We start from the raw sequence: 144,179 nt of genomic DNA on the forward strand, positions 1-144,179 counted from the left end.
ATAGTGATGGCTGCACCTTGTTAATAGTGTTTATTGCTTTTTTGTCCAAGGACTCGAGCTCATTGATTCTCCCCCAACTTACACACAACACCCGAAGATGCACTATACTGTATATGGTCCTACACACTTACACACAAACACGTACACACCAACCAGGTTACCATTCAAGATGTGAAAGTCCCACAGGATGGTAAGCCTCTCTCGCTCAGCCCAGGTTGACCCTAGCTGCAGTCTGCTCAGCAACCATGGCAAGGAGTGACTGAGGCGTTTAACCCCTATATCCAAACGTAATAGCTACAGCTCTCCCACCTTCTTTTGCATCCCCTGAAAGCAATGACAAATCCAAATGCACCTTGACTAAATCACTTACACTCCACACCAGCAGGGGGAGGCCTGAAGCCAAACAGAAATGACCCCCACTTATGTTTTAAAGCATTCAAAACACATAGGGTACAAACCTGATGTGCTATTTTCCTTTGTTTTTGCATCAAAACCAACAAAAAGGTCATGTTTTCTGTTTTTTCCTTAGCCCTGCCCAACACATCCCACCTCAAACCCTTTAAACTCCAAAAATCATTGCATGCTTTCTATTATACATTATTACACTGACACTTCTTATACTTTTTTCTTAGACTTAAAAATTCCCTCCTGAGTCACAAACAACAAGCTGCTATATGCCCTTTACAGCTTATTGCCTCTTTATTAAAATAAAGTTAGCGCTGAAAACAACAATCATATATAAGAAAATATTGCAACATAGATGTCCCAGCCCTTAGAATGAAATAGTTAGAGCTATGTGAAATGTTTCTCTCTCTTTTTTTCTTTTTCTATCACAGTAAAATCTTCCGCACTGCAATCCAAGCAGTATCTGACGACGGTCTTAATTCTGTTCTTGTAGCGTCCCCGTTTAATTAAACATTTGTGTAATTACTTTGTGAAGAATAGTCAAACATTTAATGGACTTAGTGATCCATGGGGGATGACTGGTCAAACATGGCAACCTGAAGGTCTACTTAGCCATTTGATTAAGGTTTTAAGTGCTTCCGTGGGGTGTGAAAGTAGTGTTTTAATAATTACTGGCATGGAACAAATGTAGCAATAATGGCAATGTTTAATGGGTTAATTGAATTCAAAGTAAAATGCCTTTATAATTTGCCCTTTCTTGCGTGGTCACTGAGCAAATATTGCTTACATTACATGTATCCATGATTTGGGGAATAAAGTAAAGTGATCTATATAGCGTAGCGTTTCATATATAAGTAATTAGACATTTGTTTTTCATCTCAATCTTTTGTGTGTCAGTCATGCAATTTTGCTTCAAACATGTCATCAACATACAAGCACAAATATAACAAGTATACCATTTTATCATCTGCTAATTGTAATCCTCCTCAACAGTCAAACGCTTCATATCACTACACCGCCCTGTGTGTATTTGTGAGGGAAATAATTTATACTGTATCAAGTGTATTTGTATGAATGCACAATGTACTGAGGACGCTTTCCACGCTTGTCATTTAGGAGTTGACGGATGCCGATCATTCCATTAACACTGAGTAGAAAATTGTCACAAACTCATCAAATCAGACTAGTGGTAAATGGAACGCACAGGCACACACACACACGCACACGCACATACACACAAATAGGGCTACGGTCAAACTTTCAGACATGCATGGATGAAGCAGATGGCTGTAGAACCAGTCAAACCAAAACAACATTCTACCGTTGCACCCGTTGTGAGAAACAGCAGGAAGATTCGGCTGCTGGACTGACTGGGAAATATAGTTGGTGATTATGACAAGAAAGCATCTGATTCCAGGGTTTCCCCTAGATTGCCAAGATATCTGTGGCGGTGGGGGCGTTGTTAGGGGCATGGCTAGGGACGTGGTCAATATGACGCCATTACATTATTTGCGATGATGCATATATTTTCTTTAAAAAGGCAACACAATGTATACATACATTGAAAATGTTTTAATAATTATATGAAAATGTTTTTCTTAAATATCGTTTTGCACTATTTTTCAATTGTACAATGTAATTTGTTGAGAATTTTTTTTTTCCAGAGATTTCTCCAATCCTTTTAGTCCTTTTTTTAATTAAAATCAAACACAAAGCTAGCATTTATTCCTGGTGTTTTTGTAAACTGTACTCATGTTTAGAGATTCTTTTGTCGCTCTTTGTCTGCGACAAAAAGCGAACTGCAGTGAGTCTCAGTTTGTTATTCTTATAGCCGGACCTGTGTGTTTATTTCCGTACCTGACCCTCTCGGCTACAACTGTTGCCTTCATCACGTGACAACCTCTAATTAAGGCAACAGTTGTAGCCGAAGCTGTCAGGTACGGAAATAAACACAAAGGTCTAGCTACAAGAATAACAAATCCAATAACTATTTTTGGATTGCAGCAAACCTGATGTCACACTTGCTTTGCGCAGCGTGGAGCCTTCCACTCCTTAAAAGCCGCCACTGTCATCTTAAATTTTGTAGATCACTGTATATCTTGGATATATTAAAGTATGTCAACATTACGGACATGCTTCCTCCGATCCAGACGATCCTGTGCGTATCGCTTATGACATCACATTTGGTTTTGACTGAGCTGTTCCGGTGATCAAAGTATGTAGTTTTTTGGCAGCCCTATTTTCGGTGCATCACTAATCAATAGTGCGCAACTAATAGACTATATATATCCATTCAAACTGTAAATACCTGCTGGTGTTAATGTGTATGTTAGTGTGTTATGATGTTAATTTTTCCCATGGTCTGTGAACATACAGTGTTGGCGGAGAATGTCAAAGTGTTGTTGTGTGTACAGAGACAGATGTGTGTGCACGGAGGAAATGCTTGTTGGAATTGGGCCCGTTGTTAGCATAAAATTGGCAATAAAAGCTAAAAAGAGCATCAAACTTAGTGTGTCTTCTTATGGACGCTACAACACATTGTATTATTTTATTTTGTTTTCCTGTAAAACTCCAAATTTTTAAAGTGTTGTGGCTATGTTGCCGTGGCGCACCGACACAATCAAATACATTAAGGGGAAACCCTGGATTCACCTCTCCCAGATTATGATGCCTCTCCTTGAAGTTATTGCTTCACAATTTTTTTTCACACCGAGGTTCGGACATGAAAGTGGACAGCAATTATTGTTTTGAGGCCTTGTACCCGCTATAGTAGCCAAAGAGTCTCAAAGGGATCCTTAATCTGGCAACTCTGTTCAGGTGTCCTTTGGGGGGCTTCTTCCCTCCACTGTTTGTCTGTAAGCGCTAGGAAGATGAAGTTTTCGTTTTGGTTTCAGTGTCTTTCTTGCCATTCTGGAGCACAGGCGAGTCACTGGATGTCTTGGGCGTCTTCCTGGGTGGACTCTGCTCAACGACGTCGTGCAGGGACGGTTCCCTATACATGGCCACTAGAGGGTGAAGTGGTTATACAATTGCAATTACAATTCAATTGTCGCAACAAAAATAAGAAAACTGATTGTTTTTGCGCCAACCTTCAATGAGTTTAGGTAGAAAATGTGCAGCTCCCTTTGTCTTCTTGACACGGTTCCCCTTCATGACCTGCCCGTCTCGGTTGATGCCAATGTACCAGGCCCGACCTGACTGCGTCTGTCTGTACAGGATGGACGAGTAGGTGACGTAGTAGTTCTCAAACACACTCTCTTTGAACTTGCACTCTGGTGTAAAGTGTTCCTGGGAAAGAAAGACACACACACACACACACACACACACACACACACACACACACACACACACACACACACACACACACACACACACACACACACACACACACACACACACACACACACACACACACAAGTAAAAGGTCAAGAGTGAAGAATTTACACATTTGGAATAGGGAAATGTGGGGAAATGGAGCCAACATTTCATTATGACAGGGCTACTGGAGTGGGATTCTGAGGCCAGGATGCCATTTTTCATCCGCATGTCTTTACCTGAAACAAACTATCAGCTGGATCTCTTCCCCTCTATGGTCCAGCGACCCCGCTTTCGGCCTTCAGTACACAAACACATACATTTACACGCTTGTATTCGACAATACGTCAACACCGGGACATCCCACGCAAATACCTCCCTCCTTCCTCTATTTACTGCTCGCATGTTTCCTCTCTCTATGCCACATTCTGCCTCTCCTTGTTCACTTCATACCCTCTACTCGCATCCCTCCGTCATTTTGTAACCTTGTCGGGGAACAAACCAATTTGCAGGATTGATTTGGAGCCTTGATGTGACGGGTGAGCAGAAAAGACCTGAATAAGGACTTCACTCTCTCACTTTGCCTTCTGCTCTCTCCATCCTCCGTTTCCTCTCCCTCCTTCGCTGCTTGCCAGCCACAGTAGACCTGTTATCCATTGTAACACACATAAACATGCCCATTACACTGACTGCATCGCCCATTCCTTAATTACACTTAATTCACTCAGGAGGCCATTCATTTTTTTTGCCACCCATTTGCTTAACTTTAATAGCAGCCAGAGAAACTCTCCTCAGAGGGTGTAATCTGATGTATATCGTTAACCGCTTAAGCACTGTGTGTGTAAAATGTATTTGTCTTGAAAATGACCACAGAAGTTTTGGCAAGGTCCAGGAAGTTCTCAATATGATGCAGCTTAACTTCAACCACAATGTAGGGCTGCGAGAGATAAATCGATGAAACAATTTAACAAGCGAGCGATTCGGCTTCGACTACAATCAAATCAGCTGTGTATTTTTAAGTTCATCGAGTGTAAAACCTTGGACGGAGCATCGCGCGAGACTAGCAATCGGTTGACAGTTTGTCTTTAAAACAACGCGAGAGCCAGGAATGTCCGCAAAATAACTCATGCACAGTTTTATGTGTAAATACCAGCATCGTCCACTGAAGCGTCTCTGCTATCAAGCTGGCAGCTAATGTCCCTAAACAGAGCAAAACTACTTCTAAGTCAGCAATTCTCGCCTCCATGGCAGTAAATAAGCTACGTTTATTACAAGTACCACTGAAGGACAAGAACAGATACTACACATTGTAGGAAGATACAATACGCCATGCGCACCGGCGTTAACAGCTAAAACAGGGTTCACAGCGGTGGGCTGATCGACACAAATGTTGACAGTAACAATACCAAGTATCATATAGTAAATTATACAGTGATTAGATCAATGTATTGGACGTGGATAGATCGGGTCGTTATAGACTGAAAGATGCATGTACGGTGGACCTCCTCGCTAGCATGGGAATACTTCGCGGGCTACATCGAGCGGCCTTTGTAGCAGCGGAGTCAAGTACTAGCGGAGACCGTCAATGGAGGAGACGTAAGCGGTGTGAGCGGAAGCAGAAGCGGGGATGCCGAGCGGTGCTAACAACAAAGGCTAATCATCAAAGAAGCGTGGAGTGTCCGGGTAAGAAGTCATTTAAACTAGAACTAGTCGGCGCCAGGCTGGATAATCCCTGCACACATAGCAATTATCTTAGAATAAAACACAACTCACATAATGTTTTTTCTTTTGTGACTGTGTCAGAGGCAGACATACAATCTACTGAGGTGGCTAACTATGATGCGTTCAGTTTATCGCAGCATCAAGCAAACAATCTGAAAATTCCCGTCGTATCAATTCCTAGATATGGTCGAAACTATTTAAAGTGCACTACGCATAATAAACGCAACATTATTAATATTGCTACCTCGGATAATTTCAACAGACAATCCTCAAAGCAGCCCACTACCTATAATATGGGCTTTTTAAACATAAGATCATTATCTTCCAAAACGTTATTAGTTAATGAGGTCATTAGAGACAACAAACTTGACATCGTTGGTCTCGCCGAGACCTGGCTCAAACCAGACGATTTTTTTGCGCTAAATGAGGCATCTCCTCCTAACTATACGAATGCACATGTTGCCCGTCCTCTTAAAAGGGGAGGGGGTGTCACACTAATATACAATGAAAACTATAATTTTACACCTAACCTAAATAATAAATATAACTCGTTTGAGGTGCTCACTATGAGGTTTGTCACACCGCTACCTCTCGACCTGGCTGTTATCTACCGCCCCCCTGGGCCCTATTCGGACTTCATCAGTGAATTCTCAGAGTTTGTTGCTGATCTAGTGACGCACGCCGACAATATAATCATAATGGGGGACTTTAATATCCATATGAATACCCCATCGGACCCTCCATGCGTGGCGCTCCAGACTATAATTGATAGCTGTGGTCTTACACAAATAATAAATGAACCCACGCATCGCAACTGTAATACGATAGATCTAGTGCTTGTCAGGGGTGTCACCACCTCTAAAGTTACGATACTCCCGTTCACTAAAGTAATGTCCGATCATTACCTTATAAAATTCAAAGTTCTGACTCATTGTCTACAAACTAATAATAATAATAATAACTATTATAGCAGCCGCAACATTAATGCTGCCACAACGACGACTCTTACTGACCTACTGCCTTCGGTAATTGCACCATTCCCAAATTATGTCGGCTCTATTGATAACCTCACTAACAACTTTAACGACGCCCTGCGCGACACCATTGATAGTGTAGCACCGCTAAAGCTAAAAAGGGCCCCTAAAAGGCGTACCCCATGGTTTACAGAAGAAACTAAAGCCCAGAAATTATCATGTAGAAAGCTGGAATGCAAATGGCGTGCGACTAAACTTCAGGTTTTCCATCAAGCATGGAGTGATAGTTTAATAACTTATAAATGCATGCTTACCTCAGCTAAAGCTAAATATTACTCAAATCTCATCCCCCTCAACAAAAATGATCCTATATTTTTGTTTAGTACAGTAGCATCGCTAACCCAACAAGGGACTCCTCCCAATACCTCCACCCACTCAGCAGATGACTTTATGAATTTCTTTAATAAGAAAATGGAAGTCATTAGAAAAGAGATTAAAGACAATGCATCTCAGCTACAACTGGGTTCTATTAACACAGATACGACTGTATATACGACGGACACTGCACTCAAATAGTTTCTCTCTCTTTGATGAAATAACATTGGAGGAATTGTTAAAATGTGTAAATGGAACAAAACAAACAACATGTTCACTTGACCCAATTCCTGGGAAACTTATCAAGGAGCTTTTTGTATTATTAGGTCCATCAGTGTTAAATATTATAAACTTATCACTTTCCTCTGGCACCGTTCCCCTAGCATTCAAAAAAGCGGTTATTCATCCTCTACTCAAAAGACCTAACCTCGATCCTGATCTCTTGGTAAACTACCGGCCGGTGTCCCACCTTCCGTTTATCTCGAAAATCCTCGAAAAAATTGTCGCACAGCAGCTAAATGAACACTTAGCGTCTAACAATCTCTGTGAACCTTTTCAATCCGGTTTCAGGGCAAATCACTCTACGGAGACAGCCCTCGCAAAAATGACTAATGATCTATTGCTAACGATGGATTCTGTGCGTCATCTATGTTGCTGCTTCTTGATCTCAGCGCCGCTTTCGATACTGTTGATCATAATATTTTATTAGAGCGTATCAAAACGCGTATTGGGATGTCAGACTTAGCCTTGTCTTGGTTTAACTCTTATCTTACTGACAGGATGCAGTGTGTCTCCCATAACAATGTGACCTCGGACTATGTTAAGGTAACGTGCAGAGTTCCCCAGGGTTCGGTTCTTGGCCCTGCACTCTTTAGTATTTACATGCTGCCGCTAGGTGACATCATACGCAAATACGGTGTTAGCTTTCACTGTTATGCTGATGACATTTAACTCTACATGCCCCTAAAGCTGACCAACACGCCGGATTGTAGTCAGCTGGAGACGTGTCTTAATGAAATTAAACAATGGATGTCCGCTAACTTTTTGCAACTCAACGCTAAGAAAACGGAAATGCTGATTATCGGTCCTGCTAAACACCGACATCTATTTAATAATACCCCCTTAACATTTGACAACCAAACAATTAAACAAGGCGACTCGGTAAATAATCTGGGTATTATCTTCGACCCAACTCTCTCGTTTGAGTCACACATTAAGAGTGTTACTAAAACGGCCTTCTTTCATCTCCGTAATATCGCTAAAATGCGTTCCATTTAGTCCACAAGCGATGCTGAGATCATTATCCATGCGTTCGTTACATCTCGTCTCGATTACTGTAATGTTTTATTTTCGGGCCTCCCTATGTCTAGCATTAAAAGATTACAGTTGGTACAAAATGCGGCTGCTAGACTTTTGACAAAAACAAGAAAGTTTGATCATATTACGCCTATACTGGCTCACTTGCACTGGCTTCCTGTGCACCTAAGATGCGACTTTAAGGTTTTACTACTTACGTATAAAATACTACACGGTCAAGCTCCTGCCTATCTTGCAGATTATATTGTACCATATGTCCCGGCAAGAAATCTGCGTTCAAAGAACTCCGGCTTATTAGTGATTCCCAGAGCCCAAAAAAAGTCTGCGGGCTATAGAGCGTTTTCTATTCGGGCTCCAATACTATTGAATGCCCTCCCAGGAAAAGTTAGAGATGCTACCTCAGTAGAAGCATTTAAGTCTCATCTTAAAACTCATTTGTATACTCTAGCCTTTAAATAGACTCCCTTTTTAGACCAGTTGATCTGCCGTTTCTTTTCTTTTCTTCTCTACTCTGCTCCCAACCCGGGGTGGACCACTAGCCTGTGCATCGGATGGGGACATCTCTACGCTGCTGACCCGTCTCCGCTCGGGATGGTTCCTGCTGGCCGCACTATGGACTGGACTTTCGCTGATGTGTTGGACTTTCACAATATTATGTCAGACCCACTCGACATCCATTGCTTTCAGTCTCCCCTAGAGGAGGGGGTTACCCACATATGCGGTCCTCTCCAAGGTTTCTCATAGTCATTCACATTGACGTCCCACTGGGGTGAGTTTTCCTTGCCCGTATGTGGGCTCTGTACCGAGGATGTCGTTGTGGCTTGTACAGCTCTTTGAGACACTTGTGATTTAGGGCTATATAAATAAACATTGATTGATTGATTGAATGTCAAAATCTTTATCGTTTTTGTTCCCAAACTAAAAATAAGTCCCTGGAAACAGGCGGACTTTAAGAGCAAAAACCAAATGGTTTCAATCTAAACCAACTGTAGGAAACAATTTAAATATTTTTTAATTGATATTATTAAACTACCATGTTTTTTTTTCTGATTGTATTTGCGATCAAACATTTTTTAATATAAAGTATCAGTGTCGGTATGAACAATACTGACCTAATGTATTCATCACCAAAGTTGTAGTATCACCAAAAACTAATGTAAAGTATTGAAACAACAGAAGAAATTATGTATTACATTTTCACAGAAGTGTAGACAGAACCATGTCACAACTGAAAATAACGAGCTTTTTACAGCAAATTAACAAGTAGATTATTATGTTATATTTTTTGATAAAATAATACAACAGGAAATGACACAATATTACTGCATATGCCAGCCGCCAAATTAGGTGACTTTGTAACCTATTTTAAAAATTGTATTATTTATTATATAACAAATAAAATATTGTTTAGCATATAGATTTTAGGCCATATCAGCCTTCCCTACCTTGGGGGTTCTTCAGGAAGTTGCAGTATGGAGGTTTGTCTTGGAAGGTGTTTGACCTGCTGATCGGAGTAGTTTTCATCAGCTCATGCTCACAGATTTAGATTGAACAGATCTGGTTTGAGTGCTCAGTGGCGAGGTCCAAACTATTTATGCTAAGGGAGCGTATGCAAAAGAAAGAATAGATTTGTTCTTTTGTGTAAAAAAATATATAAATTAAAAGTTTTTAACTGTAGAATTTAATCGGTATGTACACTCTATTGAATCTTATCGAATCGTTCGCACACTGTATCGAATCTTATCGGATTGTTCTGTTTTTAAAATATATTGTTTTTTTAATTGTATTGTAACCCATAAATCTGTGTATCAAATCATCCATCAGAGGTATACAACCCTGCCACAATGATAAATATATGTATTTCTTTATTACTACACTGCCTTTGTAGCTGTTGTTCGAAGGGTGTTTGTAGTTTTGAATGCAATAAGTCAAATTGTACCCCCATCTTCACCCTGTTAGGCCTTATATGAAGGCACATTGCGTTAGAATTTAATAAAGCCCTCATCACTTTGCTCACACACTCCTTGCAGGGTGCCGTTAGCTGTGCTACTTTGTGTGACAACACATTCATTTAAGAGGGCAAATTATTCACAGGACACCCTCATGGGGGACAGACGCACATCTGTCTGCCGAGCTTTTACTTTGATGTGCCGTCATGCCGATTTCATCATTTCCTTCTCAACAAACGATCAAGGGTCTCTATGACAGCCCTCGTCACCTTGAGCGTCTAACAGGATTGCAGAAGAGAGCCTGCACTCAATAATAATAATAATATAAAATGCAAGCTGTGAGGACCATTAAACCTGCTGCATTTCCTCTTGACTTCAGTAGGGGGTGCTCCAAACACACTGGCAGCTACAACGCATTAACTTTGCATGGGCTCATTTCTATGCAACTTGTTTATGCACTAAACCAGTGGTTCTCAAAGCTGACTGGGGAAGATACGTTTTTTTTTAACAAATAGTTTATTTATTTATTTATTTTTTATACACATTCATATGTAATTTCATTTAAAATCCAGGACAAGCATCAAATAAACATACTATAAAAAAAAGGAATAAATAATATCTCTTACGGCGGAACACCATCTCTTTGCCGACGTAATAAACACATCGCATTGTCCCGCTCACCCACCGCGAGTCACGCCACCGCAAGTCAGAAAGCAGAAGACACAAACCGCGCTGAATATCAGAAAGTAGCTAGCTACCCTAATTTCTAATCTCAACTCAACGTTGAGCATGACTTAAGAGTGGCAGTATCAAGCCTGCAACCCCGCTTTGAAAAAAATGTGCAGTGCAAAACAGGCTCATTGCAGCCACTAACGCTGTGATAAAACTATTTTTTTTTAGCAAGGTAACTGTTCATCTTTTTACCAAATGGCTGCATTTTCTTTCATTTTTTGCACAGATTGTAAAGTGAGTTATATACTTTAAGATGTTTTATCTTTTTGGAAAATACATTTATGTTAGTCAATTAATTTAACCTGATTAATTATGTGACTATTGTGGCTTTTGTTGGCGTGTGAAGGGGGGGAGGGCCTGACAGAAAACGTTTGAGAACCACTGCACTAAACCAAGCAGATATTAGCTGAAACTTCCCCTAAACTTTCACATATTTGAGAACACGCTATCGTTACACAACTCAGCTTTTGGAGTTGTGTGCGTCCACTCATGCGCACCTGCATGGCAGAGGCCACCCAGCCGGCTCCATGTGACCTGTGCACGCACACAAACAGTGACAGATGGATCAGTTGCCGGCCTCATCACTCACTCGCAAAGACACGAGAGGACTTGGGAGAGGAAAAGAAGAGACTAAATAATGATGAGGGATGAAACTGGGGAAGAAGGCAAGGATTATGACACACACACACACCTAAAGACATTAGTCAGCCATGTTCACACAACCGATATTAACAATAGGCTTCCTGTGTGCTCTGCTGGGAGATTGATTCAATGTAAGACCTCTGCACAAAGTCAATAGGCATTAGGCTGCAAAAACTGGTTTGCTCTTTGATTGGACACAACAACGTGTGAGCAACTTTACTTGGAACAAGTTAATTCAGGATTTTTAAGTTGCCTACTTATCGACCGCATTCGAGGGGACAAATGTTTTTCACAGCATCAACAGGGCACACTCATGTTTGTGTCACAGATGACCGAGAGGAGATTGCCAGCCTTCAGTAAACCTGCGGCTGATTGAAGCATGCAATATTTAGTGCTAGATTCAGGAAAATAGTCCAGTTAATGGACATATTTGTAAAATCCGGGCTGTACGGAGCGACATATTTACTCGCAAATGTGCCTAAAAACAGACCATGCCACTTGAAAAAAATAAGGATTTCAACCCCTTCATCGAATTTTGCTAAATTAAATCCATCTAGAAGTGCTAATAATGGATATTATATAAGCCGACATCATTATTTACATGCAGAGCAGCCATTTTTTAAACGAACCCGGGGGTGGTGAGAATGCTTAAACTTTTCGATTCGGAAATCCGACCTCAGGGGCGTTCCAGTTGAAATTCCGACTTCCAAGTACAAATAGAACTGAGCACTCGGTGGTGTCGCACGTCACGAGGCATCAGGCACCGCCTTTTAAAGGCACACACACAGACGCACACACTGCTTATCACAACTTCATAATGCAAGATATTTGAAGTTTTTTGAAGTAACCCATGAATTACTTTCCCTAGTAATTAATTACATTTATTAAAGAGTAATTATGTTAGTAATTACATTTTTTTTTTGGTAAATTAAATTACTATAACAAATTACTTTTTAAAAGTACTTTTTGCAACACAGCCTGTCACACAGCATCATGAAGCAGTTGGTAGGTTGGCGTTCCTGGCTAAAATTTTTGTGTGTATATCCTATAATAATGTTTACCTATAAAAGAACACCATTGTTAATGGTCAATTATTTTTAATGTTGCTGCTGATGTTTAAACATGTCCTTTTAAACCAGGGCATATTATATCACATTTTGTTATTTTGTTTTTGTTAGCTGAAGAATTGAGCATAGCTAAACATTTTTTTTTTAAAGATGATTGGAGGTTATATTTGACTTTTCTTGTATTATTTTCAAGGCTTTTTATTTTTTCTTATTTTAAAACAACTCTTAAGTTATTATGCAAAACCTACTTTTCTTAATTCTTTGTACCTGTTTTTGTATATTTTTGGATCCCTATCAGTTCCGAAAATTTTAAATCAAGGCATGGTGCAGATATTTATTTAAGTCAACGGATATTTCCATTTATTGGGTTAATTTATGGGCCAAACTACTTAATATCAGGATATGAGTTTTGATCCATATCGCCCAGCCTTACACTCGTGTTAGCGACAGTGCTAGCACAGTTTAGGGATATTCATCCATCCATCTATCTTCTACCGCTTGTCCCTCTCTGTTTAATTGAGTGTTGCAGTAAGCCTTATGGTGGCATTGTGTTTATATGTATGAGTGCACATGTGCAAATTGTTTGGTAATGACGAAATTGTGATATTTAAGACATTTCATATTGCTACAAATTTTTTTCTGTGCTACATACATTTTTCTGTGCGACAATTTTTTTTTCATTTAGTAGCGCCGTTGCTACTAGTAAAAAAGTTAAGCATACAGCCCTAAAAGTTTCCTTCTAACTTCTGAGTGTTGTTTCCTCAAAACTTCATATTGTTTTCCAAAATGGAGGTGCAGTTTTTCCAGTAGTCAAAATTCATGTTGCATGTGTAGTAACTGCAATAACATTACACCCTGTTTCTGCATATGTTGAAAATGTTCTTTCCTTTCTCAGCGAGCAGACCACTAGTTGGGGTAATTGGGGTATATCGCTGCATGCAGGTAATAAGGTATGGCCATTAATTTTGACATCACATGTGGACTATATTAGTTCACAAAATAAAGGCTTGTAAATTGGCCCTTGGTATCCAAAGGGACAGCCCCATCTGTGGGAAGGACTACATATGACGTCAGAGGACTGACAAATTCCAAACAGACTGTTTGGAGCTAGTAGAGAGGAAGGCAACATTGTTTTATAAATATCGCTGCAATGGCTCCACGGTTTGATTTCAAATTTTCGGTACTTATGCAGATCCCAAATACACATAAGCAGGTACCATCAGGTTAGAAATGTTGGTTTTGCATAATATGGCACCTTTAAGTCAACGCCAACAGTTAGTTATGGCCTAAACAAATGTGTAGGGACACGTACATTTATGAACATCCCCTTACATGGTCAGGACGTATTAAAGGCCTACTGAAACCCACTACTACCAACCACGCAGTTTGATAGTTTATATATCAATGATGAAATCTTAACATTGAAACACATGCCAATACGGCCGGGTTAACTTATAAAGTGCAATTTTAAAATTCCCGCCACACTTCCGGTTGAAAAACTCCTTTGGATATGATTTATGCGCGTGACGTCACAAAAGCAACGGAAGTGGTTTGACCCCATCGGACCCGATAGAAAAGCCTCTTGTTTTGTTCGACAAAATTCCACAGTATTCTGGACATCTGTGTTGGTGAATCTTTTATAATTTGTTTAATGAACAATGGAGGCTGCAAAGAAGAACGTTGTAGGTGGGATCGATCGGTGTCTTAGCGGCTAAGTACAATACTTACAACAACACAACAAGGACTACTTACTACGCCTAGCCGATGCTTGCCGCCAAACCCACGGATGAAGTCCTTCGTCGCGCCGTTGATCGTTGGAATGCAGGTGAGCACGGCTGTTGATGGGAAGATGAGGGCTGGCTGGCGTAGGTGGAGCGCTAATGTTTTATCATAGTTCTGTGAGGTCCGGTTGCTAAGTTGCTAAATTAGCCTTAGCGTCGTTAGCAACAGCATTTTTAAGCCTTACCAGGCTGAGAATTTTTAACCGTGTAGTTACATGTACATGGTTTAATAGTATTGTTGGTCTTCTGTCTATCCTTCCAGTCAGGGGTTTATTTATTTTGTTTCTATCTTCATTTGAGAACGATGCTATCACGTTAGCTCAGTAGCTAAGTGTGTCACCGATGTATTGTCTTGGAGATAAAAGTCACTTTAAATGTCCATTTCGCGTGCTCGATTCATTTTCAAGAGGATATAGTATCCGAGGTGGTTTAAAATACAAATCCGTTTGCTGTCTCCAGTTTTCCTTGAATCTTGTTGCCTGTTCCCTGCTTTCCTGGTATCCTGTTTCCTGTCTCCTGATTTTCAGATTCATCGTCTTAGAACATCCAAAGACCGTCTCAGCTACCAAACCAAGCAGTTAGTCCGCTCCACAGGGTCTTCCTCCGAAGGGTCTCTCCAGGAGCGGTTCCCTCTGAGCGTCTCTCCAAGAATGGCTTTTTAGATTTTCATGGTTCAACATGACGTGACGTGACGTCTGAAGTCAACTTCTCCATTGCCGCGAGCAGAAATCGGCGTTTTTATCCAATTTTAGGTCGCAAATATACCATATTTTATTTTTGATACCTATTCTGGATACTTTTATGGACACTTTATGGACAATTTTAAAGTGATCAAGGTGTCCTTGTTTGTTTAAAAACTTCACCGACCGCTAGCTAGCCTGGTTTGTTTTTAGCCAGGTGGCTAGCTAGCCAGTCGCTAACCTCCAGCTCGCCTTGAGCTTGACATTTTAACGATCGCACGTTTGAATACCGGGTTTTTGGACAGTCACAGTTGAGATGACCAACAAAAAGAGTGACAAGAAGGAGGTGTCTGGTGGGGCTGCGTGTAAAGTCAAACAACCAACCAGGAGACACCGATCCCAGCGTGGCTCGACCGATAGCGGAGGTGAGCCGGGTGGTAGCATGGAGGTGGACGCATCCGTATTGGAATCGATCAACGCGAGATTGAGCAAGCTGGATATTCTGAATGCACTACAGCAGGACATCCGTGACTTGAGAAGTAGCCGGGAATTCAGTCAGAAGGAGATTGAGGATCTAAGAAAGGATAATGTCCTTCTGAGAGGTGCGATGACTGACATGCAGAGATCTACCGACTTTCTTACAGCGGACTATAGGCGCATTAAAGACACGCTGTTGGATATACAGTGCAGGGACATGAGAGACAATCTCATTTTCTCGGGGATCCGAGAGGGCAACGCCGATCCGGAAAAAACTGTAAGAGAGTTCATGTCGGATAAACTCAAGCTCTCCCCGGAGGTGGTAAGAGACATAACTTTTTCCAGAGTGCACAGAATGGGCAGACCTGTGGACAATAAAGTCCGTCCCATAATAGCTCGTTTTGAGCATTTTAAGCACAAAGAGTTGGTGAAAAGCAGAGGAAAGGAGCTGAAAGGGACCTCTCTCTGGTTAAATGACCACTTCCTGGCTGAGATCAACGATAGGAGAAAGAAACTGTCACCGATCATGAGAGAGATCCGAGCCCAGAACAAGAGAGTGGCACTAACAGTGGATAGGCTGTACATAAATGGACAGCTGTATCGGGACCCAAAGGTTACCCCCTGGCTTTTTTAGAATGGGCATTCGTGGGTGTTTTTAGTATCTTGGTTTGGCCTGTGTCATGACTACTTCCAGTACTGTTATGTCCTGCACTAAGCTGGGCCTTCATAGGGGCCTGGTGTTAGCTCACGTGAATGTATGCAGCCTGCGTAATAAGTATCAGGAAGTAGAGTAGAGTGTATTATCAAAGATAATTTTATTAATATCTTATAGATAATTTTATTAATATCTTTGCCATTTCTGAGACCCACCTTGATGATTCCTTTTCTGATTCAATTGTAGCCATTGAGGGGTTCTCAATTTTTAGGAAAGATAGGAACAGGTTTGGGGGTGGGGTGGCTATTTATGTTCAGAATCATTTATCTATCAAAGTGCGCAATGATTTGATGAGGGAGAGTATTGAAGCTATTTGTGTGCAGGTCTATCTGCCTTATTTGAAACCAATTTTAGTAGGCTGTTTCTATAGGCCTCCTAGTGCTGATGCTCTGTATCTGAAGGAGTTATGTGAGATGTTTGACAGGATATCAGATGCGAATAGAGAAATCTATTTACTGGGTGATATGAATGTTGACTGGCTGGGACAGGGGTGTACAAACAAAAATAAGTTACTATCCATTTTAAATGCTTGCAATCTGTCCAAAAGTTGTTCCCCCTCCCACGAGAATAGGTAGTAATAGTGATGGTATTATTATAGCTACATGCATTGATCATATTTATACAAATGTTCCGGACCAATGCTCCAAAGCAGTCTCGGTTCCTGTAGGTTTTACTGACCACAATATAATATCTGTCACTAGAAAGACAAGGGTTCCTAAACCTAAAGGGAAAATTATTTTTACAATGTCTTATAAGAGATTTGATGAAGAATGTTTTATTGATGAAATATCCTGTTTAAATTGGAACGAGGTGTGCAGTGAGGAAGACCCTGAGGCTGCACTGGACTTATTTATGTTAATGTACATGAGTGTTGTGGACAAGCATGCCCCTTTGAAGAAGTTTTCTGTCAAAACTAAGTCTGCCCCATGGATTGATAATGGACTTAGAAGTTTAATGACAGAAAGAGACATGGCTAAAAAAGCCTCCGTCAACTCTGGTTTAATTGATGACAGGCATAAGTACTGTTCCTTAAGAAACCAGGTCACAAAGTTAAACAAACTGAAAAAAAGGGAATATTACAAACAGAGGTTATATGATGTGAGATATGATAGCAAAAAGTTATGGAATGTTTTGAATGAAATCATGGGTAGAAAGAACAATGTCTGTACACCTTTTGTGGAATCAAATGGGTTGGTACTCACTAAGCCATGTGACATTGCCAATCATTTTAATAACTATTATGTTGACAAGGTATCTCAATTAAGGCATGGTATGCATATATCCAATAACAACAAATCAGCTGACCTCATTAGGAATATTATAATGGATAATAAGGACTGTGAATTCAATTTTCATCAGGTTGAAGTCAGTGAGGTTGAGAGGTTACTACACTCTCTTCCTGACAACAAAGTAGCTGGTGTAGACAACCTGGATAGTAAATTACTGAAAATGACTGCTGGTATCATATCAGTGCCTGTTTGTCATATTTTTAATAAATGTTTACAAGTGGGCCTGTGTCCAAAGATATGGAAGGTGGCTAAGGTTACTCCTCTACATAAGGATACCAAATTGGCTTTAAATGAGGGCAATTCTAGACCAATAAGCATCCTACCTGGGTTATGTAAAATACTGGAGAAATGTGTGTATGCACAAATTCAAGCTTACTTTCAATCAAATGGGCTAGCAACTGATTCTCAACATGCATATAGAACGGGCCACTCTACGTCCACGGCTCTTATACAAATGACGGACGATTGGCTTAATGCTATAGATAATTCTATGTTGGTTGGAGCTGTGCTGTTAGATTTTAGTGCTGCATTTGACATGATTGACCACTCTCTTTTAATTGAGAAACTTAAATGTTATGGTTTTAATACTTCAAGTTTAATGTGGATACAGAATTATTTGTCCTCAAGATCACAACAGGTGTATCTTAATGGCAGCTTGTCTAATAGCAGAAGTTTGGATTGTGGTGTTCCACAGGGAAGTTGCCTAGGACCTTTACTTTTTTCTATATTCACCAATGATTTACCTTGGGCTACCGGGCGTGCAAGATTGGTTCTTTATGCTGATGATGCAACCTTATATCATGCTGCACCATCATGCAGTGTACTTAATGTAGTATTGAGTGAGGAACTAAAAGCTGTGCATGACTGGACAGTATGTAACAGACTTGTCCTTAACACCTCAAAAACAAAAAGTATTATATTGGGGACTAGGCAAGGGTTATCTTGTGACCCAAAGTTGGATTTGAGGCTAGGTATTTCAACAGTTCAACAGGTCAGAAGTGCCAAGCTCCTTGGAGTGATGCTGGACTGCACTCTATCCTGGTCAAATCATATCAGTGATATAGTTACAAAGATGGGAAGGGCTGTTGGTATTTCCAGGAAATGTGCTGGTTTTGCTGATCCACCTCTTTGTCAAATTGTTAAGAGTTTAGTCTTGTGTCATATTGACTATTGTTCTACAGTCTGGGCGTCTGCTGCAAGTGGTGAGATCAGTAAGCTCCAGATTGTCCAGAATAGGGCAGCAAGGCTGGTTCTTGGTTGTTCACTAAGAACCAATGTGAACCAAATGCATGCTTCTCTTTCCTGGCTAACAGTGCAGAACAGGTTGTTGGCTAATACTCTTATATTGTTCAAATCAGTAACCGGTAGTAAAACTCCTGCTTTTCTCATGGCCCAAATAGTTCACAGTAGCACTATACATAATCACAATACCAGGGCATCCAGTGAGGGGCATTTTGTACTCCCTCGTCCCAGGAAGAATGCTTTGCGGAAATCTTTTATTTATAGATCTTTATCGCTCTGGAATAACCTGCCTCGAATTCTCACCAGCATTGAAAGTAAACAGGTTTTTAAAAAGAGAGTAATATTTTATCTGAGTTTTTAAATTAGTTTGCTCATTGATGATTTGTTTGGTTTTATATTGTGTAGTTATATTTATATGGTAATTATTATTCTGTGACTGTAAATTGTTTGCTTGTTTTTTTATTGATGCTTTTATTTTTTTCTGTATTGTGTAGTTCTAATTATATGCTTTTACTTGTAATTGTATTGAATTGTGGACCCCAGGAAGACTAGTGGGTTGTTGAGGCAACCAGCTAATGGGGATCCTTAATAAAAATCAAAAAAATCCACAATAGAAAAAGGAGAGAGTACATAGTTCTGTGAGGTCCGGTTGCTAAGTTGCTAAATTAGCCTTAGCGTAGTTAGCAACAGCATAGTTAAGCCTTACCAGGCTGATAGTTTTTAACCGTGTAGTTACATGTACATGGTTTGATAGTATTTTTGATCTTCTGTCTATCCATCCAGTCAGGGTTTTTTTTAATTTAGTTTCTATCTGCATTTGAGACTGCTATGCTATCACGTTGGCTACGTAGCTAGGTTAGCTTCTATTTTTTTAGCTTCGAAAAGCTGAATATTATTAATCGTGTATTTACATGTTCATGGTTTAATAGTATTTTTGATCTTCTGTCTATCCATCCAGCCAGGGTTTTTTTAAATTTAGTTTCTATCTGCATTTGAGACTGATGCTATCACGTTGGCTACGTTACTAGGTTAGCTTCTATTTTTTTAGCTTCGCAAAGCTGAATATTGTTAATCGTGTATTTACATGTTCAGTCACTGTGAATGTCCATTTCACGTTCTCGACTCTCATTTTCAAGAGGATATAGTATCTGAGGTGGTTTAAAATACAAATCTGTGATCTACAATAGAAAAAGGAGAGAGTGTGGAATCCAATGAGCCAGCTTGTACCTAAGTTACGTTCAGAGCGAAAAAAGATACATCCATCACTGCCTCTCAAGTCCTTCGCTGTAACGTTCCTCATCTACGAATCTTTCATCCTCGCTCAAATTAATGGGGTAATCGTCACTTTCTCGGTCCGAATCTCTCTCGCTCCATTGTAAACAATGGGGAATTGTGAGGAATACTAGCTCCTGTGACGTCACGCTACTTCCGGTACAGGCAAGGCTTTTTTTATCAGCGAGCAAAAGTTGCGAACTTTATCGTCGATTTTCTCTACTAAATCCTTTCAGCAAAAATATGGCAATATCGCGAAATGATCAAGTATGACACATAGAATGGATCTGCTATTCCCGTTTAAATAAAAACATTTAATTTCAGTAGGCCTTTAAACTTGCTTAGCACAAACTCAAAGATATGAGACAACATCATGAGGATATATACAACTGATTGCTTGGCTGCTCCAAGGAGGGAGAAAGGCATCTTTTGGCTAAGCCTCCTCCAGGTACTGCAGACCTTGTCAGTAAAGCTAACTTTTGTTCAAGGATGCGTCATCAGCATCTCCTTTGATCCAGTCACACCACCATGTTATCCTCAAGTTCGGACAAGGGTCAATATACTGTACATCACATGCAATAATGATATGGTAATAGCTATTGGCTGATACACAGCACATAAATAGTCTAGATTTCACACAGTACATGCAAGTCGTGGACACACACACACACACGCACGCGCACACACACACACATACACAGTAATGAGAACAGCTGGAGGATGTGTATGAGGGCTAAAATGTAGACTGGGGATGTCCTCTGCTCCTCACCTTGACTAGCAGACCCTCACCGTGCATTTGGGGATTCTCCAAAGAGAATGAGACATCCCTCAGTGCCTCCCCTCCTTATATGGTTCTTCCTCTCCCCTCCTTTTGCTTCATCTGCTATTTCTTCCTTTTACCATCCAACCCCCCAACACTTCCTCCATCCGTCAGATTTCCTGTCATTTCCTTCCTGTAGGCCATATCTGTCCGCCACACAAGAGGAGGACAGTCACATAACAGAAGATGTATTAGGACAGTGGGGGTCGATCGGAGGAAATTTTTTAGAGTGGGGGGCGGCCTTTGAAGGGAGGAAAAGTGAAGGGAAAGAGGGTAGAGGCAAAGAAAAACAAGAGTGCTGACTCAAAGGAAAAATAAAGGAGCGTGTTGTGATTCGATGGGCAGGATGATGAGGAAGGTCACTGAAGAGGAGGTGTGTGTCCTCTCTGGCCATACTGTAAAAAGACTGTTGAAGGGTTTATCGCAGTAGACAACTAATTGCCAATTTCCCATCTGCCATGTATACTGTATGTGCATGTATACACCTTATCCTACTATCTGGCTGTCTCTTTAACTTAAAATATATTCGAATGATGTTAATTTATAATGCAGGGCTCTACAAACTACGGCTTGCGGGCTGGATCCGGCCCGCCAGCGTCCATATTTTGGCCCGCAGTACATCCCAAGGTACATTTTTTTCTTTTTTAATGTATTTATTTATTTTTTAATCTGTTCTGTCCAGCCTCTCAGGCATATCATATTGTTGATGTAGATGCCCATATCTGCTCTACAGATTTACTTCACAAAAGAGAAGTGTGGGATACTTTTCTTGTTGCCTTATTTGTATTTGACTTCATTCAATGTTTGGATATATTTAGTGTTTGGTGCAGCCAGATTGGAGCAGCAGAGAAGAAAAAAAGAGTACAGCGGGGGAAATTTGGTGTGTGTGTATACAGTATATGTGTGTATATATTAGGGCTGTCAAACGATTGAAATATGTAACCGCGATAATTGCATTGTTCATAGTTAACTCAAAATTAATCGTGATTAATCACAGGGATTACATTTTTCATCACTAATAAGTGTACCCTAGTCAGATAATTTTTAAGTGTTAACACCATGAATGGACAATTAGTTTGCTTTAATTAAACATGTTTTAAAATGTATGCTTTTTAAACAGCTCAACACAGAAAGGACAAACATGATGTTGGTGTCTTGCCAGATTTTGTATTTTGTAGAAATACAGAATTTGTATTCCTGCTTTAAGACTACTTGCATTCAGAGGAGGAGCTACTCTTCCATGTTTAGATACCAGTTTCTTGCATAAATAATACAACATGTGGAGTGTTATGATCATGCTTTGATTGTCAAAGATGTTTGGTAATATTTATCCATCTATTTTCTACAGCTTGTTTCTTTTGGGGTCACGTGGGGTCTGGAACCTATCCCAGCTGTAATCTGTAATATTTCTACCTGAATAAATGCTTCTGATATTCTGTACATCACATGTTGTACAAGTTTATGGTCTTCATATTCCTTGCATGACAATGTTTTAACCTTCTCTATTAAGTAATGAAATCTAATATTCAGCCTGCTAATCATTCTGTAATTGAAGACTCGACCAGAACATGTTATAAAAGGATTTACACAATATTTCGCCCAGCCAGAAAAATACCCCCATCCCCCATATTCCTCAACTGATGTACTGGCATTTTTTTCGTTGCAAATATCACAGAATAACATTACAAAATATCTCTGACAAATAGGGATGGGTAACGTTCACATTTGAATTGATACGGTACTCCCGTTACCTAGGAATCGATACCGGCTTTTAATTTCAAGCCGCACATGTTTTGATTTTGGATTGACTGTTTGCAATAAAAACGTTTTCTTTCGACTTCTTGCCGACTGTCTTTCATTTCTCTTGAGCTTTCATCGTACTTACTAAATCACTCACAGTAACACAATCTAAATGTTATGTTATCACTGCACTTTAACTGTCATCTGAACACTGGTGAAGCAACACCCACCTCTGAGCGACGCGCGCAGCAGGTGTTTGCTGCAGGGATGTCGTCTCTTCTCACGACGAAAAATAGTCCTTTCTTGTAGGGAGAACAACTTGCCATGGCTTTGAACCTGATACTTCCATAAGGTAGCCTTTCCTTTTTTCCATTTCTTTACCGCTTGTGACTCATCAGTAGCAAGTGAACTTCAGCCAAGTTCCACCTCTACGGCCCGGCCCGAAGGTCAAAAATATATATACATATATATATATGTATGTGTATGTATGTATGTATGTATATGTGTATATATATATATATATATATATATATATATATATATATATATATATATATATATATATATATATATATATATATATATACATACATATATATATATATACATACATATATATATATATATATATATATATATATATATATATATATATATATATATATATATATATATATATATGTATGTATGTATGTATGTATGTATGTATGTATGTATGTATGTCAATCAACTGCTCCCTGGCCACAGGTATAGTCCCATCATGCCTTAAGGAAGCAGTGGTCCAACCCCTTCTTAAGACAGCCAACCTAGATCCCACTCACCCCAGCAACTACAGACCCATCTCAAAATTACCATTTCTGTCTAATCTGTTAGAAAAGGCCGTCCTCAGCCAGCTGCAGCCCTATCTCCAACACAACAACATACTGGAGAAATTTCAGTCCGGATTTAGGGCCGGCCACAGCACTGAGTCCGCCCTCTTGAAGGTGTTAAACGACCTTCTCCTCATCACTGACTCTGGGAAATGTGCTGCACTGGTTCTCCTGGACCTCAGTGCAGCGTTCGATACTATAGACCAGTGGTTCTCAAATGGGGGTACGCGTACCCCTGGGGGTACTTGAAGGTATGCCAAGGGGTACGTGAGATTTTTTTAAAATGTCTGTCAAAAAGAACTGTGAAAAGAAATGCAACAATGCAATATTCAGTGTTGACAGCTAGATTTTTTTGTGGACATGTTCCATAAATATTGATGTTAAAGATGTTTTTTTTGTGTGAAGAAATGTTTAGAATTAAGTTCATGAATCCAGATGGATCTCTATTACAATCCCCAAAGAGGGCACTTTAAGTTGAAGATTACTTCTATGTGTAGAAATCTTTATTTATAATTGAATCACTTGTTTATTTTTCAACAAGTTTTTAGTTATTTTTATATCTTTTTTTCCAAATAGTTCAAGAAAGACCACAACAAATGAGCAATATTTTGCACTGTTATACAATTTAATAAATCATAAACTGATGACATAGTGCTGTATTTTACTTCTTTATCTCTTTTTTTCAACCAAAAATGCTTTACTCTGATTAGGGGGTACTTGAATTAAAAAAATGTTCACAGGGTCCTCACAGGATCACTGAAAAAAGGTTGAGAACCACTGCTATAGACCATACTGATCTCCTGGACCGCCTCCAACATGGGGTCGGCATCACTAACACAGCCCTGTCCTGGTTTACGTCCTACCTCAACAACAGAACCTTCTCTGTGAACATAGCCAACCATTCCTCCCGCTGTGCCAACCTCACCTGTGGGGTCCCTCTGGGCTCAATACTGGGTCCCATCCTGTTCTCCATCTACATGCTCCCCCTCAGCCAAGTCATTCATCGCCATAAAATTTCCTTTCACTGCTACGCTGACGATACTCAAATCTATCTTCCACTCAAGACAGACGATCCCTCTGGGCTGGACCTTTTGAAAGACTGCTTGCGGGACATAAAGGAGTGGATGTCACAAAGCTTTCTGCAGTTCAATGACACCAAGAGTGAAATTCTTCTGTTTGGCAACTCCACCTCGGTCAGTCAGATCAGAAAGAATTTGGGAAGTTTGGCCACTCTTGAAAAACCCCATGTCAAAAACCTTGGGGTCATATTCAACCCAGACCTCAAGTTTGACAAGCAAGTGAAATCTGTGGTGAAATCCTGTTTTTTCCAACTACGCACAATAGCCAAGATGAAGTCTTTCCTCTCCCCCAGTGACCTACGGAGGGTCGTGTTGATGCTCATCTTCTCTAGACTGGATTATTGCAATGCCCTTAATGCTGGGGTCACCGACAAGACCATCCATAGCATGCAGCTAGTACAAAATGCAGCTGCCAGGCTGGTGACAGGCGCAAAAATGAGGGAACACATTTCTCCCATCCTCTCCTCCCTTCACTGGCTGCTAGTGAAGCGCAGAGTGAAATTTAAGATTGTCACGTCTTCAAAGCGCTCAATGGTCTCACCCCAGCTTACATTAAAGATCTCCTGGACCAACCCACCAACTCCAGGCTTGGTCGTTGCCTTAGATCGGACAACCAGATGACCCTGAAGGTCCCACGGTCAAACCTAGGGACAAAGGGAGACCGTGCTTTCTCAGTGATGGCACCTAGGCTATGAAATAAGCTCCCTCCGAATATTAAGTCCGCCACCACTCTGGACTCTTTTAGAGCACAGCTTAAAACTCACCTCTTTACCGCAGATGACTTTTGATTTATGTGTTCATTGTGAGTCTTAAATGTTTAGTTTAGATTCCTTTGTGTGTCTCAGTCTCTGTTTGTTTTTTTTTGTTTCTCCACTCGGGCTGCGCCCCGGGCTGATGTAACATTTGGTTGGGGGGCGCATAATAAGTGAAAATAACATAACATAACATATATATGTGTGTGTGTGTATATATATATATATATATATATATATATATATATATATATATATATATATATATATATATATATATATATACATATATATATATATATATATATATATATATATATATATATATATATATATATATATATATATATATATATATATATATATATATTAGGGGTGTAGGAAAAAATCGATTCGAATTCGAATCGCGATTCTCACGTTGTGCGATTTAGAATCGATTCTCATTTTTTAAAAATCGATTTTTTATTTATTTATTTTTATTTTTTAATTTTTTTTTTTATTAATCCAACAAAACAATACACAGCAATACCATAACAATGCAATCCAATTCCAAAACCAAACCCGACCCAGCAACACTCAGAACGGCAGTAAACAGAGCCATTGAGAGGAGACACAAACACGACACAGAACAAACCAAAAGTAGTGAAACAAAAATTAATATTATCAACAGTATCAATATTAGTTACAATTTCAACATAGCAGTGATTAAATATCCCTCATTGACATTATCATTAGACATTTAAAAAAATTAAATAAAATGAACAATAGTGTTTCTGTGGCTTACATTTGCATCGCATCTCATAAGTTTGTCAACACACTGTGTCCAATATTTTCACAAAGATAAAATAAGTCATATTTTTGGTTGAGTTAATGGTTAAAACAAATTTACATTATTGCAATCCGTAGATAAAACATTGTCCTTTACAATTATAAAAGCTTTTTACAAAAATCTACTACTCTGCTTGCTCTGTCAGCAGACTGGGGTAGATCCTGCTGAAATCCTATGTATTGAATGAATAGAGAATCGTTTTGAATCGGGAAAATATCGTTTTTGAATCGATTTTGAATCTAATCGTGACCCCAAGAATCGATATTGAATCGAATCGTGGGACACCCAAACATTCGCAGCCCTAATATACATGTGTATGTATATATATATATATATATATATATATATATATATATATATATATATATATATATATATATATATATATATATATATATATATATATGTATGTATGTATGTATGTATGTATGTATGTATGTATATTTATATATATGTGTGTGTATATCTATACTGTATATATATATATATATATATATATATATATATATATATATATATATATATATATATATATATATATATATATATATATATATATATATATATATATATATATTGAACCGTTTGATACAATGGTTTCAGTTCGGTAGGCACTATTGAACGAACAATACGCAATTCTATTTATATATTTTATCAACTTCTGACGATGCGCTCTGTGCTGAAAGCTAAGTGGATCCGTGCTAGACTATCCGCCTAAGTTGCTCCTTCCACATTTATTAAGACCAAAACAAGCTGCTGAGACAGAAGCTACATGTGAAGCTAGCTCATTGCAACATGGCTAATGCCTCAACTATAACTGTAATCGAAAATCCTCCTCCATTATTCATATCTGGCGTGTGGAACTACTTTGGTTTTCGTGTTAACTATATTCATAAACGCAAGCGTGTCGTGGTATGTTGCAAGTGTCACACAACGATAAACTACAACAGTGGAAATACAACAAACATGACAACACATTTACGCTGACATCACCCCGCTTCAAAAATAGGTGGAACCAAACAAAAAGTGACAACACACAGGCTACAAACTTTACACGGGGCATTTAGAGAGCCGGTACCACATGATTCAAAGAGGGCAAAAGAAATCGACCGGGCGATTGCCACTTTCATTGCTGTCGACATGCGACCCTTTTCTGTTGTGGAAAACGGCGGGTTTCGTGACATGCTGCAGACACTTGAGCCCCGTTACAAGACTTCTTCATGAACTTGTTTCACTGATACCATAGTTCCTGCTTTGACATACATTTTAGAAGATGGGTGTAAGGAGTATCTCCATCAGAGAACGATTCATTTTAGGGACCTGTTTGTGTAATATGCTGCTGAAAATATATCCCAGGAGATGGCTTTCATTTTGTAAGGAGCTATTTATTTGTAATACATACTCTGCTGCTAAGAATGCTCCACAGAAGATGGGTGATTTGATATCTCCAGCAGATACATTATTCTATTATTATTTTTTGTTTTACAATGTGCTTTTTTGTTTTATATGGTGCTGAGTATGCACAGCAGAAAATGTGTCAGGTATAGCTGCACCAAGTATTATTAATTTAATAACCGTACTTTTGAGTTGATATAAACATGTTGATAATTGTAATAAAATACAAGTCAAAAAAGGCATGGAAATGTATCTTTTTGTGTCAAAAAAAATTATCGAACCGTGACAGTAAAACATTTAACCAAACCATAATTTTGTGTATCATAGCAACCCTAATATGTATACACGTACACATATCTTGGCACCCGGACGCAATATGACCCCCGACCAAAAGTTTGGGGACGGCTTGTGACTACATTTACTGCATGTTGTTGAAGTCAGATCAAGAGCAGACCATGCATGGTTTATTACATTAGAAAGCCAATAAAAAGTATGTATTTAGGAATAAACTATCAATACCAAGTATAAACATGTCAAGATTAAGTCAGGCATGAAAGAGCATGTTCCAGGATCCCTGCTGTAAAAAACATCTCATTGTGCTTTTGTTTTGGATGATGGATGTGTTTGCTGCATATCACATAGGACCATCCATCCCTGTTAACTTTGCTGGAAACATGACATGGCGGGAGATATTTTTATTAAGTCCAACAATGTGCAATAAATTACACACGTGAGGCATTCGTTCTTTTATAGCCTACCTTGCAAGTACAGCTTTCTCAAGTCTACTATTTGTATACGACCTTGTGTCGTGTGTGTCTGCGTGTGTGTGTTTATGGATTGTTAGCACTGATCGGAATGCAGAACGGCGCTTGGCCCTCTCAGCTCTTTTGGGACAGCTGTAAGTCTTGTCCTAATCAGCGGGGAGGCAGCTTTTTGATGCTTTTGCAGCATTATAGGGTGGATGTAAAACTCTCCCCTCATTCGTCCTGCCTGAGAATACAGCTTAATATCCGTGTGTTTGTGTGTGTGTGTACGCGTGTGTTTGTGTATGTGTGTGGTTTCCACCTCCCTCTCCTTGGCTTACGTGGGAGGAGATTTTCCTTGTTTTCGTGTGGGTGCACCCTCATCTGGTATAGGGCCACAAAAAGTCGCTTAAATTACTGCCTTCCCCTGGGAAAAATGTATAGGAGATAATAGAAGTGGAAGACCATCAGGGGAGGAATAATGGTGGAGATAACAAAGGCAGAAGAGTGTCTGAAGCCCGAAAATTAAAGCTATGCATCTTTTGGAGCTTGTTTGGGGATAAAAATAAGTGACTGTGTGACTTTATCTTTTTTAAACATTGTGCATAGGATTTGTGAAATTACAATTTCATTCAGTAAAAAAGAAAAAAAGCATTATTCGTCAACAGTTGTCTAAAAATGTACTATGTGTCATGATCCTCCATGACAGTTTGGACTTACGTTTACTATTTCCTGTGCTTGGTGTTGTTTTAATTCCAGCACTCCTGTTTTCTTGTTTCCGCTCTGGCCTGAGCACTACCTCTCCCACCTATCCCTGATCAGGACAGCGGTCCCTGGTTGCTAATCAGGTTGCTTCTTATGCCAGATCTGTTCCTCTAGACCAGGGGTCGGCAACCTTTACCACTCAAAGAGCCATTTTGACCCGTTTCACAAATTAAAGAAAACAATGGGAGACACAAAACTCTTTTGAAATTTAAAATGAAATAACACTGCATATAAAGTTTTTTTTTGCTTTGTGCTATGTATAAACAAACTATTATGGGTTACATTTAAGAAATAAATGAACGACTGCAGAGAAAATGAAATAAAATTGCTGCATGCAACAAAACGTTTTTAACTCCGAAAAAGACGTTGGGTTGACGGTTAAGTAAAATAACTAATGTCTATTTAAGTCCTCCTTGTAGTAATGAAAAAACAAAACGCCAAACTTAAATTATCCACTGGCAGAGAACCTAAAATGCCGTCCTCTCTCTCTGTGCCATCATCCTTTTACTGGCGCCGTGCAGTCAGCTGCCAACCTGAATAACAAAATGTCAATTTCACTGAACAATTACAAATGTGAATATATGCAAAATTATAGGAAATTTAAATATTTATCATACTTGGTCAATGTGATTTCTGCTCCTGAACCGCAGCGCACAGCGTCTCCACGTCAGGACTGTATGACGTCACCTTTATCTTCACACAGGATTGTAAGTTCTCATCTGTGAGGTTTGTGCGATGTTCATACTTGCCAACCCTCCCGAATTTTCCGGGAGACTCCCAAATTTCAGTGTATCTCCCGAAAATCTCCCGGGACAACCATTCTCCCGAATTTCTCCCGATTTCCAGCCGGACTTAAGGCACGCCCCCTCCAGGTCCGTGCGGACCTGAGTGAGGACAGCCTGTCGTCACGTCCACTTGGCCAACCAAAAAGTAACCACAGAACACTTGTTCTGTGGTTGGCCAACGCTTTCTTTAAAAGCATATTTATACATACAGTGAAATTAAATGAATACCATTTTAAACTGTTGTTAGTTGGCAAACTTTGCAATATTCCACTTTCCTTTTTTTCTTTCTCAAGGAGATCCCAGTATCTCTCTTGCCCAATTACATCTGCCCGGATTTCTGCCTGTATGCCTGTGTGTGCCGTTTTCCTACAAGTTAACAGCATGAATTATGAATTATTGCACCTCACACTAATGGGGAAGCCACAGGGCCAAACAATATCTAGGTTGTTTATTTCTTTCATTAATTCCATTTACTAATGGCTGGCAGAAATATTTGATCTTTCCTACCTCATAGCGTGAGGTCCAATTTGAACACTCATTTCAGGTGCAGATTTGGGTTTCCCGCTTGCTAAAGAAGCTGCCCTAAAACAATGCAACATGAATGTAACACAGCAACCTCTGAGACAAACTGTCATCAATATAGTGTCCTCACTTCTTGCAGTAGTTAAGATATCGAGCCTGGACTGCGGTGGCCAACAGGACAGTATATTTTCGCAGTGTAACCTTTACCTTAATGAGGTTGCACTGCTCGGATGGTCACCCTTTGCTGCTCGGACCGATCACTCCTTTACCCGCAATGCAGAGCCGGAGCACAAACGCCAAAGCTCTTTTGGATTTATGACGCATGCAAGCTTTGTTTTGGTGCGGTATTTGGCCTAATATGTTCTTGCTAAAATAGAACCCAACTCACCCCACCACCACAACCCCCTTATGCCACTTCCACATAGCATAACACAAGGCCTCTCTATGGACTCTAATGGAGAACCCCCCTCCAAACCCTTCATTTTTTCCTGTAGCCGTGCCCTCTATCTTTCACTCACACTTGCAAAAAATAAGAACTGAGCAGGTCATTTAAGGTGAGGGTGTGAGGGCTTTTGTTTCCCGCCCCCTCTCTCCTGCCCGCTCTCATCGCAGAGGGATTTTTCAAAACTTTTTCAGCAAGGGTCCTTTCCCTGATGTGCTAAAAAATAGGTCACCTTTCTTTTTGTTAGGAGAAAGCCTATACAGTCAGTATAACCTCTATAGGAGGGGTTTAACTATCTCAAGGGAGTGGGGGCTCGGCAGAATACTGTATGTATGTTTAAGGACACATTTTATTGAGCTCATTGAGTTTCTTTTGTTTACTTTGTAAGTAGCTTCATAATATTATGCCTTTTGAACATTTAACCTAAGCCAGTGGATTTGAAACTTTTTTCACCAAGTACCACCTCAGAAAATCCTTGGCTCTCCAAGTACCATCATAATGACCAACTTTAAAATACAGTGGCGTAGTAGGCCTAAGTATTTGTTAAAAACAATGCAGAGGTTTTATTTAACAAAGATATTTAATACTTTTGGCCACTGTAACATTACACACAGTTTGAACAGCAACACAGTGTTTGAATACAGGGAAATAAAAAACTGTACTTTTATCAAGTGATTCTTTGGCGTACCATTAGTGGTACACGTACCAAAGTTGACCAAAGCTAAAACACACATTTCCATAAAGGGGACCTATGATGATTTTAATCTCCATTTAAAACACTTCTTTGTGGTCTAGATAATATGTATTTGATATGCTTTGGTGTAAATTTTGCGTGAATTATGCTATGAGGTCAAATCTATAATCAGTTTTTTAAGTCCCTGGAATTTGTACGTTTGTGGAGGTGTTTCTAGATTGCGACTTAATCCCTCCCTACCCCCGTCCTCTTCATAAGTATCAAAATGTGTCTTTTGAAAATGTACACTGTTTAATATATATTTTGAAGACATCCATCACCGCTATTTCTTTTTTTCATTCACGGTCGAAAATAAACTTCATAAACAACATATAGATACACCAGACACAACATTAGTTACACTTGCCCACCAGTGTTAATTTTGACAGCTGTTTTTAATTTAGTTTTAGTTACTCTTTTGACGAAAATGTATCTTAGTCTTAGTTTCAGTCATTTAAATTAATGTATTTTATTCGACTAAAATATAAAGTATAGCAGACAACACATCTTTGACATCATTTTGAAAGCACTTTTGTTAATTATTATTGCAGAGAATCTCAAAAACTCCATGAATATTTAAAGGAGCCATATGTAATAATTTCATGTCAAGTCATCATTAAATGGCCCTAATATGTCAAAAGGCATTAATAAATCATGTTCTTTTCGAATACCTCTATAACTGATAATAGCAGTAGAGCCGGGATATGCTCATTTAAAAATGTTATTTACAGCTACAAAATATTGTTATTGTTTTCATTTCGATTTACCGGCCTCTACCGTTTGACCAATCAAAAAGTCTGTGAGTGTGTCACATCCAGGTTACAAGTTACGCACCGCCATCTTCGTCTAGCTACTGCCACTGGTAAAGTTACGAAACATCTTAGTAAATCTAAAAGGCGTTGTTACGATTCTCAACTTATTCATGACAAAACCAGGAACAAAACAAGGATTTGTATTAAGGATGCCTTTAAAAGATGGAGACGATTGAAGGCAGAGAAGATTTTTTCATCTGATGCCAAACTTGCTAATTAGGTAAGTTAGGCATTTACGTTTTCTTATTACTCGTAATAAATGGAAATGGACATTTCGTATGTAAACTATATTGTCCAATACAGTCTATGATCTTGTCTAACAAAGCTAGTATGTCCGTGCAACGAATGCAGAGCGTGATGGCGCTTCGCTCCGAGTGTAATGCTTAACATGCTAGCCCGGTCAATGACAAATCGATATACAGGCTAACGGGGGAAATATATGCCCATTTGCCTGTATGTCATTGAGTAATTGAACTGATAGGTTTTATTGGTCAAAAATATGTTTTGCCCTATGTGGATATGGGGGCTGTCATCATAGCAAAGTGAAATGACCATTTCTGGCCACACTATTACATATGGCACCTTTAAATAAGTACATTTCACACTAACCTTATTGTGTGTTATTGTTTTAGCTGAAATTTAGCTTTTTTTTTTAATGTTGACTAATACATGACTAAATTGGTAACATGAAAAAACAAAATAGTTTTATTCGAGATTGGCGAGCAAGCTCACTTATGGGTACAACAAAAGTAGAGGTAGAGTAAGCAGTATTGCTCCTTCTCTACTGTATTTAATAGTACCATATTTTTCGGACTATAAGTCACAGATTTTTTCATAGTTTGGCCGGGGGTGCGACTTATACTCAGGAGCGACTTATGTGTGAAATTATTAACACATTACCGTACAATATCAAATAATATTATTTAGCTCATTCACGTAAGAGACTAGACGTATAAGATTTCATGGGATTTAGCGATTAGGAGGGACAGATTGTTTGGTAAACATATAGCATGTTCTATATGTTATAGTTATTTGAATGACTCTTACCATAATATGTTACGTTAACATACCAGGCACCTTCTCAGTTGGTTATTTATGCCTCATATAATGTACACTTATTCAGCCTGTTGTTCACTATTCTTTATTTATTTTAAATTGCCTTTCAAATGTCTATTCTTTGTGTTGGGTTTTATCAAATACATTTCCCCAAAAAATGCGACTTATATATGTTTTTTCCCTTCTTTATTATGCATTTTCGGCCGGTGCGACTTATACTCCGGAGCGATTTATAGTCCGAAAAATACGGTAACAGCAATCCAGCACAGAATAAGTACTTTTGAAATATTAGGTAAGGCCTACTTACTGTCGTGAAGATGTCCGGATGATTAGCCTGCAGAAGACGCTTCAAGTTGGTTGTATTTTTACCAGAGAAAATGAAGCCACAGGGTTTACATGTCTTGTTGTCTACCTTGCAAAGGTAAACATTGTCCATATGTCTTCTCTTTCTTCCAGGTGTAGAAAACATACTGTAATGATGGGTGTAACAATAATGAATAGGGATGTAACGATTTTAGAATTTTATATCACGGTTATTGTGACCAAAAATTATCACGGTTATCATTATTGTTGCGGAATATTTTCCAAAAATGTTTTAAACATAACTAAAATAAATAGACTTACTGTTAGAAAAGACACTATTTTGCATTTCTTGTTTGTTTCACTGAAGTGTTTTAGTCTTAGTGTGTTATCTGTTTTAATAGCTAATCTTTTATTGTTGTACTGTAAATATTTGTTTGTACAGTAGCATTTTAAGATTAGTTTAAATGAAAAGTGTGTAACAAATAAAATCTATTCTAATTATGTGTCACTTCTGGCGGGCGTTGTGTCTGTCCTAGTCTGTTCAGCGGTACTTGAACGCACCAAAAAATCACCTTGTCTCTTTTCCTCTGAGGAAAGATCGATTATAATTCCGTGCTAAGAGAGCACAGCTTGTAAGTTCAATGTGCACAACTGACTAGCTCAGTTGCTCAGACAGTAATGGGTTTATAGAAGTTTTGATTGGGGTATGTTGTTTTTAACGGGGAAAGACGTATGTCTCGTGTCTTCATGTTGGCATTTAAGCTAGCGAGCTGGCACCAGTAAGTCCGCCGTGAGTTTATCAAAGTGAAGTTATCAATCTCGCTTTGTAGATCATTTTAATTTAAAAGGGTAATAGTAACCGTCAGGAGTGTTGTCGCCGTCATCATTATTACCGTTTATCATCTCTACGCTATATCTAAAAATCTAAACACTGTGTCTTTATAGTTGTAGTTCGGTCCCGCCCCGCCCCTCTTCTGCATGCTGCTTTGATTGGATAGATTCCTAGTTTGTCCCATCCACCTAGAGAAAATTAAATAAGTCTATCAATTATTTTCGTCTCGTTTTTATGCGTCGCCTAAATTGTCAATTTGGTCATTGTTTTTGGTCAATGTGCATTTGTTATGTTATCGTCATCGTCCTATTTTAGTCAGGGGAAAATAGGTCGAAATAGGTCAGACGAAAATGTTTTGTCAACAAAGTTAATACATTTATCTTACCTTCTCTTGTGTTTCCCCAAACTAAGTGGTTGGAGTTGAGCGGCTAATCCAATTTCATTATCACAGAAGTATTTATTTTATAGACATTCAGCAGGCGGGAATGCATTAAACGAGAAATAATATAGGGAAGTTTCAGAAGCAGCACCTCACTGTGATGTCACAATACAGCAAATCTTTAAAAAATATATATAAATAGTTGATTTATATAGACTAGCCTATATAAATCAACTATTTATAAATACACATTAGTAGGCTAAATGAACCTCTTTAACATATTTAAAAAATATACTCCAAAACGCCACAGGCAGATGCATCCAAAACTGCGTGTACAATCATGCCCAAATGCATGACATTTTTGAATTGACGCTTTGGCATTGTTTAACATGAGTATCCAACATTGTAACAATATTTATTAGTTAGAAAAAACAAAATTCATCAAAGGTCCCTTTTAATCAGTTCAAGATGAAGCCTGATTCTTTAATTCAAATTTGATTGTATTCATATTTGCATAAAAGGTCCATACCGAAGTGTAGAGGTAGCCCTCGCTGTTCATGGCCACGTAGAGCCCCGCCTTAGTACTCTGGATGGCCACTATCCTGAGGCCCACAGGAATCAAGTTGAACTGCACTGTTGAATACACACAAAGAAAAGAAAAGCATCCGTAAATATCTCATTGTTTGTGCCACATTGGGATTAAATAAGAAGAGGAGGAAGTAGGATTAGGAAGAGTTAAAAGTCTGGTAGTTTGGGAAGGTAGATGTTGGGCCGACCAGGCGGTGACAGAATTCCCCATTTGGACACTCAGTCAAAAGAGACCAAATCACAGCAGAGAGCATTGGAGGGCACTTCATTAGAAAGTGACCTCTTGAGCCCGCTTGGAGCATATTCCCACCAGTTGCATGTGGTGATGTATCTCACTAAATCCTCATTTTGACGCCGCGTCGTAGTTTTGTTTCGTATTCATTTTTACCAGGCACGTTCACAGACCGCCTTGGAATCACATGCATGGGATTGAATATCAATAGCAGCACCGGTGCTATACGTTTTATCAATGACTAATTACACGTGTACATGCTTAAGTGATGGATGGATGAATTAAATTATTTTTGTGCAGATGAAAAATGTAATATAGGCTGGTTTCAAATCAATTTTAAATCAGGAGTTCTGCCAACATAATGGATGAAAACGGAGAGTCAAAGTTAGCCACACTGAGAAGAAAAAACTTTTGAGTAAGTGCAACTTTGTGGCCACTTCCTGTTGGTGAGTCATGTATGGAAATGTTCACATTGAACTAAAATAAGCCATCTCATTGTAAAAGTCCAAAGTCATGTTGGTTCTGTTTTAAGGCCCCTCTGCTGGACCCACCCTATTTTTTTCTCATGCAGTAGCTCTGCTTCTGTTTGCCTTATCGATCTGTGAATCTCATAGAGGCGTGCTCACAAATGAGCAAGGTGTCACCAGAGAGGGCAAATAGAGAGGCAAACACACACCACCTTATTGGTGTTTTTTGTGACACCACATAATCTTTGGGTGGATGATGACCAAGAGATAATTTTCTTAAATTGTAGTCACAGCATGTCTGTCCTTCACCGACTGCCATTCAGGTTTTGTCATTTGTTGTGCCCTCATCCCTTTTTTACATAGTTTTATCCCTCAAAAAGTTATTTTTCATCCCTCAATCAAAAATGGCTTTGCTATCACACCCGTCATCATAAATATTCTTGAGTAACACAGGCGCTTATCATTATGTTGTTTTTCCACAAGCCCTTCTCGCTCTACTTTATTCAATTTGATTCTCCCTCCAAAAGAAATGTATCAAAACTTTTATTTTCCCGTCACTCCCTGGGGAGAGGAAATTAGATAAAGGTGAGGGGGGTGGTGCCAAATCAATCCCGCAAGTCAATTTAAGAGAAGATCATGGAGACAATAAATAAACAAGAAGAAAGTGGAGAGAGATTGGATGCTAGGAAGAGGAGTAGAAAGAGGAACAGCAGTAGCATCAGGACATGCAGTTAAGTTGTGTAGAATTGAGCGACGGTCTCGCCTGGGATGAGGATAGAATTATGCCTGTCATCATCCTTGGGACAGGTTTGACTGATTAATTGAAAGGACTAAAACGTTTGTTAAAAACATGTCTTGAAATATTCTTGCCATTGCCACAGTCCTGTAACTCTTAAGCAGTTTTGGTTGGGTTTGATGCCTTGTTAAGGTGTACTTTACCAATACTTCAGAGGTAGACTTCAATCTCCCTACCAAGCAGTTCATGCCAAGCAATTCTATATTATTTGGTCTGCAACCCTGAGTCTGTTGATGGTAAAAAAACAAACGCCTTCCCTCCAATATATTGTCATCTTCACTACACTTCTTCAATAAGGCTCCACACATAAATCTTGGAGCAAGACATACGCACTGCTCTGGGATCAGTCAGCTGACACTTTGGGTGACAGAGCTGTCTTTGACTTCCATCGACAAACAAATCAAACCATCTCCTAATCGCCTCAAGATGAGCTGACGAGGTCTGATTTCCCCAGTGGTCAATGACCAACGAAGAAGAAGACAAGTACTGCTCTGCCGTTGTTTAACTTACACTCTCCCTCTCCTTTAATGATTTTTCAATGACGTTATCTATCTTCCCACTCTTGTCATTCTGAACTACCCTCTAATGGATGAACTGCAGTTTTGTTATCTCACTATGTCTTGGACATCTCCCCATCTGTCCCCTTTTACTATTACACAGCCATGTTGTACTCCTTCAACTTGCTTCTGGTATAGTTTTTTTAATCCTACGCATCAACCTCATTTGCTTGCCCTGTACAGTCAAATATGTTGCAATGACAATTAAGGTATTCTGTTCTATTCCAGGGCAGCACGGTGGTAGAGGGGTTAGTGCGTCTGCCTCACAATACGAAGGTCATGGGTTCAATCCTGCCCTCGGGATCTTTCTGTGTGGAGTTTGCATGTTCTCCCCGTGACTGTGTGGGTTCCCTCCAAGTACTCCGGCTTCCTCCCACCTCCAAAGACATGCACCTGGGGATAGGTTGATTGGCAACAATAAATTTACCCTAGTGTGTGAATGCTGTCTGTCTATCTGTGTTGGCCCTGTGATGAGGTGGCGACTTGTCCAAGGTGTACCCCGCCTTCCGCCCGAATGCAGCTGAGATAGGCTCCAGCACCCCCCGCGACCCCGAACGGGACAAGCGGTAGATAATGGATAGATGGATGGATGTTCTATTCCATTATACACATCAGCTACCCCGTCTCACTTTGCCCTCACTTCTCCTCATTTTGGTTTCCTCAAGCTTTCACCCGCACAAGGCCGCTCATGTTCTCTTGTTCCTTCCTCTCCTCTCCCAGGTTGCCATGTTGGCGCGCACACTCACACTCTTTAAGTCATTTCTCTCTCTTTCCTCCGTCTCGTGCCGTCTGAAGAAGTGTTATCAAGCACTGGGGAGAAGTCAGATAAAGCGAGCCAGATAGAAAGAGAAAAAGAGAGAGAGTTGTTCCCGTGCACAGAGACAGATAAATAACATTTTCTTTCAACAGCGGGAGATGCTAATTAAAGCGGATAAAAGTCAGAGGATGACGCCGCTCCTCGTGGCTTTCTGATCTACACGCTAAGAGTCAATATGCCTTTCATCAGCCTAATCTCGCTTTCCTCTCTTCTTTCTTCTTTTCCCCTTGCTTTGTGTTCCCACGTTGTATTAACACATCTTTCCTCCAGCGTTTGCGACATTTTTTTCTCCTTTTTGCCCTGTTTTTGACCCCAGCCACCTGAAGAATCTTGAGTTAGAATTAATAGAATTCTACTTGCCTTAGATTTTTAAATGACTTTCTTTTAAAGGCCTATGCTGTCCTTTGGGGCCTGTTTGTCATTGCCTTGCTTCAACTGGTCAAGTCCAGGAAAACCAGCAGGACAGGTGACATTAAAACATTGCGACACGCGTCCGGTCCCCTCCCTGTTGCTCCATGTTTCTGCCTTCTGGAGATGGGATTGCTTGTGTCAGTGTGGCATGGCCAGACAGCGTCATGACACAAAGCAACAAAATAAAAGCCTATTCTTGCAGTGTGTGGAGTGATGCCTACTGTCAGACCCATAATGATTCCCATTACCCAATGTTTACGTTCTATGTAGATTTCCTGTTAGACCTTTGGGAGGCCTTCCTTGAAAAGTTAAAGCTTTCCTGCCCAACTGCAGGGTCTGAATCATTATACATTGACTCCAACAGTTCAGCAGAACTATAACCCCTGATTAATTCTGAAGAAACTTACTTCCGAAAAGACCAATGTGAGGTATTCTAACGAAGTGATCCAATACAAAGTTGTTAAAGCCTCCCAATTAGCCTGTTTGTCCACTTGACTAAATGTAAATGATGCAGCAAATGGCAGCCTGCCAATGTTTGCATCATGTAAAGAGGACAGACTGTTGCACCACTGCCAAAAAAGTCAGACATCTTAATGAATTGCCTGAGTGTAAATTCCATGCAAGTAGCTGTTACCCCTCCTGCCGAGCCGTAAATCCCAGAATTGTGCTAACTACATGTTTTCTGTCTAAATCGGTGTTCCGACATAAAAATGCTGTGTCGCCACATCAGAAATATCCCATAATACAATGTTAAACTCACTGACAGACTTGGAGAGAGCCCAGCGAGTCGAGAATATGATGTTTTTGGCCAGGCACAAGTATGTTGCACATTTCTAGTAGAAAACATGGGCACTACACTGCTGACTTCCTCATATGTATGATGTATTACATCATAAGAACAGGAGCCATTTAGCTGCTGTTGGCCCACAGCCCCTCGCCAAGTGTGAATACATTTTCAGCCTGATTGATCACAGAGTGATTTAAACCAAGGAAGCATGGCGGCGTTATGGGGTGCCTACCTGCTCCGATATACGAGCCTGTTGGCAGGAAGTGCCTCGTACTGTCGCTTGGAAGCAGCTGATATTGGTTTACCGACGCACAAAATATTCATCACACGGGCCGACGTGTTGACTTACAGAAGGAGCTGCTTTCGTCCTTTGTGCCTTCCATGGTTCCGTCTGGCAGCATTTGGAGGTAGAAGCCGTGTCGGCAGTAGAGCCGCGTGACGATGCCCTTCAGCTGCGGCTCTGCGGAACAAACGCACAATGGGTTAAACATGCACGGGCCTGCGTTCACATCTCCATGCGCCTGTGAGTGTGCAAAAGTCTTGATATTTGCACTGTAAAACAGTCAAATAGCAAAGATGTGTGCATATGTGCGACTGTGACCTTCTGCTGGATTGATGTGACTGCGTATGATTGTTTACCGGGAACAATCCTGCATTCTTGTTTCTGGGCGGTATAGCTCGGTTGGTAGAGCGGCCGTGCCAGCAACTTAAGGGTTGCAGGTTCGATCCCCGCTTCCGCCATCCTAGTCACTGCCGTTGTGTCCTTGGGCAAGACACTTTACCCACCCGCTCCCAGTGCCACCCACACTGGTTTGAATGTAACTTAGATATTGGGTTTCACTATGTAAAGCGCTTTGAGTCACTTGAGAAAAAGCGCTATATAAATGTAATTCACTTCACTTCACTTCACTAAGCCAATCGATAGTTAGCTTGTTAAAGCAATGCAGGAACACATGGAAGTACTTTCATGAAACCATCCATCCATCCATTTTCTACCGCTTGTCACTTTCAGTGACTTGTCGCGGGGGGTGCTAGAGCCTATTTCAGCTGCATTCGGGCGGTAGGCGGGGTACGCCCTGGACAAGTCGCCACCTCATCGCAGGGCCAACACAGATAGACAGACAACATTCACACACACGTTTACATACTAGGGCCACATCACTTCGGTAAAAATACTTAATTATTAAGTGCTACATTACATAAAAACTCTTCAAGTGCTAAAACTACATCAATATTGGAATGGTATTTTCAAGTAAAATTACAAGACTGAACAGTCAAATGGAAGTGAGTAGCAAGTACACGTTTTGTAGCAATTAGTGAAACAAGAGTGCACATTTTCAGCAACCACTTATTGTAGATATATTAGAAAATACCATTATGCCATACCATGGTGTTATGAAGCATTTTCGTGACATTTAAAGGCAACTGATGATTTTTTTGCAATGTAACAGAGTCACAAAACTGTCATGATGACTTTCAGTGAAGCTTCAATCTTTATTAGTGTAACTGTGGTGTCAACAATATCTCAACGCCTATGAATCGTTTGACACGTGGGCGTTGTTTGGCTTTTTCCAGCCACGAATGCACGTCTGAGGGCGCGGAATAAGACGCAAAAGAAATGTCAGTGTGCACGAGTTTTTCCGTGATCAACTTTTAATGAGGAGGATCAAATATGGATGAGGAGAGAGAAATACGGGGGCAGCTGGCAGTTTGCCCTCAGTCAACAGCAGGAGTGTGTGTGTCTGTGAGATTCCTTCACCCACATGTTAATTCAAAGATGGTCTTATTCATCACATTTCTGTGAATCGTTTATGGCAACCATATGTAGTCATTTAACCTTAAAAACAGCTTTACATAACTTTTATTGAGAAAAATAACATTCTGTGATACTGGTGAATTGGCTAGGATTATTTGTGTTTTACAGACGTCTGTTTGTCGCTGTGTCTGCAAAATCCACCCACAGGAAGAACACAGGGTAAAATCTCTAGCAAAAAAGCTTACATGTTAAGAAGGCTTTAAGTTAAAGTTGGTTGTTAATGAGTCAAAAAAATGTTTATGTGGAAACCTTCACGGTGATAAACACACTGCTGCCACTGATTTGATGTGGCGGCCTCAGCGGCTAGATTGACTCGTTGTAACTCATCGCTGATAAAAGCTCATTTGGCTGGTTGACTGGACACAGAAGGTCAAACGTGGAGTGTGGTAATCTGTAATATCCTGAGCGTTAATCCCAAATTAAACCTCAAACCACACAGTAGGCCATGTGCCGCTCAGCACATCGGTGGTGGTGTGGCAGGTGGCGGTGGATGTTGCCCTATAGAGTACCACCGCCTCTTGTCCATGTGTAGTCATCATTTTGCGGAAATTATGCTCAGATGTCATTTTTGATAGTCAACCTGTTGAACTCTGCTACTTTGGCAAATAATAATAGCAAAAGGAATAGGTAAAAAAATATGCATATTCAATATTTTAATGAATTTACATTGGGAACTACCAATAGGTATTATGGAAAAATGGTGCCTGCTTGCTTGACACACAAGAAAAACCCTTTAAAAAGGGCTAATTGATCTGCTCATGCACACAAACTCATAACAGTAATTGTTTTTGAACAAAATGTGCATGCAGTCACAGCTGCAGAACTGACGTCTCCCTGCATCCCCCGGCGGTTCTGCAGAGGACGCCCCTTCCCATTTGTGCGTTCAGTATGCATATTGCAACACAACCTCCTCAGTCAGCTGCTTGACACGTTGTTTGCGCTGGCTGACAGCTGGAAACAAAGCGTGGTTGACTTTTGTCAAGCAATAACTCTCTGAGGCAGCTTTAATTTACACTCAGTGTAACGGTGTAGGTTGAAGAAAGCTACATGTATTTGTTTGTTTCATATTGCTCAAAGTCAAGCTCAACTGTGCGCTGTCTTTTGTCCCCGTCACAACAAAGGTCAACGTCGTTTGGCATTAAAGCACTTTGGGAAAAGTCCTGCTTGGCTGCAGCCACATGCCACTTCCAACAACCACTTCCTGCCTCTTTTTTTCAAAGTTAATAAGCTTGTTACTTCCCACTGACTCCAATATTGTCTCTCTAGTCACGTGCACGAACCCTCCCGGCTATTAATCTGTGGATATACAGTATGGATTTTACAACTGCGAGTATTTCACCTCTCAGCATTTATGGCATCCATTGGTAAACACTTGGTGGTAAGGAAGGTAATAACATCTCCTGTATTGGATGTTGAGCACAAATGCAAGCCTATCCATCCTCAGTTTCCACATTAAAGGTGCCGCTAAATTGCGTTAAAATTGAATGTGGTAGTGTGATTGGGGCGACGCTTTGAGTGACATAGAATAATGGGGATGAATGCAAGGGAGGGCCTTTATGATAATGGCCACATTCGTAAAGATTCATCGATCATTGCCAAAAAGCAACAGTGCTCTGGTAGCTTGCAGGGCCACCCAAGACGTAGAGAATGTGTGAGACCTTCAAAACGAACTGTCTCCCCCTCCTCCTTTTCCACTTCATCAGCCCTCCCCTCCCTCTTTTACTTACACTTTGAGGATCAATAGGGATGAAAGTGATGAAGTGCAGTCCCGCCAAAAGTTTAACAGCCTCGTAGCTTGTTTTGCACGCAACAAATCATTAGGAGGGCTAATATGAATTACGTCAACGATACACACAGGGCCAGCAAAGACACACACACAATTGATTGACCAAAGTGGAGAAAAATAACAACTGCTTAGTATGAGAGGTTGACATTTGGAAATATCTGAAAGAAATAAACGCCAGGGATTTAGTTTTGTATAGGATTACAAATATCACATTTAACTTGCAGCATTACACTTTTCAATTTCCATTTAATCTCAATCCGTAGAGGTGTTTGCAGGGACATTCAGCTAACTCAACGTGATGATTTTGATTGGTGCGATACTAAAGGGCGAACCTGACGTGGTCTATACCAATCGGAGCGCCTTGCAGCACAACAGGCGGACACAATACAGGTTCTAACAAACCGTCTTCTTGTCACAAATGACACCAGCAAGATCCCTTCAAAGAATGCACGCTCAGGGAGACACACATGCAAGAGTTACATGAACTCCAGAAGGGTGAGTGTCTTGCCATTTGCCATTAGAGCAAGATGCAGCAAAATTATCATCTAACCACAGTGCAAAGCTGCTTCAAAAATACTAATCACATGGCAGAAAATAAACTAAGAGAAAAAACTAAAACACACACACGCACACTGAACAGGATGACTCTGGAAGCTAGCCGCTAAAGCTTCAATGTAAAGTATGGGTGATTGATCCAGATGTCGATACTATCGTCGCTACGTAGTATATTATCAGTATGTAAACAACACTGAAGTGATCAGATATATTTTTCTTGTTCTTATTATTAAAAAAAACGTCTTTCGGCTTTTTTTGTTAATAATTATCTGGAATTAAGAAGGCTTTAGGGGCAAACCCCAAATGTTTTAAATGGGAGCCAATAGTAGTTTTTGCTTTTGTTTGATCTAGTCACTTTGTTTTGTAAAAAAAAAATCTATGTTCAATACCACAAATACATCATATTATTTACTACAATAATAGCAAATTGTAAACTTAATAAGATAAGCTTAACAAAAAGATGTTTTGAGTTTACTTCAGTTACTTACGATCAAACATCTTCAGTTCTATAACCTATTGTCAAAATATTGGATTGGTACTCGAAATCGGATCGGATCTGAAGCCAAAAAAAATCTGAATTATGTTCACGTAAAATGTTTCTAAACTTCACTCGTGCGAATAGAGATTATTTTAACACTGGAGAGGGGCTTTTGAAAATACTCAGGTAGGTGTGGACAAGAGAAAGCAACCAGTAAAAAATGACTGGACAAAGAGAGAAGAAAAATTAGAGTATATTGGAGTTTCTTTTGATATATGGTAGTGGAGATTGTCGCGTTTGATAGATGCCAACTAGTTAGCCGTGGACATGCCATCAATGATTGTCTGACCTTGAAAGAAGTCAAACAAAATGACTGGGCCCCACTTTGGGCAACCCTAATCTAAAGAATGTAACTCACAGTCCATTTTACAGATGAATAAATCAATATTATCAAGTTCTCAATATTAAATAAATTCCGGGGGGGTTGCAGCATTTCCGTCCCCCATCCGGGTCATGACCATACTTGCCAACCTTGAGACCTAGGAATTCGGGAGATTGGGAGGTGGGCGGTGCCGTGGGCGGGGTTAAAGGGGAGGCGTATATTTATGGCTAGAATTCACTGAAATTCAAGTATTATATATATAAATAAAATAAATACTTGACTTTCAGTGAATTCTAGCTATATATATATATTTTTTTTTAATTATATACATATATATATATAATTAAAATAAATACTTGAATTTCAGTGTTCATTTATTTACACATATACACACACATAAAAGTCTGATCTACAAAATGTGCAGGCAGCATAACCCTTTCCCTTCGAGCTGTCCAGGATGAACTGAAATGATCTTACTCGTCGTCCCCATGTCTCTTCTTCGTTCTTCTGCTTCGTCTCTGTTATGTTTTTGGACATTACTACTTGCTGTAGTTTTGAAGCAATGCATGATGGGAATCCGGATGTTGTGTGTCAGTGTATTAACGTGCCGGCTGGAATAAACACACGCTGAGAAATAGCTCCGTGCCTGCCTACTTTATGGGTTATAGATGAACCTATGGATAACGGAGACATATATAATAGTCTCCTTTTTAGGTGAGAGAGGACGCTAAAGGCAGTGCCTTTAAGGCACGTCCCCAATATTGTTGTCCGGGTGGAAATTGGGAGAAATTCGGGAGAATGGTTGCCCCGGGAGATTTTTGGGAGGGGCACTGAAATTCGGGAGTCTCCCGGGAAAATCAGGAGGGTTGGCAAGTATGGTCATGACAGTAAATAATTTAAAAACACGTGCTGCTTTACATGGATGCCGAGAGGGTGCTAACTTTCTAATGTGTTTTAAGCATTATATTCCACACTCATACGGCTTTAACACTTAAATAATACACGCGTACGTAACACACAGTCACACATAATGTGTTGTCTATTAATGTTAGCTATAGCAATATGGATAGCTAATGTTAGCTATCATTGGATGTAACAACAAGACTACAAATTGTTAGTTGCTTCTCATTGACTGCTTTTGTGTGTGTGCACGCGCTCCCTGCATGTATGTGTGGAACCGCCAAGTGACAAGCCAAAACGCCAAAAAAATTCTTTAGACCGACAATCAATTTTTATTCAAAATAATTAATACTTGTGAAAAACTTGGAAAATATAGATCTTCTGTTCCATCCATTTTCTAACGCTTGTCCCTCTCGGGGTCGCAAGGGGGCTGGAGCCTATACCAGCTTCACTCGGGCGGAAGGCAGGGTACACACTGGACAAGTCGATCTATATTTTCTTAAACTACTAATAGTAACATAAGCTAGTTGGTGCTCTTCTTATTTTTTGGGGGTTTGAAAAATGTAGCATTGAACAAGTTTGAAACAGCCACTTTCATATCCATGTTTTTTTTTTACATACAACCAATTTAACTTCCTCACAGTAACATTTTTCAAAGCAAAAAATATAATAAGAACACCACCTTAATTTTAGTGGTTTAACAGAACACAATTGTTTAACAATTGTCTATATTTTTCACAACTACAAAATGTATGTAATAAAAAATTTTATCGGCCCGAATAAAATGATTGGTGTTTACGGCGGTCACTCACCCGGTCCCGTTAACATGTACGCGCAGGGAGTGCGTGCACAATTACAAAAGCAGTTCCAGAGAAGCAACAAACAATTTACAGTCATGTTGTTGTTATGATAGAATATACATTCAATGACAAGTAATGCTGGCTATCCAAATTGCTAATATTAGCTAACAACACCTAAAGCTAATGTGTGTGCATGTTTTACATACGTACTTAAAGGCCTACTGAAATGAAATTTTCTTATTTAAACGGGGATAGCAGGTCCATTCTATGTGTCATACTTGATCATTTTGCGATATTGCCATATTTTTGCTGAAAGTATTTAGTAGAGAACATCGACGATAAAGTTCGCAACTTTTGGTCGCTGATAAAAAAGCCTTGCCTGTACCGGAAGTAGCGTGACGTCACAGGTTGTGGAGCGCCTCACATCTGCACATTGTTTACAATCATGGCCGGCAGCAGCGAGAGCGATTCGGACCGAGAAAGCGACGATTACCCCATTAATTTGAGCGAGGATGTAAGATTCGTGGATGATGAAAGTGAGAGTGAAGGATTAGAGGGCAGTGGAAGCGATTCAGATAGGAAAGATGCTGTGAGAGGCGGGTGGGACCTGATATTCAGCTGGGAATGACTAAAACAGTAAATAAACACAAGACATATATATACTCTATTAGCCACAACACAACCAGGCTTATATTTAATATGCCACAAATGAATCCGCATAACAAACACCTCCCCCCTCCCGTCCATATGACCCACCAATACAAATCAAACACCCACACAACACACTCAATCCCACAGTCCAAAGTACAGTTCACCTCCGTAAAGTTCATACAGCACATATATTTCCCCAAAGTTAAGTATGTGACATGCACATAGCGGCACGCACGTACGGGCAAGCGATCAAATGTTTAGAAGCCAAAGCTGTACTCACGGTAGCGCGTCTGCTATCCAAGTCAAAGTCCTCCTGGTTGTGTTGCTGTAGCCAGCCGCTAATACACCGATCCCACCTACAGCTTTCTTCTTTGCTGTCTTCATTGTTCATTAAACAAATTGCAAAAGATTCACCAACACAGATGTCCAGAATACTGTGGAATTTTGCGATGAAAACAGACAACTTAATAGCTGGCCACAATGGTGTCCCAATATGTCCGCACAATCCGTGACGCCACGCGCAAACGTCATCATATCGAGACGTTTTCAGCAGAATATTTTGCGGGAAATTTAAAATTGCACTTTACTAATCTAATCCGTATTGACATGTGTTGCAATGTTAAGATTTCATCATTGATATATAAACTATCAGACTGCGTGGTCGGTAGTAGTGGGTTTCAGTAGGCCTTTAAATACGTCGTCATAGAGGAGAAGCCGTGAGAGGGCTGGATATACGTTGTAAAATACATTGGAAAGATGGCGCCCCCTACTGTAGGCATCTGTGTAAATGTTGCAAACAGGCTATAATTTTGAAGTGGGGAGTTGCACAAGAAAAATTACAGCACAACTTGACAGCGATTGTGTTAAGGAGTTAAACTTTACAGGCGAAAACACAAATCTGTCAAACAAAACGACAGGTGTCTTTCACCAGAAGGTTCAAATTAAAACAGAAAACACTGTTTAGATGTTAATTTGAGCGTCTCTTTGTTTGCTTTTCCAAATTAATTTCTCTAATCCTAATCTGAGGGATTGTTTACCTCAGATATTGTCTGATCAATCACTGAAATTATTTGCAACCAACAATGGACTCAGCTGCTAATATTAATATTTGGTTCATGCTAAGGTCAATATGAAAAGGATCTTGCTCGAATGAAGGTCCTTAGAAATTAAATTCTTAAAGTTCCAGAACACCATGACCAGTGAAAAGTTTTTGACATAAAACCTCAGATGTCTCATACATTGTGTTTCAGAATTCATTCCAAATTGGGGTTTTTGCCTCAATCAAGGTCAAATACCCTGAAAGTTGAAGAATGCTGCGGTCTCGTTGTGCTGTAAGAGTTAATGATTTAAAGCTTTAAAAGAAAAAAAGGCCTTAATGATCGAGTCCAAGGGACAAAAGAGGCCGTCAGAGAGAACAAATGTGAGGGAGCGTGTGTGCCGAGGAAGATAAGCAAAAGGATGAAAGCCAAGATGGAAAATAGGATGAGAGGGAAAAGGCAAAAGGCATACATCAAGAAAGGAGCAAAGGCGCCATCAGGGATTGGGGGAAGCAAAGAAGAGACTTAGGGAGTTGTTTGTAAACAGTCAGAGACGAGATCTGAGCGTGTTCAAAAATAAGTGAGACATCACAGTGATCCATCTAAAAAACACAACCTTTTCAACTGATTACCTTGTGGGTAAATTATCTAAGACATGATCTACTGCAAATATTGTCTTCATAATGGGGTGGTACATTTTTACTTTACTTTATGATCTTCCCATTGTTAACCTAACAAATGATGCAATTGGGCATATTTGTTTTGTTTGTCACTGTCAAACGGGATGAAGGACATCAAAACTGCTAATATGCATTGTGCCACTTTTTAGTAGCACCGGTGCTACTAAATGAACAAAATTGGTAGCACATAAAATGTTTTGCAGCACAGAAACATTTTAGTAGCAATATAAAATGTCTCAAGTATCACAATTTCTTTATTTATTTGTATTATCCCTAAATTGTGTTAGCACGAGTTTAGGGCTGGGCGAAATGGATCAAAACTCATATCCTGATAAAGTTTGGCCTATAAACTAACCCATAAATGGAAATATCCATTGGCGTAACTAAATATCTCCACCATGCTTTGATTTAAAAGTTTCGGGACTGAAGGGGATCACAAAAACAAGTGCCAACAAGTAAGAAAAGTAGGTTTTGCATAATAGGATCTCAATTTAAGAGGTGTTTTGAGATAGGGAAAAAAAATGCATTGGAAATAATATAAGAAAAGTCAAATATAATCTCCAATGTTCTTTAAAAAAAAACATATAGCTATACTAATTTTTTCAGTAAACAAAAACACAAAAGAGCAAAATGTGAAATGAAGTGCGCACATGTTTAAACGTCAGCAGCAACATGACAATAATTGACTTTTAACAATGGTGTTTTTATAGGCAAACATTATTATAGGACATACACACACTTATTTTAGCCTGCTTCGTGATGCTGTGTGACAGGTTTTTAAAAAGTAATTAATCAATTGTTACTTTACCAAAAAAATAAATTAATTACTAGTGGAATTACTCTTTAAAATGTTTTATTAATTACTAGGGAAAGTAAGTATTGCTGTACTTTAAAAACAAATATATATATATATATATATATATATATATATATATATATATATATATATATATATATATATATATATCTATCTGGCATAATGCAGTTGAGATAAGTTGTGTGCCTTTTAAAAGGAGGAGCCTTTTGCTTAGTGACATATGACGTCAGCGAGTCCACGCTCAGTAGCTTGAGCTGTTTTTGTTACCATAGCTGGCTAGCAGCAGCAGTTGTTGGCTCTGATGACAGCTCTTTTGAATCTTTCCCTGGTTTGTGTTACCTCTGCTTAAGAAATAGATTGAATGTACTTCCATGACTGAATGTTCTTGTCAACCATTGTTTGGATGGCCAGTTTGTCACTTTAATCATTGATTTGTTGTTCAATATTCCCTCCGTTGTAATTGTATTGCATGTTTGAAATAAACTGAAAATAACTAACTAACCCTTGTAGTTACTATCGCGCAGTGCAGTTTGTGTGAAGTTTTGGGGTGGTGAAAAAAACGTTGTCTTTTACTGAACAGTTCGTCCAACTAAGACTTTGTTTATTCCTTGTGTAAGCGACTGGAGTTATTCTCCCCTCCGTGCATGGAGAAGGAGTAGGGGGACCAACAGCTCTGCAGCATACACAGAATGATTCACGCGTCAATCAATCAATCAATCAATCAATCAATGTTTATTTATTTAGCCCTAAATCACAAGTGTCAATCAGTTTCCCAATCACAGACACACATTTGTTTATGGTTTAAGTTTAGTTCAAACATGCTATCCAGATAGGCAAAAAAAAAAAATACTCTAGTTTGTTTAATTTTGGATGGATTTATTTTGGGAGCAAAATGCAACGAAAGGGTTAAAATATGTATTCACACGTGTGCTACTTTTTTCCCCCCCGAAAGTCGCACAACCTATTTTGAGTCGCAAATGCGACTAAATTGCTTTGATTGATTGATTGATTGAGACTTTTATTAGTAGATTGCACAGTACAGTACATATTCCGTACAATTGACCACTAAATGGTAACACCCGAATAAGTTTTTCAACTTGTTTAAGTCGGGGTCCATGTAAATTAATTCATGGTAGATAGTGCTGTACTAGCAGTGCTGTACTAGTTGCAGTAGAGACGAAAACGGGTGGCCTTCGACACACAGCGGCTGGTTGGTCAATGAGAAGAAGACAAAAGATCTCACACTTGTATTGTTTACATATAACATAAGGCAGCTATTGCTACTATTTGTACCTGTTAAACTGGACTAGGCCACGGGTTTCCAGTATCCCTGCATGGAGCATTCAGGCGGTATCTTTGGAGGGAGGAGATATGTTTAAATGGGGAAAAATGGACTTTGAAGGTTGAACATGATTAGATAGGCCCAGAATGGAGGGCGGAGAGATGGAGATGATATCTGAAGACAAAAGCAGGGGGACACTAAGCCAAGGACGGGGTTGTGAAGGACGTGGAGGTTCTTGAGGGAGTAATTGATAAAGGTGAGTGAGTTGTGGTGGTGATGGGATTGGTCACCTCACTGTTGTAACACTCAAAGGAGTCAATGGACAGGAACCACAATTCCCTCCCACCCTACTTTCTTTGGTAGCCTTAATCTTTCAGCTGTTTGATGCAGTGTATGTCTTCTCTTCACACCAAGTGCAGACCCCTACCAAGATAGATGGCAATATTTCCCCAAGCTAAGCCATTAGGGGAAAATACAAACCAATTTTCTGTCTATGGATGCTCTCCAGATGACACTGGAAGCATACGCCGCTATCAATCACAGTCACAAGTGGAGGAGATGACGATATAATAAGCATGCAGATGTAAATTGAGAATTTATAGTTATAGTTATTCCCTGAAGATTTATATAGAGGTGCTTGCAAGTCCTATTGCAATTTTAAGAAATGTATCTATCAATCGGGGTGAAGTGCCATGTTTGTATGTGGTGGACCGTTTTAAGTATCTGGGTGTGATCTTCAATTCAAACCTGACTTTTAAGCATTATGTTAAAAAAATATATATATCAAATTTGAATCATAATTGACCATTTCTGACTTTGCAATTAGTAACAGAGTATACGAACGCCATGATTTTAAAGGCCTACTGAAACCCACTACTACCAAACACGCAGTCTGATAGTTTATATATCAATGATGAAATCTTAACATTGCAACACATGCCAATACGGCCGGGTTAACTTATAAAGTGCAATTTGAAATTTCCCGGGAAACTTCCGGCTGAAAACGTCTAGGTATGATGACGTTTGCGCGTGACGTAAAGGGTTGAAGCGGAAATATTGGGACACATTGTATCCCAATACAAGCAGCTCTGTTTTCATCGCAAAATTCCACAGTATTCTGGACATCTGTGTTGGTGAATCTTTTGCAATTTGTTCAATTAACAATGGAGACTGCAAAGAAGAAAGCTGTAGGTGGGATCGGCTGGCTGCAGCAACACAACCAGGAGGACTTTGAGTTGGATAGCAGATGCGCTACCGTGAGTATGCTGCTTTCTTCCAAACATTTGATCGCTTGCCCGTCCGTGCGTGGCACTATGTGCATGTCACGTACGTAACTTTGGGGAAATATATGCTTCTTGCCGACTCTGATGGCGGCCAGGGTGTCGTCGAAAGCTACAACGCCCGCTGCCACGCCGCTGTCGCGCCGCTGTCGCGCCGCTGTCGCGCCGCTGTCCTTAACTTGACTTCCTCCGTCTCCGGGCCGCCGACCGCATCGATGATCAGCTGAAGTCCTTCGTCGCGCCGTCGATCGCTGGAACGCAGGTGAGCACGGGTCGTGATGAGCAGATGAGAGCTGGCGTAGGTGGAGAGCTAATGTTTTTAGCATAGCTCTGTTGAGGTCCCGTAGCTAAGTTAGCTTCAATGGCGTCGTTAGCAACAGCATTGCTAGGCTTCGCCAGGCGGTACAGCATTAACCGTGTGGTTACAAGTCCAGGGTTTAATAGTAATAGTAGTATTGTTGATCTTCTGTCTATCCTTCCAGTCAGGGGCTTATTTAGTCTGTTTCTATATGCATTTAAGCACAATGCTATCACGTTAGCTCCGTAGCTAAAGTGCTTCGCCGTTGTATTGTCGTGGAGATAAAAGTCACTGTGAATGTCCATTTCGGATATAGTATCCGAGGTGGTTTGAAATACAAATCCGTGATCCACAATAGAAAAAGGAGAGAGTGTGGAATCCAATGAGCCCTTGTACCTAAGTTACGGTCTAAGCGAAAAAAGATATGTCCTGCACTGCACTCTAATCCTTCACTCTCACGTTGCTCATCCACAAATCTTTCATCCTGGCTCAAATTAATGGGGTAATTGTTATAAATTCCCTTTGTCAGAAGAGTAAGAGAAAGTTCCCTATTTAATATGATAATTGTTGAATATAACTGACTATATTATTGTTGACGTAAACAAGCTATTATTGTAGTCATGCACCTTTAAGTTACGTCTGTTTTGAGTCAGGCAGTTTACCGGGCAGCTATGTTTACTTTTCCGGGGTCCTTCGGGCAATGTGTTGAACAGTGTGTGTACGTGAGAGTGTGCTTAGCTGCTGCTGCTACAAAGCAATATATAAAGAAGAAGTTAAAAAGTAAAACGGTGTCCTTATTCCCTAACCGGAGTACGCTCACGGGTGAAGAGTCCCAGCACAACAACAACAACATCAGTTTAAACGTATAGTTCTTTAATATTGGTCCTTCGAGCCGGATTATCTTCACTCGCGACGGAGAAATGGACGCAGCGCTAACAACAGCGGCAGACGGCGGCGCACTCGGAGCAAGACAGCGACAGCTTCCAACTCGTCTAGAAGGCTACCAGGTTAGCCTCCCACAGTCCCTCATTCCTCACGGTGCCCGCGCGGAGGACCGAGGAGAGAGCGTCGGCGCCCAGCGGCTGCAGTCACTCAGCCTACAGACCGAGTCTGTGTGCATGGAGGACCAGCCGCACGGAGCGCACGCTATCCCCGATCGTCCATTTTCGGCGGGAGCGGCCGACAAGGTGAGCGAGTGGAACATGGCGATACATGCTAGAGACTTGCCCAGCCAGCTAACACGCCATATGAGCCAACCATCGGCGGCGCCCGCGAGGCGGAGCTATCAAAGCAGGCAGGGTTCTCCTGTCCTACGGCCACCAGCTAATCTCAATATGAGCGTCCCAACATATCAATCACCCTGGCTAAACTGTCCAGTAGTTCACAGCACCCCTCTGTCACAGCCATCCAGCCTCCATCTTGGATCATCTAGGCTGCTTCAGCATGAGCCACACCTGTCTACACTGCCACATACCATCTCTACAACACTAGAGCTTCAAGCAGCAAAGACTCCTACACCAGGTGGTAGACAGGAGAACTACACACTGACGCAGTCTCTGCCTTCAACTGTGACATCTGCATGGGCACCGCCTCCCCTCACTACGCTGAATGTTTCTATGCTGCAGCCTACACCTCAAGCTTCACAAGTAGCGAGTTATACCAGCCCACAGACATCAGTTACATCAGGCTACCTGTCTAACCAGCCTACCACAGTGATGATTAACAATGTACAGGACAGAGTGCCACCAGCTGCACAACTGCAATACCTGCCCATGCAGACAACACCAGTAAATCCAGCGCCAGTGTGGCAATACACCCCACTCCCGTCTGCACAGCCCGTGCAGCAACACGCTCCACTGTTTGCACAACCAGCTTATCAACCCCCACAGATAGCAACAGCGCCATATTCTGCACCACAGCTACCTGTTGCGGCTGGCACTCAGCCAGTTATCAATCCATCGCCCTACAGCGCTGCCACTCCCCTGGGGACTGTCTATCAGCCTCCATCAACCATCGCTACACAGCAATTACACCAGTCACCACTGCCAACGCAGAACCAACAGCTGCAACTCTACCAGCCTGTGTATCCGCCATCAACTCAGCCAGCATATCAACTGGTGTCTCCCCCTGCTGGTTTCACTCTGCAACAGCCCCCATCAACTCAACAGGTTCAGTACAGTCCCCAGTCTCAGTATACGCCACTACAGGTACCTTACACTACCAAGTCCCCCAGACAGCCTGTTCCAATACCTGAACTGCCTAAGTTGGTGCATGACAGTGAGAGAGAGTTTGCTGATTTAAAAATGGCGTTAGATCACCTGCTCAATCCACACACTGAACTTTCTGAACATTACAAATACCGTGTGCTTATGGAACACTTGATCCTGGATGAAGCTAAGCTAATAGCTCAGTCACACAGACATTATGTACAGCCCTACACCGCCGCCATGCAGGCTTTGCAGAGACAGTACGGGCAGCCACATCAGTTGGCACAAAGTGAGATTGCAGCCATCCTGAACTCTCCTGATGTCAAATCAGGAGACCCCAAAGCCTTCCAGAGCTTCGCCCTCAACGTTGACTTGCTAGTAGGAATGCTAACCTCATTGGAAGGGCCTAATGGGATGGAAGTGATGTCTACTGGCCATGTTGACCGGCTACTTAGCAAACTCCCTAAACACATGAGAGACAATTTTGTGGAGCATCTGCAGGTTCAGGGGCGCCTCAGCACCAGCAGCCTAAATCCATACAACCTCAGAGACCTCGCAGAGTGGCTCAAGGTGAAGGCAGAAGCTCAGAGACTGTCCGCAAAAATGGCACAGCGCCATCGAGCTGAAGGAGCACCGCCTGCCAATCGAGACAGACCTGTTCCTTCTCCTCGGACTCGGCCTGTTTCTGTGTATCACGGCGCAGACCAGCCCAAATCAGCCGAAACGACTCGGCCAGCAGCTAGGCAACAAAAGTTTAAAAGGATGTGTCTCTTCTGCAAGAGTACAGAGCACTACTTGTCGCAGTGTCCAGACATTATTCAATGCTCAACACAGGAAATTGAGAAGTGGATAGCAGGCGGAAAGCGCTGTCGTAACTGTGGCCGTACTAACCACGATGAAGAGAGCTGCACATTAAAGAAACCTTGCAGTGAGTGTCAGGAGATCCACCTGAGAGTGCTGCATGACATCACCAGGCCGGGCCCCCAAATCTTCCTCATCACACCCAAAGACTGCACCTCAGCGGCTAACTCGATGCAGGGAGGGAAAGTATACCTCAAGGTGGTGCCAATCATTATCAGTCATGGGACCAGATCACTGCAGACCTATGCAATCCTCGATGATGGAGCTGAACGCACCATAATACTCCCAGCTGCAGTTCGAGACCTGAAGCTCAGGGGCAGAGCAGAGTCCCTCACCCTGCGGACTGTTCGTCAGGATGTGGTTCACCTCACTGGAGCATCAGTTGACTTTCATGTAGCTTCTCCAGCATCACCATCACAGCAGCATTTGGTTGAGAGGGCCTACACAGCAGGTCGACTCACCCTGACAGAGCAATCCTATCCAATAGCAGCGCTCCAGAGACGCTACCATCACCTGAGAGGATTACAACTGCAGAGCTTCAATAAGGTGCAACCACTGCTGCTCCTTGGTGCAGATTACACTCACCTGATCACTGCTACAGAACCTGTGAGGTTTGGCCCAAAGGGAGGACCCGTAGCTATCCATACAGCACTCGGCTGGACGCTTCAAGGCCCAGATGGTTCCCAGTCCCCCGCTGCATCATGCTACTACACCGCCTTCAAGCCTACACCAGATGACATCTACCAACAAGTCGAACGCCTCTGGCAGCTTGATGTGCTCCCATTCCGTAGCGAGCGGCTAGCAGTGCGGTCTCGCCTGGACCAGGAAGCGGTGAGCGTCTTGGAAGCACGCACTAAGAGAGTGAAGCTTCTCCCAGGTCCAACCCTCGGCCCATCTCTCATCGGGGTCCTCCTGCGGTTCCGCCAGCACGCTGTCGCCATCAGTGGAGATATCCGAGCCATGTTCCACCAAGTTCGGCTGCTACCGGAGGACCAGCCGTTGCTGAGGTTTGTTTGGAGAAACCTGCAAAGGGAGAAACAGCCTGACGTATACCAATGGCAGGTCTTGCCATTTGGTACCACAAGCAGCCCGTGTTGTGCAACATTTGCCCTGCAAAAACATGTCAAAGAATGTGCTGCAGGAAATGAAGACATCCTGCAGTCCATCGAACAGTCTTTCTACGTGGACAACTGTCTGCAGAGCCTGTCAACGACTGAGTCAGCCAAGCTCCTGGTGGACAAGATGCGACAATGTCTGGCCTCAGGAGGATTTGAGATTCGACAGTGGGCAAGTAACTTCTCATGTGTTGTCTCCCACTTGCCTTCCAGTGCCCGATCTGAAAGCACAGAGCTCTGGCTGGCCGAGAAATGCAACGATCCACAGGAGCCAGCCCTTGGTCTGCGGTGGTATTGTCCAACTGATCGGCTTGGTTTCAAGCCAAAGCCCCCAGAGAGTGAGACCCCTACTATGCGGTACATCTATAAGGTACTCGCCCGCCAGTATGATCCGATCGGGATCATTATCCCGTACACTACACGAGCCAAGATTCTCGTCCAGAGACTGTGGGCAAAGAAGAGGAGCTGGGACGACCCGAATCTCCCTCCTGACATCCTCCAGGCCTGGTCCAGCTGGGAGAGAGAACTCCCCGAGCTGGCCAACATCTCCATCCCTCGGACCTATGCACCATTGGAGCTGGCTACCGACACCACAGAGTATACTCTCCACGTCTTCTGTGACTCCTCTGAGCAAGCCTACGGGTCAGTGGCATATCTCACCACAAGAACTAATGACACTGTCTATGTCTCATTTGTGATGGCAAGGTCTAGAGTGGCCCCAAAACGCCAGCAGTCAATGCCACGGTTGGAGCTCTGTGCAGCGCTGACAGGAGCCCAGCTGTCCTCCCTCCTTCACAAAGAGCTCACCTTGTGTATTGCCCAGACCTTCTTATGGACTGACTCCACAACAGTTCTCACCTGGCTGACATCTCAGTCGTGCAGGTTCAAGGTTTTCGTGGGAACAAGGGTTTCTGAGATCCAGGAGCTGACTGCCTCACACACCTGGAGGTATGTGGATACAGCTAACAATCCGGCCGACGATCTCACCCGTGGCAAGATGTTAGCTGAGCTGGTTGCGCCAAATCGTTGGATCCTGGGACCAGCATTCCTTTGCCGCCCACCGGATGAATGGCCATCCTGTCCTAGCATCACAGAGCCAGAGGACCGTGGTGAGTTAAAACACAGTGTTTTTTGTGCTCTCACACAGACCAGCTCACCACCCAAGATACCAGATCTCACCCGGTTCAGCAGCTGGAGAGAGTTGGTCAAGGCCACGCAACAGTCTCTTCATGGGGCGGCAGCCGACCCTGCTTCACCCCTGTGTGACCTAAGAGATGCTGAAGTCCACCTGCTCAAAACCAGCCAAACAGACTGCTTCTCTGAAGAAATCAGATGCCTCAGAGCCGGCAAGCCTGTGCCACCCAGCAGCAGGCTGAGTACGCTCGCCCCAGAATTAGACCCGACATTGGGTCTTATACGGGTTGGAGGACGCCTGCGCCGTTTAGAGAGCTCTATCCCCACTGACACTCACCCAATACTGTTGGATCCCCGTCATGCAGTCACCACACTCCTCATTAAAGAGATGGATGCTCAGCTACACCACCCTGGACCTGATAGGGTGTTTGCAGAGATGAGGCGCTACTACTGGGTTCTGCGAGGGAGGCAGGCTATCAAAAAGTATCAGAGAGCTTGCACTGGTTGCATGAAGTGGAGAGGGAAGCCAGTGGTGCCGAGGATGGCAGACCTGCCCTCAGCCCGTCTGCGGCTGCTCAAGCCTCCATTCTTCTCAACAGGCGTGGACTGCTTTGGCCCGTACATGGTCAAGGCTGGGAGGCGAAGTGAAAAGCGCTGGGGGATCATTTTCAAATGTCTCACGACGAGATGTATACATCTGGATCTACTCACCAGCCTCGACACAGATGCTTTCCTCCTCGCACTGAGACGGTTCATCGCACGGAGAGGCACTCCCTTTGAGGTCCTCTCTGATCAGGGGACTAACTTCAGAGGAGCAGATAAGGAGCTGAAGGAGGCCTTTGCAGCAATGGAATCACAGTTGCAGGAGCGGCTTGCAAAAAAACAGATTAAGTTCCGTCTTAACCCACCAGCATCTCCCCACTTTGGTGGTGTCTGGGAGCGTGAGATTCAATCAGTCAAGAAATCCCTGCAAGTGGTCATAGGTGCACAAGTGCTCCAAGAAGAGGTTCTGCTCACACTCCTAATCGAAGTGGAAGGCATCCTCAATGCCAAGCCTTTAGGATATGTATCCTCGGATGTGGCCGATCCAGACCCAGTGACGCCCAGCATGTTGTTGATGGGGCGGCAGGATGCCTCTCTTCCACAAGTTGCCTATGCTCCTGACACCCTCACCAGGAGGCGCTGGCGTCATTGCCAGATGATGGCCGACCACTTCTGGACACAGTTCATCAGAAACTACTTGCCCTCTCTTCAAACCAGCCAGAGATGGCGCCAACACACAGATCACCTCCCCCTGGACACAGTTGTGATGATTGTTGATCCTCAGCTTCCACGGGCTCACTGGCCAATGGGCAGGGTGGTGAAGTTAAATGCAAGTGATGATGGATGTATACGGACTGCTGAAGTCAAAGTTGGAGAGAAGACTTACGTGAGACCAGTTGCTCGGCTGGTCCAGCTGTCAGCTCTTCCTGAGGATAATCCTGTTTAAAGGACTGTTGTGGGAATTTATGTTTGTTTCAAAATTGCCATGCTATTTAGGGGGCGGCTGTTATAAATTCCCTTTGTCAGAAGAGTAAGAGAAAGTTCCCTATTTAATATGATAATTGTTGAATATAACTGACTATATTATTGTTGACGTAAACAAGCTATTATTGTAGTCATGCACCTTTAAGTTACGTCTGTTTTGAGTCAGGCAGTTTACCGGGCAGCTATGTTTACTTTTCCGGGGTCCTTCGGGCAATGTGTTGAACAGTGTGTGTACGTGAGAGTGTGCTTAGCTGCTGCTGCTACAAAGCAATATATAAAGAAGAAGTTAAAAAGTAAAACGGTGTCCTTATTCCCTAACCGGAGTACGCTCACGGGTGAAGAGTCCCAGCACAACAACAACAACATCAGTTTAAACGTATAGTTCTTTAATAGTAATCATCGCTTTCTCGGTCCGAATCGCTCTCGCTGCTGGTGTAAACAATGTGGAAATGTGAGGAGCCCTTCAACCTGTGACGTCACTCTACTTCCGGTACAGGCAAGGCTTTTTTATCAGCGACCAAAACTTTATCGTCGATGTTCTCTACTAAATCCTTTCAGCAAAAATATGGCAATATCGCGAAATGATCAAGTATGACACATAGAATGGATCTGCTATCCCCGTTTAAATAAGAACATTTCTTTTCAGTAGGCCTTTAAAGGCCTACTGAAACCCACTACTACCGACCACGCAGTCTGATAGTTTATATATCAATGATGAAATCTTAACATTATAACACATGCCAATACGGCCGGGTTAACTTATAAAGTGACATTTTAAATTTGCCGCTAAACTTCCGGTTCGAAACGCCTCTGAGGATGACGTATGCGCGTGACGTAGCCCGGGGAACACGGGTATGCCTTCCACATTGAAGCCAATACGAAAAAGCTCTGTTTTCATTTCATAATCCACAGTATTCTGGACATCTGTGTTCGTGAATCTGTTGCAATCATGTTCATTGCATTATGGAGAAAGAAGCCGAGCAAGCAAAGAAGAAAGTTGTCGGTGCGAAATGGACGTATTTTTCGAACGTAGTCAGCAACAACAGTACACAGCCGGCGCTTCTTTGTTTACATTCCCGAAAGATGCAGTCAAGATGGAAGAACTCGGATAACAGAGACTCTAACCAGGATGACTTTTGACTTCGATACACAGACGCCTGTAGAGAACTGGGACAACACAGACTCTTACCAGGATTACTTTGATTTGGATGACAAAGACGCAGACGTGCTACTGTGAGTATGCAGCTTTGGCTTCTAAACATTTGATCGCTTGACCGTATGTGCGCAACTTTTTTTTGCGTATGTACGTAACTTTTTTAAAATATATAAGCTTTATGAACCTTGGGTTAGGTGAACGGTCTTTTGGGCTGAGTGATTGTGTGTGTTGATCAGGTGTTTGAATTGTATTGGCGTGTTCTATGGAGCTAGGAGCTAGCATAGGAGCTAGGAGTTAGCATAACAAAGACGTAGGTGTTTTTATGCAGGATTAATTTGTGTCATATTAAATATAAGCCTGGTTGTGTTGTGGCTAATAGAGTAAATATATGTCTTGTGTTTATTTACTGTTTTAGTCATTCCCAGCTGAATACCAGGTACCGTGAGTATGCAGCCTTGGCTGTTAAACATTTTATAGCTTGACCGTACGTGCGCGTCACGTACGTAACTTTTTAAAAATATATGAGCTTTATGAACCTTGGGTTAGGTGAACGGTCTTTTGGGCTGAGTGATTGTGTGTGTTGATCAGGTGTTTGAATTGTATTGGCGTGTTCTATGGAGCTAGGAGCTAGCATAGGAGCTAGCATAACAAACACGTAGGTGTTTTTATGCAGGATTAATTTGTGGCATATTAAATATAAGCCTGGTTGTGTTGTGGCTAATAGAGTATATATATGTCTTGTGTTTATTTACTGTTGTAGTCATTCCCAGCTGAATATCAGGTACCGTGAGTATGCAGCCTTGGCTGCTAAACATTTGATAGCTTGACCGTATGTGCGCGTCACGTACGTAACTTTTTAAAAATATATAAGCTTTATGAACCTTGGGTTAGGTGAACGGTCTTTTGGGCTGAGTGATTGTGTGTGTTGATCAGGTGTTTGAATTGTATTGGCGTGTTCTATGAAGCTAGGAGCTAGCAGAGGAGCTAGGAGCTAGCATAACAAACACGTAGGTGTTTTTATGCAGGATTAATTTGTGGCATATTAAATATAAGCCTGGTTGTGTTGTGGCTAATAGAGTATATATATGTCTTGTGTTTATTTACTGTTGTAGTCATTCCCAGCTGAATATCAGGTCACCCCCGGCTCTCACAGCATCTTCCCTGTCTGAATAGCTTCAACTCCCCACTAGTCCTTCACTTGCACTTTACTCATCCACAAATCTTTCATCCTCACTCAAATTAATGGGGAAATTGTCGCTTTCTCGGTCCGAATCTCTCTCACTTCATGCGGCCATCATTGTAAACAATAGGGAACTTTGCGTATATGTTCAACTGACTACGTCACGCTACTTCCGGTAGGGGCAAGCCTTTTTTTTTATCAGATACCAAAAGTTGCAATCTTTATCGTCGTTGTTCTATACTAAATCCTTTCAGCAAAAATATGGCAATATCGCGAAATGATCAAGTATGACACATAGAATAGATCTGCTATCCCCGTTTAAATAAAAAAAATTCATTTCAGTAGGCCTTTAAACTACTGTTATACAACTTTGTGTCATACAACACAGAACACCTTAAAACCCATCAAGTGTCTCTATTACAAAACCCAAAACCACTGAAGTTGGCACGTTGTGTAAATCGTAAATAAAACACAATACAATGATTTGCAAATCCTTTTCATTGTATATTCAATTGAATACACTGAAAAGACAAGATATCTAATGTTCGAACTGAGAAACTTAATTTTTTTGGTAAATAATCATTAACTGAAAATTTAATGGCAGCAACACATTGCAAAAAAGTTGGCACGGGGGCATTTTTACCACTGTGTTACATGGCCTTTCCTTTTAACAACACTCAGTAAACGTTTGGGAACTGAGGAGACCAATTTTTGAAGCTTTTCAGTGAAATTATTTCCCATTCTTGCTTGATGTACAGCTTAAGTTGTTCAACAGTCCTGGATCTCCGTTGTCGTATTTTACGCTTCATAATGCGCCACACAGTTTCAGTGGGAGACTGGTCTGGACTACAGGCAGGCCAGTCTAGTACCCGCACTCTTTTACTACGAAGCCACGCTGTTGTAACACGCGCAGAATGGGGCTTGGCATTGTCTTGCTGAAATAAGCAGGGGCACCCATGAGAAGGACGTTGCTTGGATGGCAACATATGTTGCTCCAAAACCTGTATGTACCTTTCAGCATTAATGGTGCCTTCACAGATGTGTGGGCACCATTACACCCCCATACCATCACAGATGCTGGGTTTTGAACTTGGTGCCTATAGCAATCCGGAGGGTTCTTTTCCTCTTTGGTCCGGAGGATACAACGTCCACAGTTTTCAAAAACAATTTAAAATGTGGATTCGTCAGACCACAGAACACTTTTTCCACTTTGCATCAGTCTATTTTAGATGAGCTCGGGCCCAGCGAAATCTCTAAATTCCTTGCAATAGCTCATTGAGAAATGTTGTTCTTAAAGTGTTCGACAATTTTCTCACGCATTTGTTCACAAAGTGGTGACATTCGCCCCATTCTTGTTTGTGAATGTCTGAGCAGTTCATGGAAGCTGCTTTTATACCCAATCATGGCACCCACCCGTTCCCAATTGGTCTGTTCACCTGTGGGATGTTCCAAATAAGTGTTTGATGAGCATTCTTCAACTTGCTCAGTCTTTTTTGCCACTTGTGCCAGCTTTTTTGAAACCTGTTGCAGGCATCAAATTCCAAATGAGCTAATATTTGCAAAAAATAACAAAGTTTACCAGTGTGAACGTTAAGTATCTTGTCTTTGCAGTGTATCCAATTGAATATAGGTTGAAAAGGATTTGCAAATCATTGTATTCTGTTTTTATTTACGATTTACACAACATGCCAACTTCACTGGTTTTGTGTTTTGTAGAAGACATCAAAGATTTTAGACCGAAAGCCTCTTCACTATCTTAGTAAGTATAATGTTTCAGACTTGGATAGCGATCAAATGTTTTTGGATGTGTGTTTTGTTTTAAAGGTTTTCAATGAGTTTGACCCTTGGTCACTACAGGTTTGTATACAGAAGAAAACCAACTGTCACACACATCGCTGCAGTAGTTCTGACCTCAAGATCCGGATTGCCAATTGTGCAACAGGGAAGTGCACCAAAACATAGGCAAGCTCGACACTTACAGCAAAGCAAGGAAATACAAAGCAGCATAACAAATACTTCTATAAAACTGTTACAAACGTATGTCACACTTGCAAATATCTAACGATCCAGCCCTGACTGAAATGTGAGGCAGGCATCCTGTGTATAGCTGTCTGATTAGCGATCAGAAGCAGGTGAGTGTCCTGATTGCTAATCAGAGACAGGTGAGGGAGACAGCGCTAAGGCCAGAGTGTTGAAGCCAAACAAAAAGTGTTACTAAATTAGGGCGCTGAAAAATAACTGAACACATAAATAAGGAAATACACACATAAGTCAGATCTGATGTAACAGGTCGTGACACCAACAATCGAGTCAATACAAGAGCACCAAACAGGGGCGATTGTATCGTCCAGCAACGTACGACTACGTTTAGTCAAATGTCTCTATCAGAGGCTCACAGGCATGGAACATGCTACTAACTCATATTGGAAACTGTCAAATACCCAACCTTCAAAAAAACACTTCAACAGTGGTTAAAGACAAACTAGTTCTGTACCCATGTGTAATGTGCACGCTTAGTTGATAACCTTATGTTGACTTCTTTTTATTGCTAGTATTTATTTTAAGTTGTCTTGTAATTTATGTATGATGTCTGTAAAGGTATGTTTTTTAATGGTGCCTGCCTTAAAATAGCAGATTAAATGCAGCTATTTTAGCTAATCCTAGCATATTTGTTGTGATACTTTTGCTCATGTGTTGCTCAATATGTGTTGTCCTAATCAGATAGTTATTCAATTAGACTCAATGACTGACTGACTGATAGGGATGGGTATTTTTCAAATGTAAACCGATATTGTGCCAATCTCCCAGTACCTGGAAATTGCTACCAGTACTCCACCATACCAATTAAAATCATTTTAATTTTATTTAACAGTGAACAATGAACTGATAATACCTGTGCTGTACAGTTCTTCTTCTTCTGAGTCTCATTTGCAAGTACTATTGTGGAGGGGGGCGTGGTCTGCGGGCCTGCCGCGGAGCGGGGTGTGTAAGGACCGGCCTCGAAGATAGCGGTAGGTGAGTAGATTGCGCAGCTGGGGCTTGTTATCTAATCACCTGTCGCCCTTATTAGCAGGAGCTGGGACAAGACACGTTGTGGGAGTGGGAGCTAGAGAGAGAGAAAGACAAACGCTGGAGAGCACAACGGAGAGCAAGAGAGACGAAGACGAAAAGTCGAGTGCGGTTGCCGCAGAGTGGACTCAATAAAAACATTATTGTAACCAGAACACCGGGCTCTCGTGCCAGTGTGTGGTGGTCAGGGGAACCCACGGCAGAGCACTGCCACAATTATATGGCAGACTTTGCATACAGTTGCATTTTCAAGATGTAGATGGCAGTAATGTGTAGACTACAGTGTGTTGCTGAGCGAGGAAGTATTTTTGCTATAAAGCGGACTGTGCCAGTTCAGTCTTATGTTGAACCCTACAATGTTGTTATACTGTTAGTATTGTATTTATTACACAGTAGTTGTTTGATGGTAATGTGCATCTTAGTTGTAGTTTTCATTATTAGAGGTGCTGAAATTGCAATGTAAAATTGCTAATACTAATCAGTAATGTATGTGTATAGAAAGTGGAGCCTTTTTTGAAGCTTTGGTGCTCGTTTGGTGCTTGTAGTTTGCAACTGGAAGTGACATCATGTGCGAAAGAAATTAGGTCTGTACCTACAAAAAATCACATGTATGTGATTTTAATGTAGGCCCGAATAAAAGATAATAAATGTCCGGTTCCTCAAAGCGTGTGTGTGTGCGTGTGTGTGTGTGTGTGTGTGTGTGTGTGTGTGAGACACTCTGACAAAGATGGATGAGGTGCAGCTAACCCTGCACGGGAGCATTGCACCTTTGCATCTGTGACCTTTGACCCCCTATGCGATGCCGACCGTAGTGGGGGCACTTGTCCCACTGTGCATTAATTAATGACCAATTTCTGCAGACACACAAGCACACACACACACACACACACACACACACACAAGTGTAGATTTTAATTTGCCAAAGCAAGTGCGCTTGACAGAGCATGCAACCATCTGTACAGTACAGTATACCCCTTACAGTTCTGGCACACATGAGTTTCATCTGTTTTTATGTCATTATTAGTCCTGGCAATTGATCATTTAAAAACAAATCAGATTAATCATACTTGTGAATTTGGATTAATCATTAATAATCACAGGTTATCACTATTTTGCATTATTTAAATTAACTTAAAGAGCCAAATTTTTGGAGACAAATGCAATTGTATTGTTAGAACCAACATATAAATATTAATAATACAAAATTGTTACTTGACTGCTTGTCATTTATTTTTGTCAAAACTTGATAACATATTTATCTAAAGTCCAATCAGTAGGGGTTGCATCGAGAATCCATTCTGAATTGAATCGTCACCGCAAGAATCGGAATCGGACTGAATGGTTAGGTGCCCAAAAAAAGTCTCATTAATCATCTACTAGGCGTGCATTGACCTGATCATTGACCTTATTTCAACCCGTGCTGCCTTTTAGGTAACCAATCGCGGTTAAGGTAACAGAACATGTACATTCGAAAAAATTGTGTACATGAATAATGCAATATTGAGTTAACAAATTTTGACAGATGTTTTTTGACAAATATTTGTATTTATAGTATTTTGGAAAGTGCCTGATTGAAATCGAATAATATACACATTTGGTACATACATGCACCAATCTAATACAAACTTATACAAATAACTCACACACACTGACATTGTCAATCAATCTAAACTCATTGATATCAATTTGCAGATGCACATAATGTTTTGGTACGGGAGTTTAGAGTACCACTCCTCTCCTTCCTCCCTATGTGGCACAGTGCTGAGCCAGCACTTATTCCTCCTTCCTGCCGCTCTCTCTCTCTCTCTCTCTCTCTCTCTCTCTCTCTCTCTCTCTCTCTCTCTCTCTCTCTCTCTCTCTCTCTCTGTCTTTCTGTCTCTGTCTCTGTCTCTGTCTCTGTCTCTGTCTCTGTCTCTCTCTCTCTCTCTCTCTCTGTCTCTTTTGAATGCTTGCTCTGTCACAGCCTCTCTCAGAAGCCACAGCAGTGGAACATGGGGCACAATGCTAATCAGGCTCCACACACACACACACAGACACATTCACTCACTCACACACGCAAGACTGAAAACGATTCCTTAACGAGTGTCAGGAGTCATGAAAAAAAGAAACAAAGTTTTCCATACTTTTCCCTCCTCCAACTCTTCCTCTCTCCCAAATGAGGCAATTAAGAGGCGCCTAACGAGAAGCTGTTGTTCTTTTCCCCCTTGTTGTTGTTTGCCGCAGGTCATATCACTTTCATCACTTTCATTTGCAAAGTGAACAAAGGCGACTACATGACTGCGACTGAGTGATGTGCTGCAGTACATCAGTCAAATACGTAGAAATTTCAGTCATGTTGTGCATGGAAGCGTCTCGTGCCGGCTCCCCCTAGTTAATTGCACGTATCCACAAATGATCTTTTGCTCGTCATGTGTCTTAATTTGTCATTTAAGCTTTCCGTTCATTAAATGTTCATGTTTTAATGCACATCTCGTCATATTCGTGATTGTCCGATTGTGGCGTCTTTCATTTGCCTAAAAAGTGTAATGCAAAACCAATCACATCAATGTTAAAAAGGACTGTAAATTGCCCATGCGAGGGATGATTTATTTTATGACATAAAAAGTGAGAGAGTCTTCTCTGAAAGGAAGTGACCACATAGGACGCACAGTAGGTGTGTGTTGTTTGGGCCGTATCTTGGGTGACAGTAATAATTAGGCTCTTAGCACAGTCTGCGTCGGGGTGGGACCACATCAGGAAACTCCAAGGGAACAACCTGAGCTGACTCACCACCAGCCGTCCCCCCCTGTCCCCTTTCAGAAAACATTCTACCATGCTTCTTTTTGTCTCCCCAATCTGTGTGCACGCCTGTGTAATAATATCCTTTACACCATAGGCTCCCTATGCAATCTCATGCATCGCTAGTTTTTAATTAAACTGATTTGCAAGGACTTTTTTTTTTCTTCATTCTGTCCTTGCATGCAGTAATGCACTGGGTCTCCACAACCATGTTCTTGTTGACATTTTCACAATCTCTTCAAAATGCAATGCAGCTCACAAAGACTAATTGTTTAGGTTTGTCATTGAGAAAGAAACAACTCTCCATATATAATGTAGTGCAGTTAGCACTTTGTTAAATAACAAGTAAGCGTTGTTAGACCAGGTTCTTATCAGATGGTAAACGTCTACCTAATGTTGTGGCCAGAGTTACAGTAAGTGGCATATCCTTGTAATTCCATAGCACAGTATGTATGTAAATATAATCCCCTCCTGGTATGTACAAGAGGGCCTCCTGGTTCCGTGTTATGTTTTGAAGTTAAAACTAGGGATGTCCGATAATGGCTTTTTTGCCGATATTCCGATATTGTCTAACTCTTAATTACCGATACTGATATCAACCGATACCGATATATACAGTTGTTGAATTAACAAATTATTATGCCTAATTTGGACAACCAGGTATGGTGAAGATAAGGTCCTTTTTTTTAAAATGTATAAAATAAAATAAGATAAATAAATTAAAAACATTTTCTTGAATAAAAAAGAAAGTAAAACAATATAAAAACAGTTACATAGAAACTAGTAATTAATGAAAATGAGTACAAGGTTAAAGGTTAGTACTATTAGTGGACCAGCGGCACACACAATCATGTGTGCTTACGGACTGTATCCCTTGCAGACTGTATTGCTCTGTATTGACATATAATGTAGGAACCAGAAATATTAATAACAGAAAGAAACAACCCTTTTGTGTGAATGAGTGTAAATGGGGGAGGGAGGTTTTTTGGGTTGGTGCACTAATTGTAAGTGTATCTTGTGTTTTTTATGTTGATTTAATAAAAAATAAAAAAAAACGATACCGATAATAAAAAAAAAACTATCCCGATAATTTACGATATTACATATTTTAGCATCCCTAGTTAAAACGCATTCCCATAAATTATGAATATTGTACAAAAAGTGGTAGAATATGTACAGTAGGCAAAATAATAGTTAACTTTTTTCCTTTCATAATGTAGTTTTTTAGGGCTTATTTTTTGATTCTATGACCTCTACAAGAAGAAGTTGGAACTTTCACTTGAAGTTTTTAAAACTGTCCGCCATGTTTCTTTGACTACAAAAAAGGTGGCAGGAAACTTAAAAAACTACAAGTTGCAATACCTATCTTGGCCTGCAGGAGTAGTCGTGACGTAATGACTACAACTAAAATGGCAGATGTCTTTAGAGAACTACAAAACGAGCTGGGCTAACAACAAAGAGAAAAGCTAACCAAAGAAACGTGGAGTCTCCGGGTAAGAAGCCATTTAAACTAGAACTAGCCGGCGTCAGGCTGGATAATCCCTGCACACATAGCAATTCTCTTAGAATAAAACACAACTCACATAATGTTTTTTCTTTTGTGACCGTGTCAGAGGCAGACATACATTGTACCGAGGTAGCTAACTATGATGCGTTCAGTTTATCGCAACATCAAGCAAACAATCTGAATATCCCCGTCGTATCAATTCCTAGATATGGTCGAAACTATTTAAAGTGCAATACGCATAATAAACGCAACATTATTGATATTGCTACTTCAGATAATTTCAACAAACAATCCTCAAAACAGCCCACTACCTATAATATGGGCTTTTTAAACATAAGATCATTATCTTCCAAAACGCTATTAGTTAATGAAGTCATTAGAGACAACAAACTTGACGTCGTTGGTCTCGCCGAGACCTGGCTCAAACCAGACGATTTTTTTGCGCTAAATGAAGCATCTCCTCCTGGCTATACCAATACACATGTTGCCAGACCTCTTAAAAGGGGAGGGGGTGTCGCACTAATATACAATGAAAACTATAATTTTACACCTAACCTAAATAATAAATATAACTCGTTTGAGGTGCTCACTTTGAGGTTTGTCACACCGCTGCCTCTCCACCTGGCTGTTATCTACCGCCCCCCTGGGCCCTATTCGGACTTCATCAGTGAATTCTCAGAGTTTGTTGCCGATCTAGTGACGCACGCCGACAATATAATCATAATGAGGGACTTTAATATCCATATGAATACCCCATCGGACCCTCCATGCGTGGCGCTCCAGACTATAATTGATAGCTGTGGTCTTACACAAATAGTAAATGAACCCACGCATCGCAACGGTAATACGATAGATCTAGTGCTTGTCAGGGGTGTCACCACCTCTAAAGTTACGATACTCCCGTACACTAAAGTAATATCCGACCATTACCTTATAAAATTCGAAGTTCTGACTCATTGTCAACAAACTAATAATAATAATAATAACTACTATAGCACCCGCAACATTAATGCTGCCACAACGACGACTCTTACTGACCTACTGCCTTCGGTAATGGCACCATTCCCAAATTATGTGGGCTCTATTGATAACCTCACTAACAACTTTAATGACGCCCTGTGCGACACCATTGATATTGTAGCACCGCTAAAGCTAAAAAGGGCCCCTAAAAGGCGTACCCCATGGTTTACAGAAGAAACTAAAGCCCAGAAATTATCATGTAGAAAGCTGGAACGCAAATGGTGTGCGACTAAACTTGAGGTCTTTCATCAAGCATGGTGTGATAGTTTAATAACTTATAAACGCATGCTTACCTCAGCTAAAGCTAAATATTACTCAAATCTCATCCACCTCAACAAAAATGATCCTAAATTTCTGTTTAGTACAGTAGCATCGCTAACCCAACAAGGGACTTCTCCCAGTAGCTCCACCCACTCAGCAGATGACTTTATGAATTTCTTTAATAAGAAAATTGAAGTCATTAGAAAAGAGATTAAAGACAATGCATCTCAGCTACAACTGGGTTCTATTAACACAGATACGACTGTATATACGACGGACACTGCCCTCCAAAATAGTTTCTCTCTCTTTGATGAAATAACATTGGAGGAATTGTCAAAATGTGTAAATGGGACAAAACAAACAACATGTTTACTTGACCCAATTCCTGGGAAACTTATCAAGGAGCTTTTTGTATTATTAGGTCCATCAGTATTAAATATTATAAACTTATCACTTTCCTCTGGCACTGTTCCCCTAGCATTCAAAAAAGCGGTTATTCATCCTCTACTCAAAAGACCTAACCTCGATCCTGATCTCCTGGTAAACTACCGGCCGGTGTCCCACCTTCCGTTTATCTCGAAAATCCTCGAAAAAATTGTAGCACAGCAGCTAAATGAACACTTAGCGTCTAACAATCTCTGTGAACCTTTTCAATCCGGTTTCAGGGTAAATCACTCTACGGAGACAGCCCTCGCAAAAATGACTAATGATCTATTGCTAACGATGGATTCTGATGCTTCATCTATGTTGCTGCTTCTTGATCTTAGTGCCGCTTTCGATACTGTTGATCATAATATTTTATTAGAGCGTATCAAAACGCGTATTGGGATGACAGACTTAGCCTTGTCTTGGTTTAACTCTTATCTTACTGACAGGATGCAGTGGGTCTCCCATAACAATGTGACCTCGGACTATGTTAAGGTAACGTGCGGAGTTCCCCAGGGTTCGGTTCTTGGCCCTGCACTCTTTAGTATTTACATGCTGCCGCTAGGTGACATCATACGCAAATACGGTGTTAGCTTTCACTGTTATGCTGATGACACCCAACTCTACATGCCCCTAAAGCTGACCAACACGCCGGATTGTAGTCAGCTGGAGGCGTGTCTTAATGAAATTAAACAATGGATGTCCGCTAACTTTTTGCAACTCAACGCTAAGAAAACGGAAATGCTGATTATCGGTCCTGCTCAACACCGACATCTATTTAATAATACCACCTTAACATTTGACAACCAAACAATTAAACAAGGCGACTCGGTAAAGAATCTAGGTATTATCTTCGACCCAACTCTCTCGTTTGAGTCACACATTAAGAGTGTTACTAAAACGGCCTTCTTTCATCTCCGTAATATCGCTAAAATCCGTCCCATTTTTTCCACAAGCGATGCTGAGATCATTATCCATGCGTTCGTTACATCTCGTCTCGATTACTGTAACGTTTTGTTTTCGGGTCTCCCTATGTCTAGCATTAAAAGATTACAGATGGTACAAAATGCGGCTGCTAGACTTTTGACAAAAACAAGAAAGTTTGATCATATTACGCCTATACTGGCTCACTTGCACTGGCTTCCTGTGCACCTAAGATGCGACTTTAAGGTTTTACTACTTACGTATAAAATACTACACGGTCAAGCTCCTGCCTATCTTGCCGATTGTATTGTACCATATGTCCCGGCAAGAAATCTGCGTTCAAAGAACTCCGGCTTATTAGTGATTCCCAGAGCCCAAAAAAAGTCTGCGGGCTATAGAGCGTTTTCTATTCGGGCTCCAATACTATGGAATGCCCTTCCGGTAAAAGTTAGAGATGCTACCTCAGTAGAAGCATTTAAGTCTCATCTTAAAACTCATTTGTATACTCTAGCCTTTAAATAGACTCCCTGTTTAGACCAGTTGATCTGCCGTTTCTTTTCTTTTCTTTTCTACTCTGCTCCAAACCCGGGGTGGACCGCTAGCCTGTTCATCAGATGGGGACATCTCATCGCTGCTGACCCGTCTCCACTCGGGATGGTTCCTGCTGGCCCCACTATGGACTGGACTCTCGCTGATGTGTTGGACTTTCACAATATTATGTCAGACCCACTCGACATCCATTGCTTTCGGTCTCCCCTAGAGGGGGGGGGGGGTTACCCACATATGCGGTCCTCTCCAAGGTTTCTCATAGTCATTCACATTGACGTCCCACTGGGGTGAGTTTTCCTTGCCCGTATGTGGGCTCTGTACCGAGGATGTCGTTGTGGCTTGTACAGCCCTTTGAGACACTTGTGATTTAGGGCTATATAAATAAACATTGATTGATTGATTGATTGATTTAGGACACACCCCCTTTACATCGCCAAAGCCAGGGTGCCATTTAATACTGTTGGAAAAAGTACAGTTTCTAAAAACCCTGCAAACATTTGACAGACATTTGTCATGTCATATTGGTGTTTCCTCACTCAGGATCTGCCAAATTTAAGTTTTTCTTTGCATATGACGTGTTAATACATTTGCTTATAATGTAGTGTTTATATTATTACTCTGCACTTTTGTTTATAAAGGTCCTAACTAGGGCTGCTAACAGGCGGGGTATATTTTTATTGTTATTATTTGTTTGTTTTGGACACTCGCGTGAAGAGCGGGGCTAAGCTTTCTACTGATCAACACCTGGAGGTGAGTTGGCTCCGATGGTGGGGGAGGTTGCCGGTCAGACTTGGGAGATCCAAACACATTGGGAGGGTACCGTGTAGTTTCTTGTAAGTCGGACCCGTTTCCAGTGAGGGTTGGATTCCGCCAAGGCTGCCCTTTACACCGATCCTGTTCATTTATGGACAGAAATTCTCGGCGCAGTCAGGGCGTTGAAGGGATCCGGTTTGGTGGCTGCAGGATTGTGTCTTTGCTTTCTGCAGATGATGTTGTCCTGCTGGCTTCATATGGCCAGGATCTTCTCAATAGATCGCTTCACAGGCAAGTGTGAAGCAAATCAGATGAGAATCAGCACCTCCAAATCCAAGTGAATGTTTTTTGCCCAGAAAAGGGTGAAGTGCCATCTCCAGGTTGGGGAGGAGATCTTGCCCCAAGTGGAGAAGTTCAAGTGCCTCGGAGTCTTGTTCACGAGTGAGGGAAGAGTGGCTTGTGAGATCGACAAGCATATCAGTGCAGCGTCTGGAGTGATGCGGACACTTTATCGGTCCGTCGTGGTGAAGAAGGCCTTTGCCTTCCAGCTCAGCTCTTAATTTACCGGTAGATCTATATTTATATCCTCACCTATGGTAATGAGCTTTGGGTTGTGAGCAAAAGGAAATGATCACGAGTACAAAATGAGTTTCCTCCTTTGGTTGGCGGGGTTATGACTTAGAGATAGGGTGAGAAGCTGTCATTCGGGAGGAGCTTAGAGTAAAGCCGCTGCTCCTCCACATCGAGAGGAGCCAGATGAGGTGGTTCAGGCACCTAGTCTTTCCCTATGTTGGGGGTACTATGTCTCCCAGCTTGCCTTGGAATGCCTCAGGATCCCCCAGGAGAAGCTGAACGAAGAAGCTGGCAAGAAGGAAGTCTGGACTTCTCTGCTAAGGCTGCTGCCCCCGCAACCCGACCTCGGATAAGCGGAAGAAGATGGTTGGATGGATATTTGTTTGTTTTATTTAACTAGGAGATTTAAAAGTTTACATGCCAATTACAATGGCAAAATATATATATATATCAACGATATATCAATATATCGTTGAGCAAAATTTGCTATCGGCCCATGCCTAATGTAAAACAGTGGTGTTCAAATAATGAAAACGAGGTAAAGATTTGTCTTATATGTATAATGTTTTTTTTTAGCCTGTTTATACATAATATAACAACATGATTACGTCAGCAATACCCAGCCCTCTGTTGTCTTTTGTAGTTTTAAATTGTAATTGAAAATTGGGATTTTAATTTTGGCCAAAATAATGCAGTCGTAAATTAACCGTACTAATTAAGCAGCATAGTGGTCTCATTATTGAGACTTCCTCCTCCCAATAAATTGTTTTCCGTATGTTGCAACGCCAACACTAAATTGGCCCAAAGTGTGTGAATGTGAGTGTGAATGTTGTCTATCTGTGTTGGCCCTGCTTCTGCCCAAGTGCAGCTGAGATAGGCTCCAACACCCCCGCGACCCAGAGAGAGACAAGCGGTAGGAAATGGATGGATGTTGCAACGCTTCTCCCAGTGTGGAAGCCAACTATAGGGATTTAAGTTTTCTTTTAATTTGGGTATTTCATCTTGTTTTATTATTACAATTTAGGTATAAATTGTGACATGAACTCAAACTTGACGGAGCAACGAAACTCGAAGATGTCCTGTATGATTATTACTGGTATTTTCATCCCAATATTTTACAAAACAAAATCTCTTGATTTATTTCTGCAATGCATTAGAAAATGTTACATCTCACGCGTGCACAATGCCAAAACTATATATTTCAGCATGCGCAGTTAGTATCAATGTCCCTCCTCTCCTCAAACTCTTCTCTCGACCGCCTGCGAGTGTTCCCTTGTGCAAAAATGCCGCACGCAAGTAGTGTAGAGTGCTAGGACGACAACGCTGAGGAGCACAGTGCATCCTTGCCTGACATTAGCATTCCCCGGCTACCCTCAATGACATTAATCTTACATGTATACTTCCGCAGAAAACCACAACATGACCCTGAGGCTGTGTGTCTATGTGCATGTATGTGTGTACTATAAGTGTGCGTTCTAGTTAATACTTGAAGCTGCTGTGTCTCAAGCCTCACGTCACCTTGAGATGTGGAAGTAACATTGCTTCCTGCTTATATAATAATGTACAGCGAGTTCTGACGTCACTTTTTCGAAAGGGCTTTAAATCTTGCCTTAGTGCGACCATTATTCATAGAGTGTATATATTAATATACTGTAATCAAGAAAACTGTGTGCTCTCTAAGTAAACCTGAAAAAATGCACTGAATGGCATTATCTTGTATGAATAAAATCCAAAATGAAAAGTTTGTTCATGGAGCTTCCATACAATTCAACACACGCACGCACACACGCACACAAATCTCATTCATTCATTCATTACTTTTCATTGGTGGATTTTCTTCGAGTCTTTCTCATAACAGAGCGTTTTTGGTATCTCTTTATTTACCAGATCTTAACTTCATTCCATGTTCCTCGTCCTCATCAGCCCAGCTGTCTGCTTACCCTCTTCTCTCGGCCAGCGAACTCCTTGGTTCTCTCTATCGCCGCCATCTCTTCCTCTTCACTATTTTAGAGCGTATCTTAGCTCCTACTTCCTCTTCGCTATCAACCCTGTCTCTTCAAGATATATCTCCATTCCTTCCCACCTTTGCTGCCTCTGTCGCTGTGTCTTTCTTAAGGGCATGAAAGTCAACACTGCAGGGAACATTTGTCCTCACCACCCCAGTCAAAAGTCCTACAGTACAATTCAGCTTGTTTTAATGATCTTTTATGAAAGAAAAAGCCATGTTTGCGTCCCGAATAGGGATGTATATCGTTTGGATTTCATCGATACCAATATTAAAGGCCTACTGAAATGAATTTTTTTTATTTAAACGGGGATAGCAGATCCATTCTATGTGTCATACTTGATCATTTCGCGATATTGCCATATTTTTGCTGGAAGGATTTAGTAGAGAACAACGACGATAAAGTTTGCAACTTTTGGTCGCTGATAAAAAAAAGCCTTGCCTGTACCGTAAGTAGTGTGACGTCACAGGAGGAAGGGCTGCGCACATTTTCCTATTGTTTACAATGCAGCGAGAGGGATTCGGACCGAGAAAGCGACGATTATCCCATTAATTTGAGCAAAGAATGAAAGATTAGTGGATGAGGAACATGAGAGTGAAGGACTAGCGTGCAGTGCAGGACGTATCTTTTTTCGCTCTGACCGTAACTTTGGCACAAGGGCTCATTGGATTCCACACTTTCTCCTTTTTCTATTGTGGATCACGGATTTGTATTTTAAACCACCTCGGATAGTATATCCTCTTGAAAATGAGAGTCGAGAACGCGAAATGGACATTCACAGTGACTTTTATCTCCACGACAATACATCGGCGAAACACTTTAGCTACGGAGCTAACGTGATAGCATCGGGCTCAAATGCAGATAGAAACAAAATAAATAAACCCCTGACTGGAAGGATAGACAGAAGATCAACAATACTATTAAACCATGGACATGTAACTACACGGTTAATGCTTTCCAGCCTGTCGAAGCTTAACAATGCTGTTGCTAACGACGCCATTGAAGCTAACTTAACAACGGGACCTCACAGAGCTATGCTAAAAACATTAGCTATCCACCTACGCCAGCCAGCCCTCATCTGCTCATCAACACCCGTGCTCACCTGCGTTCCAGCGACCAACGGAGCGACAAAGGACTTCACCCGATCACCGATGCGGAGACGGAGGAAGTCAAGGTGAGGTCGCCGGCTAGCGCGTCTGCTATCCATCTCAAAGTCCTCCTGGTTGTGTTGCTGTAGTCCGCCGCTAATACACCGATCCACACCTACAGCTTTCTTCTCTGCAGTCTCCATTGTTCATTAAACAAATTGCAAAAGATTCACCAACACAGATGTCCAGAATACTGTGGAATTTTGGTATGAAAACAGAGCTTTTTTGTATTGCATCCAATGGGGTCCGAATACTTCCGTTCTCTCCGTGACGTCACGCGCATACGTCATCATATCTAGACGTTTTCAACCGGAAGTGTCGCGGGAAATTCAAAATTGCACTTTATAAGTTAACCCGGCCGTATTGGCATGTGTTGCAATGTTAAGATTTCATCATTGATATATAAACTATCAGACTGCGTGGTCGGTAGTAGTGGGTTTCAGTAGGCCTTTAATATCCCTTATCGGTACTCTTATCAGTACCTTATGTAATTTGTGGATGTGAAAAAATGCATTTTTATTAGCACAAAAAGTTGTGCACCCGCAACATCACCATATAACATCTCACAGCAGTCTTTTATCAGCACCTACTTATTAAGTCTTAAACAAGTCAACTATATGTGCAGTGCAATGTGCAATGGAGGTTTTAAGTCTCAATCTTGTAAAGACCACACATACCCATTACTGTGCTTCTGTTCATTACAATTACACTCAGTATATCCAGCCATCTATTTTCTACCGCTTGTCCCTATATAAACATTTAAAATATGAGTTTGTTGGTTGGTTGGTGTCAGTTTATATCAAACTTGCATACAATTACTATGTCATACATCACATACCAATATTAGTAATAATAATGATAGTAATAAAATAACACAAAGTAAATATTAATTTGTGGTATTCATGCTCATTCACAGACCTTTAACATGATATCTCTTATCAAATATTTAATACAAATCAATACAATCAATTAGCCTGTTAGTTGGGTGTGCATTTTGAAACAATTGGAATAGTTATTTGTGTGTTACACACAGACCTATTTGAGTGTTGGACTGGAAGCCAGTGTTGACAACCATCGACGTACATGTGTCTGTGTCGTGTGTGTATTATATAAATAAAAAGACCCAGTGATTATTTTGAGTTCACGTTTTTGAGTGGATTAATATTGGCCGGTGGATTACTGGATCACTTAGAGGACGGTCGTGTTGATGAAGCACGCTGAAGTGGCGGTCATGAGTTAAGTGGTGTTGACTTCAAACTGACACTAACTCTTATTAGCGTGCGTGACTTTGGGGACCAGGAGGAAATGTTATGTTACAAACTTTTTTGTGGTGTTGCTTCCTTATTTTTGATTATTCCAAGCTGATAATCAACTACCCGTGCATAGTCGCAGCACTTGAACCAAATGTGTGTTGCATGTCATAAATACGACGGTCAGCTGGATTAAAAATAAATGTAGATTTTTAGGTCCATCTCCGCACCCACTAAATGCGCGTATACATCATACATCACCAGCCAAAAGGACCTTTCATAACCTGTAAACTGTTTTGAAATATTGTATTGTTATTTTTATACCAAATAATATATTGCAGGAATGGGTTTGAATAGAGAATTTATTCTGAATCAAATTGTCACCCAAAGGATTGTAAAGTTTTTGTAAGATTTCCATCCCTTTACTGTATACACATTGTCACACAGCCACTATGGATATATATATACACACTACTGTTCAAAAATTTGGGGTCACCCAAACAATTTTGTGGAATAGCCTTAATTTCTAAGAACAAGAATAGACTGTCGAGTTTCAGATGAAACTTCTCTTTTTCTGGCCATTTTGAGCGTTTAAATGACCCCACAAATGTGATGCTCCAGAAACTCAATCTGCTCAAAGGAAGGTCAGTTTTGTAGCTTCTGTAACGAGCTAAACTGTTTTCAGATGTGTGAACATGATTGCACAAGGGTTTTCTAATCATCAATTAGCCTTCTGAGCCAATGAGCAAACACATTGTACCATTAGAACACTGGAGTGATAGTTGCTGGAAATGGGCCTCTATACACCTATGTAGATATTACACCAAAAACCAGACATTTGCAGCTAGAATAGTCATTTACCACATTAGCAATGTATAGAGTGTATTTCTTTAAAGTTAAGACTAGTTTAAAGTTATCTTCATTGAAAAGTACAGTGCTTTTCCTTCAAAAATAAGGACATTTCAATGTGACCCCAAACTTTTGAACGGTAGTGTATATATATATATATATATATATATATATATATATATATATATATATATATATATATATATATATATATATATATATATATATCCATGGTCATATATACAGTCGTGGTCAAAAGTTTACATACACTCACTTGTAAAGAACATAATGTCATGGCTCTCTTGAGTTTCCAATACTCTCTACAACTCATATTTTTTTGTGATAGAGTGATTGGAGCACATACTTGTTGTCCCTTGGCAAGTTTCACTGCGATAAGGCACTTTTGGTAGCCATCCACAAGCTTCTGGCAAGACTTTGGGAAGGCCATTCTAAAACCTTAATTCTAGCCTGACTTAGCACTTTTGACGTGTGTTTGGGGTCATTGTCCTTTTGGAACACACAACTGCACCCAAGACCCAACCTCCGGGCTGATGATTTTAGGTTGTCCTGAAGAATTCGGAGGTAATCTTCCTTTTTCATTGTCCCATTTACTCTCTGTAAAGCACCAGTTCCATTGGCAGCAAAACAGGCCCAGAGCATAATACTACCACCACTATGCTTGACGGTAGGAATTGGTGTTCCTGGGATTAAAGGCCTCACCTTTTCTCCTGCAAGCATATTGCTGGGTATTGCGGCCAAACAGCTACATTTTTGTTTCATCTGACCACATAACTTTCCTCCAGAAGGTCTTATCTTTGTCCATGTGATGTCAGATGAAACAAAAATTGAGCTGTTTGGCCACAATACTCAGCAATTCCCAAAGTCCTGACTTAAACGTGTGGACAATGCTGAAGAAACAAGTCCATGTCCGAAAACCAACACATTTAGCTGAACTGCACCAATTTTGTCAAGAGGAGTGGTCAAAAATGTAACCAGAAGCTTGTGGATGGCTACCAAAAGCGCCTTATTGCAGTGAAACTTGCAAAGGGACATGTAACCAAATATTAACATTGCTGTCTGTATACTTTTGACCCAGCAGATTTGGTCACATTTTCAGTAGACCCATAATAAATTGATAAAAGAACCAAACTTCATGAATGTTTTTTGTGACCAACAAGTATGTGCTCCAATCTCTCTATGACAAAAAAATTAGAGTTGTAGAAATTATTGGAAACTCAAGACAGCTATGACATTATATTCTTTACATGTGTATGGAAACTTTTGACCACGACTGCATATATATACAGTATATATATATATATATATATATATATATATATATATATATATATATATATATATATATATATATATATATATATATATATATATATATACACATATAAATAAATACATCAATAAACAAATAAGCATATGATTGGAGTGTTGAGTTTCAGGTTTAAAGGAGCCATATGTAATAGTTTCATGTCAAGTCATCATTAAATGGCCCTTATGTCAAAAGGCATTAATAAATCATGTTCTTTTCAAATACCTTTATAACTGATAACGGTAGGTACATCTGGCACCTTTAAATAATTAGATTTACAGCCCCGAAAAATTATTGTTTTCATTTCGATGCCCCGCCCTCCACCGTTTGATCAATTAAAAAGTCTGTGAGTGTGTCACATCCAGGTTTCCAGTTACGCACCGCCCTCTTCGTCGAGCTACTGCCACTGGTAAAGTTACTAAACATGTCAGACCTTTATAAATCTAAAAAGCGTTGTTACGATTCTCAACTTATTCATGACAAAGCCAGGAACAAAACAAGGATTTGTATTGAGGATGCCTTTGAAAGATGGAGACGATTGAAGGCGGAGAAGATTTGCTAATTTCCTCTTTGATGGGTAAGTAAGGCATTTGCGTTTTCTTATTACTTGGAATAAATGGAAATTGACTTTTTGTATGTAAACTATATTGTCCAATACAGTCTATGATCTTGTCTAACAAAGCTTGTATGTTCCTACAACGAATGCTTAGGAGTGAAGCAACATCACACTAGTGTAGCTTAGCATGCTAGCCCGGTCAATGACACATCTACATATAGGCTAACGAGGGAAATATATGCCCATTAGCCTGTATGTCGATATGTCATCTAACTGACAGGGAAAAATATATTTTCGACAAATAAAACTTATGTGGATATGGATAGTGTTAGTGCCTATTTCGTTCTCAATATACTGACAAGCTGATGAAAGGCATTCCAACATTTAGCACAGCTAATTGCGGTTTCTGGTACATATGGGGTGGTATTTTCTGGGCACAATATAATGCATTACATGTAATGATTTTCTACTTTGTGTATTGACATGGTAGTAGGCTATATGATTTATGTGTAACGTGATTTTAGTGTAACGTGGGTTGGCTGATAGAATTGCACTCTGCACTGAAAAATGGTGATGTGCGTACATGGAATAGAATGCAGTGCGTCAGGTTGGATGCAACATGGAGTTATGCTGAACGAAATGTGGAGATAATTTTACTGTTGGCCTTGGCTTGCCATCAAAGGAGGTCTATGCGATATATATTATGTAACTAGACATTTTAGCAGGGTAATGCCAACAATCTGTCCCGACTCCCGACGAAATTATTGCTGCGTAACTTTACAAATACATCGACATCAGTAAAATGTGGCATAATTACTTACTAAACCATCTTGCAAGAAGAATAAACAAGAGAAACCTACAGCATAGGACTCGTCGATTGCCATTTGAGGTTCCTTGGAGTAGGAGTTGGTTTCGGTTGTGTATCTGGCAACCTCAGTCACGGAGCGTTGGAGGGGACTACAGCATTTTGACCGTGATTGCAGTACCATTTATGGCCACATTCGTACATCTGGCACCTTTAATGGCCTACTGAAATGATTTTTTTTTATTCAAACGGGGATAGCAGATCCATTCTATGTGTCATACTTGATCATTTCGCGATATTGCCATATTTTTGCTGAAAGGATTTAGTAGAGAACATCGACGATAAAGTTTGCAACTTTTGGTCGCTGATAAAAAAAGCCTTGCCTGTACCGGAAGTAGCGTGACGTCGCAGGTTGAAGGGCTCCTCACATTTCCCCATTGTTTACACCAGCAGCGAGAGCGATTTGGACAGAGAAAGCGACGATTACCCCATTAATTTGAGCGAGGGTGAAAGATTTGTGGATGAGGAACGTGAGAGTGAAGGACTAGAGTGCAGTGCAGGACGTATCTTTTTTCGCTCTGACCGTAACTTAGGTAAAAGCGCTCAGTGGATTCCACACTTTCTCCTTTTTTTATTGTGGATCACGGATTTGTATTTTAAACCACCTCGGATACTATATCCTCTTGAAAATGAGAGTCCATGAACGCGAAATGGACATTCACAGTGACTTTTATCTCCACGACAATACATCGGTGAAGCACTTTAGCTACGGAGCTAACGTGATAGCATCGTGCTTAAATGCAGATAGAAACAAAAGAAATAAGCACCTGACTGGAAGGATAGGCAGAAAATCAACAATACCACTATCAGGAGACACCGAACCAAACACTGGACCTGTAACCACACGGTTAATGCTGTGCCGCCTGTCGAAGCCTAGCAGTGCTGTTGCTAATGACGCCATTGAAGCTAACTTAGCTACGGGACCTCGTCAGAGCTTTGATAAAAACATTAGCGCTACGCCAGCCCTCATCTGCTCATCAACACCCGTGCTCACCTGCGTTCCAGCGATCGACGGCGCGACGAAGGACTTTACCCGATCATCGATGCGGTAGGCGGCTAGCGTCAGGTAGCGCGTCTGCTATCCAAGTCAAAGTCCTCCTGGTTGTGTTGCTGCAGCCAGCCGCTAATACACCAATCCCACCTACAGCTTTCTTCTTTGCAGTCTCCATTGTTCATTAAACAAATTTCAAAAGATTCACCAACACAGATGTCCAGAATACTGTGGAATTTTGAGATGAAAACAGAGCTGTTTGTATTGGGATACAATGTGTCCGAATACTTCCGTTTCAACCATTGACGTCACGCGCATATGTCATCATACATAGACGTTTTCAACCGGAAGTTTCGCGGGAAATTTAAAATTGCACTTTATAAGTTAACCCGGCCGTATTGGCATGTGTTGCAATGTTAAGATTTCATCATTGATATATAAACTTTTAGACTGCGTGGTCAGTAGTAGTGGGTTTCAGTAGGCCTTTAAACAAAGAGTTTGACAGAAATACGGGTTTCCATTTAGGAATTACAGCCACAGGCAATTATGTAGCAGTAGTGATTGCTCTAAGACTGCAAAGGAAGCTCAGTTTCTCCTAAATTGTCAAAAAAAATAAAATAATAGGTGGTCGAATATGTACTGTGGTATTTACATTTCATTGACTAAATATGCGCTAGAATGGGTTTATTTGTTGTTCAAAATCAGCTTATTTTTCATTGTGGTAGCGTCACAGTGCAATAAACAATGTTGAAGCTGAGTATCCATTGACTTCAATGGGGGAGCATTGAGTGGGTTTTTCCTGTAGCTTTAATTCCTAAATGGTAAATGACATAATTTTTGTCAAAGTTCTCAAATTAAAGTTGAAAGTTTACACTTGCATCACGTGTTCATTTATTTAAAGATTATTTATTTCTAATCCATTGTGAATGGTGTATAATGTAAAGGCCAAAGCATAAACAACAGTCACTGTCAAAATAATAGTGGACCTGCTTAGATTAACTAGGTTTACAATACAACAAGACTGACCATTTTAAAATGGTGGTTATAATTTGAAATATCTGTGAAATGTTTGGATATACTTACTCATTGCTCTAAATCTCTTGACTGGTAGTGCAGATGGTGTGAGATCGATTTCTGGCCAGGGCCTAATCACCAAGACATTGCATTGGAGATATCAAGTGCCAGGTCCAAGTCGAATGCCTCAAGAAGGGCATATGGTGTAAAAAAAACTAATCCAAATCAAATCATGCATGACTCGCTTTGGTAACCCCTTGACTGGGAAAAGCCAAATACAAAAAGCTAAAGTAAATGAATGAATACAAGTGAAAAAAATAAAAATATTCATGCATTCTTTCTACATTTTTTTCCTCACATGCTGCTTCTGGTCTGTAGGACAGGGCGTGGTAGAGTATGATGTGAATTTGCGATGAAAAATGAGCTGAGCAATATTACATTACATTGCTGTTTTTCATTGTAAGGATTTATTGCCCCGCCCCACTCCTCCCACCACCTTCCGCTTTGACATGTCCTTAAGCAGATCATATGAAACTCAGTAAACTTGAATATATATGTTAATATTTCCATTTATTCATGGGACGTGAATCAAAGGATAGTGTATTCGATGTGAGGGTTTTTTTCCCCAGTTTCTGTCAGCCGCCCTTTGACCTTTGCTGAATGTCAGCATGCGAGCGCTGGGGGCCGGCCTGTCACGTCCCACTTCAAAATGCCCAATAAAGCTGAAATGGTTTAAAAAATAATGGTGATACATATCTGGGAACGGCTGTCCTTCATGGCCCAATGTTCCCGGCGGGCTTTGTAGCATCTCCCTCTCTCTTTTGCCCTTTTAGTAGCCGTCTCCATTCTGCCGTCCACCGTGAAAATCTGCGCCTTATAGTTTAATGAAAGAAAAATAATTTTAATAAACAATGTTTTTAATTGACTCACAGCCAACCCTTGGGGGCTTAAATCTTAAACATGAGTGGGATTTTAGAAAAATCACCTACCCACTGTGTCTTTAGGGAGATCCTGGCAACTGGTTTGCAGTACCATGCAGCAACTTATCTCACATTTGACACAAAAGTTATCAGGTTGAAAGGGCAACCTGAAATGAAAACACCTGAAGACATGACCTCAGCTAAAATCGTACAGCAATTAATAAGCGATGCAAATCTACCAACCTCAGCTGGCAAGTCTGGGAAATCTACTGTTCTTTCTCTGACAATAATACATTTGACAATTAATCAATATTCAATATGATTCAGATATTAATTAATTATTAATTGGTGAAATTATCACATTTTTAAAATATGTCGAGAGTGCTTTGACTTAAGAACCTTTACTAATGTAGAGCTTAATGAATAAGTTCCCCGTTCCTCACAGTCTATTGCGTGATGGATAATTTAATGGCTGAAGCCCCAGTTTTGTAAGAAGTTCTGGAGCCTTTGCTCTCATCTGCACGCAAAATAACTTCTTTGTGACATTATGGTGGACATTTTCAGAGCACGAGTACACAAGTTTGTGTGTGTGTGTGCTGGAATTTGGATGGCAGAGTCTGTGAAGTGAAGGACGTGTCTGCTGGCTGATCACCGAGCAATACTTAGTTTTCGCTGCAAAATATATTGTTCAATGCAGTGATGTGCGGTCAGGTGGGCAGGTGAGGAAGAGCCTTACTTTTATGTTGGAAAAAACCCAACACTAATTCATAAAATACATTTTGTTCTGTTATTTGCACATTTTCTAATCATATACTGGGAAAAAACCTGAATTTAGACTTCCACTATTGATGTCCCAGTCTACTTAGGGCCCAATTTTCTAAGATCCAATTACCACACAGTAAACAGTATGTGCAATCTATTAAAATAGCGTGTACTCTTCAGTGGGCGTGTTGCGTGCGATTTACTAACGCTGCGCGTGCAATTGTAAAGTGGTCTAGACCGCCTAACTTTAATGAGGATTTTGCGTGTACGATATGGGGAATCAACATGAAGAAATTCAATTACTGCACATTCATGTTATCATGCTCCTACCTGCGACATTTTGCTATGTTTTCAAACAAGCAAGAGACATACACTACTTGTTATTGGCATTTTAGAAGCAGTCCTACATTGCATCTACAATGACACCATTTATTTATTTATTCTTACAGCTGAAGGTGCGCTCATTGGTGAGCGGCTGGACATTACTCCGTTCAAGACAGAAAAAAATGCTTACTTAAAGAAGTTCTTTAAGAAATATTCTAAAATGGATTGATGGATGGATATTCTATGTGAAACTTGCTCCAAACGAGCCGTTTGGAATTTGAGATTTTGGTGACATATTTTGCTTTAAATACGTCAGTGGATATCTCCATCTATGGTAGAGGTTTATCCAAAGAGCTTTGCGCGAGTCCGCCATTTTAATTCAATTGCAGTCCGACGTTATAGTCAATAAGCTCCTTTTTCTCTGTCCTCTTGTTGTGGGGCAGACTGGCTCGTACGTGCACATGCATCCTCCGCTGTTGCCTTTTCTAATATACAGTAGCGTATAGTTCTCCCTTATATCTGTCAGTAGACTCCATATAGAAGCACTAACAACTACCACATGACTGCCGGGGAGAAGATGCAGTCGAAGTGAGCTTAGCCTGGAGGAGGACTTTGGCACATAATTAAGACCACCCACAAAACGGCTCATGAGTCAGAACGCGGCTTGAAGATGGTCTGTAAAAGAAAATCTATGCAAACGTTTACCAAAGCACCACCATTACATGTTATGTAGATCACAAGGAAGTGTTTTAAATGTAGAAAACAATGATGATCTGAAATTTATGTTTACATGCTTTCAAATAAAAGAAAGCACACAAAAGGATGCAACAGTTATAATTTCAACACTGGCGGCCAAACTATATTAGAAGCTTTTAAGTTAATTGTTAACTTACCAATGAAGATGTTTAAGACTTGGCATCGATGGCCACATCCACGAAAGCCAACTGGCTAGCATAAGCAATAGCAGCAGGGTGTTTATCAAATGGCTTGTGGACAACAAATTGTCATCAAATTTGCAAAAAAAAGACAAATCATCCTCGAGTAAGAGCTGTTCGGCTCGGCCTTTTAGAATTAGTTTCGTACCTTTTTGGTAAATGTGTGTTTGAGGTGGCCACTTCGAGGCCTGAGTGTGTAGGAAGACAAAGAGCAGGGGCCTCATGTATTAAGCTTGCGTAGAGTGCACAAAAACCTGCAGTACGGCCTTTTTTCATGGCAAAGTTGAGATGTATCAAGAGTAAACTTGACGTGGAAACTTCGGTTCCCTCACGCCACCGTGATGCTTCACGTACACACATTTCCACAGGCCGTGGATACTTTGGCGACACAGAGGTGGTCGTTCGAGCTTTGCCAACATTTGATTTCAACAATGTAAAAAAGATCAAGGCAAAGACACAAATTTCACTTTTTTGCCAATGCACTTATTGTTTCATATTAATATTTGTGAGGATGTTAATTTATGACATACTTTATGTAGGTGTTCATTTTGCCAGCTGTTGCTATCACAATGTGTTCCTGTGACTCCTTGGCCACGTCAAGCGGACAGCAGCCGCCGGTTGCGGCGTATTGGCACCTGAGACTCTGTGTTACATAGGGCTGAGACAGCAAGTCCTCTTTGTGGTTGTAATTAGGGATGTATACAGTTAGGATGTTATTGATTCGATACCGGTAATCATCAGTACTCTTATCGGTACTATATTTAATTGGTGTAAATAAAGATGTGAAACATTTCATTTTTAATTACCATTTTTATTTGATTTATTATTTGTATTATTATCGCTTCTTTATTTGTGATTATTCCAAGCTGATTATCAGATCCGAGGGATGGCCGATATTGCAAAAAAATAAGAAAAATGGTCACATCTTGATTAATATCACAATTGTTTTACATTGTTTTTAACTTTCCAGTTTTAAAGCATTTATACTAATAAAAAATAAACAGCCCTAAAACTTATGTTTTAGGGCTGTGAATCTTTGAGTACCACACAATTTGATTCAAATCCTGGGGTAATGATTTGAATTAGAATCGATTATCGATTTTACATATCATTGCAGCGACTATCTTTTCAAAAGGGGTGCAGCACTACTTTATCCCCAGTCCTCTCGTCTGTTTTGGCGGTGCACATACATCATCTTCTTCACCTTCTTCCCGATGTCCAAAATGTTTTTTTTATTTCAGCCTGCGTGTGGTTATCGGAGCACACAGCATTTGACAGGCTCTCAATCTCAACCCTTTTTCGTTCGCTCGAAACACGAGAAAGAAGCACCTCCTACCGACTCATACTTATTTCTGATTGCCCATAGTGTTCAGATCTAGGGAACATGGCTAATTTCAATATGATTTGCATATTTGTAAGGGGGTGTGGCTTGTGTGTGTTCCGGGTAAGCCAACCAAGCAGACATCTGCAATCAATTCCACCTTGATTGTGATGTAACAAAGAAATGTGCTTGGATTAGTGCATGCACACACTTTAATACATGTAAATATTTTCTTGCGTACGCTGTTCTCTGGATTTCAACATACACCACTTTTTAGTAGGAAATCCATGCAACTCTTAATACATGAGGCCCCTGGCCTGGCAGCTAGCCTGACTACATGGAGATGAGTATTTGTGAAGTGCATGGTCCCCATAATTATGATTTCTCCAGACAAACTGTCCTTCGACTCACAATGACAGCATTTCAGTCACGTTATGTCAATTTCTGTGACTTTCTGGGTTTAATAGTAGATTGCATTATTTGGCCAATTCCATGATTTCGTCTGCGATTCTGTTAACGCGGGAATCATAGAGCCCTAGATAACGTTTATTTTGCTGCCCTCAGCTGCGCATTTAGCACAAAGTTTGTTCATTCTGTTCATATCTATGATTTTGTTTACTTCTGTTGTACCATATAACCACAAGTGGAGCGAGAAAAGGTTGATTCTGACTGACTGTTGTCATGGACATTTTCTCCTTGTTTCATCAAGTTAATATATGCTCACTGCTGTTAGAGAAAAATCATACTGAGAGTAGTTGTAGTGCCCTGAGTCAATATGAATTGGAAGCATTCTTAAGTTAGCTTTACACAGAAGAAGAAGCTAGTGGCTTGAAAACAACTTCATTTAAACTGACAAAATGCAAGTAAGAGATTTTAATGCGATGCTCAACGAATGAATGAAATTGACCACCGAGATGGAGAATTATATGTACAAGCTGAAAAACGTCTTCAAACTAGACTTTTAGACAAAACAAAAGTAAATCTAACTTGAACAAAAACACCAGTTCATTTTTGCAGTAAAATGTTATGAAGCAATGAAGAAGCAATGTGAAAATGCTTCAAACACAGAAACTATTCAAATTTAGAAACACACAAACAATGTTGTAAATATGTTTCAAATAAAAATAATCCGGTCAAATAAATACTGCAGAATCAAATAAAAAATGCTGCAAATGCCAAAAAACACACACAGACAAAACAAGTTTGCAGGGATACACAATAAAACATTTACAGATAACTTCCTGCTTCTCAAGACCGGCACTAATAACTTGTTTGTATCCAATATATATGTTTTAAATATATATTTAACTGTAGTTTGTTCACACCTTTCTTTGTGGTTGGCTTTGGGGTAGGTATTTTTATTTTTATTTTTTTATTTTTTTTTAAAGCACTGCAGTTGCTTAAAATCAGGGACAGCGATGGTATTTTTGAACCGGCGGACCAAACTGTCACCAAATGATTTCAACTCAATTAGTTATTTTTCCTCTCCAAGCCTTAATAAAAGCATGTTTTATTTAAATATTTTATAATAACGGCAGTGTAACATATGTACTGTACATAAATAAAATAGTTTGTATACTGAACATAACATTTACATTTTAATGACAGACAAAGAAGTCACAAAATGACAATGCAGAAGAAAGTAGTAATGATAATAATATAAAAGTAATAAATAATAGTAATAATACAGAAGTCTAGATAATGTGTGTTTTTCCCACAAGTAAAAATATACTGTTTCATGGCAAAATCTAACATTCTGGGGCAATTATTTTACATTTTCAGTACATATAAGTAAGTCTTGCCTTGTTTGAGTGTGTTGCTCCTGGACTTTTCACTTTTGCATATACTTTACATTCCTAATCCCAACCAAAAGAATAGATATTGGTCTAAAATCAACCCTGACACACTTTTGCAGCTTAAACATGCCGGCAGGCATCGGTACAGTATAGATCTTAGCTATGCATTTGCCCCGCCCACTTTCATTATCTTGCTGTCTCCCTCAAAGTGCTTTGCCACATTTCCAGCTGAAAACAATGCAGCACTATTTTGAATCTGCACAGGAAGTGCAGGGACAATATGAGACTGTGTCTCTATAGTGTGACACCACGCAGCATCTCTGTATGGGCCTGCGGACCTACATTATTTAGCGCGATGAATGTATTCACTTGGCTTTAAGTGCAAAGATGTAAGCGTACATATTAAAGTGTTGCACATGTTCCACAAGGCAGGGGAAAACAAGACAGGATAGTCATTAGAAAAAGTAAAAAAAGGATGAAACCACACATTGTCCTAACTTGGAGAGAATGTCTGCGCCCAAGGGCGTCATTGTAAGAAGGAGGCGGGAGGAGCTTAGCCCTCAGGGGATTCACTTGATGTGAGCGTACAAAGCGCGCAAGCGAAAAATTTTGCACTTGCAAGATCTTTTCGCTCACAAGAGGTGGTGGAGTGATTGTTATTAGTGTATCATATATTTCTGATGACAATTATACATACTGTAAATGAGCTTCGCTCTCTTTTTTCAGCAACTAAAATCAGTCACTATCATGCTAACCATTTGACTTAGTTTGCTAGCTTGCTTTTTATTTATCAAAATGGGAGCACCTGTTCCAATAATTACATGAGACTGTTACCTGTTCAGCTCTCACTGGATCGGTTCGCAGCAGAGTGTGAAGCGACTGGGATGGGAATCAGCACCTCCAAGTCCGAGTCCATGGTTCTCGCCCGGAAAAGGGTGGAGTGCCATCTCCGGGTTGGGGAGGAGACCCTGCCCCAAGTGGAGTAGTTCAAGTACCTCGGAGTCTTGTTCACGAGTGAGGGAAGAGTGAATCGTGAGGTCGACAGGCGGATCGGTGCGGCGTCTTCAGTAATGTGGACGCTGTATCGATCCGTTGTGGTGAAGAAGGAGCTGAGCCGGTAGGCAAAGCTCTCAATGTACCGGTCGATCTACATTCCCATCCTCACCTATGGTCATGAGCTTTGGGTTATGACCGAAAGGACAGGATTACAGGTACAAGCGGCCGAAATTAGTTTCCTCCACCAGGTGGCGGGTCTCTCCCTTAGAGATAGGGTGATAAGCTCTGTCATCCGGGAGGAGTTCAAACTAAAGCCGCTGCTCCTCCACATCGAGAGGAGCCAGATGAGGTGGTTCAGGCATCTGGTCCGGGCACGTCCGACCGATAGGAGACCACGGGGAAGACCCAGGACATGTTGGGAAGACATGTCCTGGGAAGACATGCGTTCCCGGCTGGCCTGGGAACGCCTCGTGATCCCCCGGGACGAGCTGGACGAAATGGCTGGGGAGAGGGAAGTCTGGGCTTCCCTGCTTAGGCTGCTGCCCCCGTGACCCGAACTCGGATAAGCGGAAGAAGATGGATGAATGGATGGATGTTACCTGTTAGCTATTAGCTCTTAACTGGAGCTAATTGGTACTTCCAGGTGTTGCAAAAACGTCCTTTCTTGAAAGACTTCTGTAAGTCCATCTTGTAGACGGGTTCTCCTAATGCTGCTGCTCTCTGTCTGGCTCTGGCTGTGTGCAGCATGCACACTGTTATAGGGCCGTAACTAGGATTTGACAAATACAGAGGTCAAAAATTGGTGGTCCAAGCGGAGCTTTGAAAGGCTGAAATCATGGGTATTCCAGCTCCATATAAATATTACAATGAGAAACACAATGAATGTCCAGAATAACAAAAGCTGTCACGGCTGTTTACACCAGGCCGTGCCCTTTTGTTGGTGTTCTGCAGTGTTTTTGAGTTCGTTCCTATCCTGCTCTTTTATTTTGGTGACTCTTCCTTTTGTGTTGGTGTTATTTTGTGACCGCTTCACACATCTTTGTCATAGAGCATTTCCCCTCACCTGTTTTCTGTTTGCAATCAGTTCTATTTAAGTTGAATGTGAGCCACCATTCATTGTTGGAACATTTTTTGTTGATGCTACTATCCTTGATCCTCTGATGACCATAGACAAACCTTTTGGACACTTAATGCAAGTAACTCGAACTATGTGGACGCCGTCAGCTCCACATTCCCTGTAAGTGTTTTGCATTTTGTTTTGTTTCGTCATAGCCTGTTTAGTCAGAGCACTTCCCCGTTGCTCTCGCTTTTTGTTAGTTTTATTAATAAATTCCCCTTTGTTACCACACGCTCCAACCTCGCTAATCTGCATCCCTAAAGTCACGACAACTTCCGGCGTCTCTCATGACGCACCGCTCATCTACATATTACAAAAGCTTTCACTGAGGTAGAACTATCACGTGTTATATTTAACATATTTGACAATCGGCACGATTGTAAAAGTCCACTTTTTTTATTAACATGTTAAAGGTTAGCGTATTAAAATTTTTAAACTTCATTAAAACAAACATTCATTAAAAACCTTACTACAATTTCAACTATGACAAGGATTTGAACCCAACACCTTCTGCTTTGCAACTCAAGTACTAATGACGCACGCCCCGAGAACCACCGGAAGTCCAAGGGAGAAATCGAGTCCCATATTCTTATTAATGACAGAGCATAATGTGGCCAGTAATACGTTTAGGGTAAAAGTTTATATGAAGTGCCTTGTCATTTAATAATTTACATTTGACATGTGCTTCTTCACGCAACACCCCCCGTCCTCACAAATTGCAAAACCCTACGCACAGCATGTGTTCTGCGTTTAGGGCAGAGCGGGCCTAATCTCTGTGAGGAGAATCTGGCTGACTGACAGCTTTTCACATCAATTTCAGTCAGGTGAAACCAACATTAGTCACGTCTGTATAATTTTATGTTAACGTTATGTTGACAGCACATTTCGGATGGGATGATGTTTAAAGCAAAAGTGGACTCCATTGCATTAAGTTGTTGTCTGGGAGTTGTAGCCAGCTGTGCTTGACCAAAGTTCATATATGAGCTACCCACTGTATGGTGATGTACACAAAATACATTTGCAGTCAGTTATATAATCGTCTTTTTATCACTTGAAAAAAATTCAGAAGACATGACCTGCAGCCATACTTGCCAACCCTCCCAATTTTCTCGGGAGACTCCCGAATTTCAGTGCCCCTCCCGAAAATCTCCCGGGGCAACCATTCTCCCGAATTTCTCCCGATTTCCACCCGGACAACAATATTTTGGCCGTGCCTTAAAGGCACTGCCTTTAGCGTCCTCTCTCACCTGAAAAGGAGACTATTATATATGTCTCCGTTATCCAGAGGTTTACCTATAACACATAAAGTAGGCAGGCACGGAGCTATTTCTCAGCGTGTGTTTATTCCAGCCGGCACGTTAATACATTGACACACAACATCCGGATTCCCATCATAGAGTGTCCGCCCTGAGATCGGTAGGTTGGAGTTCAAATCCCAGCCGAGTCATACCAAAGACTATAAAAATGGGACCCGTTTCCCTCCCTGCTTGGCACTCAGCATCAAGGGTTGGAGTTGGGGGTTAAATCACCAAAATGATTCCCGGGCGCGGCACCGCTGCTGCCCACTGCTCCCCAAGGGGATGGGTCAAATGCAGAGGACAAATTTCACCACATCTAGTGTGTGTGTGACATTCATTGGTACTTTAATCTTTAAAAAATGCATTGCTTCAAAACTACGGCAAGTAGTAATGTCCAAAAACATAACAGAGATGAAGCAGAAGAACGAAGAAGAGACATGGCAACGGCGAGTAAGAAGAAGTAATCTTGCAAGTTCCAAAATGATTGGAAAAAATAATTTCAGTTCATCCAGGACAGCTCGAAGGGGAAGGGGTATGCTGCATACAAATTTTGTACGTTTGTAGATCAGACTTCTCCATTGAACACGGTGGCCGAACGGATATACTCATTCATGAACGGATTATTTACAGTATATATATATATACATATAAGAAATACTTGAAAATATATACACCCCCCTTTTAGTGAAGTTATTTACAAAATGTATACATGGTAGGCTATAGGCTACTAGGAGCTAGTAGCTAAGCACACAAGCTATCCATCCATCCATCCATTTTCTACCGCTTGTGCCTTACGGGGTCGCGGGGGGCCCTGGAGCCTATCCTAGCTGACATACGGAATATGTGTCCTTAATTGAACACTATTGTCTAAAATACAACATTTGTCAATATAAACATGTATGAAATAATTATAGTTGCATGTTACTTACAGATACAAAGTACCCACCGCAGAAGCGTATTAAAAAGTATCGAGGAACAAACATGTCCGCCTCATTCAACTTACTTTGTCATGAGCTTAATTTAATGAATTATTGTGACCTCTGGTTGTGGCCAAAAACAAATCAACACTCCACTTCAAAATGATTACATCTCTCGAGTCATAAGGTTGGTGTTTTTCATAATTACCATTGTCCTGTGAGTAATTTCACTTGATTCAAATGTTTCTAATATTCTACACTACAAAATAATGTCCTATGATTCATGCTATCATATCAGATTAATATCGGTATCGGTCAATACTCATGGTTCCAATACTGGTATACTATCCCAAGTAAAAAAAAAGATGTATCGGGACACGTACTGTTTAGTCAATAATCCATTGGTGTATGTCAAAAAAAAAAAAATTTGATTATTGCAGAAATTTGCACTTCATACAATGCTATTACAAAGTTTTGAACAAAAAAATAATGTGTAATCAATTGTATTTTTGTCAAAATATTGGGGTGTTTATAAAATTAGATTATGCAAGCATGTAATTAACTGTGTTTAATCATGAAAAATCAAATGTGGTTAATCTACTTAAAAATAATTGTTAGATAGCCCTAATTATAATGTATACATAACAGGTTTAGGCAAATTAAAAGTATATGATGCATGTGAAAGAATGAGTGATGTTTTGTGCGTCAATACCGATATTTTTAATCAGTCTCAAATGTGTTCTGATCTGATGTACCCGAGCACCTGCTGTCAGTGAATCCTACACCACCCTTGGGTGCTCCAGTCTTGTGCGATCAAAGCAAATTATCACATATGCAAGCGGGAAAGCACGCACACACATCCATTCCCTGCTGGGACAATTTATTCTGGCAAGATGATGAGTGACAAGGCTGTGTGTGAGTTTGTGTGTGTCAGAGAGAGAGAAAGCAAGCGATAAGTAAACACACACACAAGTGGTCAAAAATGATGAGTTAACGAGTGTGACAGTGTCAGCCTGGTCAGGGACAATGTCACGCTCATGACCACGAGGTGTGTGTTGACATATGTGCGTGTGCTGTAGTTCAGTTTTGTTGTGTGTCTTTCAGTGTGCATGTGCGTCATGTGTCACCAAAGTGGCATCACTATGTGACACACGTCTTGCTTAGTTCTGCACGCAAACCATGCGGCAAATTGATTGCATATAAAATGCTAATGCAAGCTTTACTGTCCTGATCTTGAACCGTCAGTGTCATTTAAAGGGACGGTGCACCTGTTCAGTGTGGGTTCAGAGACATACACAGGGGTCTGTGGGGGCTAAACTCATCTAAAGATGAAACGTGTATAGATAGCTCGGATAAGTATACGAATGCTTCAGTAATTAGGATCAAAGTCACCTCGAGGACACCAGCAGTTAAATATGTTCTTTCTAATGCAGTTTTTAGGGAAAGTAGCAGAAATACTCAAATAACGATGATTGATGCATTCCGCCCCAACGAAAAAAACAAAAGAAGAGCTCTGCTGCAAAACAAACGTTGCTCAGTGCCATCAATCAATAGGCTGTGAAGAGGCGGATCCGAAAGCCACACATTGATCATCGCACACACAAAATATGAGCATCTCCAAATGGTTTTCAATGAGGGCACCTATGCTATGGTGGACACAAGGGGGTGGAGCTTGTTGCACAACAGCAAGGAGGCAATGGCGGGAAGGTCCTTATACTTGAATATATTTAATCAAATTGTTTGTTATTCTCATATAGTTTAATGATATCACGCACTTATAATGATACAGTCCATTAGTCTGTGCATATGACCAAATAGTGTGCCCTGAAGCATCATTTCTGGATGCCTCCACAGAGCAGCCGCACTGCTTTTTGAGAGAAATTCAGCTACCCTCTCATTGTCCTGATCCATTAACAATAGAGCCACCATTATGTAACAAGGCAGCACAATAGCTGCAGGATCTATAACATTGGCCCCAAAACAAGATGATTTAGTGGGAAAAATAGAGCGACTGAGGAGGGATATGTCGGGAGGGGAAACAAGGGGAGGGTGGAGGCCAGATGTCCTTGAGAAGATAAGCTAATAGAGAGAGCAAGTCGCTCCCTGGTGTGGTCCTGTCCAGCGGGCCGGTCTATGAGGCAGTAAATGGGCCCAGTTCAATGTGTGCTCTCCAAACGCGGCCACACAATATTGATCAGTCAGTGTGTGTTAGCGACAGGAAACGATGAATCACGGCCTTGGCACACTGTCGGGTACAATGCCCGGCCCAACTCGACTTGACTTGCCTGGTGCTGCTCGGGTATGAACTGGTGCTGGAGGCGGGGTTGCCACAACACCAGAGGACAACACAAGCTATTTCAGTTTTGCTTTGATATCCATTCGACGGCTTAACATCCTCATTAGATCATATCAGACTGACACACACACATACATATTGGAAGGGTGAAATTATCTCCCCCCTGCACCCGTTACCTCAGTTATCATGGCATCTCATCATTTGTTTGTGTGAGCGCATCAGTCTGCTGATTTATTAGTTTGCGTTGTGTGGACGTGTGCGCTCATAAGAATGTTTGGTTGTGTGTACGTGGGTTTATGCAGGGCAAATTGACCTTGGTATAAGCTGAGTGGACCGTGGTGCAGGGGCATCCTTAGTATGGTACAATGCGGTTACTTGGTGAGAAGGTATGTAGGTCAGGCCGAGACACATGAACACCTGTCCTACCCACATCCATCAGGTTGGCAGTGAATGTTTAAGGACACACACTACAGCGTGAAATGGCCTTCGGGCACTGCAAAGGCAGCCCAAACTTTCTTTGCACAAGATAGTGACGCACAAGCAGACAGTTTTGGATGTGTCATCGCCACACTCCGACACACACGCACAAACACGCGCACACACGCACACACACGCACACACTTCAGAGTTAAATGAGGCATACAAACAGTTCCAACATGATGCTGTGCACCTCAAACACCCCAATAATAAACATATTATTAGAAATGTCAGCCAGTCTCTAAGGTCTTGAAAAGAGATCAAGTGTGGACTCAGGCTCGAGCTCAGACACACACACACACACACACACACACACACACACACACACACACACACACACACACACACACACACACACACACACACACACACACACACACACACACACACACACACACACACACAGCCAGAGGTCACAGTGTCGTCCACATGCATGCTCCTTGAGAGAATGATGAAGATGCACATTGCCATAGACAGTACTTAACACAGACCCCATCAGTGAAATGGTGAAGCTAATAATGGCTCTCTAACCCCAGCCTTCATACTTTCAGCCCGCCATTACCATAATAAATCCATAGCGTGTGAAAAGCACGGAGGCCATCCCGACGGAAAAGTTCCCCCTCGACAATAGCCCGGCGTCACCGCTTTGCCAGCGTCGCTTAAAACATATTTTACTGCTGTAATTACGGAAGAGCGCAACCGCCTGCTCTGCTGCATGGCAGATGCTGCGTCCCACGTTGGACGTTGCCTATGTCATTATCGGTATGAACTTTGCACGCGTACGTGACGAATATCGCACTTTCAAGAGCAGCAGATGCACAACACAGTGATTGCTCACCTGCCAGGGCATGCACACTGCTGCGGCTCTCTAAAGCAGTGTTTCTTAACATTGATGGGTTGCCAGCGTCCCCTAGAGAGCCCCCCAAAAAATGTATGTTCCTAAATCCTGTCGCAATACACTCTTCCACCACTTGTGGCAATAACAACAATCTCAAACAAACTGAAGAAGTCTGCCGCTAAAGTCATAGAGAAGTTTCTTAAGTGCAAAAATGATGACTAAAGCGGTGAAGCTGTATTTTCATTTATACTTAATTTTTTTTGACAGTTTAGTTAAGAATCATATCTATTGCACTAAATGGGACAAGCGGTAGAAATGGATGGATGGATGGATGGATGGATAATTGTATGTAAATGTATTTTTTCAACAGTTATTTAAGAGTCCCTTCGTATGTAGTGTATTTGGTTAATACTCATTTTTCTAATCAGCCTGACCTAAGCCGAAGGTTTGTTTGTTAAATAATATTTGTGATTAACACAGGGTTTCATATAATTTGACATGGTTGTAAACTGTAAGTAGGTTAGATATAAATATTGAATATGATTAAAATCAAGAGTAAGATGAGATCATTTAGTGTTAATATTTGAGTGGGCCCCGGGCCCGTATAGTGGAAAAGTTGGGCCTCAAGTTCAAAAAGGTTAAGAACCCCTGCTCTAAAGTTTTCAGGGTTCTACAAAGTGCGATTTGGGAGCTATTTTTGCTTCGTAGCTAATTTTTGATCGGCTCTCTGCATATTTTGTAAATGTAATTACCATAATTTCTGGACTATAGAGCGCACGTATAGATAAGCCGCGCCCACTTCATTTTTGGACAAAATGGTATAATGTACATATATTAGCTGCACACGTCTATTAGACGCCTTAAATATTTACACAGGCGCTTGTGTTCATTCATTTATAAGTTTAACAAAAGACAGCCCATCAGAGAGTCCTGTCATCGTCCTTCTCCTTCTCTTCCTGTGTGTTTTGGTCGTCTTCTTTGGTGTTGGAGTTGAGTGGACTCATCTATTCTCTGCGTTGTTTTTGCTTCCATTTTCATCATGAGGCAAGTCGCCTCTGGGCTTGAGCAAGGTTGCCCAGTCTTTTGGGGCCCGTTACGGGTAGTGGATTTCAGTTCCGTGGGGCGGACATTTTCTGTTTTGTTGACCAGGCCAATCATCTTCGGTTTTGGAGCTTCGTAGTGTGCGTTTCGTCGTGTCTTGATGAGGTTGAGTGCATAACGAGCTCAATGGCTGACAAAATGAGTTTGTGAATGTGTTTGATTCTATGTGAACAGTTTCATTGGTCCACTGTGACCCAATCAGCAGGTTCATTGGTCTGATTGTACGAGACTAAATTTACATGTGAAGCTTGTAAACTTGAAAACATTTATAAATTAGTGTCATGTCTGTGTTGATCATGTTTTTGTTTGGCCATGTTTTGCTTGGTTTTTGGACACTTTTTAGTTCTTGTCTTCACTCCCTTGCTTTGTCACCATAGTAACCATTAGTTTCACCTGGTTCACATCCTCATGTCACGCATCTGTCTCACGTTTTCACATTTTGAGTCATGCACCTGTTTTCACTAATCATGTCACTAGTATTTAAGCCCATTGTTGCCAGGCAGTCGGCCTGACGACATCACTCTTGACTCACCCTCTACGCACCCTCATGCTGATGATCCATGCTGCTCTTTTTTCATGCTTTTTCTCGTTCCAAGTAAGTTTTGTTTATTCAGGCCATAGTTGTGCAAGTTTTATTTTATGTCCATAGTTCTGCCTTTGTGCTAGTGATTTATTTTCATAGCCACGTTTTGTACCTCCGCTGTGAGCGCCTTTTGTTTGTACTTTTTTGAGTTAGAATTAAATATGTATTCACCTTCACGCCATGTGTGGTCCAAATCATTTGCACCACGGGAGAACAAACCACGCCATAATCCAAGCCTTGACAATTAGAAGCAGAATTGTATAAAGGGCAGAGTTCAAAAGATGGGAAAAAAGTAGCAGCTTATAGTTCGGAAATTAAGATATATTATTAGACAATACAGGTATTATTTGCTTTGTTACCTATAACAGAAAAGCTGAGCTGTAGATATTTCCTCCAAATAGCTTAGCATGCTTTAACGTACATGTAATTGCGTTAGCATCTTTAATGTACAAGATGTATCAATGGGGCACCGCACATCCTTCAATTTTTCTCTATGCGGCTCTCAGCGAGAACATGTTAGGACACCCCTGGGTTAATGCAAATATGTCATTTATAGTTCGGTATAAAACGGTTAAGAAGTTTTTGCCTAATCCTGCTTGTGATCCTTACTTCTTGATGGATTTGATATGGAAGTCACTCTCAAGAAGACAATGAAGAATAATACAGTTTATTCAATATTTAATCAGCACAATCAAACTTAACAAGAAATAATGATGAATATTATACCATTTATTGAACTATAGTAATATGATATATTGGCACATTTAACAACATCTGATCACTTGAAACCGTAATAAAAATGAATAACAAAACCATGGTCTGACCCTTGCTATGTATATTTAAGTAAAAAAAATGAATCCAAGATCCTTTTAGGAGATAGATGATGAGCAGTAAAACATTTATATTCTCATTTGCCTTGTTTATTTCCAGTGGCGAATGGTGTAATTAGCGTGCTAATCCCCAAGTACAAACGGTGTGCAATTTCCCTCTCAGTAGGTTAATTTAATGTAACCCCTAGAGACCCTCAAGACGGGTTGGCCACCGGGCATCACAAATAATTCACCTCTTCACACTTTTAAAGTTTATTATTTAGCTGAACCAGAACAATCTGGACAGGGGATGAGGATCTGCAGACGATTGATTAAACTGGAAATGATCCCATTCCAGCTCCTCCAGTGTTGCCAACCGAAAGATAGGATGGGATGCTTCCCAGATTAGGAGTAAACTCTGTACTGGAAATTGCAGCGTGGATGTCCTACAGTGAGGATTAATTTGTTTTCCGGCCATCAACATGATGGCAGACAGAAAAGCAGATGATTTAAAAAATGGAACTTACCTGGTCTTTTTTCCATTTTTCTCCCTCGACTGCCACATAATCGAACCTTCGATATTAAAATAAGGATTTGTTTCTGGCAGAGTGACTTGTTGCTTTTCGGACACGGCTTCCTCTTGCTGGCAATCTGCCGGTTGGTCTGGGGGTCCTTGACCTCCCGACGCTGCCGTATGAGGGAGCTGGCAAGGGCGGCCATCTTCCCAGCACAGGCCCTGCCCCCTCCTCACCAGCCGCCGCCGGCCAGCTGACGCCCAGATGTCGGGGGGTACTGTGGGCCACCCCCCTGCCCGCTCACCCAGGGCGACGGAGCAGGGCTAGGGGACCTCTTCTGATGATGAGCTGGAGCAGCAGGAAAAGATGAAGATGGAGGAAAGAAAAGATTGGGTGAACTCCCAAATACTGAATTTGAAGATTCAAATCAGGAAAAAGCCTTGATTTGTTTGACTTCTTCTATTTGGATGGGTCATATTTTTATCACCCAAATAAATTAGCTCCAGTCCAACGTGCCACTACCCCCTAGCCCCTTCAGCTACAGGGAAGTTTGGTTCTACCATTTTCCAAATTGTGGAATCCAGACAAAAATGTAGTCGGTTCAGACCAGTACTGTGGATGAGAAGCCCACATTGTCCCAAACGTCAACAGTCCAGTGAGCATTTCCTCCTGTCACGGCTCCACAGAATGACAGCGCAAGTTCAAAAAGTACAGACCTCAGGTATCAGCTCGGCGAAATAAGGCAGTAGCCCCTTTTCCCCCCCACACCCCCATTTAGAGTCATTCGTGCCCCTCTGGCATCACAGTGTGGACTTCAGCCTGGGAGAAGTGAGAGAAAAGATGTGAAGCGATCCATCATTCCAGACACGGAGGTGACATTCAAAGAGTGGAAGAAGGAAAGGGGCGGCCGATGGTGATGGTGTGATGGTATCTACCCGATGTCAGATCAGGCTCTCCAAGTCCATCCACCGAATCTGAGCGTGGTGCCGTGTCCTTCAGCCACACTCTCTGCCTTGTAGCTGGCAGAACGAGGGATGAATGAGTGGAGCGAGACAAGGGGAGAGAGACAGGCGAGGGGGGGAGAAGGGGAGGGGCATCTGGCAGGTATGCGCTGGCAAAAGTCCGGTCTGCTGCTGGAAGAGCCTGAAACCAATAGGCACCACCTTTAAGCTTTAATGTAAATGTGTGTGTGTGTGCATGTGCGTGCGTGCGTGTGCGTGCGTGCGTGCGTGCGTCTTTGTCTTCATAGTAAGCAGCATGCTTCGCAAGCTCCCCCCTTCTCTCTCTCCAATTCAACAGCCTCCGTCTCTCTCCCACTCCTCTTCCCCTCCTTTCCATCTCTGCCACCCCTCCATCCCAATATGGAGAAGAGCGTCCCTGTCATTGCTACGGTGAGCCTGCATCCCTCGCTTTAACACACGTGTAGCCTTTTGAATTTCCCACCCAATTTGAGTGTAAAAAAACATGAGAGGCAGGCTGCCATTTGCATGCCAGAGCAACAGAGGGCGCTATAGCTACTATAATGGAAGGCAGCCAATAGTAAAAGCCCAGCCAACAACAATCCCCCCATAAAAGAAGTACATTTGTATAGGTGACTCGGCCTATTTAGTACATTTACCAACAGAAACAAATTGATATTAGTTTACATGGCCCTCTCTAAAACGGTGCAGTAATAATTAATAGTGTATGCATTCATTAAAATACTTAATTGTTTGCCATCTCCTCTTCTTCACAGTGCAGTTTTGCCCCCGAGTGGAATTTCAGGTTCATTATGTTCTCGGCTCATTTGTTATTCGTGTCTGATTATTTTCCTCTCACCTTTCTCATCCTGTTCTCTGGCTCTTTTGGAGCAAAATCAACATTTGGATTGTAAAAGCAAAGTGAGTCATAATTCAGATGGCAAGTTTTATAGCTGCGCTCGTATGAGGCGCCGCTTCCATTATATTCATGCTTGATAGATGATGATATTCTCGCACAGCGAAGCTAATGCTTGCCCCTCCAGGCTGAGAAAATGGTGGAAAGCTACATTTAATTGTGGGAAAACAAGCTAAGCAAACACCTGATTGTATCCGCTGCATGTTTCATTTTTGATCATGCACAATATTCAGACTTCATACTATAAGACAGCCCGTCCATCCATTTTCTACCGCTTGTCCCTTTCGGGGTCGCGGGGGTGCTGGAGCCTATCTCAGCTGCACATGGGCGGACACCACAATATATAGATATACAGGATTTGTCACGGTCTGCCAACACTTTGTTGCATCATGTTTCAGCATGGATCCCGCTGAGACTCTGTGTCACGGATATAAATGGAGCCAATAAAGATTGAAAGCATGCACAGTGCATCTATAAAAGTACCAATGGAACCATGTCAGAGCCTTAAGGAGATGTTGAAGAGGCCATGTTTGTCATTGCCATTCTTTCGGAACTTTTACAGGGTTGTGATTTTTGTTTGTGGAGTGTTGCCTAGCCTGTAAATCCCACAAGACCCTGACACTGGAGGATGATGCTAATGCGATGTCAGATGAGTAAAAAAAAAAAAAATATGCCCGAAAATGCTCACTTGCTTCCCCTGAATTATACATTAGTTTATACATAAGTTTTGCATTACAATTCAGTTAAGAGTTGCACAGTCATCAAGGCTGCCTCTCAACATAAAGAACAAAGCGAGTTAACAAACGATTTCAACACTTTTTTTTTTTTTTTTTTTATAATTCAGCCAGCTCTTAACCTTTGCTGTCTCATTTGCTGCTACACAAAGATAGCGAATGCCTGTTTTCTGCACGCAAGGTCATCTAGGTAGTCTATTAAAGTGCTCCTTTGTCTTATTCCTTACCGCTTTCGCAGAACAAGACAATTACAAGACGTGAGTCCCAAGAATGTTTTTGTAACGCAGCACGCGCTTCACAAACGGGCAACAAAATGACAATTGACATGAGTGTTGAACATTGTGTTCATCATAGTGGAATTTGTAAAATAGCAAATACAATGTTTGGAAGAATAAATGGGTCGAGCTAAGAGATGAGGACAATAAGGCTGCATAAACTGACTTGTTGAGACGACATGATGAAACATGAGGGAGAACAACACCCATGATGAGATGACATGTCGAGAGACAGGAACATCCTGGTGAAGAGAGGACACCACACTGTAGGAGGAAATGAAAAAAGACAGATGCAGCGCTGGACAATAAAAAATGGTGATGAGACAATAAATGTTCTCTAAGTGACAAATGCAAAAAATACAACAACTAATTGATTATTTCTAATTGAACTCATTCTAAGATGGTGGAATGGATGGATGGATTTCAATATACTAAGTAAAGGGGGCACTATCATACTTTTCCTAATTTTATATTTTAAAATCTGTCTTGTCCAGCCACTCAAGCAAATCATATTGTTGATGTACAGTAGGTGCCCAAATCTGCTGTACATATTTACTTTACAAAATACAAGTGTAGGATACTTCTCTTGTTGCCTTATTTGTACTTGACTTTATTAATTGTTTGGATAAATTTAGTGTTTGGAGCAGCATTTCCAATTTGACAGACTTACATACTGTATATGTATAAAATGTTTTTGGGGAAAACAAGGTTGGTTTTCACTAGGGCTGTCAAACGATTCAAATATTTAATCGCAATTAATCATATTTTATTTATAGTTAACTCAAAATTAATTGTGATTGATCAAAGAAAGATATAATTTTTGGTCATTAATAAGTGTACCCAGAGACAGATCATTTTTAAAGTGTTTAATGCCATGTCTGGACAATTAATTTGCTTTAAAACATTGTTTTTTGAAACAGCTCAACATGAAAAGTATTTAACATGTTTTTAAAGACAATACAAAAAATACCTACAGTGCGTTAGTGTTTTGACAGATTGTCTATTTTGTAGAAATACAGAATTTGTATTCCTGCTTTAGGAGCACTTGCATTTAGAGGAGAGGAGCTACACTCCCATGTTTAGATAGCAGTTTCACGCTTTAATAACACAAAATGTGGATTTTTACGATCAAAGATGTGAGGTAATATTTTTTCTACATGAATAAATGTTTCTGATATTCTGTACTTTACATGTTGTTCAAGTTAGTAGTAGTAGTAGTAGTAGTTTACTTTGGACATGTTAAAAACAAAGCAAAATTTAAAAAATATATTATAAAAGGAAGTAAGTAAGGTACAGAAATAGAAACAAATACAGCCATAAAGTGGCTTTTACTCAACCCTTGACCAATTGTAACATGGAGGCTATAAAATAGGTGAGATTCAGCCAACAGCCAATGCAGAATTGCTCTGTACACAACTTAATATTTATGGAGTATTTTATTCAAATAATTTTACTCGAGTGCCCCACTGGGATCCAATATCATTTTAAAAGCCTGTAAAATGAACAGGATAGAGCAAATAAACTCTTTAGTGTAATAATGTAAAGCAAGAAGCGAGTTCAAATTGTCTTCACGTCAGCGATGATAACCAGAATATGCTAAAAAAAAAAAACAATTCCATGACCAGATGTGAGCATTCCACATTGGCATCATAGTGGCACAGTTTAGCACTATACTATACCGGCAAAGAGAGAGAGAGCTGGAGCAACAGAGCAAAAAGGCGGCCAGCCAGCGAAGCCTGGAGCTATAGGCGAGGCGGGCAAACCCGTAAAGATGGCACCACTACTACAGTGGAGCTGTTGTGCGATATCACAGAGAAACAGATTGAGATTAGCCTTTTGTGATCCACTGAGGAGAAAAGCAGCATGTAGTCTGCAATGGTGTGCGGAGCAGGAAAAAAAAGAGACGTGGAAGAGGTATCCTTCAACGCTTACTTGTCTGGACAGAATTTTTTAAAATTCAGTGCAAAAAGTCTGCTGTAATTAGTAGAGTACCCAATACTTTTGAGACATACAGTACATACATTTACAACATGGACATACAGTATGTTGCATATCTACACTGATTTTGCTCTACATTATCCCAGTCTACCTCAGGGTAAATTATATCTATATTTAAGCTCTATGCTGCAGAGCACGCCTTTACAGAAGGAGGGGATTTTCCGAATGGGATTGGCAATTATGTCTGCTGGATTACACATCTGCCAGCCGGGGGGCAATCTTCCACATGGCATTACTGACAGGCACATCCGCTCCATGTAAAGTGGGCGGTGGCCCCAGGGCTAGTTATAGCTGCAGTTTGGCAGTGGGTTGACATCAACCCAAGTGCAGGGATCGAATTCAGAGTCAATATCTAATCTAGCCATGTTGGTGTTTGTTCATGTCATCATTCTTTTCAACCAAACATTCCTGATCCTGTCTGTCCTCTGTTGACCACGATGGCATAGCAGTCATTCCTGCTTGTTTGATAACAGTCCACCATGGTCCCCTTCCTTGTCATTATTCCCAAAGTGGGACTTAAAATTAGTCGGACAAAACCCATTATAAACTGCCCGTCATTAACTTCCAGCATCCCTTTCTCCTGCCTTTTTTGAGTTTCCTTGTTCATGGAAAGCTTCTATGAGTTCTCTGTACGAAATGAACCTGGATGGATCTAAGGCAGAGTGACTCTTCAAATGATTGGAATTGTCTTTCAGGCTTGGAGGAATGACTTCATTTGTATGTCCAAGCATCCTTCAGGCTGAGTGTAAGCTCCTATGAAAACTATGTGATTTAGTTTACGCTGCTCCATCCAGTGTCCAGTCACAGTGAGGAGGAAGAAAAAGGGGGCCGGGGACGCAGGGGGTTTCATGGGGAAGTAATGAAGGGTTTATTAGATGAGGTGCATGGCAGTGACCCCCCGTCAATCTGCCGCTTGATAAAATCAAGTTGGGTCAGGCTTGGAGGTGTGTTCCATTGTGTGGGTATAGAAGATAGTCATGACCAGATCTCTTAAATCATGCAGCCTTCCCTTCTCACCCTAAGAATAAGTAACAAATTTCACCCATTCCTTCCTAAACCTAATGCGAGACCCTGGGGCTGAGAAGATTTAAGTTAAAAAGTTAAATAATATGATAAAAAAATGTTTGCAAAATAACAGAATTACAAATAAATTATACAACGGTGGGCAACCCCAAGCTTTAATCTGACATAGATGGGAATCCAACCCACATGTTCTGCTTCTGTAACTCTTGCTCTAACCTCTACATCACAGGCTAGATGTGAAACATAGTTTGAGTTTGAGTTTATTTCGAACATGAATGCATACAACATGATACATCACAATTTCCAGTTTCTCTATTTAACATGTTCGAAAAGGAGTAGGAAGAAGCCAGGGCCGGCCCGTGGCATAGGCCGTATAGGCAAATGCTAAGGGCGCCGTCCATCAGGGGGCGCCACGCCAGTGCCACAAATGTTGGAGGAAAAAAATAAAAAAGTTGGTACTATTATTTCTAAATACATAAAATAATCCCACGTTAATTAAAATGCAAAGTAAAGCTTATTTAATAGAAATATTATTTGTTACAACATTACACCCCCCCCCCCCCCGCCCCCCCCCCCCCCCCCGCACGGTGCACCCCCTCCCTTCCCGTATCATGACTCTTTTTGGACGTCACCATATAAAAAAATCAACACAAGATGTCAAAACGGCCAAAACTGTCAGGTGCCCTGGGAAGAAAAAATAGAAAAGAAGAGGAGAAGAAACGAGAAAAAGACAGAGGTAGCAGGTAGGTAACGTTAGCCTACATGAAATTATTTGTCTGTTACAGAATGTGATAGTAACCTTTAGCATTAAGCTAATGTTACATGATTCGGCAATTGCTAATCAATAAATAGCTAGTTCTGTTTTAACGTCGGGTTGATATTGTGGAGGGGGCTAAATTGTTATGGAAAATAATAATGTAACGTTAGGTAATTACAGTACTCCCTGGTGTACAGTAATTTGTAAGTCATTCTAGTTAATGCAATATTAAAAAGCACAAATAGAGAACTCTGTTGGATCCCCTTTTTTTGTAATATAGTTGTTAAAGTCATACTGGTTTGATATCTTGTTTTGTGCAGTGCCTTATTTATATTGTATTTTTAATTTATTTTATGCAACTTGTTGACACGTTTTATTTTGTGTTTATGTATGTAAAAAATATTGTATTTCATATATTAATTTTTTATTTTTTGTATTCATTTATTTATCCATAGTTTTTTTTATCTTGTTAACAATTCTGATTGTTAATTTTCTTTCTTTAAGTAAAAAAAAAGGTCAAAGACAAAGCTATTCGGTTTCTTGTGAGTATATACACTTCACTGCCAATGTGGGGGGGGCGCCACCTAAAATCTTGTCTAGGGCGCCAGATTGGTTAGGGCCGGGCCTGGAAGAAGCAGAGCTTATTTAATCCTACCCCTTTTCCTTTACATAGCAGTTTCTAAAACTTTTGTTCACTTCCTGTTCTCAATTTATTCACAATATACTCCATAAGTAATAACAATAAAAATAAATAAATAATAATTAGTGAAGTAAATTGTATTTCATATGGTGAGATGAGTGAGATTATCTAGAAAATGAATGGATGGATGAAATAAATTCAGAATGTTTATCATGATTCTTCTTCTTTGTACTTTGTAAACACTTTAAGTTTGAAGAGTTTCTTGAAGTGGATTAATTTAATACATTGTTTGATTTCTTTGCTTAATCCATTCCATAATTTAATTCCACATACTGATATACTGAAGGTCTTAAGTGCTGTGCGTGCGTACAAATGTTTTAAATAACATTTTCCCTAAGATAATATTTCTCCTTTTATGTTGAGAAGAATTGTTGTATATTCTTGGGTAGCAGATTGTAGTTTGCTTTGTGTAGACGGAACTGCTATTACAAATATCACAGTAATAGGTGGGTTTGGTAAGGCGATTATGTTTATTTCATTTCACATTAAGCACTCAGTCATTCATTCATTTACATTTTGCAAGCTATTTTGCTTCTCAGCAGTGTTTCACTTGATGGTGCGATGTTAAAAAAAAAAAGATTCCTGGTGTGACAATGTCATGTAAACGACGCCGTACTGGAGCACACGCACACAGCTAAAGAATAATGTAAGGTTACAAAAGCAGTGTTTGAAAACATGTCTTGTATGTTCCCACTCACCAGTTTAACAGCAACACATCAACCGTTTTAAAATAATTTCTCTCACACAGATCCCTCTATCCTGGGAATGATCGCGCGCAACAGGCGCATGCACGTCAGTGTGCAAGGCCTCTAAACTCGGTAGGCCCCTGGGCTTCAACCCAGGTAAGCCCATGCATTAAGGTGGCCCTGATTGCACCAGCGGGAAGATGCATGGATCAGATCTTTGATGTGTGTTAGAAGTAAACACAAGCACTATAGTCAGTGTTTTATTAATTGTTGTGCCATTGAAATTGAGCATTATTATCTTAGGAATGGTGTCATTTTCCTCACGGCCTATTAGGGAGTGCTTGTGTACCTAATGTTGTGGCCAGAAAATTTGCGAGGATATAAAGGCTAACGAGGGGAACCTCAAATCACCCCCAATTATTTTCCACTTTGGCCATAATGACGCTTGCCTGGATGTGCACGCCATTACATCACCATAAATCTCCCGGAGAGCCTCTCCACTCTGCATTCTTCAAGTGGAGCGCCGCATCTGTGGCGAGCGTAATGGAGGAGCCAAGAGCAGCTGTTTTATGTGTCCGGATGCCAGCATGGGCCGCATGTTCGAATCCACATTTGTCCTTCACATTTTTCATCTTTATTATTGCGTAGCGTTTCTGCATCTACACTTTGCCAGCTGTTCAACCTCCATGTTTCATAGCTCGTGTTTCCATTACCATGCAGCATGTGTCTGTGTGTATAAGAAAAGTGCGAGTGGAGGTTTTTAATATCTGCTGAGGGGGAGAAATGAAAGTATAAATCAGCACAAGAGTGTTGGCTGTTATCAGTAGGAGCTAAGCTAAGCTGCTACCAGTTCTGACCAGCCAATGCATGCATAAGTAGCCATGTTGCTAATACTGCGCTTGGAGGCACAACCAGGCGACACACAATCTAGGCCAGCGCTTTTGTTTGCTTTCCTTTCGTGCTCACATTCTCTCGATGTCCTCTTTGCACATTTTTATTTAAGTCGCTCAAAGTTTAATTTGACCTTTCAGTTAATGCCGAATAAGATCGCCTTCCTTTGTGGCGCCTTCCTGACTGATTGTTTGCTGTAGCTGAATACGTATAGACTTAATTAAACCCTGCATAAATGTATGAATACGTATCGGCCAGATGCACAATACAAAAGTAATGCGACAAGCTGCGAAATGCAAAGAGGTGTGATCACACGGCTCACCAGCTTTTCTGCTCGTCGCTTCCAGTGTTGCATTCTCATTGAAATGACTATTTATTTTCATGCACTGTGAACACACTCAGGGCCAAACAATGCTAATTTGGATCAGCACCACATTGCACACTTTTATATATGGCCACTTGCTGCTTTAGCCTGAATCGTGGTACAGTATAAAAATGTATGTGCTTTTCACAAAAAATAAGGAAAATGTCAGTAGTTTTAGTTTGAGTTGTTTTATAAATAAGCATACAAAAAGCATGGCCTGTCCCTGGCATTAATACTCTATGCGGTTGTTTAGGGCCACAACGACAAAGAGGGCCCACATGATTATGGTGACCGGCCACTATATGTAGCTGATCATCTTGGTGGTTATTGTGCTCTGCTGGTGTTAGCTTGTTCTACTTTGAGGGACTGAATTGCCTCATGGATACAATTATCGGTGAGGCAGAGTGTTCTTTGTAATAGTTTTAGTTCGGTTTAGCAGCACCATTCAAAAGTCCATATAGATAATTGCTAACTTACTACACTTTGAACGCTGCCATTGTGACAGAGTTATGGCAGTATTTATAAGACATTACTATTTAAGTTTGTTTTGTAGCCAAAACTTTTCCCTAAAGATACATTACCTGAAAACATAATTTTTCCATTGTTTTTGCCCAATTATTGTGTTTTGTTTACTTTTTTGATGAATGATGAAGCAGCATAGCAGTTCTGAATTGGTTTCACAGCAGTGGGTAGGAGATTTTGAACACTTTTCTTTTCCCCTTGGACAACCATTTTTTTTACTCTTTCATATACATTGTGGACATTACTTGGAATAGAAACATATAACTATTGAACATATTGTGTCAAACTGAATTGTAGTTGTCAATGTAGTCTTCTTGTTTATTGTTAATATTTGATTATTTATAGTACTGTATTTTTTGGACTATAAGCTGCTACTTTTTGCTAATGCTTTAAACCCCGCCGCTTATAAAATAATGCAGCTATTTTATGGATTTTCTTTTCTAACAGCCATAAATAGTTTTGATATTACATCTGTAAAGACACTAAAAAGGTATGTTATTGTTTGTGCTATGGTGCCCTCTTTTGGGCGAGTTTGTTGACTGCAGGTGCTCTGTGTTGAAAAATGTACTTCCTGATTCATGCCTCGAACTGGAAGTATATCCATCCATAGCGTTTTTGCTCAAAAGGATTCCTCATCTTTCCAAGCAACGTTTGTAAGTTTTACAATATAACTAAAACGATTCATACTAAACTGTCCCATGTGTGATGTCTGTAGGAGTGTTTCATGCATATTTGTTGGTGCTATCATAACATAATCAGGCTAGCGTTGTTAGTATTAGCGAATGTGCTAACACATTTATAAGTGTCTATGTTAGTATTATCAACTTACAATGTCATTCTTTTTGTATTGTGTCGGTTTCGCAACTTAACCACAATGTCACCATAGAGTTAAGTCTGTTTAAAAAAATGACGGCCTCCGTGTTACGGGGAGCAGTGCAGCGGAACACAAGATGCAAAGTATTTAATAAGTTCCAAAAAGTCAGGGTATCCACAAAAGAGTAGGTAGGAGTCCAAACAAAAAGGTGCAACAAAAGGCTAAGGAGTAATGCTAACAAAAGGTGCAACAAAAGGCTAGGGAGTAATGCTAACAAAAAGTGTAGCAAAAGGCTATGGAGTAATGCTAACAAAAGGTGTAGCAAAAGGCTAGGGAAAATGCTAACTAAAGGTGTAGCAAAAGGCATATGAAAATGTTAACAAAATATGTAATTCAGTGGCCAGTACAACAATCTATAAACATGGCAAAAAGATAAATACAAAAAGAGTCAATGCAACAGGAGGCAAAAAACTAGAACAATACTTTGCATGTGGAAATGTAACATTTCTTACTAGGTTTGTTGCAAAGAAGAAAGAATAACAAGGGCCTCAGAGGAAGAGTTGAGATCCAGTTGTCCTTGCCATGTGCTGTGACGAACCTACACACAGCTGGCATAATTAGGCTTAATTGCAGATCCCAAACAGGTGTGCCTCCTTGGACCGCCCTTCACCAGACTCCTATTGAGCTGGCAACCAGGAAATGACAGATCAGAAAAACAAGGAAATAGCAGGAAAAGACCAATGCTAAAATACAAAAGAATAAGAGTTACAATGACAAAACCCTCAAATTTAACACCCCGGGCTCTAATTTGTCGATGCCTGGTATAGCTGATTGGAGAGCTAGCTTCCGCAACTATTGGATCCATGACGATGACTTGTGTTTTGTTTGATCAGCCGTTTTACTGCCGTGGTACAGGCGGCGTTTGGAAACAATTAAGGTATGTAAATAAACATTTACAAAATATTTCGTACCGATATACTGTATATCTGCGCCTTATCGTCTGATACAGCTAATGTATGTAAAAATATTTATTTCTTCAAAAATTTGGTGGTTCAATACCTCGGTCAATGCAAATCGTTTTATTACTTGTAAAATAATAATACATTATTTCTCATTATCTAATTGTAAATTTTAACTGCATTTTTGCTGGTTGTGTCTCTTATGGACTTCTGGTCATTAAGAGTAATACAGCGAACGCTTATAATAAATAATGATAAATGGGTTATACTTGTATAGCGCTTTTCTACCTTCAAGGTACTCAAAGCGCTTTGACAGTATTTCCACATTTACCCATTCACACACACATTCACACACTGATGGCGGGAGCTGCCATGCAAGGCGCTAACCAGCAGCCATCAGAGGCAAAGGGTGAAGTGTCTTGCCCAAGGACACAACGGACGTGACTAGGAAGGTAGAAGGTGGGAATTGAACCCCAGTAACCAGCAACACTCCGATTGCTGGCACAGCCACTCTACCAACTTCGCCACGCCGTCCCTTTCACTGTTAATTGATTCGAATAGTAATTGAATTTCTGCCAAGTAGGAATTTTTAACTACAAATGGAATATTTTTTTAAACTAAAGCATAAAAACGTTATTACTTTTTTGAAATACAGTTTTTAACATTCAAAAAGCCCTCTAGACATTAAATAACGTCCACCGTTACAAGCTGCAAAGTCCAAAGTGACGACTGTGTTGCAATACTCACTAGGCTGCAATGAGCCCCAGGCCTAGCATGTATTAAAGACAAAATCGGGAAAACAAACAACAACTTGTGAAGAGCCAAAAAAAAGCCTAGGGCCGACCCTGAGCTCCACTTATTTTACATATGATGCAGCTGTTTATCCTCTGGGTGTTTTGCATGATGAAGGTTATAAGAGTGGGGTCACAGTGGGTATCTTCATGGCCCAATATGGTCCTATCACCTTCAGGTGGAGGTGTGTGTCCAAGGTCCGCCATGATTGATGTTCCTTCACAGGCCTGTGGGCTTTGGGGATGGCACATGTGACCTTTTACAGAGACGAGTGGATCAGCAGCTCTTACCCAACCTGGAGGAAGGCTGGCGTGACCTTCTCCTGCACGGAGAGGACGCCTTGCACTAACCTGCAAACATCTTGTGGACATTGCTTATCTTCACAGAAGGATAATGGACTGATAACTAAAAGTGCCCGCCCCACTTCCTCACTTGAATACAAACCTGTTAAACTGACCAATCACAGTGGAGAAAAAAAACAACATAACTAACTGTCTTGAGACAAACGCAAATCAACAATTAATTAGTCGATTGAAATGTATTTTTGCTGATATACATTTTACATATAATGACGGGCGAGACCGACAGCATCCAAAGGTTATGTGTCGGAGGGAAAGGGTACTGTAAAGTCATAACTTTGTGTAAAATACACCATTTTACCTGTGGGCGTCCTAATTCTATTATAAGCCACAAACGCTCCTTTTAAATGTTTAAATGGAGTGTAGAGAGGAGTTACAGCAGTTAGCACGTTTACGGCCGTGTGGATGTACTGTACGTCGCTGAAGGGATTAGCCTCAAACTGATGAGGACAGCACGCTGTGGTTAAACAAATTAAGAACATGCGCCCATAAAAAAACACGATGATGCGCACACCGAGTGCATCAGGCAATCATTTAAATAAAGAGCTCCTCTAATGCTGACAACATAAGACGCTTATTTCATAGTTCTGGACCGAAAAATGATGTCTACAGGTAAAATTCATCTGAAAATATACATAGTAGTAATTTTAAATTTGTTGTCAGTTGTCAGTTTCAGCACATTTTGAAACATCCACTTTTAGCTCCGAAATGCGGGCGACCCTGCATCAGCCTGCTGACATCATCTATAGAAGACTGGAGGCAAATTCATATTGAGTAGTATGGGCCTGGTCTACTAAGATTTAATACCAGGTGCTATACAGCATGCGCAATCTATAAAATAGTGTGTACTTTTAGTGGGCGTGCTGCATGCGATTTACTAACATGGCATGTGCTATTCATAACTTGTGCAGACCCCCTTTTTAAATGAGTTTTTTTGCGGTTCTAGGGGGCTTTCACCACAGAGACACTCGATCATTTACTGCACATTAATGTTATGCTCCTACCTGTGGCGTTTTGCAATGTTTTCAGACAAGCAGGGAACATCTACCACTTTTTATGGGCTATTTGTCACTATTAGTGAAGCGGTGCTTGCAGTGTGACCTCAAAGATGCAGAGTGGCAGGTAAGGGTATATTTAATTGCAAGGAAAATTAAGTGTAGCGAGGAAGTCAATAGACCAGCAAAGGCTAAACTTACATAGACGACCATGTACAGAGAACAATGACCAAGCACTGACAGACAGGCAGGCATATAAAGGAGCCTGATTGGCAATCAGAAACAGGTGTGTCCATGTTGCCAATCAAGGACAGGATGGGGGAGCCAGCATTCAGTGGCCAGGCAGGGGAAGTTGAACTTCAAATTAAGTGTACTGGACAGGAACTTAACCCTTGTGTGGTGTTCGGGTCTGTGGGACCCGTTTTCATTTTTCATTAAACACCACACAAACCGGAAAAACAACACAAGTCCAAAACAGTCACAGAGTGTGACAGGATGCCCCCCTCCTACCCAAACACAACGGATTTGAGACATGAAAAACAAAAAAAAAGTAAACATACGCAAGTCCATAATCAAAGGAGAGTGGCAGGAGGACTTGGTGGAGGGTCGCCAAACAGCGGTCTCAGTCCTTGGCCGGCATGCCGTCCACGTGACCCCGAAGCCAGAGGGGAAGAGTCCAGTGTCTGACAAGAGTTACGTCTCCGCAGCTAGCGAGGGGAAATCAGGCGGGTGCGTAAACGCTGTGGGAGCAGTTGCCGAAGTCCACGCAAGAGTGCCAGGCGGCGCTGCTGCCAAGTAGACGCACACGGGGTGCACGCCTCTGTCGCTGACGAGGAAGAGGAGTACGGGTGCTGCCGGGCGGGTGCTGCCACAGCAGGCGAGGATGGCGGCTGGGCTGAATAACTAGCAGGCTGCTGGGCTGGAGGTCTAGGTCTATTATGATTTGTTTTTCTACATTTAAAACAAGTCCTTGTGGTCTACATAACATCTAGTCCTGATTATTTTGGTCAAAATGTTACATAGATTATGTTTTGGAGACGATCTTCAAGCTGCTTTTTGACCTTCTCTTCAGGATGCGCCGATTTGTGGGCGGTCTTATTTATGTGGCTCCACTTTGACGTTGCGTCCTCTCCTATTTTATTCCTGAAATTTGACTTTGTTTTCAGTCTTCAGTGTTTGACAAAATGCTGAAACCACATAGATGAATACATAGGCGCCAATCTACATTTCTGCCAGTGGGTGCTCCGACGGGCGGTAAATTCATTATTTATTTTTTTCATTTTTCATTATTTATTTATTTCAGGCAATGACATAAAAAAGTACAAAGTTGACAACACATAATAATATACATTAATATAGTCCAAAAAGTAATGTATAGTATGTAATGCATGATTGTCCAAATCTGACGCTACTTTTCTGAGCATGCGCGGTTTTTGCTTGGTGGTGAGAAATAATTTGCCATCAATCCCACGTGGGTGCTCGGCATTGTCCGTGGGTGCTCGGGCACCGAAGCACCCACGGGATTGGCGCCTATGGATGGATGGATGGATGGATAGATGGATAGATAGATACATTATTCATCTTTAAGAAAAAATCACATTTCCATCCGGTAGGAAGGTATGTAAAGTTAAAAAATAAAAAAACAGTATCAAAATGTCATATTTGATTTATTTTTTCCTCGTAGTGTTATCCATATCAGTTTTGAAGTAATACTGGACCAGGGTGCCAAAAACATGTAGCCAAGTATTCAAGATAATAGTTTTACATTTCTATATCTTTTTTTAAGTTCACTTGAACCACACTTCAAGAGAAATGTTTGATTTTCATTAGTTAATCTTAAGAACTTTATGACATCATTACTTTTTTGTCTTACAATTATTAGGGATTCTTGTAGATTTCATTTTCTTTTGCGTGAACACACTCATAATTTCCACCAAGTCCAGCGAAACCTCGATTTATGAACTTTCTTGGTTCTTTCGCAAATAGAAACGTTTTGATATTGAAGCAAATGTCTCCATAGAAACAATGTAAACATGAATAGTTCATATTTTAGTAAAAGTTTGTATATTTTGAGCACAACATAAAGCTCTATACCGTAATGTATATCAAACAAACATAACAAGGATGTAATGGATCAACTTTCTATTTAATAACAAAGCCAACAACAACTCGCTGAACTGTCTTTAATTTCACAAACCCTGTGATACACTGAAGTGAAGTGAATTATATTTATATAGCGCTTTTCTCTAGTGACTCAAAGCGCTTTACATAGTGAAACCCAATATCTAAGTTACATTTAAACCAGTGTGGGTGACACTGGGAGCAGGTGGGTAAAGTGTCTTGCTCAAGGACACAACGGCAGTGACTAGGATGGCGAAAGCGGGAATCGAACCTGGAACCCTCAAGTTGCTGGCACGGCCGCTCTACCAACCGAGCTATACCGCCCCACTCACAGTTTGAAATCACAAAACCCTTTGATTTTAACAGACAGGTTGCTACAATGATTAGCAATGAAAAATGAAATCCATTTGACATTTTCAGCTAATCTTCTTTACATGCACAAAAAGAAGGTTGGGGGAAGGCAGTGTCGACAACGCTGTGAATACTCTCTGAATTTTTGAAACCACACATCCACTTGTCTCTGTATAAAAATGTTGTAAAAAGGCTGAAAAACACTTGAAAAGCACACAAAGTACAAACCCCGTTTCCATTTAAGTTGGGAAATTGTGTTAGATGTAAATATAAATGGAATACAATTATTTGCAAATCATTTTCAACCCATATTCAATTGATTATGCTACAAAGACAACATATTTGATGTTCAAACTGATAAACATTTTTTTTTGCAAATAATCATTAACTTTAGAATTTGATGCCAGCAACACGTGACAAAAAAGTTGGGAAAGGTGGCAATAAATACTGATAAAGTTGAGGAATGCTCATCAAACACTTATTTGGAACATCCCACAGGTGAACAGGCAAATTGGGAACAGGTGGGTGCCATGATTGGGTATAAAAGTAGATTCCATGAAATGCTCAGTCATTCACAAACAAGGTTGGGGCGAGGGTCACCACTTTGTCAACAATTGCGTGAGCAAATTGTTGAACAGTTTAAGAAAAACCTTTCTCAACCAGCTATTGCAAGGAATTTTGGGATGTCACCATCTACGGTCCATAATATCATCAAAGGGTTCAGAGAATCTGGAGAAATCACTGCACGTAAGCAGCTAAGCCCGTGACCTTCGATCCCTCAGACTGTACTGCATCAACAAGCGACATCAGTGTGTAAAGGATATCACCACATGGGCTCAGGAACACTTCAGAAACCCACTGTCAGTAACTACAGTAGGTCGCTACATCTGTAAGTGCAAGTTAAAACTCTCCTATGCAAGGCGAAAACCGTTTATCAACAACACCCAGAAACGCCGTCGGTTTGCTGGGCCTGAGCTCATCTAAGATGGACTGATACAAAGTGGAAAAGTGTTCTGTGGTGTGACGAGTCCACATTTCAAATTGTTTTTGGAAACTGTGGACGTCTTGTCCTCCGGACCAAAGAGGAAAAGAACTATCCGGATTGTTGTAGGCACAAAGTTGAAAAGCCAGCATCTGTGATGGTATGGGGGTGTATTAGTGCCCAAGACATGGGTAACTTACACATCTGTGAAGGCGCCATTAATGCTGAAAGGTACATACAGGTTTTGGAGCAACATATGTTGCCATCCAAGCAATGTTACCATGGACGCCCCTGCTTATTTCAGCAAGACAATGCCAAGCCACGTGTTACATCAACGTGGCTTCATAGTAATAGAGTGCGGGTACTAGACTGGCCTGCCTGTAGTCCAGACCTGTCTCCCATTGAAAATGTGTGGCGCAATATGAAGCCTAAAATACCACAACGGAGACCCCCGGACTGTTGAACAACTTAAGCTGTACATCAAGCAAGAATGGGAAAGAATTCCACCTGAGAAGCTTAAAAAATGTGTCTCCTCAGTTCCCAAACGTTTACTGAGTGTTGTTAAAAGGAAAGGCCATGTAACACAGTGGTGAACATGCCCTTTCCCAACTACTTTGGCACGTGTTGCAGCCATGAAATTCTAAGTTAATTATTATTTGCAAAAAAAAAATAAAGTTTATGAGTTTGAACATCAAATATCTTGTCTTTGTAGCATATTCAACTGAATATGGGTTGAAAAGGATTTGCAAATCATTGTATTCCGTTTATATTTACATCTAACACAATTTCCCAACTCATATGGAAACGAGGTTTGTAGATAAAAGCAGCAGTGCTCTGCTGACTGACTGAGCAGCTGAGATCTATCAGCTCGCCCACAATGGCTGTGCTGTAAGACACAAAATGGGTGTATAAAACGTACACGAAGACATGGTTCGTACACAAACAAATATATATTTTCTATGGTTCGTGAATTGAGGTTTTACTGGAAAATTTTGTTCATGAATTATTCAAGTTAATTTGACAACTTTGTTCAGGATCAAACTGTCCATCAGTGTGTGGATGCCAAACTCAATATATCTGCATGCACAGCAGCACCTTAACTTGCTCTTTTACCCTGAGGCGTATTCCAAATCCCCCCCCAGGAGAACATCACACCTCCCTCTCAACGCTTGATGAGAGCTACTGAGCTGTGTCAAATGACTTTACAAGTGATTCGGGTGTAATAATTGATTAAGGGCTTGATTGATCCAGTCATTGACCTCTAATTAAATGGGGTGCACGCCTTTGGGCCAAACGTCTTTAGAAAAAAAGCACACACCCGCAGATAATTCAATTAGAATCTGGTAAAAACTTAAAGTATAGTTCTGTACAAGATCCCCGGATATATAGATTTGCAAACAAAAGTGCGACGGAGGCTTGCATTGATGAGAGCTTCGTCTATGTTTCGGTGTTTGCTTAACCTCACCATTCATCGTGCTTGAGTGCTCGAGCATGCATGAAATAAATATTTAAGTTGGATACTCGATGTGGTTTCATTAGTGGTGACCTGTGAAGAGGAGGAGGAAGAAGAAGAACAAGGCTGTACATGCTGTGTGCGTGAACAGCATTCTGCACTTAGCACTGCTGCACCGTAATTGTGCTGTTGTGTACGCTCGTGTGTGACGCTTTGCTTTAATAACAGCGTGCTGTGTTGATACTCAGTTTGTTGAGATGCAGGAACACATCATAGTTGATGGATTGCTCCAATACATGTGTCGTATATTTAAACACACTCGTGCTGCGCATTGTAAACAACTGTGAGAACAAACGGTATTGGCTCGTCCGCCTTTGTTGTCACAGTTTTAATAAGTTTACATCCATCTTTGTCATCTTGGACAGTACGTGCAGACATTTTGTGTCGCAGCCCGCCATCCCTCCCTTGGCGCTTTGCTTAAAGTCAATAAAAACGGGGTCAACACTTTCTCAAATACGTAAGAGTGTGTTTTAGAGGGGGATATTTCACAATCATTCTGTATCTCTACAATACACACACACATAGTATTTTTACAGTAGGTCCTATTCAACTACATGGATAATTATTCATGTTGTCGGCCTTTCTTGGCCCAGGAGGTCCTTGCGGGGAGAAAGGAAGATATAGATATCTAGATGGATGATAGATGGATGAAACATGGTGGCCTGGAGGTGCATGGAGAGCATGATTGGCAGCTTTGAAGTTATTAATCTATTAGTCTAGAGGCAGAAGAATGGTGAGATGATTGAAGTCCTCTTTGGCTTGATGGAATTCTACAGTCATGGTGAAGACAGACGTCTTGTCATTTAGAACTGAATTAGGGAGATTTTTTTTGCCACAGGAATGTGTCACAACATACAAGTAGCGTATTACGGTATTACCAGCAAATGAATATAACGTTAATATGGTTATGTTTACATTTGTAAATGCAGTAGAACTCACTTTTGGCTGATTGACGTCACCATAAACCAAACCAAAACTTGCACACTTCCGTGTCACTTTCTTCTGACACGCAAGGAAAATGGGTGATAATGAACTTAAGGCAGTTTATTGCCATTGTTTTTCTCCGGTTGTGTAAAGTTGTATTTCAATTCTTCTGTTTTCATATGATATTGTAGCAACGGCAATATTGTGTATGGCTCTGGGGTGAGGGATCAAAAGCAAAGAGTTATGCAGGGGTATACAGAGTTTTTTTGTTGACCCCAATAAAAGACTGATTAGTGCACAGTCATCCTGCCTCATCGTCATTTGCGCCAAAATTATTTTATTAAGGACCTGATCTATTAAATGTTTGCATGTGCAAACTTGATAGCAGACGCAAAACTGATCCACAAAGCTTCTATGCAGAGGATTACATCTGTTAATTGGGCAAAATTAGCGTGTCTGTCCTTATGTATATGCAGAACATATCCTGATGATCAGAACGCCCACAATACTGGGAGGAAAAATGCAAATCTATCATATTGTGCTATTAAGGTGACTTGTCAAGACTAAAACTGTTCTGCGGCCGCTTTTTTGAGCCTATATTTTGTACATCTGTAAAAAACGTGAAAACTGGCACAGTTATGCACAAATTGATTGCGCTGCAAAGACAGATGAGGGAGAGAGAGAATATTCCGTCTGTGTGGGGGTCAACATATTTGAACTGTCAGATGTAAAATTATTATTGTCTGTTCAGCAAAATAATGTTATAATTTCATAGCTGCTGAATGACCTAAAGGGGAACTGCAGTTTTTTTGGACAATTTTGCCTATCATTTACAATCCTTATGAGAGACAAGAACATGTCTCTTTTATTTAATGCATTCTAATTCGTAAATAAAAGTCAGCTAACAATGGAGCTAATAAGAGCCATGACACCATTGCGGCTATTGTGCCCATAAAACTCACTAAAAACACTCAAAAAGCGCTAACAATACTCCATAATCATGACCTTAATATTAACCAAGTATTAGTGATGTTGGTATTATAAGCGCTAATGTTAAGGAACCTACTTTTAACGGTGCATTAGTTACAGAGCGCTAACTAACTTATGTTGCTATAACAGGTTTTTGGATGCATTTTTAAAGTGAAATAGAGGTAGAATTGATTGCTCCCTTTAGCTGCATTGCTAGCAACCAAGAATGAGCCGATTTTTACATGTTAGAGTGGAAAAAAAATTAAACCCTGTCTTCTTGTCTCTCATGAGGATTGTGATCGATAGGCAAAATTCCCCCAAAAAGTGCAGTTCCCTTTTAATGGGCTGATTGAAATATATTAAATGAATGGCATTATTTTTCTTACATATCTGCAATATATTATTAGAATATAAACGTCTTGCGATATGCATTTAAAAAAATCTGTATCATTGCAGACAGACCATCACAACACTGCAACACCTCCCAGAGCTCATCTTCAGCGGGCTAAAAGTAGGTTCTGTTGACTAGATCACACTTCTACGTCGCCCAGAAAGGTTGGTACATATTAAATGTGTGTGCTGCATGTCAACAACGTGACAAAACCCCACAAGTTGGACCATAAGATACCATAAATGTGGCGGGAAATGAGTGTTAGGTTGTTTTTACGCTCAGAAAATCCATACAAAAGAATGTCGTACAAACATTTACAGTAGTTTTATAAAGTATATTAATAATAAAAATAACACTTATCTCAAAACACTCTTAAACTGCGAGCTGTTTGCGACGTTTACGTAATCTTTAAGCGAGTTACGTCATTCGTGTGTGCAGCACGATCACCTTCCTTTCTGCAAGTCTCTTCTTTCTCCTCCTGCAGTTGTTTTCTATCATCTGCCTTCTTCCTCTACACAACAGCCACAGCACAGACCCACTAACACGCTAATGAGTGGCGTCCATGTTTTCTCGCCTAGTAGCAACTTCCTCATTAACGGAATCCGGTGTTCTGACGAAATGAGCCGCTTTGCCAAAAAAGAGGTGTCAATCAATTTACGCTGCATCAAAAGACGTTACCTTAAGTTTGGAAATGCCAATTTGGATGTCAAATAAAATATATAATAAAATAATCACTTACTTGTAGCGCCAGTGACGTAGCTCATTTCGACCGATCAACTTCCAGTCAACTTCTTTTGTTTGCACATTATCGAACTGCGCATGCAAGTGACGTGGCGAACACTTTGGGGCCTCTGCGCATTTATACTGCATGAAGACTGATAAGATTAGACTTAGACTTAGACAAACTTTATTGATCCACAAGGGAAATTGTTCCACACAGCAGCTCAGTTTCAAAGGATGGAAAGGGTAAGGATGGAAAGGCTAATGCAGGTATTAAGTAGACTAAAAATGTACCATAGTAGCAATATGAAATATAACATATATGTAATATTTACATATTATATATACATTATTTAATGTATACTGATATATTATATTATTATATTATATTATGTTTGTATATATTATATACAATATATAAAAAATCCCAATTACCATGTACAGTCGTGGTCAAAAGTTTACATACACTTGTAAAGTACATAATGTCATGGCTGTTTTGAGTTTCCAATAATTTCTACAACTCTTATTTGTGTGTGATAGTGATTGGAACAGATACTTGTTTGTCACAAAAAAAACATTCATGAAATTTGGTTCAAGATAGTCAAGACATTATGTCCTTCACAAGTGTATGTAAACTTTTGACCACGACTGTACAATATTACAGTATATGTAACAGCTGCAGCAAAAAAAAAAAAATAGATCACAGAAAACATCAGATTTGGGCTAATTTGGCCTGTAAGCGTAGTCTTAAGTTGAGGTACCACTGTAGTCGGGTTAGCGACATAACTGCAACCATCTTAAGCAAGTTTCACTCTACTGTTTGTTGGTCATTTTACCCCAAGTTATACTTATTAATCCCTGAAGGGGGAGCACTTGAGTAACAGTGGTGAGAAAAGGATGGGGAAAAAGTTGCCTTTTTGACCTTGTGACCCCCCCCTTCCAGCCGAGCACATTTACACACTGTAGTGACTTGTGATGGAAGGAGTAAAAGTGTACTGAAGTAGATTCACTTCCAAGAAGCCGTGACCAATTTGCATCGCTCGCTTCCGATTGTCGACGACAATAATTACAGACAGATTTAATTAATGTGGGAACAGGAGAGGAGGAGCTGGCTGGTGGGGCGGGGGGCCATTGAACTGTGGTTCTGGAGTAGAAGGCAGAGAAATATGGAAGTAGAATTGTCTCACATTAACTTATATATATATCAATATGATATTAATACATATGCATATATTAATAAATACGTATTTTTCGGAGTATAAGTCGCTCCGGAGTATAAGTCGCACCGGCCGAAAATGCATAATAAAGAAGGAAAAAAACATATATAAGTCGCACTGGAGTAAAACATGTATAAGTCGCATTTTTTGGGGAAATTTATTTGATAAAACCCAACACCAAGAATAGACATTTGAAAGGCAATTTAAAATAAATAAAGAATAGTGAACAACAGGCTGAATAAGTGTACGTTATATGACACATAAATAACCAACTGAGAACGTGCCTGGTATGTTAACGTAACATATTATGGTAAGAGTCATTCAAATAAGTATAACATATAGAACATGCTATACGTTTACCAAACAATCTGTCACTCCTAATCGCTAAATCCCATGAAATCGTATACGTCTAGTCTCTTACGTGAATGAGCTAAATAATATTATTTGATATTTTACGGTAATGTGTTAATAATTTCACACATAAGTCGCTCCTGAGTATAAGTCGCACCCCCGGCCAAACTATGAAAAAAAACTGCGACTTATAGTTAGAAAAATACGGTATACAAATACAAATGTGATATACAAATAAATAAATAATTTGTATAAATAAACGCGTATTTGTAAATATATTTTTGAGATTTGAAAATATATACAAATAAAATTTATGAATATATAAATGTGACATACAAATAAATCAAGAATTTCTATAAATAAATGTGTATTTATAAATCTATTTTTGAGATTTGAATATAAATATTCTTGATTTTGTATTTGTATTGAATTTGCATATGTGGATCGCTTTTTTGCTTTTGTGTCGATGAGACATTCCTCCCACAAACCAGATGCACAAATAAATGTGACCTACACACTCCCCTGAACAACCAGTAGAGGACACTGCAGCCAGAGCCACACATTGCACTGATAAGAGATCAGTATCTACATCGGGACAAGGTAAGTAAACGGCATTGATACAATAAAATAAGCAGCTAGTATGGTCTTTCAGATGAACTGGATACATGAGCATTAATACTAATAGCTAATACAACGCTAACGTTTGCTAGCGCAGGCTCGTTGTGCGTTCTCTCTGTAAAGACGTGGATTGTTTTTTGTGCAGAGAACTCCGGCCATTTTGCATATAATGCATATAATGGTAGGCTGACCATACGTCCTCTTTTCCCCAGACATGTCCTCTTTTGAGGGCGTGTCCGGGGTGTCCGGGCGGGGTTTTTTAAATGCCTCAAATGTCCGGCATTTTGAATTAGGGTTGCATGTCTTTTCAATGTACGTCCAGGGTTTGTCACGGCCAGGGAACCTCATCTGTTCGTCCTGACGAACGCACCTCGGGACACGCCCACGGCCGCGGCGCACATCCAGGGACGCGCGTCTCCGCCCTGCAGCTGCCACCAGCTGCAATCATTTACCCGCAATCGGCACACTTGCCTGTAAGGAAGGAGCTGCCTACATAATAAATCTTTGTATATACTGCCCTCTGGTGTCTGAGCCGTCACCTCCCTTAGTCCAACTACAACAGGGTAACTTAAACAAAACAAACTGAAGGTGTGCGACACGCAGAAAAATTTGTGAGGGAGGGGCAGAGACAGAGCGAGAGAGCTAGTGAGTGAATTCAGAGACCATACTTGCCAACCTTCCCGTTTTTAGCGGAAGACTCCCGGTATTCAGCGCCTCTCCCGATAACCTCCCGGCAGACAAGAGACAGACAAACATGCCGAAACGTAAATGCAATTTCACGGAGGATTTGCGAAAAAAGTATTTGTGTTTTCGTACTGGCCGTGACACATGGGAAGCAGAATGCACCGTGTGCAAAGCAGGAACGTACGTATCTTTGGCAAATAAAGGGGCTAAAGATCTACAAGCCCATATTGACACTAAAAAGCACAAAACAGCTGTGCAGGGCGAGAGCTCGTCTACTAAATTGACAGAGTACTTTGTGCGACCTGGAAAAGGAGAAGACGTTGTAAACGCAGCAGAGGGTGTTTTAGCATTCCACACAGTCAAACACCATAACAGTTACAGGTCGATGGATTGCACCAGTGCTTTGCTGAAAAAAGCATTCCCAGATTCAGACACGGCAAAAAAGTTTTCAAGTGCACGCACCAAAACAGAGGCGATTGTCAACAGTGTTATAGCGCCCCACAGCATCGACATTGCGCTAGAGGCGCTCAAAGAAATAAAGTACTGTGGCATCGCTACAGATGGGAGTAACCATGGTGCAGTGAAAATATTCCCAATCATAATCCAGTATTTTGACTGGAAGAAAGGTGGTGTACAATCAACATTGCTTGAGGTCAAAGACACACCTAATGAGACAGCGGACACCATTGCAAACTTGTTGATTGAAACACTGAGAAAAAATAATTTGTCAGAAAAATGTATAGCATTTACTGGTGACAACTGCAACACAAACTTCGGAGGAATCAGACGTGATGAAGGGGGGAAGAATGTGTATGCAAATTTGAAGAAGCTGCTCCAGAATAAGACGCTGATCGGTGTGGGTTGCCCAGCACACATAATGAACAATTGTGTCCATCATGGTGCAGACACACTTGATATTGAAATTGAGAATATCATGTTCAAAATCTACCAGTACTTCCACATTTACACCGTGCGCACTGAGAGTTTGAAGGAGTACTGTGACTTTGTAGATGTTGAATACAGAAAGCTCCTTTCCCACAGCAAGACACGATGGCTGTCATTATTCCCTGGAATCGAGAGGCTGCTGCAGATGTTTCCAGCATTAAAGGGATATTTTATGTCACAGGAAAAAACACCTGTAATGATCAAGAGGTTTTTTGAAAATGAATTCAGTGATATTTACCTCTGGCACATGCATTCACTCATGTGTGTGTTCCACTCACCCATTAAAGAAATGGAAAAGGAAAATAATTCCATTGTTGAAGTGCGTAACATCTTGCAGAGAGTCCACACAACACTTGAGGAACAGCAGAGAAACAACTTCATGTCCCTGAAAGTTAAGGGACTCCTGGCTCAGAAGCGCACAGATGGGCATGGAAAAGAATGTGAACAGTTCTATGCTTATGTGCAGGGTCTCTACAGTGCATGCCTGCAGTATCTCCAGAAGTGGATGACACCCATGGAAGAATTCACCCCATTCATGTGGATGGATCTGAGTCAGACACCTAGTTGGAATGATGTGGAAGCCTGCATCAAGTACCTTGGAGAAAAGAGGGTGCCAATTGATGATGCCAAGTGTTTTGATCAGGTCACCAATCTCAAGAAATTCACTGAGAGTAGCAACAGTGATGGAGAGTTCAATGGCCTGCAAGTGCACCAGAAGTGGTGCAAATATTTTGAGAAGGCCAAAAGCATTGCATGTTACTCAGAGCTGCTGAAGATTGCACAGTTTGTCTTTGCCCTTCCTTCTCACAATGCAAATGTTGAGAGGGTTTTCTCACTGATGCAGAGCCAGTGGACCAAGGAAAAGAGCAGGTTTTCTGTTGAGTCATTGAAAGGGCTTCTATTTGTACAATACAACTTCAAAGAAACATCCTGCACGGACTTCCATGCTTATTTGATGAGCAACCGGAAACTGCTGGGGAAAATAAGCTCTTCAGCTAAATATGCATGGGCAAACAAGGAAGGCCAGGGAGACGAGGATGAAGACCCGGGAGATGAGGAGGAAAACCAAGGAGATAAGGCCAAGACGACTAAATAAGAAGAAACGCAATACACTACTTCTCCTCTTTTTTGTTTTAAATGTTGACTCTGCATAATTTTTTTTATTTTTTTTACAGAAGCCTAAAATAATTGGCTCAGAAATGCTACCTCTGTTTTTGTTGTTTTAACTGATTTGTGAAATACTCTTCACCTATGGTGTATTCTCTGAAAACATCTGTTTTTGTTTCAAATGTTTTGAGGCATTATTTATATTTTTTACATTAGAATGGTCCACTAGACAGAGAAGAGACATTTTAAAGAATGGGCTGTTACCTGTTTTTTGTTTAAATATAATTAACCTGTTTTGAGGCATTATTTATGTTTATATTATATACAAGAGGTTATTTTGAATATTGCTACCTCTGTACTTTTTCTAAAACTGTGAATGTTACAGAATATAAGTGTGACTTATTTTGTTATATTGTCAACAGAGGAGAAAAAATGCTTTATTTAAATAAATATATTATTTATAAAGCAAGTTCAAGTATCATTGGCAAATTGGCCTTGTCGTGCTGTCCGCCTTGGCAGCATATATGTGTCCTCTTTTTGTGATTTCAGAATATGGTCAGCCTATATAATAGTCTGTGACCCAGACCGCTCTGGCTGCAGTGCCGTCTGCTGCTTGTTCAGGGGAGTGTGTAGGTCACATTTATTTGTGCGTCTGGTTTGTGGGAGGAATGTCTCATCGACACAAAAGCAAAATAACGATCCACATATGCAAATTCAATACAAATACAAAATCAAGCATATTTATATTCAAATCTCAAAAATATATTTACAAATACACGTTTATTTATACAAATTCTTGATTTATTTGTATGTCACATTTTTATATGTATACATTTTATTTGTATATATTTTCAAATCTCAAAAATATATTTACAAATACGCGTTTATTTATACAAATGTGTTTATTTGTATAACACATTTGTACATTTATTAATATATGCATATGTATTAATATTTTATTGATATATATAAGTTGATGTGAGACAATTTTACTTCCATAGAGAAAAAGGGGCAGAGATCTGAATTATTTTCGATGACTCCTTGGAATCTCTGGTGAATATGTCTTCCCCCTCTTTAAGCATTTTTCATCCATCTGTTCTTTCTGTCTCATTTTTTCTCGTTGGCACTGTAATGTGTCCCCTTGCATCGCTCTGTCTCTTTACCCGTGTTTGCTAGCTCATCACGTGGACCATGGTGTACATCCATCCACAAGACCACTTGAGAGAGGATTGTCATTTGAAAGGCTACAGCCTGGTTATAGCATCCCTGATGTTACGCAGACACAATTAAAGGTGAAAGGGGTCAGAAGTTAAGGGAAAGCCTCCCTTCTGTGATCTGCGCATCCCCTCCACGCCCCCCCTCACTCCCACCAAACTCCTGTAATGGAGATTAATGCACACTGGCACAGGAACAAGTTCAGCATGCACACGCTCAGGATACAACAGAGAAGAAGGCAGAGCGGGATTACAAAACGACAGTGTGTGCGTGGTGTGTGTGTGTGTGTGTGTGTGTGTGTGTGTGTGTGTGTGTGTGTGTGTGTGTGTGTGTGTGTTGTGGGTAGGTTGTCCTGGGCAAGAAGAAGCGAGAACAGAAAGATAGATTGGATTCACAGAGGGGAAGGTGCACAAACCTTACTCGCAATGAAAAGGGAGCCCCCTTGGATGTTTCCACATTCTCTCTCTCTCTCACACACACACACACACACACACACACACACACACACACATGCACTAAGCGGCCCGAGGTCAAGGTTGTGGCTTCTTGATAGCCCCGTTGGGCATAATGGGAAAAGTGTAAGTGCTGAAACCAACACAGCGGCAGATGGACACCGGCAAAACCCAAAACCTCTTCATTAATGCAGCATGTCACGAGGATGGCAAGTGTGCGCGTGCGTGTGCGTGTCAAGTGTGTGTGTGTGTGTGTGTGTGTGTGTGTGTGTGTGTTCAGCCCCAGTTTTTCAGTGACAGGCGGCCAAGTGCTATCCAGTTACAGCCTGGCATTGTTCCAAACTTAACACACACACACACACACACACACACACACACACACACACACACACACACACACACACACACACACACACACACACACACAAATAAAGGGTTGAGGTTACCGTGCCCCATTTAAAAGGCAGATGAAGACACAATTACTGGCAGGGGATGGAAGCACATGCAGTGTAATGTGTCGTTAGTGGGCAGGGATATACACTTAAATATCATTTTTTTGGTCTTTTTAATTAGCTTCTAGAACTGTATGTGATGTAAAGAAAAAGTGGGTTATACACTCACTGGCCACAATATTGGGCAACCTGTGTGAATTTATAAATGGTTGATTTATATAGGCTAGTGGACCTGACAAGTTTCGGCTATCTTGCTTCTGCAGAAGCAAGATAGCCGAAACTTTACCCCACTGGCCAACCATTTATAAATACACATTAGTAGGCTAAATGAACCTCTTCAACAACCTGTGTGAAGTTGTCGTCCCCCCTGTCGTATCCTTTCACTGGAACTAAGGGGCCAAGCCCAACTCCTGAAAAACAACCCCACACCATAATTCCTCCTACACCAAATTTCACACTCGGCACAATGCAGTCCAAAATGTACCGTTCTCCTGGCAACCTCCAAACCCAGACTCAGATTGCCAGATGGAAAAGCGTGACTCATCAGTCCAGAAAAGGTGTCTCCACTGATCTAGCGTCCAGTGGTGAAGTGCTTTACACCACTGCATCCGACGCTTTGCATTGGACTTGTTGATGTATGGCTTAGATGCAGCTGCTCGGCCATGGAAACCCATTCCACGAAGCTCTCTGCGTACTGTACGTGGGCTAATTGGAAGGTCACATGAAGTTTGGAGCTCTGTAGCAACTGACTGTGCAGAAAGTCGGCGACCTGCGCTTCAGCATCTGCTGACCCCTCTCTGTCAGTTTACGTGGCCTACCACTTCGTGGTTGAGTTGCTGTTGTTCCCAAACTCTTCTATTTTCTTATAATAAAGCAGACAGTTGACTGTGGAATATTTAGGAGCGAGGAAATTTCACAACTGGATTTGTTGCGCAGGTAGCATCCGATGACAGTTCCACACTGGAAAGCTCCTGAGAGCGGCCCATTCTTTCAAAAATGTTTGTAGAAACAGTCTGCATGCCTAAGTGCTTGATTTTATACACCTGTGGCCAAGTGATTAGGACACCTGATTCTGATCATTTGGATGGGTGGCCAAATACTTTTGGCAATATAGTGTACTTTGACACAAGACCATGAAAAGACTTGTACACAAGCAGAGCGATCTTAAAGTCTATTCTCTGAGCAACAGGAAGCCAGTGCAGTAACTTAACACAGGTGAATCACAAAACGTTAATAACTTAAAAACTATAATAGTTAGATCAAACATTTTGCAGCACAAACAAATGGGACAAGTTGGGGAGATGTCGATCTAATTAGAATCTAGTTATGATTAATAACATGTTAACATAAAACCATAAAACGAAAATTTATAATAGACAAAAAAAATTGCACCACAAACGTTTGGGACAAGGTGGGAGGGTGCGGCAACTTTACACATGTTAGTGGGAACACTTAAACAGAGGTATATTTTATACTGGATTTTTGCACTGCCTCACTATGTGCAGGTGTGTGTAATAAAGGTGCATTGTTGCATTTAGAGTGATACAAGTGGAGGTAGCTGAGGTCAAAGGTCAAATCCCTTGCCGTTTTCTCCCTTAAATCATTGGGGGATAAAACCTATATTCATTCTGAATGCCATCCACTTGCCATTTGACAGGAATGCAAGTTGATTTCACGTCTAATTTCATTCATTCTGCCTCCTTGCTCTTTGTCCCTGACGTCGGCAATGATTTTGGTAGAGGGGGACGTTTTAGTATGCAGCTCCTTCTGCCCACAATCAGCTCAAAGCTGGCTGAATTTCACAGAGCTTGTCTCAGTGGGAGCCTTTGCAGACGTTTTACATGACCCGCGGGCCACTAAATGTGCTTGTAATTGCTGCTTACTGATTTGGTGGCGCTTGTTTGATCCCCGGCTTTGACGGCTGGCGACACATTTGATGATGTTTGGGAATTTTTATGAATGTGTAGTCGGTAACCACTGTGGTCCACAGCTATGTTATTGACCGTCCAGGCGTGTGGAATCAAATGATAAATGATGAGTGGCTCTATCTTGGTCTAAAGTTTCAGTTTTCACAAATGCACCTGAAAAGACATGACGACTTAGCTGTACGTTTGGGAGTTTTCTGTAGATATAAATTGGTCCGAAAAGTCAAACATAGTACCTTAGTCATTATCTGCTTAAAACTTTCGTGTAACAAAGTTTAAAACTTTTCTGTAATGTTTTTAGTTCAGTTGGTGTGTCTCTGGGGAGCTCATAGCATAGGAAGCTCCTGTCCTGGAGCGCCCTCTATAGGATTTACTGTGCATTGCAGAAACTTGTCCTCTGCGACTGTAATATCCTTCTCATGACGATGATGTTTCTGGCATTTTCAAATAATTCCAGTACAAAATGTTTCAAAATGTAGTGATTTATTTCATGCTAGAGCTCAAACTGATCAATGTAAAGCCCTCAGAATCAGCAGTGATAATAATAAATACATTAAATCAGTCATGTTACAGTCAAATCATCACTATAATAATTAGCACTTTAATCTTTTTTTTCCAAAGCGAGAAGTATTTAAAGAGATACTGACATGTATATTTCTACTAAAAGTGTGGTTTTTTTTGCACTTAAAAGTTGTTAGTGATTTAGAAAGCAGTCTAAACAAATCCAGTAGAATATAGCAACTCCAGTATAATAATGCAGATGTTGTCGTGCTTTCCCTGCACGGCACAATTACATCTGCACAGCTGATTGTTTGTGAAGCCTTCTCCACCATGCAGAGAACGACAACGTACCTCAATCATGAGCTATTCTGAACATAAATGCTGCAATATTTTCAACACTAAGCTAAATGCACTGCAGTCAACATTTTGCACCAACACACTTTGGTTGTTCCTCATCTTCAACACACACACACACACACACACACACACACACACACACACACACACACACACACACACACACACACACACACACACACACACACACACACACACACACACACACACACACACACACACACACACACACACACACACACACACACACACACACACACACACACACACACACACACACACACACACACAGCAGTTAGAACAATTCAGCAGTAAGCACATCACATCTTTAGACCCGGCCTTTTAGAAACAGCAGCTTAATTAAAAGAAAACACGTCAGTCACTTTGCACGTCGGTGTGTACACTTGTTGGTGTGCTTGTTTAAAAAAATACAATTGTAGTGTCCATGGCTCTGCCACTCTTGGATAGTCAACCTTAATTAACAATCACACTCTTTTCAAATGCTTGTTTTGTAGCTTGGAAAAACATGGAAGCCTTTGTACATGACATTCTAGACAGCCATTAAAAAATATTTCATTGAACAATCGTTTCACAATCAAAAAGGAAAATAAGTTGAAAGAAATGTATTTTTTCAGTCAAATGATCAATTTTGAGTTAACCAACCGTAATGTTCACTGGATATCCACTTGTTCAATCGGCATGAAAGTGTAAACTGCAAATTAGCAAACTCATTTGTGTTATTTCTCTTTGGTACATCGTGTATTCAATGAAGCCACACGGAAAAATGCTTGTAAGACCTTTTGACGGGACTGGCTTCAATTTAACAAGCTAAGGATTATTGGTACCTGAGAAACATGAACTGAAGAGTAAAACAAATGGGAATTAATGAGAAGAGACGAGGCAGTTCTCTTCAGCACATTACATTCAGTTACATCAGCCACGGCTTCTGATCCAAACATTATGTCTTTAGAAGTGTTAGTCATAAGTGATCAGCTTTCTTCACATTCACGCCTTTGCTCAACGACAGCCTGATGAGTCTCAATAAGGCCAGATGTTTGGAGTCGGCCATAAGCATAACAAATGCTCAGTGACTTGTTGTGAGGCGTCATTCTGTTCCGTAGCAGGGAGTGTTTTGGTCTGAAGGGAGGTTGTCATTTGGCCACAGAAGGGCGACTATGAGCAGCTGCTGTTTTAAACGCCCACCCATGCAGTGCGCCCTCACACACACGCAAATATTTCACTGCAGCTTCAGTAAAATTTGTCATCTATGCGGAAATGCGGCCGGGTGACATCGTCCGGATTAAGGAAGACCGAGATCGATTTCCCGGGATTCTCTGTGACCAGCTGCTGCAGACGTTGAGCCAGCTTGTCCTCGGAAGGCGAGATGATGCCATTGGTGGGGTGATGCCTGGGGGAGCCGTTAGCGCTTGTGCCCAGCTCCTTCTTCAGCTGACCCGCCTGCTGAGCTTGGTCCAGAGCAGCCCGCAAGTGCTCGCTGGGATCGGAGCGCACATGAGCCAGTTTCCGGGCCACGAGGAGAGCCTGGCTGTCGGTCAGGTGCTCCAGCATGTTGCACTGGGGCAGGAAGTAGTTTGGGCAGTTTTTACCCAGGATGCAATGCGCCAGGTCATCCAGGAGACCCAGAAGTAGACGACCGGGGGTGTCAGAGTCTGGGCAGGACAGGTAGGCGGCAGGAAGTCGGTCACAGGCCCAAAAGAGAAGCGTGCGCAGGTGGTAGAGGCTGAGACCTGCACGAGGACGGGCCAGGATACGAGACAGCACCGCCTTGGCAGCTTGGAAAGCCTGCGCCATGGGGAAGGGGATGCACTTCTTTAGCTGAACCTGGTTTCCAGAAAAAAACATCGGCCTTAAACCACACATTCCAAAACAAGTAAAAGCACCAAATTCTGGGCCCCCATACTCAAGACTCTTGAAGGGACCCAAATCCTGCCTAAACCCAACGTTACCACCCTATACACACACACACACACACCTGGTATGTTTACATGCACTAAAAATACCTGCATGGATTTGATTGAAACCATCTTTTGTAATAACTATGTAAAACATTTTAATTAGGTTTTTGACTTTAAAAAATGAGATTAAAATATAAAGAACATATATAGATAAACCCCCCTAAATGTTTTGTTTTTGAAAAAAAATCTGTTTAGAGAAAAAAAGTGACAACCAATTAAATATAAAGTGGCCAGAATATTTGTTTAAATAATCATAAAATCCCCTGACGAGCAGGGAAACCTGCGAAACAGGCCTGTAGGGATGATATAACGCCTTGTGTTATTCCCCTGACCCAACGTATATTTAAATAATATTTCAAGTTAAAAGTTCCAATGATTGTCACACACACACTAGGTGTGGTGAAATGTGTCCTCTGCATTTGACCCATCCCCATGTTCACCCCCTGGGAGGTGAGGGGAGCAGTGAGCAGCAGCGTGGGCCGCACTCGGGAATCATTTGGTGTTTCAACCCCCAATTCCAACCCTTGATGCTGAGTGCCAAGCAGGGAGGCAAGAGGTCCCATTTTTTGTAGTCTTTGGTATGACTCGGCCGGGGTTTGAACTCACAACCTCCAAGTCTCAGATATAATTTTCAATCTGTCAATTTTTCCTTTAATTCAGAGTGTTAAATTCATATTGGCTAATTCACCTGTAATTATCACCAGTGGGTAATAGAAATCATAATACATTAATAATAATATTATATTATTATTATTACTGCATTTCCTGAGGGTTTAGCCTCCTTTGTCTTTAGAACCTTGTGGCACCTCTGTTTCTAACTGTAATCAAGGGTCCTTGACTTCACTACGGTTATGGAGAATGGCATGCAAAAGAGAAACTTGTACATAACTTTCTCCTATGCTGCCACAATTAAATGTATTTATTTCTAACTTTTTTCTATCACTTCATCCTCGTTCCAAAATGCTGGTGCTGTGTGTACCGTATTTTTCGGACTATAAGTCGCAGTTTTTTTCATAGTTTGGCCGGGGGTGCGACTTATACTCAGGAGCGACTTATCTGTGAAATTATTAACACATTACCATAAAATATCAAATAATATTATTTAGCTCATTCACGTAAGAGACTAGACGTATAAGATTTCATGGGATTTAGCGATTAGGAGTGACAGATTGTTTAGTAAACGTATAGCATGTTCCATATGTTATAGTTATTTGAATGACTCTTACCATAATATGTTACGTTAACATACCAGGAACTTTCTCAGTTGGTTATTTATGCCTCATATAACGTACACTTATTCAGCCTGTTGTTCACTATTCTTCATTTATTTTAAATTGCCTTTCAAATTTCTATTCTTGGTGTTGGGTTTTATCAAATAAATTTCCCCAAAAAATGCGACTTATACAGTATATGTTTTTTTTCCTTCTTTATTTTTCGGCCGCTGCGACTTATACTCCGGAGCGACTTATACTACGAAAAATACGGTAAATGCTTAAAGGCTTTATTTACATCATGACGTCTGTGTTGAGTGAAGTATTCAAAGCTTGGTTTAAGCTATCTGGGTAGAACAAATCATTTAGCATTTTTGATAGAGGGTGCAAGTAATCTTAGACATTCTTAATTTGAGTCTAGCAACCTTATTATTGAACTTTAACTGCTAGATGTATTTTATGTTAACATTTATGACAGTGTTTTTTTATATAACTTACATATTTAAATGACAGAAAATAGTGTTCAAACTTTACAAAAGCTCAGGGCCCCAAGCACAGAGAGGCCCTGGTGCAACGACCGCACTTACTCCTCCACTTTAATACCCCTGCTCCAAAGACTGGATGGAACGAGAAGAATAAAGGAAAAGTACCTCGCTGCGGGAAAAGGCCAGCCTCCACTCCCTGTCAGGTCGGCCCCCCAGCGGTGAACAGCAGGGCAGCAAGTAGAAGCCCGATATGGCTTCCTCCTCTGTGATTTTACCATCCCAGAAGTGGTTGGCCGTCAGCCAGCCTTGAGCCACAGCAGGCCAACCCCGAAACGAGACTACGGGAAGAAGGTCGTACAGTACCCTGCTGGAGCCTGCCTGCACGGGGCATCGAGGTGGAAGGAGAAAGGGATGAACTGCCTGAAGTGCTTCACATACCAATGCTCACCGCTCTGACTTTCTTGCACAGAAGCCATAATGAGCCTGACTGTACCTGGAGGATAATGGTCGTAAGCGGCCCGTTCCTTTCCAGTCGCTCAGGGGTCGGAATGCCTCTCTGGGGGCTCCGCCGCAGCTCATCCACTGCCTCACTCACCACCCCCCAGAACCAGTCTGTCACCAGGGTGGGGGAGAAGTAGCAGCCATCCAGGGACTGAGGGGAGACCAGGGATGGAATGGAGCCTTTTTCTGGATGGGAAAAGAGAAAGCTGGGTGAATACAAAATCCCCCAAATAATGGCATTTTTAATTCTGTCAAAAATTAAGGATGCCTTCTAGAAGCATACCTAGTTCACTCTCTTCCTCCTCGTCTTCTTCATCAGGAAGTCCACTCTCTTCCTGGCAGCAGACGCTCCAGCGGGACAGGATGTTGGAGTCGCACAGGCGCAGGCTGAGCCATGAGTGGCACGGCGGCGAGTGCCTCATGTCCAGGGTGACAGGCTGGTTGCGGTCGTGGAGCTTTAGGGCTGGCACCAGCAGCGTGAAGTCCAGGTCAAAGTCGGCACCTTTGGCATAGTCACCGAGGTCCTCTGGGTTCAGGTCCAAGACACCCTCTCGGGCCCCGCTGGACAGCAGTAAGTACTCGTTAGCCACTGGGAGGCGCTGATCCACCTTCTGGACTAAACCTGCAGGAGTTGGGGATGGAAACACTTAACTTATTAAAGGGGAGCTGCACTTTTTTTTTTTTTTTTGCCTATCGTTCACAATCATTATGAAAGATATGACGACGGATGGATAACTTTTTTATGCATTCTAAATATTAAATAAACATAAATAAAAGTCAGCTTACACCGGAGCCAATAGGAGGTCCTCTATTTCGCCCATAAAACTCAATAAAAAAACTCCAAAAACCTCCAACAATACTCCATTTACATTTCAGGATTTGAATATTATCCAAGTAGTAGTGATATTGTTACTATAGCCGATGTTTACATTATCGAGTGGTCTGCTGCGTCCTCGCCTCCCTGCTTCTTGGAAGTTTATTGTAAATCATAAATCATGCATCTCACCTGGATAGAAGAAGGCTGAGGACGTATTCTGGCAAGTTAATACTCTTTGACATCCGATTTAGACCCAGGATTGACGAGACACATTTCTTCTCAAGGATTATGAGTCATTTTTCCTCTAAATGGGAATATATAAACATCCTAGCAGTCAGCATCCTAATGGCAGCAGACATTGTACAGTAAGGGATGTTTTATTATGTTTGTTGGCTCTCATGAAGTCTGCGGTAAGTAGTAATCAGTGAGGAAGAAAAAAAAGCGAAAGTCGTGATGCATTTTTTAAATGAATGCGGCGCGTATGCTTAAAATTATCAAAATACGTCTATTATTATGAATACGCCCGTTACATCATTACATATTTACTTACATCATGTAAATAAAATCTCATTGGAGGTGTTTGGATGTTTTAAGGGCTTTATAGGCAGAATAGAGCAGCTGTCATAGGCTCCATTGCAAGCATACTTTTGATAAAATATATTTAATATTTAGAAAGCATTTAAAAAAAATACATCCAACGTCATATCTTTCATAATGATTGTAAACGATAGGCAAAATTCCAAAAACAAGTGCAGTTCTCCTTTAAGATAGAACCAATATTCGATATCTGTTTGAGGAACAAAATACGACCAATTTTGTGCTTAAGTCTGCTTTTATTTGTCAACATTTGTAATGATAAAAGCAGGAGCTGCTGAAACCTCTTTATGGCTCTTAGCACACTTGTCTTGAGCCCACACTCCGGTCCTATTTAACCCGCAGGACAGGAGTCAATTATGTCAGTGATGTTTATGCAGGTTGATAGAGGCAATCAGAAGCAGACAAGTCAAGTCAACACCTGTCTGAGGTAGGCAAGGGAATATGAGACACAGATATAATCCTTAACTTAGTATTTCCCTTCAGGAAGGAATGATCCCTGATTAACACTTTATTAGGGACCAGAAGAAGTGAGGCTCGGGTGTGAGATGATGAACGGTTTTGTTGAATGTGCTCAAACATATTTATTCACACACTGAAATCATTTAACTAATTGTTTTTTTTTCATAAATAAATAACACATATGTAATATACTTTCCTTGGCAGAAGAAACAATAAATATTGTTTTGGCATTTTAAGAACCATATTATTGTTATTTTAGTGTTTAAATATGTTTTTCTTCAGTTTTAATTTGTAAAAGCTTCAGAGTGTTAATAATAAAGGCAAAACGGTGTGCTTCCATTCCCGTTTATGTGACGTGTCACATGGGTTCTCTTTATTGTGTAGATATATACCCATGTGTGGAACTTTCATTCTGTTTTAAGCGAGAACAGCCTCTAAGTTCAATGTGCACAATTTAACATCTGCTCAGACAGCAATGTGTTTATAAAAGTTTGGATTGGGGTACCGGTATGTTTTTTTTAATGGGCAAAGTTTATAATATGTATTGTATTTATATTAGCATTGAAGATAGCTAGCAAGTGGTCAGCGTGCTAGCTGCTAGCAAGCGGACAGCCTGCCAGCAAGCGCTCAGCGCGCTAGCTGCTGGCCAATTTACTGAGTTGCCCGATTCAAAAATCAGCCACTTTTGTTCCCTATGGCGTTTTTTTCCAAAACATAAGCATTTTATCATTTTTGTAAACTGGTTCGCAAAAAGATCTACTAATAATCTTGAATAGTCGACAACTACACTTTGAAAATGTCAACCAAATTGGATCCCACTACATCGTTCATTATTCAAATTTTTAAATTGCCCTTTTTATCTTAACGCTGACTCGGGAGAGATACTAGTGGTCACATCGCCGAAACTAAATTGGCTTGCATTTCACTGTGTTAACTAAAGTGCTCCATTATTCAAAAACTATGTTCACTTATCCAAACAATTTCAACGCACTTGTGTTGTTATTTTGTTATATTTTTAGCAAAGTCATTGAAAGTTGGAGCACAGCAGGAAGTTATGTTTGCGCATGCGTGTTGCAAATGCAGGGCATGCACAAACGGATTGGGCAGCTCAGTAAATCGGGCACTGACAGCACTAGCTACAAGCAAGCAATCAGCGAGCTAGCTGATTGCTGGCGGTCAACACGCTGGCTGCTTATCTAGGAAATAAGCAGTATTGCCGTGCAGTGAGTTTATCGAAGGTCACGGTTTTATGATAATTGTAATTTAAAGCGGTAATACTAACCATCTGGAATTTTACCGCTAGCACCAAGTAGTCAGTTGATTGGCAAAGAGAGAATGGTCACTGAGGTGTAGCTGCAAGATCATTATAAGCAATACAGGAGGAAGGTCTAACGAACTAGCATAGGAAAGTGAGCAGGGAACTTAGATCAAAGGACAGAACAAGAGGGGAAACTTTCGAAGGGGGATTCTAGCCAAAAGGCAACACTTTTGGAGTCGTGCAGCTGCTTTTATCTGCCGCTGACAAATTGGCTCAAATAAGCAGGGAAAAAAATAAGAAAAACTTGTCTCCAAAAGGAAGAGCTCCAGTTAGAGTGCATGAAAGAAGAAAAAAACATCAATTAGCAATGCAACCCCAATGCTCACATTGGTTGCGGAAAGCTGAAGGTCATTCCGAGAAGCCAGACCAGCTCCCTAATGACTAATTCAAAGCTTGTCATAGTCCTAGAATAGAATCCAGTTGGAGGACGGCCTCGGCTGGTTTTCACGGCCACATATTTGAACATAATCCTGTAAGGAATGGAACTGGACGTGGAGGTTTCCCTTTGGGAACTATTTTCAAGCTTGACCCAATTTCATGTCAGGGAAATATAATTTTAATAACTGCTTGGCTTTTCCACAGCTACTTACTGTGCACACCTGTGGTTTTGTTACTTCCATTAATGCATTTAATAACTTGTAGATTTAGTGTGTTCCCTTGATGCCATTTACACAGCCTAATGAAAAAGAAAAGGTTACTCAATAATTATAGGGTTGAAACGATTCTGCGGAGGATGCAATGACAGCAAAAACAAATCAATAAGTGGCCTTGCATGAATCCCCCGAGACAACACAGACAAACCACCGACTGGAAGTGTCGACTCCTGGACCCAATCTCACAAGTGGGTGTTAAAAATGAGGCGAGAGGCATGGGAACGAGGTAGCCTCAGTCATCACAGCTAAAGTGAAGTGAAAACATCCTGATACTCTGGAGGACAGCTTCTAGAATCCCTCTCGAAATTGTGTTTTATCCTGCAGTTGTCAGCAAGTCCAATATGAGTTTTATGTTCAAAGTGTAACCTGCCTGGTCCAGTCACTGCTTCCGTTCCGCCTGGGGTCAATGAAGCAACATTTATAGATTTTAACTGTACGGTTATATTCTGAGTAATAATCATGGTTTCACGATTATTATGCATTGATAAATTCAACAACAACAACAACAAAAATAAAATAGAATATCTTTAGAGATGTTGATATTTGTTACTGTAGGAAATAACAGTAATCAAATAAAATAATGCAGCTACAAAATAATAAATATAAAAATAGTCTCTCTCTCTTGCTATTAAATAAAAATAACCTTTGCTCTGTAAACATCCTTCTATTATGCTTTACACTTGCTATATTAACTTACAAGGCCTCCATAGTTTATTCAACACAGACAGGCAGAAGCAATCTCTAAACGTTGAATGGTCACTGAATCCTTTGACAGAAGTACCTGTTGCTGTTTACACTGAACTGACTCAACGCTAAGCTACTGTTTGTGACATGTTTGTATAACTCCCTAACAACTCAATTTAAGCAAATATAGCATACTAGCGTGGCTCTCAACAGGTGCATATATGCACGTTCCACGCTGGTGTAACTTTGTCTTCGTTACTTGCAGGTTGTGCCGAAAATGACAGCATAATGCCCGTTTATAGTGAGTGACAAAGACTGAAACACAAGGTTTAGTGGAGCCTTTGCGATTACCGTATTTTCCAGACTATAGCGTGCACCAGTAAATAAGCTGCACCAACAAAAATTTTAAGAAAAAAATATTTTTCCATATGTTAGCCGCATTGGACTATAAACAGCATATACTGTATATACGTTGTGAAAGGAGTTATTTACACAGAAAGGTTTTGTAAATGTTTAGTTACATACCATAATTGTTTCTAAACTGTGTCTGCAACACGGCTGTAAAACGGCTGATCAAACAAAACAGAAGTCATTGTCATGGACCCATGAGCTGCGGAAGATAGCTCTCCAATTAGCTAAACAGACTCAATAATTCCATGGTGATGTTTTGGTGAATTTACTGAGGAATTTGTGAAACTGAAAAAATTTAAATTAAAACTCCACTGTAAGTTAACAATAATAACAGATACTCGTAAACGTGTTAGCATATTAACTAATGCTAATGACGCTCGCTTGATTACATTACGATAGCACGTACAAATATTCATGGAAACACTCCTACAGACATCACAAATTTAGTGAGTATCAGTAGTTTTGAAATGTAAATCTGTAAGAGTAAAAACGTTATGGAGACTAGAAGACATAACGGCACTTGTACTTCTGCTTGTACTTACAGTTCAAAGCACTAGACAGAAGAAAATACCGTAGATGTTCACCCCGCAGCACCTGCATTGAGAAAAGTTGTCCAAAGGTTGGCACCATAGCACAAACAGTAACACACAGTTTCAGTGTCTTTGCTTGTGTTTTTTGACAACTATTTGCAATGTGGCTAGCAGGGAGGAAAACTCTATAAATTAGCTGTACCATTTTATAAGCCACAGCATGCAAAGCATAGGAAAAATGTAGTGGGTTATAATCTTGAATTTACGCTAAATAACCGTCACATTTTTAAATCGCGGTCAATAGTTAAACCCGTTAATTGTTGCATCCCTACCCAGGACCCAAAGCTGGGTCCTCCGAATGGGAGTCGAGAGCGCTAGGCACTGAGCTAAAAGTGCTTTAGGAAGAGAGGTTTAACAACATATACATGACACAGTCGCACCTGCAGGCCCCGTTACACAAGACTAAAAATCAATGCTGTCAACATTCGGAATGAGGGCGTTATTTGCACACTGCAGCATCTTTTTACTGGCAGCCCTTGTATGGACACCCAAAAAGAAAGAACTAGTTAGTGTGTGTGGCGGAAGAATGCACAGGCGAAATAATACGTAGTTGCGCGCCGCTATTCTGAGGAAAGACAATGTCCCTATTGTTTGTTTTAACCGAACCTTTTTCCTTCATCTTTTAAGTGAGTCTGACTTTTCTGATGTCAGTGCATCAAAGCTTCTCAGACTGTTTCTCCCTCTCTTGCAACTCTCCTTTCAGAATGCAAAACAACAGGGATAAAAGTAAGCCTAAAAATAAACAATTAGATGACGATTCCCCCCCCCCACACACAGTTCTTATAGAAACCAATCAATACAAATGACATAAATAATTCAAAATAAGTTTGGCTTTTATTTGATCAAAAACTGGTAGTTTGAAATTAGACAAACATTGCCACAATTTACAGGATAAATGGCATGAACATACAGTGCATCTACTCTTAGCAAAATTTGAATTTTCAGAACGTTTTCAAATACAAATTGCACTTTGTAAAAAATAATTGTCAAAAACCAATATAAGAGCCTCCTCTTGTAGGCAAAACTTCTGTCTGAAACAAAATACTTCCAGGGTTTCCCACACATTCATTTATTTGTGGCGGCCCGCCACGAAAGAATTACGTCCGCCACAAATTTTAAAAAAAATAAATAAATAAATACAAATTTAAAAAAAAATATATATATATATATATATATATATATATATATATATATATATATATATATATATATATATATATATATATATATATATATATATATATATATATATATATATATATATTTTTTTTTTGTCCTCTCCAGCTTCTCAGGCAAATCATATAGTTGATGTAGATGCCCATATCGGCTGTTCAGATTTACTTTACAAAAGAGAAATGTAGGATACTTTTCTTGTTGCCTTATTTGTATTTGACTTTATTAAATGTATTTATATTAGAAACACAACATGTGTATATAACTAAGGGTGCAAAGTCTGCAGGCAGTAGGAAACACATGGTTAAGTGTAGGGAGTAAAACTGATGGCAGTCTAAAGTTCAAGATTTTTGGAGCTCTTTGTTCAGTGGATCAGGGGCCGTACTTATCAAGCTTCTTAGAGTGCCATTTTACACTTAAGTCCTGAGAATTTGCGAAATTTAGTCCTACTCTCAAACTTAAGAATAAAAGCTTTTTATCAACGTTCTTAAGTCTAAGAATCACTCCTACTCTCCACGATATTTAAGAGACCTTCAGAGGTGTCTTAAGTGGTTAGGAGTTGCCAGCAGGGGATGGCACTGAGGCGAGAGAGACGTGCGCGAACATTCAGGGAGCGGAACGATGTTCTGGATTTGTTTGATGACGAGCAGCTGATCAAACGGTAACGTTTAGACAGAGCGGGTATTATTTTTGTCACAGATTTAATACTTTTCGATTCCATGTTGATTTCTGCATGTGGCTGCAGTGGGCTAGTATATATAGAGCCACCCACACCAGTTTCAAATTAGTTCCCTAATTAATGAATTGGAAAGAAAATGTTATGACAGTAGCGTATGTGTGTGGCCGTGAGGTGAGTGACGTCAGTGAGTGTGTGGGCGACAGAAGAGAGGGAGCGGTAGCGTGAGTGCCGGCGGGGACTAGTTTGTTTTGTATTATTTTGTAGTTTATTGTCAAAATATACACTCCCATTGTCCACTTAAATATTTCCAAGATATTTCTTTATTCTTAGACAACGGATTCCCTTCCGTGATTGGTCATTTCTATGGACACAGAAATGACGTCACCTAAAATTCCATTTACAGCACATAGTAATGTCGTAATTCAGCTCTGAGTGTGACACTTAAGATTCAGTCCTACACTTCGCTGAAAGTGTGAGTAAGACGCTTGATAACTAACTTTTAAGTGCAGCTTTCAGCGAATAATTTATTTACTCTTAAGTCAACTCTTAGCAGACTTCTTAAGAGTAATTGTGAGAAGCTTGATAAGTACGGCCCCAGATGTTTGATAAAGCTCTGTGTCTATCTACCACCACTACTGTTTTCTGTTTATTTGTTACTGACTGTGGCAGGACACCTCTGCCTCTGTTTCACTTTATGTTGCTGGTAAATAATATGGTTGTAGTAGTAGGCTAAAGTTAAATTATTTAGTATGCACTAATTAAAGGGGCAGAGCTTTGAGATATTTTAGCTTTTATATTTTATAAGACA

The 144,179-nt window shown here is 40.8% G+C and overlaps 2 protein-coding genes across 5 annotated transcripts in view; both read right to left on the reverse strand.

Annotated features, from left to right (window-relative positions):
* Positions 1–3,079: 3,079 nt before the first annotated feature.
* Positions 3,080–100,988, reverse strand: fgf11a (fibroblast growth factor 11a). Of its 3 annotated transcripts, none has more exons than XM_062065367.1 (5): positions 100,291–100,988; positions 39,815–39,925; positions 35,340–35,443; positions 3,495–3,693; positions 3,080–3,410 (listed from the first exon to the last, which is right to left on the reverse strand). In XM_062065367.1, exons 1-5 carry the CDS (start codon positions 100,481–100,483, stop codon positions 3,268–3,270), a joined length of 750 nt encoding a protein of 249 aa, XP_061921351.1. In that variant the 5' UTR covers positions 100,484–100,988; the 3' UTR covers positions 3,080–3,267. The 3 variants fall into 3 exon arrangements, 2 of the variants coding, with proteins under 2 accessions (XP_061921351.1, XP_061921352.1); XR_009828003.1 differs by lacking the exon at positions 3,080–3,410 and adding an exon at positions 3,960–4,366 and having other exon boundaries at positions 3,551–3,693; XM_062065368.1 differs by lacking the exons at positions 3,080–3,410; positions 3,495–3,693 and adding an exon at positions 3,814–4,366.
* A 30,457-nt stretch (positions 100,989–131,445) lies between these two features.
* The window catches only part of tmem102 (transmembrane protein 102), a 17,453-nt gene continuing 4,719 nt past the window's right edge, over positions 131,446–144,179 (reverse strand). For both annotated transcript variants that reach the window (XM_062065370.1, XM_062065369.1), the window contains exons 3-6: positions 136,274–136,612; positions 135,983–136,176; positions 135,655–135,867; positions 131,446–133,659 (exon numbers count right to left, since the gene is read on the reverse strand). In XM_062065370.1, coding sequence (XP_061921354.1) covers positions 133,066–133,659; positions 135,655–135,867; positions 135,983–136,176; positions 136,274–136,612 — 1,340 coding nt within the window. In that variant the 3' untranslated portion in view covers positions 131,446–133,065. The remainder of the gene's footprint in view (positions 133,660–135,654; positions 135,868–135,982; positions 136,177–136,273; positions 136,613–144,179) is intronic.

Source organism: Entelurus aequoreus, linkage group LG12 (assembly GCF_033978785.1).
Source record: "Entelurus aequoreus isolate RoL-2023_Sb linkage group LG12, RoL_Eaeq_v1.1, whole genome shotgun sequence".
Taxonomy (NCBI): Eukaryota; Metazoa; Chordata; class Actinopteri; order Syngnathiformes; family Syngnathidae; genus Entelurus; species Entelurus aequoreus.

Bases quoted from the DNA above. Each gene is read 5' to 3' on its own strand.
- fgf11a (XM_062065367.1), bottom strand. From the start codon at position 100,483: ATGGCCGCCCTTGCCAGCTCCCTCATACGGCAGCGTCGGGAGGTCAAG. The intron at 3,694-35,339 runs GTATGGACCTTT...TTTCTTTCCCAG, and splicing joins AGGGCTACCTCTACACTTCG to GAACACTTTACACCAGAGTG. The intron at 3,411-3,494 runs GTTGGCGCAAAA...TTCACCCTCTAG, and splicing joins TCTACCTAAACTCATTGAAG to TGGCCATGTATAGGGAACCG.